Source organism: Sciurus vulgaris, assembly GCF_902686455.1.
Source record: "Sciurus vulgaris genome assembly, chromosome: 9".
Classification (NCBI taxonomy): Eukaryota; Metazoa; Chordata; class Mammalia; order Rodentia; family Sciuridae; genus Sciurus; species Sciurus vulgaris.
In genome coordinates, this window is record NC_136469.1 from 25,345,581 (window position 1) to 25,489,759 (window position 144,179).

A 144,179-nucleotide genomic window follows, 5' to 3' on the forward strand; every position below is an offset into this window, starting at 1 on the left:
TAATTATTTTATATTTTAAAAAGAAATCAGGTTTTAAAATACAATGATTTTTTTTCCCTTCTATTCTTCATTTCAAGAAAAAAGTAATTTTTTTCTTATCACATTCAGCAAATCTCAGATATATGAGGCTGGGGAGGGAGTAATCTTGGACTCCTTTCAACATTTTTCTAGATAATAACATCAAAACATGCCTTGAAAACTCACCCAAACTCAAGCTTTCCCCCTCAAAGACTGTTATAAAACAGATGAAACAAATGTATATAGATGCAATTAAATGCTTTTTGTTAAAAATAATATTCAAAATGTTATTTTTAAAGAGATTATATTTTACAAAGCCCATAGGTAGTATTCTTTAAAAACTATGTGTCTCTCTGCTGCCCATACAAACATGTTTTTGGTTTTAGTATAGGTATGTTTGCTTAGGCCAGTGGAATGAATTTGTGAAACTTTGTGATATATTACATATTAGGTCATCTGTATAAAAGCAGAGAAAGTATTTAGTCTCTTTTTGACCAATTTTTTAATTTGTTCTTTTTAGTTATACATGACAGCAGAATGTATTTTGACATATTATACATACATGGAATATGACTTCCCATTCTTGTGGTTGTACATGATGTGGAGTTTCACTGGTCATGTATTTGTATGTGAACATAGGGAAGTGATATCTGATTCATTCTACTGTCTTTCCCATTCCCATCCCCCTTCTCTTGCCCCCATTCCCTGCTTCCCAATCTGGTGAACCTCCACTCCTCCCTCCCGACACCCACCTTCTCCTATTGTGAGTCAGTATCCACATATCAGAGAGAACATTCACCCTTTGGTTTTGGGGGATTGGCTTGTTTCACTTAGCATGATAGCCTCCAGTTCCATCCTCTTAGCAATAAATGCCATAATTTCATTCTTCTTTATGGCTGAGTAATATTGCATTATGTATGTGTACCACATTTTCTTTATCCACTCATCTATTGAAGGGTATCTAGGTTGGTTCCATAGCTCAGCTATTGTGAATTGAGCTCCTATGAACATGGGTGTGGCTGTGCCACTATAGTATGCTGATTTTAAGTCCTTTTGGTATAAACCAAGGAGTGGGATAACTGGTCAAAGGGTGGTTCCAATTTCAAGTTTTCTGAGGAATCTCCATACTGCTTTCCAGAGTGGATGTACCAATTTGCAGTCCCACCCGCGATGTCAAGTATACCCTTTTCCCCACATCCTCACCAACCTGTATTGTTACTTGTATTCTTGATAATTGCCATTCTGACTGGAGTGAGACAAAATCTCAGTGTAGTTTTAATTTGCATTCCTCTAATTGCTAATGATGTGGAATATTTTTTCATATATTTGTTGATCAATTGTATTTCTTCCGTGAAGTGTCTGTTCAGTTCCTTTGCCCATTTATTGATTGGGTTATTTGGGGGTTTGTTTTTGTTTCTTTTGGTGTTAAGTTTTTTGAGTTCTCTATATATCCTGGAGATCATCTGAGGTGCAGGTGGCAAAGACTTTTCTCCCATTCTGTAGGCTCTCTCTTCATGTTCTTGATTGTTTCCTTTTCTGTGATTGACCCATTTTTAATAGGAACGTCTCCCATCTTATCCTGGTTTCAAGTCCCCTGGCCCACCCACGCACCTGCTGGCACCACCACCATCTCCCAGTCCTCGTCTTCTCACTTAACCTTTGCAGGGGCACCATGTTTGCTCCAGATATAGACGCTCCCTACAACGTCACTTTATTCATCCAGCCCTGGTGCACTAGGCAGGCCCCATACGCCAGGCACTGTTCAGAGCTCCTGCCACTTCTGCGGCATGCCCCACTGCCTTTGGACGCTGCCGCTGAGAACAGAACTAGTTAAGGCACTGGTCCAAGGACCACAACCAAGAATGGGCAGGGGAAGGATTCCAAGCAAGACTGAAACGCTTAGCCAAACAGACCTCTTTTGAGGAATCCTGTTTACAGTAGAGGGTTTGCCTATTCCTTCACTTCTTCATCTGAGAAGTTTTCCAAGGAAAGATAAATAGAAAAATAAAATAGTGGATGTTCTAAATGATAAGACATTCAAACAGAAAGTGGTGTTTTGCTCTCTTCAAATGAAAAAACCTAGCACACACAAGGCCTTGATTCCCAGCATCTAAAAAAAAAAGGGGGGGGGGGAGAAAATTAATAAACACAATAAGCGCAACATAAAATTTGACACACAGTTAACTCTGTGTTTCTGTCTATATGATTTTTCCCACCTTTGCAAATCAACTTCAACCACTGGTCACTACAAAGATCAACAATGTCCTGCCCAGGGAGCGCCATTTTAGGCACATGTGTTCATTTGGCAGGCAACATTTCCTGAGAGCAGACAGCAGGCTTCGTCCACCCTCCCGCCAGTCAGGATTAGGACAATAGGAGAAATAACTGAATCCTCCTCTGGGCAAAGGTTACCATCAACATTCTTTTACTTTCACAACCCACATTAACAATTTAAAAGGTGAAATTTTTTTCTAAAACTGCAGATGCAATAAGACTTTGTGTGCAAAGGACAAATTCAAAACTCTGCCTACATAAAGAGAATTAATGAGAATCAAAATCGGTCCTCCGAAGGACTTATTAGGAAAGCTTGGCAGAAGTGCAAGGCAAACTCCATCCTCTTATTACAATTTTATCGCCATCCTCTCACTTTCTGATAATTTGTGAAGAGACAGTTCCCTCTAACAAGTACACTCTGCTCTCAGAGGGCAACTGGTGTCCTAATGAGGCCATAAATGGGACGGCAAAATCAAGACATTGAGTCCAGGGGACGTTCATATCACAGTACAACACTGCCGGCTTCTCCAGCACAGATCCTCCCCTCTCTCCTCCAGATGTTTGACAGGATCTGGAGCAATCATGGCAGGTGAAGGTCAGCCATCACTGTGCGAATCCCACACCAGCTCTGCACTGCCCTGCAACTCCCCCACGACTCCAAAGTTCACAGCAGTTCAGCTCCACATCTGCACCCCATCCTACCCCCGTCCCCGCCACCCAGCATAGCTTCTGCTCAGGGAGAAGAGAAGTTGCTGAAGTTGGTTTTTGCTGAAGACCACATGGGCCACTGGTCCTTCAAATACCATAGACTTGTAAGTACAGACTCATGCATGCCACCTCCCCACTGAGGGGAGGTCTCCGTTCTTCCATTCTTCCCGAGCCGTCCTAGCCAGAAAACCCTTGACCCTGTTGATTGAACAAGACCTTTTTCTCTTTCTCCCGCCCCTAAGATCACAGCAATAGCCTACATAAAGCAGGAGCTTAAAGAAATTGATGAACACTAACTAAAGAAGAACACAGAGGCATTATCAATTAGAAAATCTCAGAAGCCCTAACACAGCCATAATAGTAATTCCATGCTGTGAGTTCAACTGGCCGATGAAATACATTTGGCTAACTGTCCCTCAAATACCAAAGAAATGCATAGAATTGATTTCTTTTAAACCACCTTCAAACAAACAAAAGTATCCTTTTGATACTTGTCTTAAAACATTAAAAATGCTGCTTAAACAACCTATTCGAAATATTTTATGCTGTGATATAAGGTAGAACCAAAGAGCGAGAACAGAGACCCAGACTCTGGCATCACCTACGAGTATGAAGCTTGCAGGTACCATGTTCTTGAAAAGATATGGGAAGAGTCGGAATGGCTATTACCAAAAAGACCAAGATAAGTGCTGGCAAGGATGTGGAGAAAAGAGAACCTTGGCACACTGTTGGTGGGAATGTCAATTTGTACAGCCAGGATGGAAAACAGTACGGAGGTTCTTCAAAGCACTAAAAATAGAACTATCATTTGATCCAGCAATCCCACTACTAAGTCCATAGCTAAAGGAAGCGAGGTCAACATGTCAAAGAGACATCTGCACTCAGGTGTTCATTGCAGCGTTAGTCACAACAGCAAAGAAATGCAAACAACCTAAGTGTCCATCAATGGGTGAGCGGACAAAGAACATGTGGGACTTTTCTGTCCCATCAGTTGAAATACTGGTCAACCTTCAAAAATTAAGGATATCGTGCTGTTTGCAACAATGTAGATGAACCTTGAAGACATTTTTTTTAAGTGAAATAAGCCAGGCACAGAAAGACAGTTACCACATGTTCTCATATCACATGTGGAATCCAAAACAACTGAACTCATAGAAGTAGAGAACAGAATGGGGGTTAAGAGATGGGGGGATGGGGAGGTGTTGGTCTGAGGGCACAATGTTTCTATTAGACAGCAAGAATAAATGGCACACATTTGGGATGGAAAATTGAAGACAGGAAGGTGTCTCCTCCTTTGTTTGGGTGTTTATTCTCCCCTGCTCCAGTATCCTAAGGTAGGTACCTTTTGTGCCTCACCTGAAGCACAGCCATGAAGGCAAAGAGAGGAGAATGGACAGGGAGGGATAGCATTTCTTTTCCTCAGAGGCAGTTTTCTTTATTCTAGAACAACCAGGAAAGATGCATTATGGTAGAAATTACTAGTAAACAATTCATGTCACCAGAAATCTCCTGCTTTGATGCAGCAAGCCATCCTGTGGGGACCCCTTCCCAACACACACCAAAGGCCTCCTGAAGCCACACGGGTCTCAAGAAAGCAAAGGACTTCGCCTGAGGAAGTCTGACCCCCATGAGAATCCCAGATAAGTTTTTAAGAAACCCTGTTATTAAATGCTAGGAGTAAAGCCAAGCTTAATTACCCTGTGAAAAATGGAGAGCAGACATTCCTTAGATTTAGTTTTCTTTTAAACACTCTCTTGAGCTCAGTTGCAAGGCAAGAACTTTATAATATTATTTGGGTTCAACTAAATTCTGCCAGACTGCTCACCCTACTTAGGATCTATTTGTATAGATGAACAGCAACACTGTCTTCCTATTTAGGAAATCAGAGCTTATTTACAGATTTATATATTTTAGGAACTAAAAATTTTGTAGGTTGAATCCACACCATGATCATTTAAAATGATGTTAAAGTTCAAATTTAGTTATCTGCCCGAGTCATCTAATTGCTGCACTTGGGTTAATATAACCGTGGTATCTGCTCAGCTGCCTAGTCTTGTCCATTGAGATCATGATAACATTCAAGTCAGCGCGTAGTAAGCCTGAAGGAATTCTTATTGCTACGTTCAAGCAATTTATTCTAATCCTTTCATGGGGAAAACGACATGTAAGTAAATGAAATGCCTATGATTGAGGATAATGTAAGAACATCAGAACAAGGAATAGACTATTGATGATAATTATGATGAAAACCAAAGGCTAAATCAGAGAAGAAGAATAGCAAGGTCTGGATGCAAACTTTTTCAATTTGCTTTCCTGGTTAAGTGAAAAAAATGACAATATTTTATGTACACATTCTCCCTTGACAACTAATTTTATGTTTCTCCTTAGAAAAAGATGAATTCTCTTTTTAAAAATGTTCCACAGATACACAGTCAACCCAGAAGAATGTGACAGCATCCCATATTTGACCTGCTTTAGAAATTACTATATCATAAGGAAAGTGACTTAGCCACTAGTGAGATCGATTTCATAAAATGGCCAGCGAAAGTACTGTTGTCCTCATGTATTTGTGTCTTCCTCTATCTCTATTGTGAATTATTTAAAATAGTACACTCCACAGTTTGAATACAATCCACATTTTAAATCAAGTTCACCAAAATGACGTGCTGAGGGTACCAATTTCCATTTAATAAAAATATTTCTATGAGCCCATAACATCACTGACAGGTCATTTGAAGCTCAGCACAAGACTATTTCTAAAATCCCATTTTATCCCTGGAGAAATTAATCTTTGCATGAAAATACCATGCAAATATTTATTTGCAAAGAATTCTAAGCATTTATCTAGAAAACCACATTTATAAACAAACTAGTTGGGCTGCTTCAAAAGGCTCCATCAAATTGGTGGTTCCTTCATGTTGTTTTAATTACTTTTGTAGAAATGCATAGTATGTACAAAGACCTACATGACTTTTGGCTGGATAGGGAAGCTTCATTTTTAAAAACGCAAGATGTGTTACAGTGTTACTACAATTTATTGAGACCAATTTTTCCAAAAGCTAAGCTACCTCCTACAGGGACAATTTTTCTAGCAAAACAAATAGAGAAAATTGGGGAACAAGAAAGTTTAGATGTTAGACTCTGAAACTGAAACGGTCATCTTTGCCCTTTTTGAATTACTGGGAACATTTTCAGGACCAACACTGACTTATGGGCACTCCTAGAGGTCTTTGATTTCATGATACTGATTTGCAGTTCTTTGAATCCAATCTCAGGTTATTTTTAAGAAAAATTTAGAAGAATGTCCCGAGTGTTTGAGACCCCATATGATTCTCACTGACTCCACTGTAATCTCCATTTATTCAATGACCTTGTAAAATTTATAAGAGCTGCCCCTCCAACTAGCATGCATATCCACACCTCATCAATTTATAAATAAATATTCATTTGCACCTTTGTACATCTGATAGATTTACAGATGTTGTGTGTGATAGCATAACAGATTGACTCAACAGAGTGAACCCTTCTGTGATAATGATTTGGGGAAGAGGAAGTCTCTCCAACAGAAGCCTTGACCTTGGAAGACAGACCTGAAATGCATTCATCATTCATTGACTATTTATTGAGTGCTTACTGCATACCTGGAGTGTTCTCTAGCCCCAATCATTACCCCAACTAGAAACCATGTACCCAGCTGCCCAGCTGTGTTTCCACATGGGTATCTGATAGGCGCCTCTGACTCAGTGCATCCACAGCTAGACTCACTTCCCAGCTCCCCACCCTGCTCCACCCACTGCACCCCCATGTCATCTGACAGCAGCTCTGTTTCCAGTTGCTCAACTTGAAAGTCCTGATGGCTCTTTTTTTTTTTTTTACACTCACATTCAATCTATCAGGAAGTCTTCTGGGCTCTACCTCCAAAACCTAGAGTCCAACGTCTTTCCACCATGCCTACTGCTGTCACTCTGATCCCATTCCCCATCATGTCTTAACTGAGCCATTCCAACCTCCTCCACACCAGTACCTTCCACACCAACAGAAAGGGAAAGCTTTCTCCCTACAGCCTGTTATCAGCACAACAGCACAAATGCTTCTGATAATATTTAAGGTCAAACTGTGCCTCTGTTCTGCTCAAAACCCTCCAGTGGCTCTGTATTTCTCTCAAGAAAGCCAAAGTGCTTGCTTTGACCTCCAAGGCTCCTCTCTGATGATGTCCTCTCCATCATCAATGTCCCCAACTCCTCCTAGTGTACTCCATTCCAGCCACTCCAGGCCCCGCTCCCTTCCTCTAATTAGCTGGACATGCTACCAAGTTAAGGTCAAGGTGGTAGCTTTTCCCTCTACCTGAAAAACTTTTTGCATCCATTCAGATGGTTAATTCACATACTTCTTTTGAATCTCAGGTTTCATCTTCTCTATTAGTCCTCCTCTCTTTTAGTCAGCTTTTTCACTGTGACTAAAAGTCCTGACAAGAACAATTTTAGAGGAGGAAAAGTTCATTTGAGGGCTCACAGTTTCAGAGGTCTCAGTCCATAGAAAACTGGCTCCATCCTTGAGGCTGAAGGTGAGGCTAAACGTCATGCATGGTTAAAGAGTGTGGTGGATGGGGCTGGGGATATAGCTCAGTTGGAAGAGTGCCTGCCTCACATGCACATGGCCCTGGGTTCAATCCCCGGCACTGCAAAAAAAAAAAAAAAAAAAAAAAAAAAAAAAAAAGAGTGTGGTGGACGGAAGTGGCTCACATTATGATCAGGAAGCAGAGAGAGACTCCACTTGCCAGGTACAAAATATATACCCCCAAAACATGCCCCCCAATGACCACCTCCTCCAGCCACTCCCTACCTGCCTTCAGTATCCACTCAGTTAAGGCCCAATATCTAAACCATAACATCCCCTTACTATCCTATTTTGCATTACAAAAATATCCTACCCCACCCATTCAGATACACAAATTCCCCATTAACCTGTTCTTTTTGTTTCCCCATGACACCTATTTCAATTCAACCAAACTTATTATGTTTTGCTATTGTCTGGTTTTTGTTTTTTACTCAATGAAAGTGTTCTGTTTTGGTTTTGTCTCTTTGGTTTCCTGATGTATCCCAAACATCTGGCATAGGGTGAATGCTCAGGGAAAAATCATTTAACAAGGAATGCGAGCAAAACAGATGTGATCCTCTGCCTTTAAGAAAGTTACAGTCCATAGCTAACAACCACAGCTTTGAGGCTGGAACCTCTGTGATCAGAGAGGGGCAAGAAGATGCTGGAGGATACCCCCTGGTGGGGGTGGGAGAATGGCCCCTGGCACAAAGCTAGCTTGAGACTGATTTTGGACCACAACTCCAGGAGAAAGGAGGTATTCTTTAAAACACCAATTGCATGTTCTTATTTCTGTTTGCCTTCAGGTATTTGTAACTTGTTAATAGTCCCATTCAAATGTTTCTATTTGGACACTATGCTCTGAGGGTTTATTAGAAGTAAGATTTATACCCAAAGGACTTAAAATCAGTATACTATAGTGACTCAGCCACATCAATGCTTATAGCAACTCAATTCACAATAGCTAAACGATGGAACCAACCTAGGTGCCCTTCAACAGATGAATGGATAAAGAAACTGTGATACACACACACACACACACACACACACAATGGAATATTACTCAGCCTTAAAGAAGAATGAAATTATGACATTTGCCTATAAATGGATGGAGTTAGAGAATATCATGTGAAGCGAAATAAGCCGATCCCAAAGACCCAAAGGCTGTTTTCTCTGATACGTGGAAATTCACAATAAGATATGGGGAGAGGTACTTTGGATTAGACAGAAGGTACTGTAGCAGGTGGCAGGAATGATAGTAGAATGAATCAGACATTATGACCCTATGTGCATATATGATTACATGACCTGTGTAACTCTGCATCATGTACAACCAGAAGAATGAGAAGTCATCCTCCATGTATGTACAATGTGTCAAAATGCCTTCTACTGTCATGTATAACTATTTAGAATAATTTTTTTAAAGTAAGCTATCTTCATTTAGGGTGAAGTCCAATAAGGGGATAGTATTTCCAGGGGTCAGTTTGATTGTGGGCTTCCACTTTCTCAGAGAAGGCAGGCTCAGTGAGTTGTTAGGATATATATCAATGCTTACCAACACAATGAACCTCAGTGATGTGAACCACAGGCAATATTCATACCATATTAAATTTAAAAAAATTATTCATGATCCTTCTTTGTTAAAAACAGTAAGGAGCTTTTGTTTAAGAGTGACTATTGCAATGAAGGTTTTGCAAGGCGGGCAGAAACTCAATCCCAAATACAAAAGAAAAAAAAAAAAAACCTAAGGATTTATTCCCAAGGACCAGGGTAGAGGTTGGTGGATGGAAAAGTGCTAAGAGGAAGCATCAAGATTGGGGGATTCTTGCAGGCTAAAGTCAACAGGAATCTTGCTGAAAGCAGACCAGGATAATGAGATCTTGAGGGTGCAGGAGCTCAGATACCAAGGGTGGGGTCATTCACTAAGCCAGCCTAGCAGCATTCTTGCTCAAACTGGACAAAGTGGGCCAATGATAAAGCTCAATGGTAAGACCAAGATGGAAGGAGGATTCAAAGGAGACTGACTCAAGTTTGGTCAAAAAGAGTCTTCAACTGACTAAATGAATAAACTTAGCCATCACGGTGTTAGCCTGTGCTGGCTGACCAGCCGCTACATATGGAGTCTCCACTGTCAACAGGACTCAGAGTCAAACTTTCCCAAATTCCTCCTGAGGAATTTTAATTCACTGAGAGGGTCTTAAGAAATATAGATCTAATTGTTGGTGGGACTGCAAATTAGTACAACCACTTTGGAAAGCAGTGTGGAGATTCCTCAGCAAACTAGGAATGTGACCCAGCTGTTCCACTCCATGGTATTTGTCCAAAAGAATTAAAATCTGCATACTATAATAACACAACCACTACCATGTTTATAGCAGCACAATTTATAATAATCAAATTGTGGAAGCAACCTAAATGCTTATAAATAAATGAATGGGTCAAAAAAATGTAATATATATATACACAATGGAGTTTTACATTAAAAAAAGAAATAGTGTCATTTGCCAGTGAATGGATGGCAATGGAGACCATCATGCTAAATGAAATATGCCAGACTCCAAAAGTCCTGAGTGATTGTTCTCTCATATGTGGAGCAGAAGTAGGAGAATGAGAGGAAGGAGGGAGGAAGGTAGAAAGAAGGAAAGAAATATGGAATGAATTGAACAGAATCATTGTGTATATACATATATATATGTAATAAAAGGAATCACACTTTTATGTGTAAGTACAAAGTTCCAATAAAAATAACTAGAGGGAAGATCAGTAAAGTAGAGGAGTGAGAAAAGGAGAGAAATGGGGAGGAAAAGGAGTGGGGGAATGGGGGTTGAAATCAAATTCCTTTTTTGTAAAATTTTGTCAGAAGAAACAAATACTATTTAAAATTATAATGCAATCATAATAAAGGAAGTATCTGTGTTTTGTTTTTCTATATACTATTTATATCCCTTCTCTGGTTTTCTACTGGCCATTTCTTTTTGATTTCTAAAAGCTTTTTATATTTTATGGTAATTGGTCTTTGTGACTGAGTTTCAGATCTCTTTCCCAGTTTTCTTTTAACTTTATGATCTTTGCCCTATATATTTTTTAAGTTCACTGAATTTACTGTTTTGTAATCTTCTTGGTTATACCATATTTAAGAAAGCTTTCCCTGTTCCAAGTTTACATATTGAAAACCTCTCGTGGTTTTTAAAATTTAACAACTTTACTTTTGCTTGAACCATTTTAAGTACAATGTTTCTGATAGATCTGAGATACCTTATAATCTAAATTTATAAAATAATAGGCATCTCAAATTTGATATGTCCAAAATGGGACCCTTCTCAGTTCTAATTCTGGTCCTTGCTTCCCCCAATTCTAACAGTTACTCAAAATACAAATTGAAGACTCAAAAAAACAATTATGGGTATGGCTGCAATAGGTTGTTCTTGTTCCTGTATAAAATTTCTTCCATCACCTGAAATTTGATAACATTTGCCCCTTCTGCAAAAATATCTGGAATACATCAACAAATAAAGGAATGTTCTGTCTTCCTGCTACCTTCCTCTTGACCACATGTAACCAGTGCAAAGATTTCCTTTGGTCCTCATCCTCTTGGAGGATGAAGGTGCGGCTCTCATGAGCTGACTTAGTTTGCACCCACGGATTGCCCTAGATGACCTGCCGCCTTCCCATAACAGACTCTCCCTACAGTTCAGCAAGGTCTTGGAGGCCTTCTGTGAGCTGACAATAATGGAGAACTGAAAAGGTGAATGCACTTGAGAGGGTCAAAAATAAAGACGATAGTAATAATGATAAAAGTTTTAATTTACAAGTTGATTAAAATGATCATTATTGAGTTCATCTGCTCAATGATCTCTGATATATTATTTGTAGGACATATCCTAACATTGAATTTTAGAGAGAGTGAGTGTGTATGATTCACATAAAGGCCATGTGAGTATAAAGGCTGTCGCGCTTACTCACAAGTCTCTATGCAGTTGCCTACTGTGTATCAGACAAAATACAAACTACTACGCACCCATTTAGTTTGCTTATTACACTTGGAAGCACCCCAAATTTAAAACATTAAAATTCTGTTCATAGACTCCAACCAAATAAGCTTCTGATACCTTCCAGCTCTGAGTCTACTTGAGTGTTTTTTTCTAGCAGTCCATAGTGACTATTTTAATTTGGCTTTCAAATATGTTACAGTGACACAGAAAACTCTATCACCAAAATCTCACTGGCAGAAAATTGTTAAAAGTATGAATAACACCAAGCCAAAGGCAAAATAATTTAGCAATTTAAAAGTGAAAGCAGAAATTCTCTAGGCAAAGTAATCTTTTACCTTGAGCTCTTGTTTTCCTTTTGATGGAAGCAGTATGTATGGTTTTATGAAAAGCCATTTCCATTTTCTTTTAACAATAAAAAAATGTGCTAATTAAGTCTGGTAGCCAAAGATCTTTATGAAAAGAGATATGATGAGATTGTTCCCATACTAACAAATCATTTAGTGATACCAAATTTTCAATGTGAGAAACAGAAAATAACCAAAGGAATGCAGACCTTCCAAGGTCATGTCACAGTATCTGTGAGCACAGAGCTTACATTAAGCAACCTCTCAAATATATGCATTAAGACAGGGCCTTAGCTAAGTAAAGAAGATTAGTGTCAAGAAACACCAAAGCCAGTATCTCACTTTCTGGAAGACAACTGAGTCAAACAGCTGTTTGTTCGTTGGAATTACTTTAAGTTATTTTCAAAACGTCAAAAAAGAAATCATATCTTCCTACTTGCATGCATTTTTCCAGGTCCCTTTTAAAACAAAATGTTCATTTTGGGTCATGACAGCTAAAATAGAAATGTCATTGGCATAAACTTAGCTTTCTAGCCTTTGGGCAAAATATAAAATTGTTGTTAAATTGGATTGGACCAGAAAATGGATGATAAAACTCGTCCATGAAACTTTTGCTAATAACAAACATCTGTCCCATGACATGTACTGTAAAGTAACAACACATGGCAGGGGACAGATGTGTCACTGTCCTGAACAGCCAGTTTTGGTGCCTAGGAAGCAGTAGGCCAGTGCACCTACCCTATGGTTGCAAATTCCTTTGAAACTGTTGGGATCTCCCTTGAATGTCCTTTCTAAAAGTAGCAGACATCTGGGGACACAATCCTCTTTTGCTCTGGTTTCCACGGGTCTTCCTTTAGTGTTTTAGAGGCAGAATAAGTGGTGTGTTGTTTAATAAGACTGAACACAGGGCTGGAGTTCTATTTCTACTTGGGTTATGTCATTTGTGCATTCCCCCCACCTCCATTTCTCCTTTACTCAGTAGTTAGGAAGAGACAGGGAGCATTTTTGAAGGGCAAACAGATGATATCAGAAGGGACCCTATGGTGCCACCTTTTCTGTCTTTGCTTTATCATATTCTGTTACATCTAAGGCATTATTCAGGGTGAGGTGAACCATTATTTTATGCATGGACAGACGCTCTTCGATCAAACTGCCATTAGCATCCTTTAAGCCCTCTTCCCAAATGGGCCTCAACCTTGCCCCCATCCCTGCCCACCCTACAAAGCTCTGTAGTAGCAAGATTCCTATTACATCAGTTTAGCAAGAAGTCCCCATGCTCGACATGCGAGCAATCCTGACTTATCTTCAGTAAGAATCCTGTTAAGCTCAGGTAGCAAGAATTCTGCTCAGGACTGGGGGTTTAGATCCACTGTAAAGCATAAGCTTGGTATGCATCCTGGGTTCCATCTCCAGTACCAAAAAAATAAAATGAAACTCCCCTGCCCCTGATGTCTCTCTCCTCTTGGCAATTTTCTGCTCATGGTCCCCCACTTCCACGGTGCCCTGTTCCTCAGCTGTGAATTCCTCCTGTGCTGCTTGCTGGGTTCAGAACTGAGTCCACTTCTGTAGTGTCTCTTTCCCTCATTGCAATAGTTCCTGAATAAAATCCGTTTCTGCTGCTTTAACTGCTGTCCAGTTCTGGGTCTCTTCGACAGTACCAACACAAAAAAGAATACACACTGCTGCTCAAGCTAAGATAGAATACCTTACTGAGAGTCCTGCTGGAAGCTTGGGTGGGCAATATAGCCTTCTTTGGCCAGAAATTTCTCTTTATCTATTCCAGGTTATTTGGCATTTGCTCTTGCCTTCCGCTGCACAGCTTGGCCTGTAATAAGAATTCCTTTGTCCTTATCTCAGTTACAAAATGTAACAAAGCCTTGCAGACCTGTAAGAGCTTCCTTATTACTGTTCCCTAAAGCACTTGGTTGCTCTTTCCAAGAAGAGAAGGAATGGCAGCGATCTACCCAACAAGAAATGTTTGCTTCACTGACATCAAATTCACAACCAGCTGCTGTGTGCCCTTGTCCTTCTGTGTATCACTGTCGCTTTTTGTGCCAATGCTGAGTAATGGTGAAACCTTGATGATGAGATTTTAAATGGCGTTTAAACTCTGTGCCCCTTTCCAGGACTGAGCATAAAGACCAGCATAACAACATGCACAAATATGACCAAGTTCACAGTCAGCAACCACTTCATGCCTGCTGTGTGCTGACAATTCTAAGATGCCTCCAAATCTCAGAGATGCTAAAAAACAAAACAAAACAAAAACAAACAACAAAAAAAATGGGGAAGTGCATATTATAGAACTAGGGGAACATAGTGGTATCTGTTCACACATTACACAGGGCAAACCCAAATGCTCACAGGGCCAATTAAATCATGTATGTTGATCCAGCTCTCTGTAAGACACATGTGCCCTCCACGTCAAATGTGTCTTGTCTCACTTCTAATGGAAGTGTGAATACAAAGGAATGTTGAACACCATAAGGAAAGCACCACACTCCTGTGCTGGCTACAGAACAGGAAGCAGTAGCAAGCTAAGGAATGTATATCCTTCTGAAGGAGGCAGACACCACACAGCTCAGGCAAAATGTTTCTTTGCTAGCAGTCCTTTAGACCTCCAAAAAAGTTCTGCCCAGTCGTTGGATTTTTTTTTCCAGAGAAGTTGGAAATCTGAACTTTTATGTGAAATCCTTTAAAAATGTATTCAAAAATTTCAAAAATACCATGCATGCCACACAAAGTAGCTCCATGTATCATATTTGTTTCCTACCTCACTGATTCCAGGTCTATTCATAACACAACTAGCATAGGTGTAGGCTATACTCTCATAAGCATCACCATTTGTTCTGTGAGTCCTTTAATCCAAAAATTATCAGTGTGACTGTAAAGGTGGTCATCTCATGATAACATATTTGCCCATAAAGCAAAAGGGCTCATTAGATACCCTTAGAAGTACTCAACTAGGAAAGGCTTTGCCAGTTCATTGCAGATATTTTTCTTATAAAACCAACTCCCTAGAAGGATTTCAAGTTTGGAGCAGTTATTGGAACGTAAAAAATGTTTATGTTTTGGGCACCAAGTGTTTCTTCAAGAAAGAGGTCTCTGCCTGGGTTCTGGTGTTGCTTGGCGGTCTTAGAAAGTCATGTCTTGCCGGCTCAGTGGATGGACAGACGTGCAGTTGTGAGACTCCCAGCTCTCTGGGGGCTGTGAGAGGGGAAAGCCCAGCCTGGGGCCCAGAGGACCTGGAAGTGGAGGATGTGGCTGACTACTTGGGAATGCCCTTTGCCTTCTCCTCTGTTTCCCAGGCCTGGAAACATAGACATGGGTTTTTGTTGTTGTTTTTCTAGAAGGGAGATGGAGGATGAAGTAAAAGCTATGGTTCTTCCCAGTGCCCTCCTCTCTGGCTTGAAGCCTTGGAGTCAGTCAATACACTGCACCCGGGAAATGCCTGCTTCTCACAGTGGAATTACAGACAAGAGAGTCTCCATGAGTACTCAAATTTCTGGAACTCAGTTTTTCTCATCTGAAAAATGAACGTCTGTGACAATCTGCTTCAGCTTTGACACTTTGTTACTATGAAATTTCTTCAACATCCACATACATTCAATACTGATCTCACAAAGGAAATGCAGAGATATTTCCACATTGAATTACAAGTCCACGCTCTACCCCGAACACAAGACAATGTGAAATTCTGGTCAGGCTGAGTATGTAAAGATGCAAATGGCTTTGATTTTTTTTCTCTTCCAAACGAAGCTTTCATTCTGGGGGTTTTGCCAAGAGATGACAGGCAAAGAGTACGAGTCTGGAAAAAGGAAGACCTTCCGTCTATTTGCTGTCAGACACGTACTCCCTGATTGAGTCTGTACGTACAAGTAGAAAAGAGATCTGGGAAATAAATACTCCACATATAAGGGCTCCAGATTCTTTTCTCCTGGAAATGCAGGAAATTGAGGTTAAAATAAACCCATTATGCAAACCAGGCATAAATTTAGCTACTCCTTGAACATTTCCAATGACGTCACACCCTTTCTGCCTGAGCGGGGAATGCCTTCCAGCCTACCTATCCACGTCTCCATCCATGTCACACGGACCAAAGGAAAGAGCAGTTCCATTTCCATTCTCTTCCTTCCTCAACTCCTCTCTTCTCAACTCTGTACCACCTATTACCTCTTCTTTCTTGGCTTAAGCAATAGAAATTATCTTCCGCTGTTCTGGAGGCTAGAAATCCAAGATGAAGGAGTCAATGTGTGTGGTTTCTCCTAAGGCCTCTTGGCTTGCAAATGACTGCCTCCTTGCCATGTCCCCGAGACCTAGCCTCTCTGTGAGGGGCCCTGGTGTGTCCTATTATCTCTTTTGCCTGTCTTCTACAAATAGCTCGCTTCATCAACTCCATACAGACACACTTATGCATTTTTACCACATCCTCCTGAAATAGGGCCCACTACTGCTAGCTGTATATCCTTCATGGCTTCCTGCACATACATAAGCAGGCAATAAAAGAGCTAAGTTAATTAACTGAATAATTTTGTATCTATGGACAAAAGCACTATGACTATACAAGGAATGATATAGGGATTAAATATGATAGCACTTTGAGAAAAAATGGGAACTAATTGTTCATATAGTAGTAGACTAGGTAACATCACTAAACAATGCTTATATTACAAAAGAGAATGAAACAAATAATGTTGTACGATGCTACAAGTTTACTCATATATTTCAAGAACATTCACATTTAAAAACCTGGAAGATATTTCAAAATAACCGTTAGGATTATTGGATTCAGATTAACATCTCTATTTTTTAAAAAGGTGATGACGAGGCTTATATTATTTTCATAATGGAAAAATATTTTTTAAAAAGAGACATGCTTTGAGTTTCTTTGCAAAAGATAGTGTAATATCAGTGGGAACTCTGTTGTAACATGAAATAGAGGTCCACATAGCTCATTTTTTTGAAGAAATCACTATCACTCTCTAGCAAATGTGCTTTGTTGGCAGTCTGTAGACTAGACGTTGAAAGCCCCCAGTGTGGGATTATCATGGGCCTTGCTCCTAATAAATTCCATTCCAGAGAGAACAGTGTTGTAATGACATGCCTGTGTCCTGCAACCAAGGAAAATTTCATAAGCAAACTCAACCAATTTGTTTCCCAGTGTATGTTTATCCCCATTAAGAAGCCAGGAAAAACCATGATAAAGCATGCAATTACCTTCGAGGTCTCTAACATGCTTTCATGCTATAAACCAGGGGCTGGATTTGGTCCTGAAAGATCCAATCTAGTAAAAGAAACACAGTCTACTAGTAACGCAGGAAAAGTCTCAGGACATTTTGTCCTCTGGCAAGGATGACCTAGATCTGGATGAAAAGCCACTAGCAGTGTTTCTAGGGTGGGGACAAGTCAACTCCCAACCCAACTTTCAAGGTATGTGTACATATACACACTTTTTTTTCTTATTTTATGATTATATACTTTATCCAAGACAGAAAACAAAAAGAGAAAGTAGGATGTTTTTATCACCTTTTTTTTTTTTTTTTTCAGAAGGACCTGGTTACTTCAAATTCTTGCCCAAAGGACTATATCTAAAATAACATACTCCACATATGTTTCTACAGCTCAAAATACACACAACTCCTTTTCTTACCTCAATTCTATTACTACCCCAAGTCACTAAAAGAAAGTACCCAATTGAACAAAATGAAATTCCCATTTAATCTCTTCCTCAGCTCTTCGCTACGGCAAAGTCCCACACAATTAGTTGTACTCTGAAGTTTACTGTTGTGCTGCTGGAAACTTTTATTTTCCTGATTAAAAGAATAGCCTTTCCCAAACCCTTCCCTGTTCTCTTACTTTTTTCCTGCCTTGGATGCACATGTGAGGGTCGGAGTTGTAGTGGTCGTATCATAGTTGTGAAGGGATAGTCAAAGGCAGACATCTTGTATCTAGCATTGTTAAGTTGCTAAAATAAAACCAGAAGCAATCAATCTTCAGACTTCTTGTTGTGTAAGTTAAATTGGTTAAATTTAAAGTGCTTAAATTAAGCTGGTTAAATTTTTCTATAGACAAATGCATTCTATATTCTTTTTTCTAAATTTAGAGACTGGGTCTCACTAAGTTGCTTAAGGTCTTGCTAAATTGCTGAGGCTGGCCTTGAACTTCAATCCTCCTGCCTCAGCCTCTCAAACTGCTGGAAGCATTTTTGATTCTTATAGCCCATGTATTGCTCCCTTATTCAGTTTGTCTGATTCCTTCTTCATTGTTCTGAAACTCATGTTTGTAAATACTCTGTAGATATTGCCTTACACCAGAGGTTACTACCACTGTATGTGCCCTCAGAATATGAGCTACTCCACTAAAATAAGGAGAGTAGAGAGTACAAGAGTAGAGAGTTTTGTGGTTAAATATACTTGGAAAATATCAGATACCTTTTCCAGAACTTCATACTATACATCAAATATTAAAGGCTTTGCAAGGTAGTATGATAGAAAAATACAAGTGACATTTAGAGGCTTCCCAATCTTACAGAGATTGATGATGAACTGGTGTTTGAAGTGATCGCTCTGTCACCTACTGTCCATATCTCAGAAGTAGGGTCTGAGGATCATGTATGGGAAGCACCTTACTACATTCATCCATAATTATTTCTGTAATTATCATCTTACTTTTATTTTTCATAAAAATGACCCACATATCTTGACAAATTTTACAGGAACTCCTAGAAATTCAAACCAACAAATATGTTGATATAGACATACAATGGCAGGTGGTCATGAAATATGATTACTTTCAGCTAGGTACAAATTTCCCATTTTCTCTGACTGGAAGATGTGGTCATTTACTCTGTTAGCAACTCTAGCCTGCATATACCTGAGACAACTCTTCCCAGACTAAATGCCTGAGTCATGTATATCTTCCTTAGTCTTTTCTGCTGTTCTCATTGAGGGCCATCACTAATTCTGTCAAACAAGTGATTCTTCCTAACCGTGACAGATTCCATCTATCACATGCTCTTAAGATGTTTCTTCCCCTCTCGCGTGCTCCTGTTTCCCTTTGAGCACAGTCTGTTCTCTTGTCAGAGGTAGCTGGGGCACCTCTGAAGAGCCAGAGGTTGCAATCACCACCCCTAACATCCTTCTCCAAATTACTTGCTCTGTGCCGTGAGTCCAACTCCAGCTCTCGGGGTGTGGTTGTTTGTTCTTCCCCCTTTGCTCTCTCCATACTGTCTCCACTTTTGAGCCAGAGTAATTTAAGCACCAGGGTCTTGTCGGGTTTTGCAACCATGAACAGACTTGCAAAGTCTAGGCGTTTTGCCAGAAATCTAAACTTTGTTGAACTAAGTTAAAAGGTTAAGCATTTCACACAGTTTAGGTTTCCCCACCCCTACTGCACTCCCAGCCTCTGCCTTGATCTCAAATGTCTTCTTTATCAAGAAATGGAATAACTAATAATGTGCTGGATAGGACATTTTCAACCATTACCCTGTAACCATAGTAGTGCTAAAAACCCCAAACAAATGTTAATCACATTTCCCTTCTTAATCAAAAAGAGCTGAACACATAGACTCAATTTAGTCTGTTTTAAGATGAAATGCTAGATGGCTTTCTATAAAATGTAACTTTAAAAATGAGTCTCTTATTAATTCCTTGTCATCATTTCTATCTTAACAATAACCAAAAAATAAAATATAAAAAAAAAAAAACCCACTTTCCTAAAAATTGAAGGTCAATGAATTAAATAAATCACAATTTCTCTAGTCTGGAGGGAGATATAAAATTCCAACTCCTATGACCTCTGGTTTTGAAAGCTTCCTTGTGCTTATTTCCTGCAACACTGGATGCCTGTTTACTGTTTGAGCAGAATGCTTCCAAGGTTTCCAGTCCCACAGTAAACACATATTAATGGGAAAGGAAGTTAAGAAACCTCGAGACATCATCCTTGATTTACCCTGAGCCCCCCCACCCCATTTGAGAGTAATTGCTATTGACTTCTCTGCTTAAGTGTTTCCCATGTTAGCCTGGGTCCCTCTCCATCCCTCCTGTAGCCATCCTGGTCCTGACGACCACTTTTCTTCCCTGGACTCTACAGTTGTCTCCTAACTGTCCTTCTCTCTTCAATTCTGTCTCTATTCTCCCCAGAGCAGCCAGGCCATTTGGGTTGCCAATGTCTTAGAAAGAAAACACAAGCTTCTCATGGTGCTTATAAGCCCTCATCTTAAAGCATCCCCTCCTTTCCTGCCAGCTTCCTACTACCTGGGGCGTTCTTTCTTTCCCACAATGCATCTAGTTTATGGCTACCTCAGGTCACGTGGAACATGCCCTTCCACCATCTTTGTCTGGCTGGCTCCTCCTTGACTTTATTCTCAGGAGAAGTGTTATCTCCAGAGGAAAGCCTTCCCCAGGCAAAAAAACTAATAAAACCTCCTCTCCTCTCCTACACCTATTCTCTATCCAATACCCCCTTTGAAATACTCTTTTGAAATACTTTCCCATGATATTTCTCTATTGATCAGCTATCTTCTGAGCAAGAATCAGATCTAGCTTTCTAGTGTATCTATAGCTCCCATAATCACATCTAGGTAGAACAAAATATATATGTCCTAAGTGACTATGTGAGTGAGACAAGAACTGAAAATTGAGTGCCTACTTCAGATCCTACAAACCAGCCATTGGAAGATGTGACAAAAAAGAGTTATAAGATCTAGCAGGGGTCAGACCTCCTGGTAGATGTCTCGGGGTGTACCATGAGTCTTTATAAATGGAAGCCAAGGAAACACAGTTACTTAAACAGAGGTCAGTTTGTCTTTTCTTGTGAGAAAATGAACTCTTTCAAATAGCTGTTTGTGTCTTTGTCATATTGGGTATAATTTTTTTCAAGACAATTCTTGAGAAGCAATCTCCCTATGCAGAAAATACATAATTTTTGCTTCATGTATGAAGGTAAATCACTGGGAGATTTCGATTAGATCATCACAACTTTATAAAGAGTTGACAAATACTGTTAAGTAACACATAGTGTCCTCACATCTCAGCAAAACACTGACTACTTAGATGACTCATATACATAGGCTGAAAATTATAGCTGTGATTAATGATCAGAGCCCAAGCTGGTCACTGGAAAAGTGTTTAACCAATTCTTGGCTTTTAAGTTGGGTTTCATCTGGAGCCAGGATTAACAAGGGAAAGCATGACCAGAATGGAATGCGAGGTTGGAGCACTGGGGAGAGGACGTCCCCAGGGCTGTGAACTGCCTTTGGTCAGCAGCCCTGGGAGCAGGCTTGTTTTAGTCTTATGCAATTTTGCTCTCATGACCACTCAATGGGATGGGAAGAAAACTGGAAAAGGAACCTGAGAGCAAACAGATCAAAATGTGTTTTATAGGTTAAGAGTAAAGGGAAAGATCACACAAGAGCAGTACTGAGAGATGGTAGATAACAGCATGCTTATTTTTAAATTTAATTTAATTTTTATTTTTTTATTTGTTCTAAATAGTTATACATGACAGCAGAATGCATTTCAACTCAGATTACACAAATGGAGCACAATTTTTCATTTCTCTGGTTGTACATAATGCAGATTCACAACATTCGTGCAATCATACACATACATTGAACAATAATGTGTGTCTCATTCCATCATCTTTTGACCCCCATAACCCTTCTTCTCCCCTCTGCCCTCCATTATTCCCTTGCCACTCCCCTACCATTATGGATCAGCATCCACTTATCAGAGAAAACATTTGGTCTTTTGTTTTTTGGGTTTGGCTTACTTCGCTTAGCATGATATTCTCCAACTCCATTTATCAGTAAATGCCATAATTTTATTCTTCTTTAAGACTGAGTAATATTTCATTGTGTATATGTACCAGTTTCTTTATCCATTCATCTACTGAAGGGCATCTAGGTTGGTTCCATAGTTTAGATATTGTGAATTGAGCTGCTATGAACACTGATGTGGCTATATCACTGTAGTATACTGATTTTAAGTTCTTTGGGCATAGACCAAGGAGTGGGATAGTTGTGTCAATGGTGGTTCCATTCAAGTTTATTAAGGAATCTCCATACTAACAGCATGCTTACTGATAAGAGGAAAAGCTAAGAAATCAACTGGCCCCGATTTTTCATAAGTTACAGAATTCACAGAAGTACTGCTTTTCTGAGATTCATGCTTCTTCAAAGGTAGCTGAAGTAGAACTTGAATCTGATAATATTAGTACTCATCAGAGAACGTCTCATAAAAATGCCATCCTTACAACTGACCGCACAATATAGATGTGTAAAAATACAAGGCCATAATAGTGATAAGCAACTAGTTATTCCCAAAAACTCACAAGAGAAAACATGTGATAAGTTAAAAGGATTGCAATTTCCCTTGAAGACTAACATGAAAAAAATTATAGTCCTGAATCAAAGAGGCCATTTCTGCCTTCATTTATTCATTTAATAAGTATCACTGGACAATTATTTTGTGCCAGGCACTGTATCTGACACTGTGGGTATAAAGATTAATAAGTGACATATCTTGAAAACAGATATCAGGAAAATATGGACTACAGCAACCCATGCACAAGTTGAAGGCGGATGGAGAGTAGGGAGAGGTCAAGGAAGGGTCTGTTGGTAAGAAGAAAATATGAGCATGTGAAAGACTTCTCAGTTTTGAATGCACCTCTTCCAAGTCCAGGTGTCAGAAACCTAACCAATGCAGCAGGGTTGAGAAGTGGGACTTGTAAGCCATGATTAGGCCGTGAGGATTCTGTCCTCCTGAATGGAGTAATGCTGTCATCACAGAGGTGGATTTGTTATCTCAGAGTCAGCTCCTGATAAGAGGGTGAGTTCAGTCCCCATTCTCTCATGTGCTCGCTTGTCCAGGACACCACTAACAGGGACACCCCACCTCCCTGCTGGAGCTCTGACACACCACTCTGGGCCACCCTCCTTGGTCCCCAACTCCCCATACCAGGCCAGTCCTGCATGTGACTCACTCCTCACCCTGCTCTGTTCTGACCTGATGCCCACTCTCCCACCTCTCTGCATGGACATCCTTCTTTGATGAAACTCTGCCTTCTCACCTAGGCCACCCCTTCCCTTTGCAGGGACACCTTTCTCAGTAGACTAGGACTCTGGCAACTGACACCTGATGTGGACCATCTTCACCCCATTGGGCTCTAGGTCACTGCAGACCCCCCCCTCCCAACACACATAACTGCATGCCTGCCTTGCTCTGTCCCTACTAATGGATTTAGAACTGATTTTTTCAGGAAGGAGGGAAGGGCTCTGAAATGCTTTTAACATAGCAAAGGGTTTCAAGGATGTCTACAGAGTTGTGATTTGGTATCTAAGTTTTGTTATGAATTACTAATTTATCTGAATCAAACATAATTCAGTGAGTTCATGGATCTCTCTTTTTTTTTTTTTAATCTAGTCTTTCCAGCATTCTAGGGAAACATTTTCTTTTTTTCTGATAGCTATCTCCAAGGAATAGATGGAATTAGTCACCCATACTGTCCTCTTCCATTTTGAAGAAGACTATGGTCTGGAAAAGTTTTGGAAATTGCAAATCTGTAGAAATCAATTCATAATTAATAGTAGACCATGAAAAACTCCAGCTTCTCATTTGATAATCACCATGATTTCAGGAAACTATCTGGCCTTGATCATGATAGAATTAGCTCTTTGGACTACAGATAAGACCTAGAAATGCCTTTTTTTTTCATTTCTCTTAATTTTTTAATGCACATTATTGGGTATTAGTGGTAGGCTAAGATATCTTGACATTTTATCAATTTTTACAAGATTAGAAAATTAATTTATAAAAGCTTAATTTCAAATAAGAAGTTATTCTTTTTATTCTGTTCACTATGGCAGGTTTATTTAGAATGTGATGTGTATATTTATGTGTCTATGATCATTTTACATGCACATTTTCTCCATATAGTTTTATGTTAGTATATATTATGTTAAACCTTTTGTTAATGTTTCCACACATGTGGGGGTGTATTTAATCTGATCATCTGAAAATATTCAAAAACTTTAAAAATTTTTAAATATTCAATTTAATCTATATAAGTCTTTTTCTTTTCTTTACCGTATCATGCATGTGTTTAAACAGTATTGAAAAGCAGAACTGATTTGATTGTTTACTTCATGTAGATCATAAAAGAGATTGGGCATTAGTGGGTTTAATTTTTTCCATTGAAGATTCTTTTTGGAAAGTCTTTAATCATTTCTTAAAATTAACATATCTCTAGTTTAGATTTACATGAAATGCCATTTAAAATAAGCTATCCAGCAAGCAGGCCAAGCTGGACTGTCATTTTTCTCTGGCAGTAGAGACCAAGTAATTCCTCTTCCCAAATATGAATGGAAAAAAATTCATTATTTTTCACAGATATTAACTTGTATACACTTAATAGGATCTTCTTTTTACCAAGAATGTTGAAACCACAGTAATTTTAGGATCATATTTTCCTTGCATTTATTTTTCAAGTCTGCTATTTTAAAAAATATATAAGGGTACACCAAACACAAAGATGTTTCCATATGATTGACCATACAGATTTTTTAAAAGGCTACAACACCTTAAATGTTTTATAATTTATAAAAATAATAATATAATTTTATAATTTATCAAACATTATGTAAAACATTATATTTATAAAACATATGTTATGTCACTCATTAGTTTTGCTAATGAGTTCACTTTATACCAATCTAATTGATGACACTAACACATCCGTCAGTTTTTAGTCTCAGAAATCCTTTTGATCTATTTTCCTATCCTACCTTATTTTCCCTCCTTATTTTGAAACAACACATTTTTTCCTATTAATAGATATATGGATTTGGGATGAATATTATCTTTTCTGCTTGCATTACAAAATGAAGAGGGATGTGCCCTCTTCCCTGAGCGTGCTTTATGATTTAATAATACCACAGTCCCTGGTCTTGTCAGTATTCTTACCTCTGCAAGCATATTTTGCGGTCACCAGTCTAATGCACACCTCATATTGCAGGTTTCAGGAATACATGGCAAGTCTCCTAAGCAGTGTGTCTCTAAAAACAATAGCAGGCACAAGGAGTTATGCTAAATACACACTGTTTTCACTGTGCTTCCTTTTTATTATTATTCCATGAAGCTAACTCAGGAAAAAAAAAATGATATTTTCATACTTCAACACCATTATTAAACCAATCAATGAAAAAATATATAGTTTAATGAATTGCCCAGAAATCCTGCCTTGCATTTGCAATGCAAAATTTATAAACATTTTACACCTAAAATAGAATGCAATTTAATTATTTGTACAGATTTTGTAATAAATGAGTATGTTGTTTCTGATAGTCTATGAAAAAGAATAATTTGAACAAAAATTATCCTATTTTTAAATCTAGTAAATGTTTCACAATTTTTGGTATAAAGCAGAGAAAATACAGTATTGTTAACAAAAATCATATCCATTATATATGCTCCTGCTTCTGCTGAAACTTTATTCCTAAAACTCAAATGAATAAATTTCCCAGAGGGGGAAAATGTCTCTTATCTACAACTAAATTCTTGATTAGATCTGCACTTGCAGTTTGGTATGATGGATTAGACATTTTCCCCTCAGTGTTACTATAAGTTGCTGAAGGTTTTCAGAGAAGTGTGCATTTCAGGAGATGGAAGTGATTTTTAAAATTTGCATAATGCACGTGTCCAGTTGGTTGAACTGCTGACTTAAATCCATCTTTTAAAGATAGAGTGAGGATCTGCACAAATGCAGAAAGGTCGAGTTATGCTAATGAGAGCCATTTAGTCAGCTGCTTGACACTTATTGGACATGATAATCAAATTGCAGGATAGGCAGTAAACTCCTATGCATGGTATGGCTTTTAAATCCGTAAGGTATGCAAGAAATTTTCCCAAACCACTGTACCTCTGGGCTGCATTCAGCTCAGAGATAATGCTAAACCAAAGATGTGTAACTCTGAGGTAACCAGAAGAAAAGGGAAAGGAATGGTTTGTGCTGCTCAGTAGTGACCCTGCTTATGAATTAGGAGCTGGGACAAAGAAATAGTCCATGTAAGAAAGTAGCCAACCCATGAAGATTTTGTCATAGGGTTGAGATGAAAGGGGGAAAAAGAGGAGGAAAGAATTCGAAAAAGAACAAGAAGGTGTAAAATTTCAACAGTGAACCCAGATGATGTATGAGAGGAGAAAGTTATTTCCAAGTTGTCAAAAAGTGACATATCTGGAAATAAGGGGTAGGGGAGATGGGACCAAGGAGGAACTTATAAGAACCACCCAGTATTGCTGACTAAACTAGAAAATTGATACCACTGGTCTTTTGTATTATTTTATAACCTAAAACTGAATTTGCAAAACAATGGCAAATAGGTAAACTAAATTCTGGCCAACCCCTCAAATTAATTTTATAATCTTCTGGAGTCCTATAGACATGGACCCATAGCCAGGGGATCCCCACACTCAAAACCTTCTAGTATTTTCCTGGGATCCTCCTACTAAACCATATCTATTAAGGATGAATGAACCTTTTCCTAAGGCCCTGCTTTTGAACTTCACCAATATAAATATGTAAGTTAAGAATATCTCTTAGCTGTTATGTACCAGTGTTGTTGACATATTTTATATGCCTAAAGCTAGAAAGCAAAAACAGTTCTTAGCATCTAAGCATCTAAATAGTAAATGTACAGGTCTCCCTGTATGACCAGACAGTGGCACAAAGGGGAAGGTGGCCTTCTGATATGGTGGAACTGTGAGATTTAGAGAAGGATGCTATTTTAGACGAAGAGAAACATTTAGAAGTTAGCAAAGAGTACTCAGTGAAGATATAAACTTTTAGATTGTGCCATGAGGTCAGAAGATTTTCTTATTTATCAGACATTTTTCTCGTTCTAGGTTGGTTTTTGCCAGCTGTTTGTATTGGGTGTTTCCAGAAATAATGGTTCCAACAGTGCTCTGGGTAAAAAGAAGAAGAATCATATTTAAATGATTGTGAGAATAGAACATATCAAATCAAATCCTCCTCTTGAAGATTCCTAAGATATGTAACCAAAAAAAAAAAAAAAAAAAGATTTTGTATGTAATGTTTAGTTTACACAGTTTTTGAAACCCATTTGGAATAGTTTCATTTATTTGACCTTGAAGACTTCCTGTATTTAACCTTAGTAATTTCCTGTGACATTACTGTTTTGCAATACACGATCTTTAAAAAAACGGATGTGCTTTTCTATTAAACTACTTATCCATTATTTTCTGAGACCATATTATTTTAAATATGAGGTTCAAGTTAAGCTTTAATATTTCAGAAAGTCCTTTTTGCCATTATTTCTCAAAATCCATCAGCTGTTCCTCACATATTCATTTTTCTAAATTAATGTTAATTTTTTCCAAATTATAAAAAAAATTTTTAGATTTAAATAAGAACTCACTAATAAACAGGAAAGAACTGACATATTTATTTGAATAAATCTACTTTTTTTTAACAACAGATTACATCTTTTGTTCTAGTCCTCATTTATAGAAGGGAAAATCACTCAGTAAATACTTAGTTTTCTTCACCTAGGATTCTTATTTTGTAGTTGATGTTGGTAAAGTAATAGTGAGATCTTTAGCCTTAGTTAATGAAATATTTAGGTACTTAGAGAAAAAATCTGTCAATTTTTTCCACATTTATTCTATACAATTATCTGAACTATTTAAAAAAAGGAGGGATGATTTCCTTTGGTTTTAAAACTAATTAGCTTACTTATCAGAAAATAGTGGTAATTCTGTGTATCATATTGTATTTTACTTTTGGAGGTCTCTGTGCCATTGTACTTTCATGTATTAATTTGGAATGTAAATATCAGCAGTAATAACAAACATTCTTATCCCACTTTTTATGTTAAAGGGAATGAGTTTTTCAACACTGAATACAAAGCTGGTAATTGATTTGAGTAGGCACTGATTATCTTATTAAAAAAATTATTCTTCAAGTCCTAGCTCTCACAGATAGTATTATACAGAAACAAAGGCTTAATTTTATCACAAACTTTCAAAGTCTTTCTCAGGGATCATATAGTTTATCATTATTAACCTTCTGAAATAATTATCTTAACTGATATCTTAATTAATAAATCACCCTTACATTGTTGGCTAATCCTAGTTAATTATTGTGAATTGCTACTAAATATACAAAAAAATAAGGTTTACCATTATTGAGTTTAAGAATTTATTTTAATATATTCCTCATAATAATTGCACTGAGATTTTCTTAGGCTGGAGAGGGTAGGGGACAGAGATAATGCCCAACAATTTATACATTCTAAAATGATTTATCATTTTTAATGTATAATACAAAAAGTATGAGCTCCTTAAAGATTCCTCCAAATCAACCAGAAATATATGAAATCTAGAAAGTTCTATAAGTTGAAAATTTTATTACATGGCTATTAATCTGTTAAGGTTTCTTTTAACTATTTTCACAACTTATTTTGTGTATCAATTTTGGCAAAATTGAAGTCCTCTTTAAAAGATATTTATGTATTTTCTCGCTTTTGTGAAGAAACTGCAAAACAGGTATTAATGTAAAAGAGAGTCAAGTGAATTTGACTAACACTAGACTGAATAAAGTTGAGTAGGTTTGTCTAATGCAGGACTCCTCTGGACTGGAGAGCAGAGAGTCCCTCAAAATTTTTAGAGAGGGAAACATACCTAACAGTCATGATTCCTAAACTATTTATCCCTGAGCATCTTGTAGATGGAATATGCTCCAAGGAATGCCAATTTATATCATACCCATCACAGAGAAACAAATAGGTAGGTGGATGCAGATATAGAGGCAATTAGGGAAACAATTTTTTTAAAATATTGTTGCAATTTGTCTATGGCTTTTATCTGTATTTTAAAATTAATCACAATTTGTTGGATTTAAACCTTTCTTCAATAAGTTTCCTGACTGACTTTTCTTGTTCTCTATTGTTATTAACAGATCTGGAAAGTTCAACATGAGCAGAGTATTTCCCCTTGATCTTTGCCCTAATCAATATTTTTTTCTTAGGCATTACTTGAATACTTTCTTTTCAGAAAGACTTAGAAATGTTGTTGAGTGCCATTTAGGAAAGAAATTCTGAATGAAGTGAAAACAAACCATACCATATCAGAGTTGAGGCAATGTCCTATGACTTCTTCCTATCAGGAAATCCATGATGGATTATCTAAGTGATTCTAACTCACAGCAATACACTGGCAGGGGTGCCAGTGTGGGAAGCAGTTTCCAAACCTTCATATTGGAGAAAGGGTCCAGAGTTGCAGGCAGCCAGGTGCATCCTAAACACTGCTATAACTGCTCACCTTTGAGATAGGCTCTGCAGCAGGATGTGTGATATGTCTTTAGGAACTGAGCAGTTTACAGTTCAATAAGCAGAGAACAAAATGGCGCAGTGTGTGGAGAAATTGGACTTAACCAACCCAAATCAGATCTTCACAGACAGATCCAGAAATTCTGTTGCTGACCCCACACCTGAGAGTGGAAGATGGCATAGCCATGTGACTTTGGGGCAGTTTCCCAGCAGTCTGTGTCTCCTGCCCTTCCTGCAGTTCCTGCCCTCCCATCTATTACTTCATGTTCTGCTCTCTGCTTTTGTATGAATGTCTTTTCCACTTCACTCTGAGCCCTTTCTGACTTTACAGGGCAGACTACCAGCAGCTGTAGCTCCCATCAGGTTCTGAGGAGCGGCTGAAAGGATTTGCTCACCCAACACCCCTACATGAGAAGAAATCCTGAAGGTTGTAGGAGCAGCTATGTGAGAGGAAAGCTCATTTCTGCACTACTGGTAAACCACATCATGCACCAGGTTCATCATCCCTTGGTCCTTTGTGACTGCTCTCTGCCCTGAACTTTCCACTGCTTTGGTTTATTCTGTGAGCATGGCCAAGAGCATATTACATGTATCAGCCCCCATGCTAATTTGTTGGGGAAGCTGGTGCAAAAGATCTAGTCCTGTAAACTGTCAGCTCTGTGAGAGCTTTATATTCTGGTATCTGAACACTATATGGTACACCTTACATATCAAATAAATATTTGCCGCATCAATTAGATAATCATAAGTGTCACCTAACTGCTGCTCATGGTGGAGTGGAGCGGAGCTTGAGACCAGAAGGTGCAGATTTTAGTTAGTAAGCAGAAAAAGAGCTCTTCCTCCTAGTGCCATATTGCCCATCAGGAAAGAGATCTGCGTCCTCAGAGGGGAGTAGCTGCATTCCTAGCATCATCTTTGCTTTCTCCATCACCCTGGAACTGCACACTCTGAGCCCCCTGAACAGCATCCCCTCCCTCCTGTCCTCCCAGGGGCCCCTTGAGCGCACTACTCCGCCCAGGGCTGTGCGCAGGCGGCTGGCTGGCGGGAGGCACCGCGGCTCCCTCCCAGCAGCTCCGGGCTGGTCCTGAGGCTGGCGCCAAGCCTGGTCAGCCCGGAGACAGGGCTCCCTGGACCTGTCACTCAGAAAGACTGATCCGGGGCTCCCTGTCAACCCTCCTGACCCTACGGGATAAACGTGTCCCGGGGCTGCCGTATAGCATATCAGAGGAGCAGCCGCTCCCGGTGCCTTCTCCCGTCCTCAATTCCCTGTTTCCTGGGAATCAATGTCCAACTGTTCCTATTGTTTCCCCTGCTTGTTCACTCACAATTCTTTTTGATAAACTCTGACTGTTTTTGTTGTTGTTGTTGTTGTTGTTTTGTTTTGTTTTGTTTTTAAAGTTAACGCTTTGTTGTAGGATGGGGATAGGAGTTTGGGTGTGGATCCAACTGGGTAAGGAACAGCGGGCAGGAGTAGAAGAAAATTGAAAAGACCTTTCTAGAAGTGCGATTCATTTCTAGTGAGAAAAAATACGGATGGCAATGTTTTACAGCTCTACGAAATGAAAAAAAAAAAAATGGAACCAGGATAAGATTAAATAAAGAAAAAAGAATCTTCCCTAAATCAAGTTCCCTAGCTGCTCAAAATTCCCAGGGCACATCACAGTACGAACGAAACCATGTTGTTAACATGGTACCAAAACATACATTTCTTTCTGGTTTGTTTTAATTAAATTTCATCCTGGAAAAATTCATTAATGGTTTAGAATGTCTTTCAATGATCTCAACTGATTTTAATGAAGCTGTTCTTTACACCTCTAGGTTGTTTGAAGTCATGGCTTGTGGGCAAATTATCAGTTCATATGCAAGTCCAAGTCTTTTAACTTAAAATTTGCATTATGCAGAACAGACAGAATTTGTAGTCAGGTGACCTGGCTTTGAGGTCTCCTGCAGCCACTTACGTGTCATGCTGGCCAACCTTCTTGTGGATTTTTTCGCATGTAAAATTGGGGTAATAATAATGCCACTTCATGGGATCATTGCTAGCACTGCACTTCATAACACATGTAAGGACGTCAACTGTGCCTAGCACAGAGTTATCACAAAGTAGATATTAGCTCTTTATGTTTACTAATTAATTTTGCTCAAATATTAAGAAAGCCACGGTCACTTATAATTAACTATAATGTCAAGTTATTTTTAAATTGGAATGTTATCGTCCTCAATATATTTTGGTATTTCTGAACTTTTTTTTTTTTTTTGCAACAAATATACAATTTCCAAAGCAATCTATAACTACAACAGGTAATTAGAGTTAACACATTCAAATAGCAGAGTTCATTAGTAAGCTTTTAAAAAATTAATCAGGCTTTAAAATTTTGATTTTGGAAAGATAGAGAGACACACTAAAATCTAGAGCTAATCTGACCAGAAATCGTTAATCCTGTTTCTTTGAAATCAAGGTCAATGGTACAAATGTTGTGGAGGGTTGATGAACAAATTTGCAGAGGATGTGTCAACAATGGTCCCTTCCCTACTGAAGACAAGAACATAGACACGACACCTACCTAGGGTGGACCAAAGGAGAATGTGTCACCCACCTGGAAATAATAGAAGCTCTCATTTTCAATATCAACTGCATCGTATTCTATATTTTTATATGAACCAGACACACAACTAGGATACACTAAATTCTTCCACTTTTCCAATAGCTTTTGTGCACAGATACATGTAAACACACTACCAAATTAATAGTTTTCAGTTATGCCCTGTCAATTCATTCAGTTGCCTTAAAAATGAGATTTTTATAGAAGGAAGATAATTAAAATTTAATATGAACAATTATTGTCAAGCATGAAGACAGGAGCATCAATCTCACACCATTTTAAACAACCATTAGAAACAAAATATTTCATGTTTGTTTTCCTGAATTCTTCATGACCTCTTAGACCCAATTTTATTTCCTTAACTCATATTCTTCTCTTTTAATTATATGATAGACAGTGATACCTGAACTTCATTTTTGAGATTTTCAGTTACCTTAAAAAAAAAAAAAACTAAATCCTAGCTGCAAAATTTTTAAGTTATTAAAATATGTGATTAGGAGATAAGGTAGATCTCCACTTAAAGATGTTGTGAAGACAAAAAAGAAATTGAATTTTATTCTTTCTGATGTTCCTTTTTGCTAAGACTTAGCAATCCATTTTTCCCCTCTGGTATTTCTAGATACGTACATCATTGTCAGGTGATCTGGTTGTTTAGGAAAAATATTTTTTGAACACTACATTTTTTGGAACACTAACTTAAACCCTTTATTCTGAGAAACTGAGTTATGAAATAATGCCTTCTTTTGGAAGGAAGAAAGCAATGGTGTCTTAATTGACTTAAAGAACAATCATCACAATGAACTTGAAAAAGCTTTACAAACTAAAACCCTACATCGGTTCAGCTACATTGGCAGGGTGCTTTTTCCTATGCTTCCCATTTGGCTTGGGGTATCTGACCTGCAGCTACAGCTCACAACCACCAGAGGTCAGATTTTTACATCATCCCGAATGAGTTAACTAAATTCGAGTCTGAAGACAATGGTGTTTCTTTTCCCAGCATTTCTTTTGCTTCTTCTGTGTAGCTTTATCATCACCAAATGGAACACAAATATAAGGAACACTTTCCCAAGTTGAAGTAGTTTCCTCAGAGAAAGAAAAGGAAAAAGAGAAAACTAAGAAGATCATTCTTGCAGGAGAGCTGTGGTACTACGGAGGAAATGCAAAAAATCAAACAGCCTATGAATCATTTTGAAAAGACAAGAAAAATTTTAAAATTATATATATGTATAATGTACATATATTTATGTATAAGCATTCTGATGATCAATATCATATTAACATATTTGCATTCCAGAAAGTAAAACTGACTTTCATCAAAATGACACAAATAATAATAGTATTAATAGTGATGGCAACAGCAATGAGAGGCAACGTGTATTGAATGTGCTTTACATACTATTAAAATCTCATTTTAGGGATGAAGAAACCAAGCACAGAGGATTTTCTAATAGCTATCAGGAGCCTGAAAAATGTTCCCATTTTTTGCAACTATAATCTCACATTTGAATGTTTGGCCAAACAAAGAATTCAAGTTGGGGACAGGGGAGGGACAACTGTTTACATGAGGATATTATATTAATCTCAGGGTTATTCATAACAGCAGAATTTGGAAGCAATTTAACTATTAATAGAATTACTGAACAAAATAGTAAATAATATATAGACATTGCCATTGGAATTATGAGGACTAGGAACAATGAGAAAAATGTTTAGTGAAAAGAAAAAAGCAATTGAAGAAATTTCATTTGTATCATAAATAAAAATATGTAAAATGTGTACCTATATGGAAAAGGATAAAGAAATAAATCCACTAGAGAAACAATGTATCTGTTAGGGTGTACAACTGTAGGGATTATGTAGAAAAATGTAAAAGTAATAATCCCCAATGATATTTTTAAAACACTGCCAAATCACACAATGTGAAAAATGTATCCTCTTGGGGTTTTAGATCATAAGCCAACTCAATTTATTTCACATAGCATTCACCAGAGGTTAGTCCACCAGGCACACCCAGCTCCTTACTACTAACCATGTCTATGTTGACCAGATGAATTCCTCAAAGCACCCACAGATGCAAGCAATAAGCATTTTTTTCTTAGTAATAATAACAACACCCCAAATGTATAAAGGGCTTTACAGTTTTTTTTTTTCAAAAAAATGTTGTTGCTTAGCTTATGTCAAGTCTAATTTCTATGAATAAACTTTCCCAGTTAGAATCTCACGGTGCTACCAACAGAGTGATATCACAGAAGACAGCAGAGTGAAAAATTAATTCATATAAAGCTGGACTCTGGATAACAGAGAGGCTAGCCTGTAACATCAACAAGTCATAGCCCTCACCTGGCCTTAGGTCAAACCCTCAACTGTACCCCTAAGTACAGGAAGATGGCATGTAGGAAATAGGAAACCTCTCATAGCAACAATCTTACAAAAGACAGCAGGTTTCCATACACTGTAGTAGGTATCTTCTTCCTCCCTGATTCTTTTCTCTACCCAAATTGGTGTCCATAAAAACAGCTCTGGGTTGTTTCTAAGTCTGTCATGATGATCACTTGGGGATAAGTATCCAGATTCCTGGACTATGCCCCAGAACAAATAAACAGGTATAGAACCTGAAAAACTGTATTTTCTAAAACTCTTCCTGGTTTTGAAGTCAAAGCAGTTATCTTTTTTTAGAGAGAATAGCCAACGGGATAGAAAACTATCCAATCTTTAAAATTCTACCCTGCAGTCCCTGCCTAGATACGTTCTTCCCTAGCCATGAGTGTTCCTTTTAAGGAAGCACCTGCCACTAGGAAATAAGAAGCCTGTTTAATCCTCACAACTTCCAGCTGTTGATGAAAACCCACAGCTGCTCTTCTTTATATCTCCCCACACACTGTCCACTTTGAAAACATGCATATTAAGTAGAGGTCTAAGTGTCTCTTTCTTTACCGCATTAAGGCAGAGAATAAACACCAAAATACAGTCCCAGCCCTGTAATCAGAGAGGAAGCCAAACTATGCAATATCAGGCAGTCTCATGTAAAGCAGGCAGATGGTTTTGGTTCAGAGCAGCGTTAGGGGACCAGACAACCCTGGCAAAACAGCAGTAAAGACTCTACACTTAGAAAGATATAATGTCACCTACCTACCTGAAAAGACTCGACACTCCATACTCCAGGGCAGATGGTGCAGAGCACCAGCAGCCTGACACAGAAAGGAGGATAAGCATTCATTTACTCAAAGGATATTAATTGATCATCTGCTATGTGCCATGCACCTTCCTAGATACACGGGAGACATCAGTGAGCAAAACAGACTCCGTGCCTGTCCTTTCAGAGCTTACCTTTCAGAGCTTATTGATAATTGGCTAATTATCAATAATTCATTTACTTTTCTATTTCAAAAAGTAGGTATGACGCACCTACTATTTTTCTAGCACCCATCAGAACCCTGGTCTTTGCAAGCTTTATAAAGTGTTCAAAGCTCTCTTTCAAGAATTGCAGCATACAGATTCTTCAAAGGGTAGAAAATTCCTATTTATCAAGATTCTGGTCCTCAGAAAGAACACACTTGGAAAGGATGCTCCTAAAGACTATTTCTTTGTGCAAGTTTCTTTTTTTTTTTTTAATCAAATTTCATATTTTTAATGGACATTCCTTTCCTTCCCAGGGGATGTCACAAGGCACTTTTCCTGAATAAGGAGACGATGCTCCCTGATTCCCAGGTGAAAGGACTCATCCAAAATGAGCATGCTACTGCCACATCAAGTCCCCTTATCTGTCAAACACACTGCACTCCAGTTTACAGAGTCATTGAACCAAGAAGATGACAGTGTCATACCAAAGTAATGTGACAGATATTGGCCCTTGGGGTCAAGAACCTTTGATTACCAGATTATCAGTACTAATAGGAAAAAGCTCTTCCTTCATATGGAATTTATTGGAGGATACGGTGAAAAGGACAGCCCCATCATACAGAGAAAGGAAACAAGAAATGTTGAAAACCAGGGCTGGTTTCCAGACAAGTCAAATGATGATTAGTGTCCTCTCTGTTATTTCTAGTGATTCTACAGTAGATGGGTCTGTTTCTTTGTGGTATTTAGGTTCTATAAAGTCACCACAATCACTGAATTGTACAGGCTGAACCATGGACCCGGGGGTGGGGGGGTGCTACAAGGACAGGTTCCTGTGAGCCTCTGATCACAGCAGTACCCTCACCCAAAACACCACGTGCCACTTGCCCACTTGCAGTATATAAGTTTATTAATCCAGCCAGTGGCATCCGTAGTGAAAATCAGCTCTTCCATTATCACATTTTTCCTGGACAACATTTAGCAGGTATTTTAAAAATTGCTCAGCCACCTCCAGATTTGCAGAACCTGCCTTGCTGGCAAGCCTAACGTTTTTCATATTGTATCACCTTCAGAAACATGTAAGCCAGCCCTGGAAGAAAAGAAGGCTTTAACATTTTCCTTACTCTGGGTGATGTGACTTTAAATTTCTTTGGCTTTCAGCCTCCTAGCAATGCTGTTCACTATGCTTTTTAAAGTCAGTTGTCATCTCATGAATCCATAAATTTAGCCACTTTTCCATCTTCTCCATAGTTTCATCTCACACTGTAGATGTTACCTTATTGGTGAATTTCCTCTTCCTTTTTCGAGATGTTCAGCATTGTTGCTTCATTAGCATCTATCTCACTGCCACAGAGCTAGAACGATGAAACTTATTTAATAAATATATTTTCTCTAAGCCATGGCAGTTTTCTTCTGCTAAGGACCACCAGACAGCCCGTTAGCACTGTGAATGGAACTGTTGTAAACAGCAAAATCACCAAGAAGAAATGCAAGGATGCCCCCCCCCCAAAAAAAAAATTACAACACTAAGTACGTGGGTTAAGGACACTCATTTACCATACAAGAACTGAAATGGGAAGGCAAGGTGTCCTCTTGTTTGACCTCAACTGGAGAGCAAGAGTCTGGTGACAGAATTCTTGCCACTGCACATACCTGTAAATTACTGTAAAAGCACCATGGAGTATTGACTTAGGGTTGACAAGTCAATCTTACTGAGTAAGCTAATTCTTAAATACAGAAGTTGGGAATGATGAGGATTGACTATACTTTGGGGTACAGATATTTCTTCTTATTTCCAAAGGAAGGGTTCTATGAAAACATAATATTGAGTATACCATTAGATGTTTGGTGCAATGAGATATTCCTATGATACATGAACAAAGGGATCAAACCAGCACTTGTTAGTGATATGCCCTAGTGTCCTTGATGTTAAATGTTAAGAAAAACAACACAATTAACCCAAATCCTAACTCCAAAGCACACCCTCTGCCTTCCAGAACTATCAGTCTGCCTGCTACTCACATCTTTCAGCCAACCATTTGGGCATTTCTCCCTGAAGACATGGGAAAAGTTTCTAATCATCTACCTAGAACCTTCTCTGTGTAAATTGTTAATTTTAGGTCCTAATGCTTTTATCTCCTTTGCTGGAGATATGAGAACTTCATCCAAGAAGCAGCAGAGAGTAGGGGCTAAGAGACTGAGCTTTGTTGTACCATGCCTGTGTACCCTTGGACAATCGCTCAATCTACTTCAAGTCACCTCACTTAAATTAAATTGTGGCACTAAATACACTGCACTTCTCACAGAGTTGGTGAGAAGACCAAAGGGGATACTCAAAATGTAATGGAAAAATATTGTCATTGTGTTAAAAGTCTGGGTGAAGTGTCTTTAAGAGGTGTCTTCCAAATTTAAATCTTTCTCCAAAACACCAGGGAAATGTCCATGAAAATATCCAGAGAATACATATCTCTAGAAAGAGAATAAACTTTAAAGTCTCAGTTCCACACACACTTTTTTTAAGAAAAGAAGCATGTGTGAGATGCTAGTGTGATTCTTCCACCAACGCTATTACTTCCCAATATTGTAAGAAGAAATTTTGAAATGATTTCCATTTCACCCCTTCTGAAATCCTTCAGGTTAAAGATGGCAACTGCCTTTTCCTTATTCTAAATAAATGAATTCTGCTGCTTCTAGATAAAAAAGAAAGATTGAGTAAAAAGCATGGATATGACTATAAATCCCTGGCAGCTCAGCTTCCCTCTCCCGTGGCTTAACTCTCCTTATCTGTGTTTCTTCCCACATGTTCCCAATTGCCATGGTTAGCCAAATGGCCTCATAAACCTCTTCCAGCCCAGTGTGAAAACTTGATAAATTAGGATTTTAGTAGACAGTTTATTGGAATCCCTCTGCCATGCGGGTAGTTAAAAGTGAAAAATCTTCAGTCTTGGCCATCTTGGGTCTCCATAACGATTTCCTTCTTCCTTCTCTGTCTCTTGCTTTCTATAAATATAAAGTGTCCCTTCTATACACACCACATGAGCCAATGAAACAAACAAAAAAAAATTAAATTGCTAGTCAGTGTTTATGAGACTTTATTTGAAAAAATGTTTTATTCCTTTCTCACTTTTTATGAACATTCCTTATTTATTCCCGCATTATATGTTTCTTTAAATACTTAAAACAAAAAACTAAGTGCCATCCCTCCCTCAGAACTGCACTCAGAAGGTCAACCACATTCCCTGTGAAAAACATTCAGGAAGACTGAGAGGATGCGTGTGCTTATTCAATAGGATGCTGCTATGATTTTTGTGCTTAAAATATTTAAAGTTTTGAAAACAATGCTTTCTCTCTTTTTAGCTCTTCTTAATGCTTTAAGAAATACAGAGGTTTCCAAGAGAAAGGTCTCCTAAAACCAAAGATCTGGGGCTCAGTCTCACAGGCTTAGAGAACAGAGAAGGATGATTGATCTTCCTGGTTATAGACTCACCTCAGCTAAGTGCATAGACTTATGATTAAGAATGTCAATTTATTCGCTTAGAGTACACAAAACACCCATCATTGGCCCAGAAGAAAATGCTCAAGTCACCCTTTCATACTTTGTCTCTCTCCTTAGAAATGACAGCTGAGATATTAGCTTATAACCAGGAAGTTGCTCAGTAGGTTATAAACCTAATGGACTGAACTAGAGGTGAGTTAACAGTAGGTGCATAGCAAACACAGAGGCCAGAACACCCATGTTCCAAAGTCAGGAAAGCTTCCCTGGACCACTGCATACTACTAGCCAGACTGACTCTAGGTTAACCTAAGAGTTAAGCTAGTATGTTCTAAGCTGACATCTCCCTTCTGGTCATCCAGTCTATCTCAAAGATGAGATTTCTTCCTAAAAAATTATACTTGTGTCCTTATCAAAACTAAGATGATTACTTCTAGAACTCTGAATTAGATTTCAAAAACTAGTGCTACAACCAATAAAAACAATATTGTACTAGTTGAGGACCTATTCATTCATTCATTCTAGAAATACTTATCAACATGTATTTTATGAGCTTAAAATATTAAGTGCACTCGTTACGTGGTACCAGCACTGGGTTCATTGTTGTGGGAGTTACCAAAGAAACAAGATAAAATGACTACCCAAACATAAAGATAAGGAGAAATTCTTAACCGTATACCAATAGAGTTCATAGAAGGGAGAGAACGCTGTGAGCCACTCATAACTGGAAAGTTTTCCTGCAAGGGGAAGGATCTGAGCAGGACCTGGAACGAGGCACAGGATTTCAAAAGAAAAAGAAAAAAGCAGTACAGCGAAATCTCCATATAAGAAAATGAACACACAGTGAAGAGACGATCTGATCCCATTTGGACGTGGAAAATTCTACTCTCACAGCAAAAGATATAACCAATCTAAGATTTAACCAAATAAGGTTTTGTCTGTATGTGGTCCTTCATTTATATTATGTAAATACATTGACATATGATTTCTGAGCTAATATATAGCTTAAGAAAAATATAGTCTCTTAACTTCCACACGACTAATGAAATGGAATTAATACTCCCAAATACCGAACGGCATTCAGCACATAACACTGGAGGATATCACAGAGGAACTCTGGTGTGGCATTAATTTTCACGGTATGGGAATCAGTTACAGTGATTCCAGATCTAGTTGGCTTCTGTAAAAATGTAAGTAGTTTACACTTTACATCATACTAACAAGGAAGCCGTGGTAATTTGATGAAATCAGCTCCATCCTTGTGCACTGCAAATTTACTTCTTCATTAAAAAGCTGTTAAGTCTTTGTAAAATATTGATCTTATATTTTATAAAAGTTGGAATCCCCTGAAATCAAAGAGAGCACAAACATTCCAGCAGGGAAAAGGTGCTAATTATTGTGGTTGCCGGAAGCCTCAGGTGACCCATGAGGCTGAGGACTCCTGAGTGCAAGGTCAATAAGTCTCACAGTGGTGGATAGAGGTCCCCACAGGCCTTTGGGATCACAAGACAACTAATCACCTCAGGCTAAAACAAAACATCATGCTTTGTTTTATCTCAAACACTCAGAGCCTTTTATGTAAAAGTTCCTCTCTCTCCTTAGTTTCTCCCTCACTCGAGCTGGAAAAGAAATGATCCTTTGGGAAACATTAACAGCTATTAGTGGTTCAGTTATGAGTAGGGAAAAGAAAGCCTAAAATTATCTGGGTTCACTGACTAAAATGCCAAGTGAAATTGTTCCCCATGATGGCCTTCACAGTCCTTTAAGTACAGAACAGCTATGTTGCTTCAGAGAGCATCTAAGAAGCATTTGTAGTTGACTCCCACAATAATCCCAGTGGAATCTGAAGGTGGACACTGGTCAGCTTCCTTTTGCTGATAGGGAAAGCAAAATGTCTTCTGACCTTGCTAGTGGGTATTCCGCAGAATGAAGGCTTTTCTGGTTTCCCATGGGGACTCTTTTTCAGCCATCAGATCTGGTCCTTTTGCAGATTCTTCCATTCTGAGCTTGTGGCTTCTGATTTCTTCCCAGCACAGAGGTAACCACAGAACGTAATGACATGTCCATCCACACCTCCAGAACAAAGCATCTTGAAAAGGGGAACTGCAATCCTGCAGAGCAAGCAAGCCTTTGAAGGTCATTCCCAAACATCATTTTATAAATATTAAAATCAAGTTTGGAGGAGATCCACCTGTCTGAACAAGTGGTTCCATGACCTTCCCACCTCAACCATTCTGGATGGTGGTGAATGTGTTGTTCATTTTGTTTTGGAAGGAAGGAAGGAAGGAAGGAAGGAAGGAAGGAAGGAAGGAAGGAAGGAAGGAAGGAAGGGAGGGAGGGAGGGAGGGAGGGAGGGAGGAAGGGAGGGAGAAAGAAGAAAAGAAGAAAGAAAGGAAGAAAGAAAGAAAGAGAGAAAGAAAGAAAGAAAGAGAGAGAGAGAGAGAAAGAGAGAGAAAGAAAGAAAGAAAGAAAGAAAGAAAGAAAGAAAGAAAGAAAGAAAGAAAGAAAGAAAGAAAGAGAAAGAAAGAAGGGAGGGAGGGAGGGAGGGAGGGAGGAAGGAAGGAAGGACCATTTTGCAAAACAAACAAGGTGCCAATCTGATCAGAAAAATGAAGATTGGTTCCCCCACTTCTTCTCTTTTCACTTCCATCACCATTGGCAGATTCTGTAGCTCTACTGGGCCTCTGCAATTTGACATCTAATTTTGAAGCAGTCCTTTGGGCTGCCACATGAAAAAGCTGAGGTCCACAGAGTGGACACAAATTAATCACAAAGCAGAGGGAGACCCCTCCAAATTTCATTCCTAATCCATTGTTTCACAATTCCATTTTGCCTTCACTGGGTTAAGAAATTATTGATATGTGACTATGGTATATCATCCTCCAATTTCCCCCTCCCCCTTCCCTGTGCCTTAAAGAAAATGAGAGCTTAATTTCAAAAAGCTTACCTCTTGAATTTTTGTGTGTTGTAGAAAAAAGTACTAAAAGATATTTTCATGGCTATGGTAGAGCCCGGAGTAACTGCATAGCATGCTCCCAGCTCAAGATGCACATGGGTGTTTAGCTCTTTGTGCAATTGTTAGTTTTAGACAAAGGCAAACCATGACATTAGTCACTGTCAGTATTACTTCTGCAGTAAATTGAAAACAGACCTTCATTCATTCATCAAGGAAAAAAAGTACCTATCGAGTACTTAACAGAAGATCTTTATGTAATATAATCAAATTTCCATAAGCTCTTATTTCAAAAAATATTTAACAGTAATTCAAATAACATCTAGAAAAGAATTATCTGGGTGAACACACACAACTTAGATTTGACTCTCTGCACAAATAAACATTGATTACTCTGTACTATTGTACTAGTAATTTTATTTTTCATTTTTCCACTAAGAAAATACAAAAATTTAAATCTAATGTATTTTTAACTGATACATAAAAATTGTATGCACTTGTGGGGTATCTGTGTTATTTCCAATATATACAATTTAAAGCTTTTTTATTATTTCACATGTTGGAAATGAGTACACTTATTCTTATATTCATGTCTAATGGCCCTTTGAAATTATAAAATGAGAACTAATTCCCACTTAAGAATCATTTTCAACCAACTTTGTACCTACCTGTTCAATATAGTCTAAATCTCTGGATTAAATATTTCCTATGAAACTCTAAATCTCATTCAATAGAGTTTACAACAGGATAATCCAGACTTGGAATAACTGCTCTAAGCATTTCTTTTCTTTCTTTGTTAGAAATAACTTTTCCCTGTTATAATAAGAATATATGATCCCTGCAGAATATCCAGAAATAGGAGGACAGCATTTTAAAAATGAAAATTTAAACTTATTTTAGTGCTAACATCCAGGGGTATGTTTCAGTATTTACTGAAAACATTTGGATGCATTTTAATAATTTTAGTTGATTCCTAGTATAACCTCAGGATATCCTGGTTCCCAGGGTACTTTCTGTACCCTGTTGCCTCTTGCCCTTTGGTGATAATGAATATTTTACCTTCTTGTTCACTATTCTTAAATAATGTGATTTTTAATGACCACCTCATAACCTAATTATGAACCATGTTTTATTTAATGGATCGCTGATGTTGGATATTTAGGAGACTGTCTCCCATGAGAGCCACAACAACCACTAAGAGGAATTAGTTCATTGCCACGTGTGAGCGCGCCAACTCATCCTGTGCCAACCAAAGACAGATGCACCCCCACCCCACAGGTTGAAGACTACAACGAGGTTGAATCACAGCAAGTCAGATTCTGACAGAGGTAGTAGCCCCAATGTGGAGGTCTGAATGTCAAAGTTTACTTGTTTATTTGGAATATTAAATATATTTAAATGCTTATGAAGCCTGTTTTCAAATTCTTGACTGCGGGGCTGCCATTCTAACAATTGATTCCCATACGTCCTTTCCTGACTGTTATTTGTTCCTAATTTTTCTTTAGCAATACCTTCTGTGAAAGCAATTAGTACAGCCCATTCAACAGCCACTGGGGACATTTCAGGATTGCAGGCAGTTTTTGGTGGTGGTGGTTGTTCCTAAGACCATAAATGTACTGAATAGAAGCAGGAATGCCTGTCGGGGTCCAGAAAGGGAGGTGTTGAATGGTATGTCTGAACAGTTTGGTCCCTGGCTTGGTGTCACTGAAATGCCACACTCCTCACTCAAGTCTGTAGATAAGACGGACAGTGCTCAGCAACTCCTCCCAGCAAACTTTTATATCAGGGGACCCAAGCTGAGAGTTAGCACATGGGGTGTTCTGTCAGCACAGAAAGCTTACACCACTAGTAGATGTGAAGAGTGTTTAGGTCACAGAGCCAAACAAAAATCCAAGTCACTAAGTGCATAAAAGAAAAAGCTAAAACTTCTAACCAAATAAAATGCTCTTTTGAGGGAACCAAAGAAATGAATCTTGCAGTCTCTTGGTAATACAGAAACATTTTACATTTTAAAACTGTGGTTCCATTTGGGACAGTTTATTCTTTGGGATGTTAGTTAGCTGATACAGGATGGAGTCTGGGACATTGCCATTAGCCAACAAGGGTTTTTTTAAAATATAAAACCAAAACAGAAACTCTCCCATTTCTTAAGAAAGCTCATCTCTAACAAGTAAATAAATCTTACAATGCCATATAATCTTGAAAATGAAAAAATGTGAAGGAAATAGAAGTCCCATGGGAATCATAATGCATGAGACAAAATCCCAAAAGGTTTTTCACAGAAATTGAAACCCCTGATATTTTGAAAGCACAACGTAAAGTAGGATAAAACATAGTTTTCACGTCATAAAAATGGATGCAAAATGGACTGGAAAAAATTTAGTAGTTTCCTTTGGGGGACCATCAGAAACCATGATATCTTCCAAATATTCACTGCAGTTCAATGCTAATGGAAAACATGTGTGAAAAGTTTTTGATAGATTTTAGTGCTTGATAAAGGAGAAACAAAACAGAGTTGCCTTGAGTACACTTGATTATGGGAAGAAAAGCCTTTGACCTCTTCCTTAGTGTATTTCTTTATGTGAAAATCAAAACTGGCAATGCAGTTTTATGCTAACTCTCATTCATCTAGGGCTGGAATGAGCAACCAGAACAGGAGTTTCCCTGATAATGAAACTTCAAGAGAAATTCCTGAAAGAACAAGAGAAAGACCGAAAGCCAGGGAAACAGAGACTGAAGAATGTAACTACTGTTTTAATACTCAATATGTAAACATACTCCTGGGACAATCTTCCTAACAAAGTTACATGATTCCTTCAATAATAAATTCTCTCTGCACTTCCAGAAAAACTGGTGACCTGAAAATACCCATTAATCTCTCACAGAATGTAAAACAGAGAAAAAGTGTCATCAGTGACTTGTAGTAGGGAGGAGTATTTTTTGCCAGAAATAAATGCAAAAGAAGTGGCACTAGATATCCTGTAGTTAGAACACAGTTGAAGAAGATACTAAGAGTTAGGGAGACAGAAGAATGGTCCCTCTGATATGTGCGTGTCCTGAGACCTAGACCCATGAATATGTTACATTAGCTAGCAAAGGGGAGCTATGTTTGCAGGCAGAATTGAGGTTGCCAATCATTTTACGTTAAAATAGGAATGTTATCCTAGATTACCCAGGGGGGTTCGGTGTAATTGTAAATGTCCTTAGAAATGGGAAGGGAGGTCTGTCTCTCACCCTGCACAAAACTCAACTCAAAATGGATCAAGGACCGAGGAATTGGACCAGAGACCCTACACCAAATAGAAGAAAAAGTAGGCCCAAAACTTCATTATGTCAGCTTAGGACCAGACTTCCTTAACGAGAGAGTCCTAAAGCATGAAAAATAAAAGCAAGAATCGATAAATGGGATGCATTCAAGCTAAAAAACTTTTTCTCAGCAAAGGAAACAATCAATAATGTGAAGAGAGAGCCTACAGAGTGAAAGAAAATCTTTACCACACACACTTTACACCAAAAATACAAATAACCCAATCAATAAATGGGCTAAGGACCTGAGCAGACACTACACAGAAGAAGATATACAAGCAATCAACAGATATATGAAAAAATGTTCAACATCTCTAATAATTACAGAAATGCAAATCAAAACTACCCTAAGATTTCATCTCACTCCAATTAGAATAGCTATTGTTGGGAATACAAGCAACAGTAGGTGTTGGCGAGATGTGGGGGAAAAAAGTACACCCATACATTGCTGGTGGGGTTGCAAATTGGTGCCACCACTCTAGAAAGCAGTATGGAGATTCCTCAAAAAACTTGGAATGGACCCACCATTTGACCCAGCTATCCCACTCATTGGTTTATACCCAAGGGACTTAAAATCAGCATACTACAGAGATGCAGCCACATCAATGTTCATAGCTGCTCAATTCACAGTAGCTAGATTGTGGAAGCAACCTAGATGCCCTTCAGTTGATGAATGGATAAAGAAACTATGGTATCTATACACAATGGAATACTACTCAGTCAAAGAAAAATAAAATTATGGCATTTGCTGGTAAATGGTTGGAGATGGAGAATTTCATGCTAAGTGAAATAAGCCAATCCCCAAAAATCAAAGACCAAATGTTTTTTCTGATAAGTGGATGCTAATACATAAGGGGGGCCGTTAAGGGAAGAATGGAGGAACTTTGGATTGTGTAAAGGGAAATGAGGGGAGGGGAGGAGCCAAGGGAAGGAAAGAAGGTGGAACGAGACAAGCATCACTACCCTATGTACATGTATGATTACATGAATGGTGTGAATCTACACCAGGTACAAGAGAAATGAAAAGTTGTATCCCATTTGTGTACAATGAATCAAACAAAAAGTGGGAGGTAGGAGAATAGAAGTCAGAGATGTGACAGAAGAAGCACTACACTTGGCTTTGCTGGCTCTAAAAAGGGTAGAAGAATCACAAACCAAGGAATTCAGGCCTGCAGAAATTGGAAAAGACATATCCACTCTATTCAGAGTCCACAGAGAGGAACGCAACCCTGCCGAGGCCTAGGAGCAACAGAAGAGATTCTTTTAGAAGCCTCTGACTTAGAAGGTCAGGGTAGGGTAACAGAAAAGTGTCTGAAGAAATAAGGATCACAATCCTCAGAAATCCCCCTTTATGCCTCTAATCCCAGTGGCTCGTGAGGCTGAGGCAGGAGGATCACAAGTTCAAAGCAAAAGTAAGGTGCTAAGAAACTCAATGAGACCGTATCTAAATAAAATATACAATAAGACTAGGGATGTGGCTTAGTGGTCAAGTGCCCCAGTACCAAAAAAAAAAAAAAAATTCTTCAGAGAGACAGAGCTGAGGAAAGGAGAGAATTTACTAAGATTTGAGAAAAGGCATTTATAGGTAATTGTGGAGACATCATAAGGGACCAGGCATAGTGATGTGCAAAGATCCAACAGAAAGATGAACACAGGAATCTGCTCCTCCAAAGCCAGAAAGAGAAAGTTCCCCACCTTGCCCTGCCCATGGACTTTGGCTCTCTTCCCAAACCCCTCTGTGTATCCCAACTGCAGAGCAAATCATATAAATTTGTGTCACCAGAGAAGGACTGTGTAGAAGATAGCCAGAGATCACAAGGTGCAGCTTCCCACGTGGCTGATGGGCCTCATTCAGGGATAAAGAGAGGGAAACAGATTCTCCTGAATGAAAGCAGGAGATCATATCATGCAAAATACAAAAGAGGAGAATAACATGGAAGCACACATTAAGGGAAAAAAGAAACATTGGTAAGAAAGATATGCTAGGTTTTCAGAAAACAAAACATTAATAACATACATGATGAAGAAAAAACATAGTGAAATGAAATATAAGGTATTGAAAAGCAACTTCTTATTTGTTTCCACTAAGGAAACAAAATTTGTTAGAGATACTTAAAATCTTTAACAGAAGAGATAAAATTTTAAAGAAACCAGATTAATGAACTAGAGGACAGAAAACAGATCCAACACAAGAAATATATATACATATATATGTATATATAATTTATATTATATTAAAATATATATTATATTATATAAAACATATATATATGTATTTTTTTTGTGGCATTGGGGATTGAATCCAAGGCCTCATGCATACTAGGCAAGTGCTCTGCCACTGAGCCACATCCCGAATCCTTTATTATTATTACTATTATTTTAAATTTTGAGACAGGGTCTCACAAAGTTGCCCAGGCTGTTCTCAAATTTGCAATCCTCCTACCTCAGCCTCCTGAGTAACTGGGATTACAGGCATGTACCACCATACCTGATTCCATGATAATTAATTTTAAAAGTCTAGAGCAGACAGAAAAAAATAATAATAAAGATGTAATCATCAGATATATTCCTGAACTGAAAAAGCTATAAATGTGAAGAATAAATAGATATACCATGTATGAGGTGATGTTCTTGAGAAAAGAATTGTCTGTAGATAGAGACCAGAGAAACATTCCAAAAATCCAAAAATAAAGAGCAAACACAAAATCCAGGCAGAGAAGAAAAAAGTAATGTCAGATTCTTTTCCCTAAACCTGAAGAACCAAATGACAATGGACCAATGTACTGTACAGAGTTTTAGTAAAAAGTTTGGGTCTCGTGATCTTACAATGAGTCAGTGTGTGACATCAGTTACTCACACAGGAAGGCATTGAAAAATCTGTAGAGCTGGATTAGTCTCCCACATAGAGGGGTTCTGACCACGTGCACCTCCGTGAGCCTGCTTCAGGCGTCCTGTTTCCTTAAGGTTCCGCAGAAAAGCGAGATCACTCCCCCTTCTTTTATCTAGCAGATATAGTTTTAACTGGTGCAAAGGAACAAACACTAATATTAATACGTAATATAAACACTGGAAAGAGGATACCAAGTTGGTGAGATTTCTCAGGTTAGTAATTTCTGTGAAAACCCAAGAGAATCAATGAAATGTGAAAACTAACAAGAGTTCAGTCAAACAGCCAATTACTGAAGAGAAACTCAGGATCAATTGCTTTTCTTCTGTTCTAAGAGGTATTATCGATTCATACTTTGGAAGCTTCTCAGTTCTAAACAGCACTAGTAAATTATGACAGGATGATGCAATCTAGTCATTTTTAGAAAAAGGTAAATATCACAAAGGAGGTATGAAAAAAGTAAGTGGAGTCAAAGCTGTGATTCTCCAGGGGTTCCTGTTGGGGAGGCAGACAGAGGATGCTGGGAATGCACCCCCACTGAAAAAGTGATTGGCAGGAGGGCAGCTATGGAGCCTGACTTACTATATGGAACCTGGGGCTACCATTCGGATGTCTCTGCACTGTGATAGGAAGTGAAACTTTGGTGCTGGCTAATTATTTAATGCAATTACAAGCATAAGTCCCAATAGGACTGGGGTGGGAGCACCTGAAAAGGCAAAGATGTTTTTTGAAACGACTATAAAATTTACTGGAACGAAAGACAGTGAGAAAAAACAGAAGAGGAAAGCTTTTCAAAAAAGACACAGGTTTGTCCTGCCATTGTCCTAAAATATATTGTAAAATTATGTTAGTAAATAACATCAAGATCCCCAAATATAAAAATAAATCCATCTATTCACATGTATACAATCATTTAATATACAGAAGGTAGCCCTTAGAGCTAACACAAGGTATTTTTCAAGAATCACTTAGGAAGAATGGTTAACATTCTAGAAAAGGAAAGTGTTGGCAGATTTTTAATTACTTAAAAATGTTAAGTATTTGTAAATCGAAATGATGAACATTATTAAAAGTCAATGGGCACAAAAGAAAAATATTTTCAATGTATTTGAACAGGTGATCAAAATTTATAATATATAAAAAAGCTCTTAACTCAATGATATGTATATATGAATGTATGGATATCTTATTGAATATATACATATATATCTTTCATAAGAAAATAAAGAGAATAATAAGATTAAAAGCAATATACAAAATTAGATAATGAATATGAACAATAAAAGAAATCATTTATAAAAGAAATATAAATGATCAGAAAATATATAAAAATGTTCAACCTCACTAATAAGAGAAATACAAATTTAAATAACAACTAGATAGTATTAGTTGCATCCCCTCTACCAAAGAGGTTAAGTAAGGGCTGAGCTGTGTAGGTTTCATGAAGTTAACTCTAAACTATTCACAAAAGTGAAAAAATTAAAGTATGTGACAATTAACCTCAAGTCTTCTGAATTATTCCTGGGTCAGGAAGGAAATCAAAACTTCAGTTACTACTACTTGGCTAATAATTGAAATGAGATGTGGTCCAAGATATATTCAGAGGAAAAATCATATTTCTAAAAACTTTTATTACTAAATAAGAAAAAGTGGAAACAAGGGAAATAAATATTTATAGAAACTAGGGGAATGTGGACAATAAAAATGTTACTGTAAAAGAGGAAAGAAGGTAAGGACCTAAGTTAGTAAGGAAAATAGTGAAAATAGCATAATTGGTAAATAAGGCAAAGTAAGTTAATTTCATGTACATCTAAAGTTTTAGAAAAGCTAAGTGAAAGTACCAGTATAAAATCATAAAAGTACATATATTTACACAATGTTTGCAATATAAACAGAGTATTATATACAATTTTATGGTAAAAAATAAAGAAATTTATATTAAATTGATTAATTTCTAGGAAAACACAAATAAAATCACATTGAGAAGGAGCCAAATAAACTTAATGGGAATATGTGACTATCAATGTAATACTTATAGAAATCGAGATTAGCATTTAGAACATTTTCAGAGTACTTTTAAAGTCCTCTTTCTTGCCAATTTTTCATTTCCAGCCAGTCTTCAAATTGGGCTGGTTCTACTTTCTAAATCCCTGTCATCCCTGTCTCGGCCACTGCCCTCCACCAGGCTGTCAACACCACTGCTTCAATTCATGGTCCCATTTCCTGTTCCACTTGGGGAGTTCAGACCCCATTTCTTCAAACCCAGCACCCAGCAAAGGGCCTGGAATTACGGAGGGAGTTGGAAAGTGTTTGTCAAAAGACTGAAATACCATGATGCATGTGTCATGAGTCAACCATAAAATACACATGAATCATGGTAGCCTTCTGGTCTGGTGAGTTTAGTTTACAAATGCATATCGTTTGTGGACTTCTCTGCCTAGCAGAGATGATGAAGGAAATCAGTAGTGTGTCCATCTCATTATGGGTCAAAGAATTTTTAAGTTTTTGCTTTATAACTCTGTGAGTCATGTCTACCTCTTGTTTCCAATTCCTCTCCTTCCAAGAATCTTTACAAGGCATGAAAGAAAGAGGATGGGGTGGGGCGTGCTCTAACCGACCATCAGGGGACAAAATGTCCTTATTCCCCTAACTCAACTACATATATTTTGAGGTTACAGAATTTGCACTTTGTTTCTTCCATGTCTTCCAGAGTGACCTAACTGTGAATAATGTATGTACAGAATTCTGTGCTCCTCTAAATGTGGTTTAGATTTTATCCCCTCTATCCTAATTAAAGTGGCTCCTCTTGCAATTTGTCTTCTCTCCATCATCAAGAAATTTGTGCATGCCCTTTGGTTTATTCCCATCAACATACTATCATATTATTAGTCTACTCTTTAAACACTCGCAGGCAACTTTCTCTTGCTCCCAGGAGCTACTACCTTAAGTCTCCTTTAACATTTTTTTTTTTTTTTTTTTTTGCGGTACTGGGGATCAAACTCAGGGCCTGGTGTTTGCGAGGCAAGCACTCTACCAGCTGAGCTATCTCCCCAGCCCTTGCTTTAACATTTTGAATCATATTTACCTATTTCCAATTCCTCCCCTCCCATCCCTGCAAGTCATATCCATCAGGCACCATCTTCTCCCCCAACAAGATCTGAGAGGGTACCTAAGTCTTCCATGATGGCGGAGGTCTTCGTGAAGACCTCATTTGACTGAGTGACTGATTAGCAGCTGTGGAACAGTAGATCCTTCCCTCCTCTTGGTTTCCAGAACAACACACTCTTGCTTTTCTTCCTGCCTTACTGGATCTTCTTTCTCAGCCTCCTTTCAACTTCCGTCTCTTCTCCTTGCTTTCATAATAGTGGATTGATCCAAGGTACAGACATCTCTCCTTTATTTACACTTAGTCTGGGGATCTTGTCCAATGAAACCCTTTTAGACATATTGGAATCTCCAAATTTGTATTTGACCACAGATTTCTCTCTTCCTCACCAGATTCATATGTATACTGCCTACTTCACAGTCCCCCTTCGATTTCTAAAATCTCATCAAATTTAACATACACAGAACTGAACTCCTGACCTTTCTTCCTCTAACACACCTCATCTGTGGCCTTCCTGAAGTTGGTTGAGGGCAATCTCATCCTTACAGCTACTTGGGGTGGGGGATACTTGGATTTTTTCTTAGTTATCTTAATCACCCAACCCACATCTATTCTACCTTCAGATCCTGTTGGCTTTCCTTTCAGCATAGATCCAGAAACTGACGACTGGTGTCATCTCCATAGATGACCATCCTGGGTCTAGGCCACCATCATCTTTCACTGAGATCACTGCACAATCCTACTGCATCTCCCACTTTCTGCTCTCACCCTTCTATGTTCTACTCTCAAGTGGGCTAATTGCCACCCCGATGAAATGGGGAGAATATAAACAGCAGCATCATACACTCACAATTGTCTTATTTTGCAAAGAGGGCAGCAAAGACTTAGTTCTGCAGCTTTCCCAGAAAGTTGCATAAAAAATAGTGAACTGGAATCTAAATTCAGATCCATCTAACCCACATCCCCTCATAGTGCACCATAGTTTCATAGAAAGTTACCAGCTTTGACTGATTTGGAGGAGCAAATTTGTTCCTTCAAACCAAAAGGCCCCCAAAAGTCATCTCATAAATGTTCTTGATGATGATTAAAATTATATTTCCAGATGATGTTAACTATTGATCTTGCTGCAAGAAAGTGTTTTTTTTTTTTAAACTTATTTTAAGTATTTATATGTTTCTTCTCTCAGTAGCCACTGGAGTACAGTCTATCCAACATCTGTTTGCATTTTTACAATAACTAGTTCAGTTGTTCTTGATACAGACTATGCTCTCTGTTCATCTATGGAGCTTCAGGAATTACAGAAATCTGAACTTTTGCAGATTCTGATTTAAGTGTATTAAAACGTCTAAGAAAAGGCATTAAGAAAGGTTTTCCTTATTATTCTAAGGTGAAGCCAGAGTTTAAAACCACCTATCTAGTTCACTAATGTCTTCATAGCCCCCACGCTCCCACCCAGATAGCAAGGTCTCATGAGATGGTGACCACAAACCTCCAACTTTATCTCCCATGGCTCCTATCTTAGCTCCTTATGCCCCAATTGGAACCAAGTCAAATGCTTCCTTGGTGCAGTGGTTCATAATTCCATCCCTGTTGGCACCCCAAGCTTTGACTACTTCCCTCTCTTTGTCACTCCATCTGATAGCTGCTTTCTTCCTCCACCAGGACTCACCATGCATATCACTGTCCCTGCAGTGTCTTGTTCCTTTTGGCCCCTAATGTTCTGTTGCAAAGATTGCTAGAGGCTACCAGAGATTGCTGCTCCACTTCCTGCTCACAGAATGACATTTATTTATTTACATGTTTGTCTCCCTAACTTATTTTCCTGGTCCAGAGTCCAACAAATACAAGGCACATAATTGAAATTTGTTCAGTTGAATTCAATAAAGAACACTAAACTACAAATACAAACCTTATAAACCGAGGGATATTGTGTCATTCGCCAATGGAAAAGCATTGTTTTAACGTCCTCAATAATTCTGAACAGAGAAATGTGTCATCAAGAAAATAAATAATCCATCAGGTTTGAAATATTTATTGAAAACTTATTTTATCTACTAATTTGATAATAACCAATTGATGTAATTAGCCTCATCTTCCCCATATCACCTCTCCACCTCGTACTTACAGATACACGTGCTCCCACACACACATGTGCACACAAACATACATACACACTCAGACACATGTTTTCATCAAGTTGTAAGCTGGCCATTTATGGAGTCTGACTTTTTTTCCTCTTGATATGAGACTTGTTTTTCTTCTTGTCTGAGCTTAAATTCTCCTTTCTGGGTATGACAATGGCTTCACACTTGTTCTGCTTAACTAATTGTTTTGCTCTCAAGTGTCTGTGGTTCCGGAGGTGGATCTAATGGCAAGTTTTTGGATGAAGGGGGTCTCTTTTGCTGCCAAGCTTTAGAGGGCTACTTCTGCTGTTCTTAAGGCCAGACAGGCAGAGTGCTGCTCACAAGGGAAGCTAAACCACATAGACTGTATTCTTGATAAAGATTATTTTTGGATCAATTAGAAGCCTTTGGTTTCTAATTAGTTAAACTTATTTATCACGAAAAAGAAAAGACACTTAGTGTAAGTGGGTTGCACAAAAGAAAGAAAACAATAAATGGAACTTGACCAAGACCTTTCGATTTCCAGTCATGAAACCTCATAGGCCATCCTCAAGACAAGGCTGGTGACTGACCTCAACAAAGCAACTTCCAGCCATGAAGTTTCCCTTTTTTTTATTCTTGCCTTAAACTCAGAGAAGGATGCTGGTAGATCCTGAGCTACGTACAGTTCTATCTCACGAGGCTTCATTGGCCACCCCTCCAAACATGGTGTCCAGGACCTCACTGTAGTTGATAAAGTCCTAACTCCATGTTCAGGATAGCCTCATCTCCAAATCCTCTCCTACCAAAGAACCAAGTTGATGTTTTCCCACCTTTACATTCCATGGCATACTGCTCAATTCATAAATTTTCCTGGACACCAGGCTCTTAACTCCTGGATGGATAAATCTAACAAGTGAAATCTGACTCATCCTTAAGTGAACTCTCAGCAATGGAAGTACATAGTACCTCTGAACCACCACAGCATTTTATAAATATCGCCAGCAGAGAACTTATTTTTAGCTTACACGTGTCTATTTTCCCTGCTAGACAGTATCTATTAAGGGCAAGACCCTCTTATGTCTTGGTGTGTTTAGCACCAGCTCCATACTTTGCCCAGGACAAGTTCAATAAATGTATTTTTTAGGTGAACAGCACAGAAAAAGTTACGGGACTAGAATTTAAATATAAGATTTTACTACCATTCTCTGATAAAGAAGTGGATCTATAGGAAAGAGTTATATCCTCCCTCTAATCAGTTTGAATATCATTGAAAGCATAATTACTTATTAACTTACATGGACAATTGTATTCTTCCAGAAAATTGCTAAGGATCACTTTTGAACTGTAAGAGGCCTCAGATTTCCTAGGCTACCTATATTGCATGTGCACCTATGCATGTGTGTTTCTGTGTATTTAAGGGCTGGTGCTGTTTGCAGCTTGCCTTATCATTTAAGGAAGCTACTTTTCCCAAAGCATCAGCCTCCATGGACTGAGCTGCCTATTCCAAAAGCAATGCTCGTCTTCTCTGAAAATTACCTGCTGAATGGGAAAGAGACTAACAGGAGAGTGGGGGAAATGTCCTTAATATATTAAAGGATTGAGATACTTATTTTTATTACTTGCTTGGCAAATTTGTAGATTTGTAGATGTTATTAATGAAAGAGTAGATTTAAATAGAATTAGATATCATTCACTTATACAGAAACCATATAACAATTCTAGAATCTGCAGATCACTTACAAAGCTGCACACTTTGAATGATATTTATTCTTACTGGAAATACTTAGCTTAGGAATCTGCACTGTATTGCTCCAAAATTCCTTGCATTCTAGAAAGGCTGGGAGGTCTCAGGAACTACATTTTCTTCTGTTTCTATCACAAGGTACACACTAATTGCCCAATCTAAGCATTTTCCTTTTCATTATTAAAGATTAAATTATGAAAGATGACAATCCGACATCTTCATCTACATCACTGCAGTCCTGCATGCCTTTCAAACCTCAGCGTTATCACCAATTTCTATAACCGTGTGTCTGAAGTAACTATCAGAAACTGGAATTGTTCTTAACTCAAATCTTGACAACATCCCGGTTTTCTTAATGCTGTTCATTAAAACTACATTTGGCCTCTTTATTCCTTAATCTCTAGTTACAAACAGACGTCTTGTAAACTCCAGAACCATACTTAGGGTAATGCAAGGAAAATATGAGTACTATATGCATTTGGCAGGCTGTCTTGACTTTGGTTCAGCTGGACCTGTAACCCTACATCAACAAACCAAGCTTGTGAAGAGCGGGGCAGGATCTGGCTTGAGTTTAAGCTGTCAGACAGACAGAGAAACTTCCAGCTGGTTGTAAAGAACAATTTATTGAACAATAGTGTTCATGTCATTTATACTACCCCAGAGTTACAAGAAAAACTTCCTTATTAGGAACAAATCAAAATCCCCAGATTCACAGAGATGGAGACAACATCCTCCAAAGAGATACATTGCTTCAGCAGATATTTAAGACAAACATAAGAAACAAAAGATGTTGATTTAATGCGGTTTGTACTATGGTTTTAATACGGTTTTCCCCTAAACTCATGTAGATACTTAATCCCCAAAGTCTTCTGTTAATGGTATTAAGAGGTGTTCATTTTTAATCCTACTATGCTGTTTAGAGATGGGACCTTTGAAAAGTAAGTAAATTAGATTAGGGCATTAGGGTAGAATTCCCATGATTGAATCCTGTTAGTTTTCATAAGGGGAAGGAGAGAAACTACATAGACAGAGATTCACAGTCTCCCACCAGGATGTGATATAGTGGGGCATGGAAGAAAGGTGGTCACTGGAGCCTATGCCGTGCTGTTTGGACCTTGAACCTCAGGACGTGAAATAAAACAAACCTTAATTTTATAAAGTAGTCTGCCTCAGTTATTTTGTTCTAGCAACAAAAAGCTAACTAATACAGCATGGAATGCTTGCACAATCAAAAGGACAGCTCAATCAAAACCAGTAGTTTGGAATCTGGACCTGATTCTGGGTCTTAGATTCTGTCGGGCAAATGTGAATGCAAGGGACTGCCAGGCCCTGCCACAGTCCTCTTCTGTTGGCACCCCTAGATCCTCTAGTGCATTGGCTCTCAGAATGCTGTAAATCGGCCATCCCTAGCAGAAATTTGGTGGAGGAGGGGCACATTAATGTATATTCCTGGAACCAATGAAAAATCTACTGAATGAGAATGTTTAGGAATGAAGCCTCAGAATCTCCATTTTTATAAATACTCCAAGTAACCCCTATTCATAGTAAAGACCAAAAACCACTGTGCTAGTGCCAAAAGTGATGTTAGCCAGGAATTCAGATTTAGAAGACAAGGCCCAGGCTTCTGAGACTGAGCAGTAAGTCATTATTCTTGACATTCTGATCCTGGCTTAGGGGCCAGCATCTACAAGTGGGTTTCTGCCTTCTTTTTATTAGATATGGTTTCCATCCTGTGTCCCAGGTTAAATAATTGGAATTTCATTTTGTCTCTCCAGGATTCCCTTGCCTACAGCCTGCCTGAAAGCCTGGTCCTCCTTAAAAGGTCAGTTCTGCAGCCCCCTACCTGGGAGTCTGTGTCTGCACCATTCTGTAGCTGGGGTCTGGCCACCTGATGCTTCTTGCCCTGTCTGATACTGAGAATCTGCCTCTTGGTTTCCCTTTCACCTATGGGACTCATCTATGATTTGTATTTCTGTTACTTTTCCAAAATCCAGACCACTGCCTGTTGCCTGCCCCTAGAGGCTTCAGTTGGAAGAACTTTACTTTTCACCTGGCTTCCTGCCCCTGGAACCTCCATGCAGTAAAAGCTGAATTGATTATTTTCTGGCTCCTCAACCTATTTCAGTATCTGGACCACTTCTAATCATGTCTCAAAATATGGTAGGACTCAGTCTAAGTAGCTTGTAGCTACGAGTCATCTGTTATATAATACTCTGACTTCAGGTCATCAAACATGCATAAAAGTTGTGTGTTTAAGTGAGATTTTTGCTGCTGTGACCAAAAGACCCGAAAAGAACAATTTTAGAGGAGGAAAAGTTTCTTTGGGGGCTCATGGTTTCAGAGGTCTCAGTTCATAGATAGCCAACTCCATTCTTCAAAGCTCAAAGTGAGGTAGAACATCAGAATGGAAGCAGCTCAAGACATCATACTAGGAAGCAGAGTGACTCCACTCACCAGATACAAAATGCAAACCCCAAAGGCATGCCCCCAGTGACCCGCCTCCTCCAGTCACCCCCCATCTGCCTTCAGTTACCACTCAGTTCATCCCTCATTAATTCGCTGACTGGGTTAAGGCTCTCATAACTCAATAATTTCAACTCTAAACCTTGCATTTTCTCACACACGAGCTTTTGGGGGACACCTCACATCCAAATCCTAACAGTGTGTGTCAGCAAAGAAATGTATTAATGAGGGAGATTTCCAAGTTTTCCCACATTCCTTCAGGAAGGGAAAGACAGGCCACTGAAAATGTAAAGATGAACAAAGAGACAAGTCATATACACTAGGGCCTCAGGGAGAGGGCAGTGTTCAAAGTGTGCTGACTGACTATCCCACTTTGTATAGGACTGAGAAGGCTCTTGGGATGAGGGACTTTCTGCACTCAAACTGGAAAAGAATGGTGATCCAGGAAATGGAAACTGTTTGGACTTTCATTGAATCAATGATTCAGGACGTTAAAAAGAGTGGTACAGAAAAGGAAAGGAAATCAGATTTTATGAAAATATGTAAATAGAATTCCTTTTAATTATTCTCAGTTGCTGGGCTGTATTTCCTTGAAGACAACTTTGTTCAGAGACTGGTTCACAGCTTTTGTGCAAGTCACATATTTATTAGTGAAAAAAGATGGTTTCTTACTACCCTTAATATTTCCAAACACTTACTGAGACCTTAATATGTCAGCCAAAATTTGAAGTGCTTAACACTGATGATCCCAGTTACCCTCAGATAAGAAAACAAAGTCAAAAGTTCTAACCAATGTGTTCCAAAAGAAATCCCATCACTGTCTTGATAAGTGATAAAAGATTAAATAACCCTCAACTCTATTCCAATAATGTAGAACTAGTCAGGATACAGGGGTTCGCCTGATCATATAGTCCTTCTGGAAACTGCATAATCTACATCCTGTGGTGTGAAGATTTGGATAAAATGTGGGTTCAAAGTCATCATGGCCTCTGCAGAAGAAATTCTTATTGAAAAGATAAGGTATTAAAATTATTTATTTTCCTCCAGCTAAAATTCTAGCTCACTGGAATATTTTAGGCATTTTAGGTGGAAGGAAAACACCTGAGATATTTAAGGAACGCATGTGTAGGTTAATCCTTCCTTAACATTAAAACTTCAACCTCAGAAAGTATTTAACAAAGACTCTTGACATCTAGAAGGTTGTTTGTAATGTGGCCACAAAATTGCTGATAAGAGTGTACAAAAATTTAAATGGCATAGACCACAAAGAAGCAAATTCAATGCCATAAAATCTTGGGCACTTAGTGATGTTTTTTTTAGAATGTTTTCCAAGCAAAATATAGAACTAGTACATATATTGGGTTTTGGCTTGATTCTTTATTTCTATTGGCTTCTGTATGCCCCTCAAACACATGGAAGATGGCCAATCATACTGCCATTTTTGTAGCATGGATTCAAGAATACAAGAATAGAGGGTTTACAAACTGATCCAACCCAAGTGTAACTCTATGGAACTGTATTTCTGAAAGTCACAGATCAATAGAGAATTTCAGCTCCTGAGGACTGAGGTAGCATTGCAAGAAGCCCTCTCACCTCTCTCTTATCCCTCATTTAACATAATAAAATGTTATTAACATGCTCTTGTGTATAAACTTTCCTATTATAGATACAAGAAGAGTTTGCAACACACTATTTGTCATACACAAACCACTCCGAATCATCATTTTTATTATATTGGTAACATATACTATTAGTGAGGAAAAATTAGAAAAACAAATAAGCTGAAATAAGAATATTAAAACCATCCATAATACCATAATATGTAATAGTGTTAATATTTTGTTGTTTATATTTTCTCACTTTTCCCAAGCATATAAAAACTCATACTTAGGGATATATGCCTGATTTTAAATGTATTATACTATAATCCGTTTCTCAAAGCAAAAATGTAATAAATATTTTCATACATTTATATGATAATTATATTCTATATCATGGTTTTGAACACAGATGATCCCAGACTCGCAGGGTTCAACTTAACAATGGCAGAAAAGCAAAAGGCATTCAGTATAAATTATGCTTCCTTGAATTTTGATCCTTCCCAGACTTGTGATATGTAGCCTGATGTTCTCTGACTGAGCCACTTGCTCCCAGTCAGCTATGTTGATCATGAGAGGAAGCAACCGATACCCTATAGTTAGTTCACTGTGTTGCTGAGCTAGATGTTCAGCAGGCCAGGTACTCTAAGTACATTTTTTGCTTATAATATGTTCTTTTTACCCTGGGTTTAAAGAGACAAGAACCTATCATAAGATGCAGAGCATCTGTAGTAACCAAACATTCCATTACATAAGTGCACCCAAAGTTCTTAGTCAATCTTCTATTTATGGGCTTACTTCCAGTTTTCTTCCTGTTACAAACAACTCAGTTTTATAAACATCCTTGTTTATACACCTTGATATACTTCTTTAAATATTTCCTTAGACATAAAGGATTCCTAGAAATGGAATTACCAAAACAGAAGCTGCATGTTTTTAAGATTTAATAATACTTCATAGTAAGTAACATGTATGTATTTGTAATATGTATACATACATATTGCCAGATGCATACATAAAGTTAGTATATTGCTTGCAGTCCCAGCAGAGGGTATAAATCAGCCCACACTGCTGTCCTGTGCAGTTCAGTGAGCCATAGCTGGCCTGGGTAAACGTGGCTTCCAATAGCAAAAGACAGAGATCCCCTCACCAATGCCACCTTTGTCACACAAGGGAAAGAACAAGAGACAACACCCAGCTGTCCCATGAGTTAGCTAATAGTTGCTGACAATGCTCATGTGTATTGTGATGTCATAGCCTAGCAAAGGACAACATCACCCAAAACTAACAAAGCAACTGGGAATTGCCAGATGCTATCAAAGAGAAAAGTTCTGATTTTTAAATCAGTGTCTGTTTTGCCTTAGAAAATGGGACAGAAAAAAGGACACACATATATACCAACCCCCACCCTCTCTCAATACAGGAGAAGAAAGTGAGCCATTAGAGATTTGCATCATAGCTGCTACAAATTTCCTGGCAAATTAGAGTAGAATATTAGGATGCCCGAAAGGTAAAACAAAATAAAACAGAAAAGTCCACTTTCTCCTGTACCTGGGTAGTACTTTAGATCACTTTCTATCAGAAGATTTAAAACCTAAATGTCTCGGTGGATGCAAAGCAGCAGAGTGAACCAGAACACTTTCCTCAGTAGTGCTGACAGCAATGGAGACAGTTACCATCTGCAACCAACTGGACCACTTCCCCTCTCCTGGAGCCCAGAAGGCTAGAGAAGACACGGTCAGAGGTGGGGCAACACCAGATAAGTGATTACCATGGGTGAGGATATAGATGGAGAGGAGGCCATGAAGGACAAAACACACTTAGGGGAAGTTAGTAAGGATATAAAGCACTGTTGTCTACACTGTGCACCATGAAAGAAAAAGATCTTAATTACTTTACAAATTGTTGTTTTCCCAGTATAAATTATGCAATCCCATGATAAATTACCCTGTTTTAGGAAATCAGAGGCATGTCAAGATTAAATGCTTTGCCCAAGATAATACAGCTAAAAAGTGGACAGCTGATATTCAAACCAAGGGAACCAGGTTCCAAAGATTCATACTCTAAGCTCCTTCAGTATGTTGTCTTTTGGAGCATTGTCACTGAGTGTAGGACTAAAGGTTTGGAGGTTAAGTGCTGAAGGTAGGTCCTAATAGCAGTTTTGTACGACCCAGGCAAGTAGTTTAATTTCTGATTCTTCCTTGTTGAAATAAGCAAAATCCAGGAACTATGATTTAATGTGTGCCCAAAATGTCATGTGGTGGAAACTTAATCCTTAAATCACACATTAATGGTATCAGGAGGTGGGACCTTTGGGAAGTGATTGGTTCATTAAGGTCTGTGTCCTCAGGAATGGATTAATCCAGTACTTGAATTCATGGGTTGTAGCAATTATGGATTTGTTATAGAGCAAGTTCTTTCTAGCAGGCTTGCTTGGCCTCACCATGTGACACCTTCCACCATGTTACAATGCAACAAGAAGACACCACCACACTCCTGCACTTTCCGACCTGATATCAGCTCTGTCCATACACTTGCCCTCCAACCTGTGACCCACACTCACCAACATGTGGAACTGAGCACAACCCTGACTCCCATTCTACCACATTTCTACTGAATTCCAATCTGCATTCTTACCCATTACCCAAGTGTTTCTTCTTTACCCTAAAAGCATGATAATTATTCCCCTAGAGAATCCTTGGTTATAAAAACACTGAACCAAAGAATCTTGCTTTCCTACATTTTGTGGGTGACAGAGGAGGGCAGAGAAACACATTGCACATTGCAGAGAAAACCACTTTAAACTGCCCCATAAGTATCCCCATTGGTCCTTAGCTCCATACTGCCAAGTGGGGGAAGTCACTTTCAATGTCATTTTCTTCCTTTCAGTGTTGGTTACCAAATTGATAATTGTCTCCTCTTGCATATATTCCACTGGGCATCTAAAAGTCTTACCTTTTCTTTATAAATGGTAAATCATTTGTTTATTTATTTATAAATAACATTATCATATTCAGTGAGATGACTGATGTGAAAGTACTTCAGAAGTCATCATTAATATTCCCCTGAAAGATGGTACAAGCATTGACTTAACTTATAATTGACAGATGCCTGATGAGTTCCTAGAGCGGGTATTTCTGTGCACCTGTGATTAATGCTGGATTAATGTGCCCCAAAACCATGTCTTCTGGGAAGTTTCATTAGAGACAATGTGGAGTTGGCTAGACCAACTTCTGGATATGCTTTCAAGTTCCTCCCTCCTAAACATAAAGACAGCATCTCTCACAACATTTTATTCAATCACACTGTTTTTTTTCTTACCCTCCTACTTTACAAAAGTTTCAAATGTACACTCTATACCTACTGTCTCCATTTATTTCCCCTCAACACCTGGTTCCTCCTCACCTAGAGATTTGGACTCTCCTATGCTATAACATTATGTTGTGAAGAACAGTGTCTTTTAAATCCACAAAGAGTTATTCTCTGTTGAGAAATGCAAAGGTCACATCACCTTCCTCACTCTGTGGCCCTACTGACTGAATGTGACATTTCAAAGAATCCCACTAAGGAGTTTCAAGTAGGAGGAGTCCTACCTAAAGGAAGATATTAGGGTATGAGAGGTGTTTCCCAAAAGCTCAGGTGTGAGACAATGCAAGAAGGTTTAGAGGATAAATGATTGGGTTATAAGGACCTTCACCCAATCAGAGATGGGATTAATTGAGAGGTAACTGAAGGCAGGTAGGAGGAGGTGGGGCATTGGGAGTGTGGCTTTGGGGTATATATTTGTATTTGGCAAGTGGAGATATCTCTCTCTGCTTCTCAATCATCATGTGAGCAGCTTCCTTCTGCCACACTCTTCTACCATGTTCTGCCTCACTTCAAGCCCAAGGAATGAACCCAGTTGTCTATGAACTGAGAGCCCCCCAAATAAACTTTTCCTCCTCTACGATTGTTCTGGTCAGATCTTTTAGTCACAGCACTGAAAAGCTGAATAAAACAGAAGATAATATCAATAAATTTGTTCAACACGTTTTTTTTTAGTTAAGACACTGGAGGTGTGGTTCAGTGCTAGATCACATGACTAGTGTGCATGTAACTGGACTGATCCCCAGGTATTAAAACAACAACAACAACAACAAAAAATAGTAGTTATAAAAGAAATATTTTTCAAACATCTTTCTTGCTAACCTATGCAGAATCATGACCAGAAGGTGAAGCTAGTCTGTGGAAAATTCTTCCTACCTGTGCAACTCATGAAAGAAACTTGAAAGAAGCTTTTCAAATTTGACAGCAACCTTAAAACTTTACATGGTAGAAACAGTAACAGGCTATAAGACTGAAACACGTTTTTCTATATGATTAATAAAAAATTTTAATCAACCATGTTAGAGAAAAGACTGAATTGTCTGTGCATTCTCTCTATGGAAAATGTTACAAAATGATCATCTTACGTAGAGGTGACAAAAGGAATGGACCTCCACAAAGGTGGGGGGATAAGATAAACCACAATTGTGCGAGGTAGTATACTAGTAGAAACATTGTTAATTTTATGGATTTTAAGTTTTCTTAGATTTTATTAACTTGTAGCTTCTGAAAATTTCTAGTTTGTAATAAATATTTAGCTTTTATATAACTTCATGTTTTAAATTTTGTATTATTTTTAAGAAGAGTACCCCCAAATTGTATAAGCTTCAGGTCCTCCCAAACCTGCATTCTATTAATTTTACATTAGTCCCTTTATGATGGAAATACAGACTATTAAATCAAGTGCCTTTCTGGATACTAGAAATGAGGTATCATTATTACTATTGTGTGATATGACAGGATCCCTCTCTTGTTTCTCCCCTCTTCCCGGATCTCTACCATTTCTCTACCAATGAGTACACTCACCAGTGTGTGACATGCCATGTGTGACATGCAAAAATACATAGCTAATACTCAAGTAGAGGAGTTCAAGAGTGGAAAAGACGTGTAAGCTGGTAATTACATATGACTCGATAACGGCTCTAAATGAGACAAAAGCAAAGGATCAGAGTGCAAGATGGGGTGGAGAGATTCAACCTTGGGAATTCAAGAACCAGGTAGTTCATCATCCCCTGATGAGGGATGAATGGCCCAGATCTAGCTCAGCATGTTTATTATATAGGTTTCATCAGCATATATATTATATAGGTTTCATCAAAAGGTTATTTATGAGAAAGTTTTAGTAATGTAGGTAGTCTGAAGGATGCAGGACTGGTGAGACGTTAGGGTCATCTTGTTTTGCTCAGAATCTCTGTCTCTGGGAGTTGATGTCTGAACTCAAGGCCTCGACTGATAATTGCTGTATGCCTTTGCACACAGCCTCCCTGGACCAGCATCACCATAGCAACTGGACCATCTTGACCTGCACCTTTGCATAGGCAGTTCCCAGTGCAATGCAGCCATGAGTGAGCCAGACCATGATTCAAATCACCACTCTCCACAAACACCTGTCAGTCAAAAAATAAGCACAGAGCTAGAAACTTTTTTTTTTTTTGTACTGGGGATTGAACCCAGAAATGCTTAAACACTGAGCCACATCCCCAGTCCTTTTTTATATTTTATTTAAAGACAGAGTCTTGCTGAGTTGCTTAGGACCTCACTAAGTTGCTAAGGCTGACTGCAAACTCACAATCGTCCTGCCTCAGCCTCTAGAGTTGCTGGGATTATAGGCATGCACCATCTTGCCTGGTTGGAACCTTCTTGCAAAAAGTCAAAGCATTGCGAAGAAGTCCAGAAATGCTCTCACATTCTCTATCACATTCTTTTAAACACAGGCTCATTTAAATAAACTGCCCAAGTGCTCCATATCAGAAATGTATACACAGGAGACAAAGGCCGAAATCCAATTCCCAGTGAAAAATCACCCTCTTGTGAGGAAATAAGCACTAATCCTGTATGATAGAAGACATAGCTCCAGATATTCCTGCAGAAGCCCAAATCTGATCATGTTCAGGCTTGGAAGGAGCATGTCCAGGCTGGGTTGGCTCACAGTTCTTGGAGAGAGCCCTGTCTTATACAACTGTACCTGAAACAGTGGCTTGATCCTTTCAGCCTTATAGAGTTCTCTTTTAGTGAATGTGCATTCTTAGGAAGGATCATCAACCTCCTCGATTATATAGAAATAATTATAAAAGGGTGAATTGGGTTATATTTTAGCCCTGTAGTCCATTAAGCCTGTTACTATAGAATTAATAGGTAGATATTCAGTCCCCAAGACACTGGGTGCAGGCAGAGATGATCCATCTATATCCTCTCTCAGTAAGTCAACCTCTTGGATTTTGTGACTAGGGATGTGATACTGTTAATATTTGCAAGCTGATCCTCCTAAAACATGTAGTTATAATAGCAACAGACTGGGTAGTTTTGTCTTGCCTGCATTAGAATAGTACTAGAGTTGGTTCATGACCTAGAACCTGAAATACAATAATTTCTTGGTTATGTAAAAATTTCTTCTGAGAAAAACAAGAGATTTTATGCTACCAAAAGTGTTAGGGATCAGACTTCTCAGTGCTAGCCATCATCATTGAGAATGTTTAAATATGGTGTATCTCTGAACTCACTGATGGGTTAAAAGGTCATAACATCCATGACCAATAATATCTTATAAGACAAACAATGGGCCATAAAAGGAAAAGGGATAAATCGCTGCTTGAAAGATGATTTACATGAAACAAGGGTTGAACGGTTCACCTAGAGGGAGGCACCATGCAGACCTCAATACGTAAGACAACAACAAAAACCAATAGGCATGAGATGCCAGGGTACAGTATTGAGAAGCTCTTTAGCTATGTTTACATATTTAGTTACAACTTCTCAGAACTATAAGCACTGATGGACTTAACATCTTCTTCTTACCAAACTGAACAATGGAAACTGGTTACCTGTGAGCAAGGGATCTCAGGACATGTTTAGGCAAAAGTCAACACAAGTGGTCATTCTGTGACCCATCAGAGGATCACTGTATGCTGGCATTGGGTTAAACCTCTATTTAAGATAGCACTTAAGAGTATTGCCTTTTAGAAGGGACTTAGAGAAAATGTGGTATATAATAGCTGTCATTAGCCTTCATCCAGCCAGAGTTCCCTCTTCTTTTCAAAACTAACAAAGAAGTCCCCCTAAAACATTTTATTGAGGAGCTATGAAGGGTTTCTTTTTTTTTCTTTTTCTTTTTTTTTTTTTTTTATTTAGTTGTCAATGGACCTTTATTTTTTATTTATTTGTATGTGGTGCTGAGGATCAAACCCAGTGACTCACACATGCCAGGCAAGCGCTCTACCACTGAGCCACAACTCCAGTTCCTGTGGAGGGTTTCTATTGTTTCCATAGCCCCCTTGCTCAGGGCTTCATCTCACCAGTCATGCTTGAATGAATACAATATCTGCATTAATTTGCACCTACCACTGCCCTGGTCCTCTTAGCTGGTGCTGGTGTCTCTGTCCATTTTGGGATGCAATTTGTGAAATTTCATACTTATCTTCTTAGAGAAAATTAGGTCTGATGATATTAATACATATGAGTGTTGCCCACGTCATGGCGCTTACAGAAAAGGGTAGTATTTACGCACTGTGTTTCCAGAAGTAATTGACTAAGGCAGAATAGGAAAGCAAGGCTGGGAAGTCTAGGCACCTGAGGTCATGGACTGTCAGGATGACTTTGTACATCAGTGTCTGCAAACACCAAGGACCCACCATACACACTGCCAGGGAAATACTCCCTTAAAGAATGTGGGTGTTTCAAGCATTTTCTTGGGAATGTATGTAAGATTCGAAGGTCTTTGTGGTATTATTAGTCTTTATGTGATGTAACTGGGGACTATGAGTCAATATTGAATTTTCTGAAGAGAAAGAGGCCACCGGGTAGGTACCAAGTAAGATTTGCTATAGTGTTAATGTTTTAAATACTAACCGATACAAGAACCCAAGAAAGCAAAACTGAGCCATGTTATAGATTCACAAATTAGACACAAACTCATTTGCCCCAGACCCAAAAGAAATCAGAGTGAAACTAAACTTTAAAGAAACTTAATAGATTCTTAAAACTCTTTTTTTATTTCATTATCATTAGTATTTTCCTGTTTCATTATCCTCTGTAATATAGGGAAAATACAAAATGTATTTAAAGTGGGCAAATGTTCTGTGAGTTTTCTTAGCCTAATCATTTTAAAAAAGTGATAAAAAAAAGTTTCACTGCTGTCAGTGTGGTGGAGCCGGCAAGTACTAACTCAAGACTAGAATTCTACAAAGAATTTGCAGGCTGGGATATGTCTATAATCACATTCTGAAATGCTTACTCTAGTAGTTCAGATCCTCTGACCTCAGTTAGAAAGAGCGGGCCACATACTATCTTAGCAAAGTTTGTAAACAAAAATATCTGAACGGTTTGGAAAGGAAATAATACTAATCATCTGACACTGCCACTGATATGAAGCAAGTGGAGGAGAAGGTGAAGATCACGTAAGTCATTCAAATCATTTCTCAATAATGACTTTGTCCAAAGGCACTCCTTGAGCAAACTAAATAATCACTGTTATTCTCTGTAATGCAAATACCCAAAGGATTATAGATATGATGAGCCATATGGGGAAAAGTGTTTTTAAATGATGTCCCCAATCACATTGATGAATTTGCAATAAATTTGCCTATAATATGGAAGATGCTCACCAGTGTGAACAAAACCAAGTCAGGAAGGATAACACTATCATGGACTCCACTTCTATTTCTTTCCTGAGAAAAAAGGGATTCAGTGAATTTTAAAAGCAAAAGCAACCATATGTATGCACTTCACAAAATTATATCCATACCTCTATGCTAATAACTCATTGTTAATCTCTTCGATATTTCCATACTAGGATTTTCTGATTCATTAACATTGTTCTCACATAGTAATAAGATTTCACATAATTCCGCAGGATATAGAAGTACAAGGTTGGGCAGAATGACTTAATTGGACAACTACAGGGGATACACTCACATAGAATTCAACATGAATTTTGACACCCTAGGGTTGAGCAGCAAGGTGGTCCTGGGTGAGAAGAAAAGATGTAGAGAGAAAAGATAAAAAATACAATAGGAATTGTTAAAGAAATATCCTAAGCAAAGTTTTATTTATAAAATGTTTGAGCATGGGGTGGTGTTAGGAAACAAAGAAAATATGTTCTTTTCTAAATATATTTAAAATGGAAATGGTGGTGCTGTCAATCTGAAAAACTAAAGTTCAGAGAGAGAGGAGTAAAATAGGAGTTGGAGATGTAGGTCAGGTATTAGAGACACCTAGTTGTCATCTGGTTCCTTAGTCAGAATCACAAAGCTCCTACCAAATGCTTTCTACCAGAGAGGAGGGAACAAGGCCACAGGGTTATCACGACGATGAGCAAGTCAGGGAGAAAAGCCAGGAGAGGAGCATCAGTTAGAGAAACAGGGTGTTTTAGTCAGCTTTTGCATCCCCGTGACCAAAAGACATGACAAGAACAATTAGAGGAGGAAAAGTTCTTTTGGCTCATGGTTTTCAAGGTTCAGTCTATGGTCAGCAAACTCCACAGCTCTGGGCTAGATGTGAAGCAGAACATCAAGGCGGAAGGGCAGGGCAGAGGAAAGCCACTCAGGACATGGCACCAAGGAGGCAAGAGAGAGCTCTGCTCACCAGGAACAAAATATGAACCCCAAAGCCTTGCCCCCAGTGACATATCTTCTCCAGCACATCCTACTTGCCTGAAGTTACCACTCAGTTAATCCACATCAGAGGGTTAATCCACTGATTAGGTCCCAACTTTCATTATCTAATCATTTCACCACTGAGCATTCTTGCATTGTCTCACACATGAGTTTTTGGGGGACACCACAAACCACAACGAAGGGGTCTAAACAGAACATGTTGACGAGCGTTATGTGCTAAAAAGTAGAAACAGTTAAGAGTCTTGGAAGAATGACGGGTGAAGACAAAATGGAAAAGTTATCTGAGGGAAGCTGGGGGAGTCCATCCTACACAGGACACAGTCTGTCCTGCCTAACTTGCTACTCAACAACAATGCTACCATCAACAGCGCCATCACTGTCAGCAGTATGTGATACCTACTGTGTGTGACTGCACAGTACTGAACATTGCCTTCTTTGTCCTCCAAGCATCTTACGAAGAACATTCTATTATGGTCTCTATTTTTACAGATGCAGAAACCATGTCTTAGAAAATTGGAGTAATGTTTACAGTTTTTTGTTGTCCTTTGGAGTTGGTAATATTCTGCACCTAAACACTCCAACTTTCATGGATTAAAATTAACCCCCATTCTGCCTCATGTATGTTAATGGCATTTTTAACTCTTCTACCTGTATAGTAAGAGTAGCAAATAAGCTTTTACAAGTTTTTTCTTACCTGTTCCATTGACCATAACTCTACAATTATTGTATTATAGCCATTCCCAACATCAATGATCCAGATAATTGCAGTACCAACCATCAATTTTTATTCTTAATAAAGCTTCTCTAGTATTCCCAATGACAATAAAATTGTAAGTTAATAATCAGACAATATTACCTTCGATTTCAGTAGACCATCATGTGAACACATGTATCTTATTATGTTGTCAAATTGTTTGCTCTTGAGTGACTCAAAGAAATTCTTCATTTAGTATAGAACATTCACAATCTAGGGATTGTTGTTGTGGATTATAGCTCCTATTTCGTGGCATAATTCAACTACTGGATAGTAAAAAATGAGATTCTCCAACCATATTACAGTTGAGGCATACACATGTCAACTCATGAAGTGTTGTTTTGCTTAAAAACAAAAAAGGCTATGAACATCATTTGTTAGAATTTTAAGAGTAGACTAAGTTCTTAGAAAGTTGATCTTGCTGGATTTGTCAAGAATTTACAGTGTCAGAGAAATCAGATACATTAAAATTTTAAATACTTTTTGAAATGGTTAATGAATTTAATTTATAAATGAGCTTATTTGGAAACATTGAATGAATCATTCTTAAAAACAGCATATGACAGACATCATTGCCAATGGGCAAGACAGTTCATGAAGCTCTTGTATAGGACTTCAGTGGTCCTTTGGTTAACTTTCAACCAACTCATTAGATTAATAGATTTATTTCTCCTATTTTCCAAGGTAATATACCGACTTCTTCATCCCAAGGTTATGAGCTAGTCACTTAAACAAGAAGAAATAGAATGACCAGATCAGTCCACAGCCACCACTGCTAAAAATTCAGGGTATGAAGAGAGATTTTGCACTGTGTTTCTAAGGATGATTCTTCTGAGACTACAGTTACTTGAGCTAAGCCTACTTTTATGGTAATGGGATTGTGAGAATTCAACCTCTTTCCCTGTTTTTAATATATATTTGAATCATATGTGAGTCTGGTGATGGACCAAATTGTGCACATGGGTTCTTAGAACATTGAGTTCTGGGTGTATACAATTCAAATCTAACTTCTTTTCATCTTATTTTGTCTTAACATAAATTTATTTCAATTTAATTTTTCTTTTTTCCTGAGTTATGGTTCTCTTCTCTGTCAGGTATATTTTCTTATTAACCTTAATACGTTATTCTACATATTGTCATAACAAATTATTTATTTAAAAATTTTAAAACAAATTTAAATTTTATTCAAGCATATTATAAAACAATACCTATGGGAAATTTTTACTAGAATCATTATTTTTTAATTCAGAAAATTTAGTGTTAGAGCCCAACTTTTAAAGGTTTCTTGATAAATATAATCACTTCTATCAAAGTAAAAGTATAAAATAATGCAACCTAATTAACATTAACTTAAATGTTAATTAATTTACTATGTAAAGCTAAAATTATAAATTTTTCAACTATAATAATTTTAAAACTCTATTAAAACCTCAAGTAATATTTTCATAGACTTATTTCAGTAGGATTCCAAAACAGCTAATCCAGAAAAGCAATAACACATTTGTATTAAAAGAGAATCATTCAAGTATAATTAAGAACACACATTCTAAGTGCAAATTCTCCATTGTCTGTCTAGATAATGCAAAAAGATTTTAAAAATAAAAGTAAGGATAGAAAAATCCAAAACTTACAACCATGGAACATTTTAGTTTTTCTTACTCTAGTGGAAAATTCAGAATATTTTCCTGGATTAAAATGTTATATTCTTTATCCTTATTTGTATATTTATGGAAAATATTTAACCATCATTTAGCAAATACATTATTTTTTAAAAATTTACTATGTACATGCACATATATAGTGAATTATCAATAGATATTTTCTTCAATGCATCTGGTAAGGAAATCTTTAAAATAAAATTTCTGGACATGCTATGTTTATAAAACACCATTTTTTAATTTTAATTTTGAACTAATATATTTAATATATGAACCAAAATTTGAGATTGTGAATTCCAGCGTGAAAAAGAGTCATCAACCTTTTCCTCTTTGCTCAGAAACTGGGACCCCAGACAGTCAAAATTGACTTTTTTCTAATTGATATTTTAACAATGGGACAATTAAACATGCTATTCACTTCCTAATGAACAGGTTAGAATTATTTTGTAATATAAAATGTCAGTAATTAAAAAAAAACCAAACTCTTGATTTTGAAGTTGAATTTACTGGTCGCACTCAGTAGTGAGATAAAGATGATCAGTAGTTAGTCATCTCATTGACCCACTCAGACACATTCGCAGAAGTGGATTCTTCTTGGGTAACAAACCCTCAGATTTTCTAACATATTCACACACACATTTAAATACTTTCATCTTCCTGTTTAGAAGGTACCCACCCTAAAGGTATTTGAGATTCTGATCTCCTTGAACATAAGTTCTTCTCTCAGTGATCTTCCCATGTGCTTGGTCAATCAGAGTTGAATTATAGAGCTCCAAACCTCTTGTGTCAGTAGGCACTTGTTTAGAAAAATAAAAGAGCCATTCACAATTTAAAGTGATGATTCAGATCCAAATTAGGGCAATACTGGAAGATATTTATCAGTCCTATTTTCTTTTTCTTACAAAAGGAAAGAATAAAACAGTGAGTGTTCCCTTCCTCTGTGTCAAGTACAAGTGACAGGGTTTGGGCCAAGGACACATAGAGGGATGCTTTCATGTGTATATCATAAAATCTGTAATTGTCCATGAGGATAACTATGCAGACCACATAACAAAGATGGCAGCAACACAAGGTGAAGGTCAGCAACTCCAACCACATGGCCCGGGGATTTGAGAAGGAAACTTTAATTTACTTAGCCACTGGATTCTGAAGCTAGTTGGTTTCTTCTGCAAAACTTAGCCCAACTTCACGGAGGAAGTTACTGGCAGTGGGAACTGCTATCATAAAACTTGTGAAGACACTGCAGGGTGTCTGGCTGTGGAAAGCTGGTATCACAGGCCAGAATTATAGTGGTACAAGCTGTGCCAGGAGAAAACAGGTTGTAAAAGTGTTTTCGATTATAGTTTGATAGACTGACCACAGCCTATGAAGTCAGAACCTCTAGAAGAAGAAGGTGCGGGGAAATTATGCCATTAGTGTATACTGGCTAACATGGCTGCATTTGGCCAGGCAAGATAGCTCAGGAAGGATTTGGCTAGTTTGGAACACTTAAAATAAAATCTATCTAGGAGTCAGGTTTTACTGAAAGAGCAGTATTTTCAAATTCCCACAGGGTGACTATATCTTTACCATTAAGCTGAATGATACCATCTCCTTAGAATCCAGTACTCACACACCATCAGCTCTTCTGTTTTTAAGACAAGGCAGTTCATATTGGGTGGTGGTTGGGCAAAGGCTGAGGCTGGGTTGACAGAGAGGAATAAACACGGTCATTACCCCCCGGCTTTCCAAAAATCCTTTCCAAGTAAGTCGGTTATAGACTATTTACTCTCCAGCTAACAACACAGTATGATGAGTGTGTGTGTGTGTGTGTGTGTGTGTGTGTAACATGATGACCTCTCCTAAGTTTCAAAGGAATATTTTTGAAAGGTCAGTATGTTTTATACCAAAAGAAACATAAGACCATTATCTTACAACTTTCTTCTTAATAATATGTAAATTCAAACACAACAAATTCAAATTCCCTTGATAGACCAACTATGGATCTTGGATGGAGGGACTTGGAGAGTGTGATCTGGTATTAATTTCAGTGAGCTGAACTTAATTTTCTACTTAGGGAGGCAACGCATGATAGTCATTGTTTAACATCATTCCACTTCGGCCTCAAAAATCTCCATAAAAGAAACCTTATGGGGAATTCATGTGCCTCACATTATGCCAAAGTTTAAAAAAAAAAAAAAAAAGTGAGCTTGGACTTGATCGGTGGTGGGTTTCCTTCTTGTGGTAGGCACCATCTGGACCACGTGAAAAACACTGAGAACCTGGTCAGAAACAGAGGCAAACACATCATATAGGTGCCATCTGGCAATACTAGAATCTAAAAGAAGATGGCAGTTGCCATGGATCAGTACTTAAGAGACCACCACACCATAAAAAAGTGTAAGGAGTTAATAGCATTCGAGGCCTCTGGAAATAACAATCAGGAGATAGGGGTTCTGAAACGGATTCTCCCACTGACCAGGTATGTGACTTTTGGGTCACTTAAATCACTCTTTCATTTTGGATGTCATTCTTCTCTCCTGTGAAATGAGGGAGTTGGGCTTAATTATGGAACAATCATTCAAATGCCTACAAGTATCCTGCAAGTAGTTTCATGGAGAGACCCAGGCAGAATGGGGACCAGGGCTAAGTGAAAAATCCATGCCCTTCCAAAAAGGCAGGCACTACATAACTGCAGATAATTAATGGTCTCTAGTAATACACACTAGGAGTTGGCAAATTTCCAATTTTTTTAAAAGCTTAAAATTTTATGTAAAATCCTTTCGTTTCTAAATGCTCAATTCTAATTCAGTTTTCTAAGCAATCTATTGCCCAAACAAAAAATATCTGTTGGTATAACATAGCCTAGGGAATCACACCCCCCAACCAGTCAGAGAACTATCTCTAAACTAAATCATTTCTAAGGCTCCTTCCATCTTTGAAGGTACATTTAAATTAATTGCCTGATAAATGGTATTTTGTTTCGTCTCTTCCTAATTCATTTCTTTCTTTTCTCTCATGTTTGAAATATTCGGGAATGAACTCCTGTCCATTCTCCTTCTGCCCTGAAGACTTGGTTTCTTCCTTTGCGCTCTGCCGAAACTGTGTTCCTGATGTTATCCATCTCCAGACCACGAACTCAAAAGGCAATTGCCTCGCCTTCATTCTTTACCAATTGGTAGCATCCCCAACTGTTAACAGCACCACTTCTTGTAAGCCATTCTCTTCTGGCTTTTCACGTGTTTCCAATCCCCTTGTCCCAGATTCTTGGGCTGCCTCTATTTTCCTTCCACTTCCTAAATGTGGGTGTTTCCCAAGGCTCTGTTCCCAGTCCTCTCTTAATCTCTTTAAGGTCTTATCCTCAGACCTCGTTTATAACATCAGCTTCAAACATTGGTTTCTACACACAAATAAACATCTCCTGTGCTCCGACTCTCCATTTCCAATGGCCATCTGAACAATACGACTTAAACTATCTCACCCTTTCCATAAATTTGATATGGTTCAACTTTTTCTATTATTTTCCCCAAAACTTGTCTCGTATGTTTCTCTTCTTACAGATCTCCCACCAATCTTGCACTTAAGCAAATTTAAAATATTTTAGTTATCTTGGACTCACCCCACTCACCTCCTACTCATAATGTTGGGAACATTCATTTCTTCTCTCCTAAAGAGAGAAGGACTAGATACACCTATTGGATATATCCTGGCTCCAATCCATGGTATCACTGCCACTGTGCTATTGCTGGTATCACAGAATATCCTCATGGTCATTGGTCCACGGGATAAACACCAACATCCATCATCTGGCTTTCAAAGTCCACTAGTCCTGGTCCCCACCCTCATTCTCTCAATACCGAAATAATCTTCCCTAGCCAAACCAACGTAATTGTTGTTCCTAAAAGTCTATATTTTATTTGTACTTATAATATTCTCCCCTATAATTTCTACCTTTTTAATCCTACCCATCATTCAAAGTTCAAATGATCCCTTCCTTATCAGAGCTCAAGAAAATATTTTCATTATTGTTTCCTTACCTAGCGGTCATAAAAAAATCTCAGATGTTACCTTCTTAAAGCCTTATTGTTTTGCCATTAACATGTAGGACTAAAATCAGCACTGTACCTCGTATGAAATAAGGGACCAGTTTAATCTTCGAGGGATGGATATGTCTTTTTTAGAAAACTGGTAGAAGCAGTTTTGATATCTGTCCCTTGCCCATTCTTGTACAGTACCAGTTTTGCTGTAAATCAAGGATTCATTATATAAGAGGTGGATTTTAGGACCAGAAATCTATTTCATTAGCCCATTTGACAATTCTTAACACCAATTCGATACCAGTTCAATTAATATGATATCTTCATATCCAACAGAGATTGTCTTCTTGTGTTGTCTTTCTGTTTAAGAATGTCTTGCCTATTCTAAGATCTTTACATTCTATATAAATTTCAATGTCAATTTGACAAGTATCCATCACCCGCGCAAAAATTCATCTGGGGATTGATATTGAATCTTTGAATTGTAGATTAATTTGTCTCTTACTTTTCTGTGGTTTTCTTTCTCTTCTTTGTCTCTCTTTGGTCTGACTTGGCTTTGTTGTATAATCTTTGGACTTAAATTGTTTTTAACTTAGTGTATTCTGTTCTGAATTAATTATTGTTACTTCACATGCAAAAATAAATAATAGTATATTTCCAGTTCCTCTCTTCTACAACTTATACTTCATTGTCTTACATTTAATTTCTATATATATTGTAAACTCTACCGTACATGTTTACTATTTTTACTTTACAACTGTCAATTGTCTTTTAGAGTGATTAAAATAAGTAAATATAATTCTATATTTACCTTCATTTTAACATTATTGGCACTCTTTTTTAAAAATCTAAATGTCTACCTGGTATCAAACTCCTGCATGAAGAGACTTCCATTAAGATTTTTTTATAAGTCATTTCTTATAAGCTCAATGGCAACAAATTATTTCATTTTTTGTTTGAAATCTGTATGACACTTTTGTATGACGAAATCTTTATCTAATCTGCATTTTTTGAAAAATATTTTTATTGCAGCAAATTCTGGATCATTAAAGATGTCATTTCATTATCTTTTGGCTGACAGTTTTCTATAATGTTCTCGTCTGTTTGAAGTTGTAAAATGTCTTTTTTCCCCCTCTGGCTATATTCATGGTAATTTTTTATCTTTGATTAGTACAATACTTTATCTGTTTGGAGTATTTATCCTGATTATAATTTTCTGTTTGCAATTTTCTTGGATTTGTGGTTTGACATCTTTCATTATTTTTGTAGAGTGTTTATCTCTTCAAATATTTCTTTTGCTTCATTCTTATTCTCTTCTGAGACCCTCACTATCCATATATTAAATCATTTGCTGTTGCCTGGCAACTCTTGGATCCTATTTTCTCGTTGTTGTTATTTTTAACGTTCTTTTTTTTCCCCCTTTGGATTTAAGTTTGAATCATTTCTGGTAACTTTTCTTCAAGTTTGCTCACTCTTAACTCAGTGGAATCAAGTCAACTGATGAATCTCTCAACAGAATTTTTCATCTGTAATATCCATTTCTATAATTTCAATTCATACTTGACCTTTTCTCAGAGTATCCTCTATACTCTTGGGTTTTCCAGATGTAAATGCATAATAGTCCACTTTCCACTAGATCCTTTTAACAAAATTTTTATAATTTTTAAAGTTCTGATCTTATTATTCTAACACCTTGGTCATCTGTGCATCTAGATTTCTTGATTCTCTGTCTCTTGACAATGGGTTACATTTCTTGCTTTTTTGTTGTTCTGTAATTTTTAAAGAACATCAATCATTACATGTAGGACAGTGGAGACTGAGGTAATCAGTATTTATGCCCATCTTCTGTTAAGCTATTTGAGTGAGAGACTGAGTTCGTTTAGACAAATAATAAGCTATGTCATAATAAGCTATGATAACTTCAGAGTATCAAAGGCTTCAAATTCCTCTAGGGATGGACTGCTCTTGCGTTATGCTTAGTGTGGGAGTTGGAGTGCCAGGTGACTTTTCTGTGTTCATGCTTCATCCTCAACTTTCTGTCATTGCTACCTACCTAGACCACAGAGGTGGTCTCCCTGCACACTCTTGCTGACTCCCACATTGCTTAACCTTCAATGGTAGACTTGGTGAGGATGGGCTCCTCCTTCTCCTGGCTCAGCCTTAGTCTTAGGCCTGCCTTTGTGTTCCTGGAATTCAAGGAGGGATTTTTTCAACATTTCTACCCTCCTGTGATAACCAAATGCATGATGGATGCATTCATTTGTGGTTTGTCTCAGGCAGGTGTGTCCTGCCCTCCCCGGGTGGTGTTATCACTATGTGATATCCTAGGTGACTGGTGCTGGGTATAATTATGGGATTCAGAGCCCAGGCTGCTTGCTTTGCTATTCTCCCACAGACATAGAAGGTTTGGTCTTCTACTCTTTTCATAGCCACAGTGGTTCTTTGTGCCTGTGACTGGCAGGGTTTGCTCCCCCTTCTTAAAGACTTTAAGATTTTTATTTGCAGGAGAGAAGAGACCAGGAAAGGAGTGGAACAGACTTTGAGATTTTCCCCAGTGGCCACAGATCACCTCTTTCATGCTTGTGCCACAGGAGAGGGGCTCCCTTAGGTCTTCCGCCCTGCCCTCACAAGCACGCATTGAAGGTTAATGGTCAACCTCTTGGTAGTGAGTTTGTTGTAGTCTGAGTGCTTGTGCTCACCTCCCAAATTCAGATGTTAAAATCCCAACAGGTAAGGCGATGGTTTGGGGAGGTGGGACATTTGGAAGATGGGGATATGGGGACCAAGCCCTAAAGAACAGGATTAGGACCCTTATAAAAGAGGCCTAACATCAAATTAAAAAGCTTCTTCTCAGCAAAGGAAACAACCAAGAGCATGAAGAGAAAGCCGACAGAATGGGAGAAAAATCATTTCCACCTGGCTCTTCAGATAGAGCATCAATATCCAGAATATAAAAAAACTCAAAAAATCAGTAAGTGGGCAAAGGAACTAAGCAGATAATTCTCAAAGAAGAAATATGACAGTCAACCAAGGTATGAAAAATGTTCAACATCTCTAACAACTATAGAAATGCAAATTAAAATCACATTGAAATTTCATTTCACTCCTTCAGAATGGCAATTATCAAGAATAAAAGTAACAATAAAGGTCAGCAAGGATGTGGGGAAAAGGGTACACTCATACATTGCTGATGGGACTACAAATCCGTGCAACCACTCTGGAAAGCAATGTGAAGATTCCTCAAAAAGAAAACTAATGGAACCACCATTTGACCCAGTTATCCCATTCTTTAGTATATGTCCAAAGGATTTCAAAACAGCATACTACAGTAACTCAGCCACATCAGTGTTTATAGCAGCTCAATTCACAATTACCAAGTTATGGCACCAATCTAAGAGCCCTTCAACTGAAGAATGGATAAAGAAAATGTGGTACATTTGCACAATGGAGTATTACTCAGCCATTAAGAAGAATGACTTTATGACATTTGCTGGTAAATGGACAGAACTGGAGACTATCATGCTAAATGAAATAAGCCAGTTCCCAAAAGCCAAAAGTTGAGGGGCTGGGGTTGTGGCTCTGTGGTAGAGCACTTGCCTAGCGTGTATGAGACACTCAGTTCGGATAAAATAAAGGTCTATCAACATTTAAAAAATACTTTAAAAAAAAACAGAAGGTTTTATCTGATATGTAGAAGCTAATCCAAAATAAGGGAGGGGATTTAAAAAATAATAGAAGAAAGATCAGTGGAATAGACAAAAAGAGAATGAAGGGAAGGGAGAGGGGAGATAGGGAAAGACAAAGGAATGAATCTGACATAACATTCCTGTATACCTATATGAATATACTACAGTGAATCTCACCATCATATACATCCACAAGACACTAATTTTAAAAATAATAACCATAAGAAAATAGCAAAAGATTAGTAGAGTAGAGGGAAGGGAACAGAGGGAAGGAGCAGGAGAGGGGAAGAGGATGCATTGGGGACTGAATTAGAATAAATGGTATTTCATGCTTTTATAATTATGTCAAAATAAATTCCACTGTCAATGTATAACAAAAATAAAATAGAATAAAAGAAAAGGCCTGAGAGAGCTCATTCTCCCCTTCACCAAGTAAGGCTGCAGCAAGATGTACCCTGTATGAAGAACAGAGACTTCACTAGACATTAAATCTGCTGGTGTGTGACCTTGGATTCCAGACTCCAGAACTGTGAGCAACAAATTTCTGTTGTTCATAAGCCATCCAGTTTGTGGTATCTGTTGTAGCAGCACGAACAGACTAAGACAGAGCAAGAACCCATTTATTTCAGACCAGCATGCTAGCCCACCTTGGCCTTGGACAATTGGTTAAAATTTTTGCTGATTTCCTCTTACTTGTGTAGGGTACTTGTTCTTTCCCCACTAGTTGAGACAGTTCATGTGCAATGGACTTGTCACTTGGAAATGTATTTTTCCTTGTGACTTCAACTTGCTGATGAGCTCAAAAGAGTTAAGACTATGGAGCTTATCTGACTTTCTCCTGTTAGGGTGATTGGGAGTGGTACGTTTTCTGGTGAAAGTGGATGCTGAAAACTTACTTTTGTTTTGAATAAACACATGTTACTTGTTTAGTTTCTCAGGCTCTGAAGACCCACAAGTGACTTTAGAACTGCATTCAAGAAGTCATGTCCTGAATCATTACCCAAGAAAGCTATTCTTGTCACAGTGTTCAATACAGATCCTCTTAATTCAGGACCTCACTTTCCCAGTGAAAATTATTAAAAAATAGATCTCTTAACCATCAAAACAGTTATTGAAGAAGAATAAAAATCATAAATGCTTCTCAACTTTGATGGGATTACGTCCTTATCAATCCACAATAAGTTGAAAGTACCTTCAGAGGGAAATGCATTAGTGCACCTAACCTATCAAACATCCCAGCTTAGCCTTTAAACATGCTCAGAACACTTATTTAGTCACTAGTTGGGTAAAACCATCTAACACAAGGCCTGTTTCATAACAAACTGTTGAATAGCTCATGTAATGTATCCAATACCTGTATTCAGAAGTGCTGGCGGCACAGTTCACTGTAGAGGATTTAGTACTCAGCTTACGTGGCAGACTGGAGCTGCCGCTGACGCCTACGATCAGCACCACAGGACAGGGTCATGTCATGTATCACTAGCCTCAGGAAAGATCAAAAGTCAAAAGTCAAGGTTCTATTTCTATTGAATGCATATTGCTTTTACACAATCATAAAGTAAAAAAAAAAAATTAACAGTTCAAGACCATCCATATATTTCCACTGTGGTCTTTAAAAGTAATCTTCATATTGGCCAAATTATATTGTTACCTTGTGTTCATGTACAAATATGCAACCACAAATCCCAACATTATGCAGAATTATAGTAGGAATAAAAATATGAAAATAAATAAAATTAATCTACAACTCTACAAGGATCTTATAATCCTAGTTAATATTCAAGAGATACAACACAACATTCAGTAAAATATGAATTTAGCCAGGAATCTAAAAAGAGATCAGATTCTTAACATATTTCTGTAAGAATTCCCATTTAAGTTAGTCTCATAATATGGGACCTGAGGGTTCACAGTAGCATGACTTCAAACTAGATTTGTTGTTAGTTCTCCTTGAGAGAATAGCTTGTTTTACAATGATCCCGCAGAGTTCTGAGTTTTATACTTCTGACATTTAAAACTGTACTAATATTCATTATTACTACATATTTGTGATAGATATGTTTTCTATACTTTTCTGTAGAGTCTTAAGTAACAAACACTACCTTGTCACATTATAATTTTATTTATTTATTCAACCAAAAATACAACTGAGTACCTACTCTAACTCATAAAAATACTAAGTAAGAAGACAGCCCATATCCCCAAGGAATTGGCAATCTCTGTGAGACATAGATCAAGGTAGTAAATACTCAGTAGTTCTAATACTCAGTAGTAACAATGGACCAATAGAAAATTGGATTAATATGAGATGGGAATGTTAGAATGACCAAAACATAAAAAAAATACTTAACTCTAGGCAACCTTAATGTTTTGGTCAGATTTTTCATCACCGTGACTAAAAGACCTGACAAGGATAATATAGAGGTAGAAAAGTTTATTTTGGCTCATGGTTTCAGGGGTTCAGTCCATAGATGGCCAACTCCATTGCTCTGGGCCAGGTCAGGCAGAACATCATGGCAGAGGGTGTGGCAGAGGAAAGCAGCTCAGGACATTGCAATCAGAAAGCAGAGAGAGAACTCAGCTCACCAAGAATAAAATATTAAACCCAAAGGCACAGCCCACTGACCTACTTCCTCCAGCCACACCCTAGCTGCTTACAGTGACCACCCAGTAAATCCCAATGAGTGGATTAATGCACTGATTAGGTTTAGGATCTCATAGACCAATCATTTCACCTCTGGAAATTCTTGCATTATCTCACACATGAGCTTTCCAGGACACCTCAGATCTAAACCATAACACTTAGCAAGGCAAACACATTATATGTTGCAATGTACATTTTATAGGAGAACTTTCTGTTGTAGCTCAAAAAATGAGACGTTTCACTTCATTATTATAGAAGCACATAAAGATTTACATGCTAAGAATAAGGATTAAAATGCATATGTAGCAATCCAAATGACTGTAGTCAAAGAACATTAAATTTAGGAATTATCATGAATAAATGAATAATAGTTAAGGAGCAGGGAAGAGCAGTCAAGGTGCTAAACACAATATAAATGTATTAAACTAAAAATGTTACTTCGTTGAGCCACAAATGCAAATTTCACAAACAATGACAGTAATTGGCAAATGTGCAGCAACAGAAATAATCATAAGGGATTATAGGATGTCATGAAATAAGTTCAGGATTTATTTAGGACACTAAATAAATAAATCCAAAAGTCCTTTGATTTGAAAGGCAGCATAAATCTCAAGAGTGACTAGAATTTCAAAACCTTTAAGAAAACTAGAATTAAAAAATCATCTAACTGAGGCATATTCTGCTGAGAAGCACCACAAAGAAAATAGGAGCTTTGTGTTTGCATGAGACAAGCCAAATTAGCTCTGCTAGCCTTCCAATATTCACCAAGTTAATTCCTGAGGGGCTACAAGAAAGCATACACTATAGGAACTAGAAAACATAAAATATAAAATTGCAAAATAAAACTGTCCTGAAATGACTTTTAATTTGTCTTTGTTTGCCCTAATTAGAGAAATAAAAACTTCCAGCTCTGCTTTGGCATAGACTCCAGATATATCAAATCCTGTGATATTCAGTCATTATCTCTAATTTAGAAACACCTAGTGTTAAAATTGTACATTTAAAAAAACGAACTTAAATATATGGACCGATTGTTTGTAATTTCCCCTCCGAGACAGTATCTGTAGAGTTCCCAGAAGCAAAAGACGTCCATAAAATGTAGCCAATAGAAACCAAATGATGTCTGCACTGAAATTCCCATGAGGGTCAGAGGTCTCAAGTTCTCTCTGCATAAAATATATGAGTCCAGGCATTCTCCTGATCACAACTTTCAGACAGAATAGTGCTTTCTTTCCATCACCTTAAGGTGGATTTTAAGAACTCAGAAGAAGTCAGCAGCATTGGTCAGGAGTGCGTCGGATCATACTGTCCTATCTGCAAACCTAGTGGAGTCAAGTTGAAGTGAGAGGCCGGGATGGAAGGTTGGCAGCCTGACAGAGAACAATCTAACACTCATTCCCCAGCACTTACTGGACACCTCCACCAGGCATTCTTCTAGGTGTTTGTAACATATCAACGAACAAAACCGAGATGCCTGCTTTTGATTATGCCTGCATTCTATAAGAAACATGCCCATATGTTCCAAACACTAAGTGAAAAGGGTTCGGCTGTGACAATAAGTAACATGTCACTTTTATTATGCACTCTACGTTCTTCCTCTTAAAGCCCTGTAGGTATCAGGACAATGCACATTGTAGAATGTTTAAACACAGAACTTAGCCTTATAGCAACATCAGGTTGGACATAAAGTTAGTTACTGAAGTCAGCAAACAAGTGACAAAAAACTACAAAGAGAATCTTCAGTTTTTAAAAATAAAATACCCCTGTTTCCTTTGGCTTGCCAAGTATGTGAATTTCTCTCTGATTCCATTGTAATGATGAAAAATAATCATATATGGCAACGAGAAATGCAAATCAAGACATTCTTAGGACATTGGAAACATCTTGCACCATTAAGGAAGAAGAACATGGTGTGTGCAAAAGAAATCTCCAACTCATGACTGAAGGCAGTTGGTTCTGCAATAACAAGATGGTATTATAACTATGAAGGTAACCTCATAGCAACCTCATAGTTGAGAGGGTAACCTCCTGAATAGATTGATCATGTCTGTCAAAATTCAGCAAAGAAAAATGGCAATTCAATTCAGAAGGTTGTTATGGGCCCTTGAGTCTTTACCAAGCGTTCCTGCCTATGGTTTTGCAAACGACCAGGCGTTCTCAGCAGAAAACCTGGTGCACACAGCACCAGAGAGCAGGCTCTTGATCAATTTGTTGAACTGATCTGAACCTTCTGATTAAGATTAACATTGTGGATTGAAAAAGTCCAGAGAGAGCAATAGAATGAAAATACAAACAGAAACTTTTAACTCATCTCTGATTCTGGGAAAATAAGTTTAGATCACTCAAGTTCATATTTTTATGATTGTCATAATTTGTGCACAATGAGGGGAAAATTATACCCTGTGTAGAGTCTACTTTAAGCCAGAGACCCTAGAGAATTGAATTGCTCTCAAATAATTTTTTACACACTCTAAATATAATAAATTATTTTCAGTTATTGAGTTCCACCTAAAACTCAAAATATACTCAAGATTTCCTTTCCCTGAAATAGGGATGACATAAAAGAAAGTTTTAAATGCAAAGGAGTTTGGAAAGAGCACTCTGATCTCTTTCATCAAATTGAATAGGTACCCCAAAATTTATGACTACATGGTCTGTATTTAGGGTGATAGTCCACAGAAAGACTGCTCTCAATAGCAGCCATTATCTCCTCTACCTTACTTAGGTTTCAGTTCAAGGTCAGGTAAATTTTTCCCTCTTTTGTCCAAAGGTCACATGCTTTGATGAGAGTTCAAGGAATAGTCCAAGGATGGATATAATTCAGTAGTTTGTTTCCACTGAAATAAAATCTATCCATTCTTTCATATTAGTTTAGTTTGAAAATAGTTTTTAAAAATTATTAAATATGAATAAATTTAATTAATCTAATTGATCCATCCACTAACACTAACTCAGCCCATGCTAGCTCCACCACTGTTTCTCCATATAGAAGCATATACACAGAGAATGCAAGTGTTAGCTAGCATTAAAGTTAATCCAAACACCCCTGAAACACAGACTCCGAAAAAGAAAATAAATATTGATTCTCAAATGTGGAAAAGGTTGGATTTCATTTTTCCATAAGACTGTATGATTTGGTTTTGGATACTGTTGAAGCTAGCACTGGAAGCCACCAACATATTTTCCATTATAAAATAAGAAATTTTGACCTGAGTTTTGTTAGATGGCTGCCTTGAAGAAGCTGAATTATTGAAAATAGTCTTAACATAGTCTTCCATGAAGTATGCATGTTTTTATAAGTTTGCATACATTTATTTATAAGTTAACATTTTAAAAGTTTGTGTGAATGTAGTGCATCTATCTAAATATTTATGAGTGTACTTCACCAGTAAGTCGGGAGATAGTCAGGAATGAAAAGCTGTAAGAAACACTCTAAATCCAGTGAATAGATTCAAATGTCGAATTTAAAAAAGAAGGCACGAACTCGATATCCTAATTCTTGACTGCATGTCAACCATCTTTTGGTTCAGGTCACCATTTACAATTAAAGAGAACATTCAACATTAATAACCTTATGAATCATACCAAAGGTTACAGCCTATTAGGAAATAGGCCAATATACAGAAAGAAGTGGATCTACAAGGAATGGGAGAGCCTTTAAATTCTTGGCAAGGCTTAATGTGGGCTAATTCTTAGTTCTGGTACCTAATTATTTAGGCTTCTTGTGCCATCAGCTGGATTAGAGAGGAAACTCCCTGGGCTTTTCTTTACTAAAAGATCAACTAGTCTCATAGTTACCTGATTGGAAGGACGTCAGGGAAGGACAAACAGAAGGAAGGCTTTTTATGCCTTTGTATTCTAAATGAAAAGCGAGGACCACAAATCTGTCTGCATGATTACATGCTCCCTTCCGTGTCTGTGATGATGGCTTGGAGGCAAGAGGTCTCAGCCCCTAGATTTTCTCTCTGTTTGATTATTTGTGACATTTTGACTAAAGAATATGCTTCCCTAACAGTGGATGGATATTCCTTAAGAAACATGATCTCTTGACTTTTTTCTGTCATTTTTCTGTTTCAATAAATGAGGGGCAAAGACGAACACAGTGAAAACAATACCAAAGTTATATTCTTGGGAGCATAGAAGAAGGCACAGATGAACAATTTCCAGGGAAGCATTTAGATGAGGCTTAATGTGCATTTCCAGTGTCTCTGATTCTTGCTTATACTTTGAAATACATAAATATATCTGGCTGGTGAGGTCAGTAATTTCCACATATCTTGAAGTCTACTATTTTTTTTTCTGTCCTCTTAATCTTTTATTTTTTAATTTTTAAGTTGTATATTGACACAATAGCTTTATTTTATTTATTTATTTTCTTGTGGTGCTGAGGATCAAATCCAGGGCCTCACGCAAGCTAGGCAAGTGCTCTACCATTGAGCCACAACCCCAGCCTCTCCTCTTAATCTTGAAGTCATGGAAATGTAGCTGGTTTCTTATTTAATTACAATTCCCTTTCAAGTAAATCCTGTCCTTAGAAACTTGAACTAAGGAGTTTATCACAGTAAAATATTGAATTTTTCTTTTCCTTTTTCAATTCTGAAAAAATGCAATCATATTAAACAGTTTCTTTTTTAATTTAAATTACATTTACTTTTAACTAATTAGTGAAAATATAAAATTGTACATATTAATGGAGTAATATAGGATATTTTGATTCACATAAATGTTGTATAATGTCTAAATCAAGTAAATATATCTATCTCCTCTAAATACCACTTGTTTATGATGAAAACTTTCAAAATCCTTCTTTTTGAAATGTACATTATTATAATCTCTAAGGAGTTTATCTTTTTAAAAAATCCATAAATTATAGTTTTACTTTAATATCAAAATAATATTCTATAAGCATAGCATCTAATATAGTTATTACCACTGTATATTCTCTTTTTTGTTTTATAAATTCATGTTTTCATAGTGTAATTATATGCATAAAATATTGTACCACTTTCTTCTCATAGGAGATTATGGGCTATTGCTACTTCTCACATTTATAATTTTTACTAGAAGAATATTATTTTTCTAATTTACGTAAGTATTTTTTCACTTTGGACATGTATGTTACCATAAAATGTTTAATTTATTTATTTTTTTTTTTTTTTTTTTGTGCATTTTCTCGATACTTTCCAGATCTAGCAAGGAAGATGGCAGCAAAAAGAAGTCAACATCTTCTGGATATATCACTCTAGCACCTCAAACTACAAATGTTTTTCTATATTCTCTAGGCGATTCATTTCAGTGTGGTTGGTGGAGCCACCTTGCCCTGGCTCTTTTCAATATTCTGGGAATGATCACCAAAATCACTGCCATACCAAAGAGTGATAAGAAGTGTAAAGAACAGGAAAAGCTGAACGGTGCACGTCCCATAAAGAATGTAGAGCGTGTAGATTGTGCTCACGCCTAAAAAAGTCCGGATGGCCCAACCAGGAAGACCCAGTCGCATGCCCTCATGTGACTCCTTGAGGCTGCAGCTGTTCACTGGTCCTGGCCTCAGAGTGAAAATCCTTGAATGTGCTGACTCAAGCCGGGTTTTCATCAGGGTGTGTTTTCACTCCTTCCTTTGGCCCGGCAAATCCCAGAGCTGGATTGAAAAGCCTTCACCACAGAATTAGCCTCTCCCAGTTTCCACCTGCCTGAACCACCATCTGCCGTGATCGCTCCCTTCTGCAAATAGTTAAGTCACGCTGTCAACACAGACCAAGACTGGAAGGAAATGTTTCAAATCAGTGGAAGTTGGAATTCTTCCCCTTTCTCTTTTCTCTAGCTTTTTCCCAGTATTTACCAGAAAAACATTTCTTCATTCCTTTGGGTACCCTACTCCCACCCAACTGTCAGAAGTCTTTTCTGTCCACTCAGTTCTCTCAACACATACTTTGTAAATTGTGCATTCTTGCATCATACTCATGTACAATAGATAACCAAAGTGCTATATAATTCTCCAAAAGAGAAATACTGATTTGCACAGCTATCAGAAATGAGTTAAGATTTTGTTTCACCAGATTCTTGGTAGCAGTGACTTTACTGAATTTTTCTTTATTTTAGTTTAGCACCAGCAAATAATCTAAGGATGCAAGATAGCCTCAAAATTCCTTCTGAAAATAATAGCAGCAATAATAAAACCCATACATCACAGAATGTTAGTTATATCCCTGGCATTTCATATGCATTATTTCATTTATCCTTAAACAACCCCAAACAATAGGTTATTGTTCTCTTCATTGAACACGAAAGGAGAGGGAGAATCCAAAAGCATAACTTGTCCATATCTGTAGCCTCAGTGAGAACAGTGGGTATGACTCCAACCTATCTTTCTGAACTTAGCTACCTCAGAGCGATCTATGCAAAGGAACTCAAAGTTCTACGGCTGTAAATGAGCACACTTCTCACTCATCACTTCTCCTCAGAGTTACCTGCTCATCCTCACGTTGTTCAGATGAAATTCCAATGGCCTAAATAATGAGTTAAACTCCAGTTAATTAAACTTAACTACGCCATTTTTCCACAAACGACAAATTCAAATGCCACTTACTTCTTTCAAAAGCAGCCAGCAAATTAGTTACTTTTGATACTCTTCCAAGAATATGATGTATTCCTTTATTTATTGCCCCAATTAAGAAATGATTAATCCATTTGTTTAGTTCCTTTGGCATTTTTGTAAAACCCATAACATGCAAGTTTTAAGCCAAATTGCAAACTCTTTATGGCTCACAAAATTTTATTTGGGCAAAATGTAATTTCCTGGGGACCAAAATGAAGAAAGAACTGTGTGCTGTTTGAAGTCTTTCTGATACAGGATCTCAAATCATTTACAAAATAGCATTTTACCATTATCAGCTTCAATCAATCAGTTGCTCATTTTCCATGTGGAAAGATATCTCCATGTGGACACCTTCCTAGGCACACATCATTTTCTAACGCTGACCTGCTTAAACTGGAAGAATAGGAGACTGTAGGGGTTGTAGTGTTAATTAGCAAAGGGTTGGAACAGATAGAGCTTAAAATTCCTCACAAAGATACAAACTGAAATAGACTCTTGCTAACAATCAGACCCATATTCAGGCTTCTAGAACCCAGCTCCACCCACACAAATACACACATAGAAAGTTTTAGCTTTACTCAATAAAAACAAATATAGCCTCCATGAAAATGTTTTGACATAATTTTAATTACTTTAACGACATTCATAATAATAGTTAAATTACACAGGATGATATTTCCTTACATCCTAATATCTCTGCAATATTACACTGTTTTGGAAATCTGACTGTATTCACTACATCCTTGTTAACCTGCAAGGTTTTATTCGAAGGTCATCAGGTTTTGAACATCTTTGTTTTTGCATTTCTAAGCCTTTGCTGTTCCACATTCCAACAGAAATAATCTCTCCACTCTCTGAATCCACAAAGCATGCCAACATAACACTTTTTATAATGATGTATCACACTCTTCCTAATGTTACAGTTATTTATGTTCTCATCTCACCTCCTGTGCCAGGATGCACATGTCTTGGGGCTCATTTCTATACCCACTGGGAGTCTACATAATTCAAATAACATGGTAACAATAATGTCAACTACTAACTGGAAAATCCAAGGTTTTTTCAAAATCATAGCTTTTACTCAATATTTCCTTGTGCTCTTCAGACTTCCGATTCCACTTGAACTTTTCCTCCCTATGAACTTAAAACTGTTATGATTTAATTAACTCTTATTTTCTTGCAGGTTAAAAACTTGGCACTGAAAACAATAATAAGAAGCAGACAAATGAACCCCAATTCTGTTTCTTTTTGACATCTGATTTGCTGTATTTACACTAAAATTAGATTTTATGGAAGAGAGATTGAGAGAGAAAGAGAAAGTGCAGTGAGAGAGAAAGAGAGAGAGAGATTGATTCACACTGTCCAGAGTTATTTCCCTGAAGAGCACTGGCTTCTTTCCACTGCATGAGTAAATGCAAGGGCAAGGGGAAAAGGGATTCTTTACATCAGAGATTTAATTAAAATAGCAAGGCACAACCTGGAGCAAAATGGCAATTAAAACCCCAAGGTGCAGTCCCTACCTATTGCCCACAGCACATAATTGCTGGGTTTCAAAAGCCTCCATGGAGGCCAAACTTTTGATGTCATGCCTAGAAAACTATTGTTAGTGTTCCACAGAGACATTTCCCTTGAATTTTCTTTGTTCTGTATAATCGATTAAGATCCTATAAAGAAGAATGCAATTATGGCATTTGCTAGTAAATGGATGGAGTTGGAGAATATCATGCTAAGCAAAATAAGCCAAACCCCCCAAAAAACAAAGGAGGAATGTTTTCTCTGATATGCGGGTGCTAATTAATCATAAGGGTGGGGCCTAGGGAAGAATAGAGTTACTTTTATTAGGTAGAGGGGAGTGAAGGGAAGGGAAGGGGTATGTGGGTAGGAAGGATAGTAGAGTGAAACAGACATTTTACCTCATGTACATACATGACTGCATGACTGATATGATCCTGCAATATATACAATCAGAAAAATGAGAAATTATACTCCATTTATGTATGATTTATCAAAATGTATAAATGCATTCTACTGTCATATGCAACTAATTATAACAAATTTAAAAAATTAATAAAAAATCCTATGACCTTTTATAATCTAAAAAAAGTACAGTAACATCATCTGATATTCCATTATTCAAAATGTCTTTCAGGGAAAAAAAAAACCCTGTTGCTTTCATTTTTTTTAATATTAAAAAAAAGTTCAGGACCATTGTTACCTTCTTTAATGATAATTTTAAAAGTATCGACAGAGATGATTTTTTAAAAAAAACTCAAAACTAGCATGGACTCGATGAACTCTTGATGTTCACTGTACACCAGAATTCATTTCGTTAGAGCACTCACTACATAAGGATTATTTCCATAGCTAACTCATTCCACTCTCATTCCTCATAGTTTTTCCAAGAGTCAAACAGAAAAGAGAATTAAAAGAAAACTAAGGTACATAAAACACGTTTTTTTCAAGACTTCCAACATTTTACTGGATTCTTTTCTATTCCTTCAAGCTAGGCTAGAATATGAGCATGTAAATAGTTAATTATTAGTTTATAAACAGTTTTATTTGACTACTTTCTTTTCCAGGGGAAAATAGGCAGATGTCACTTAAGAATTGCATGTTTAAACCAAATCATTCACAGCAACTTCTACAATGGAGCAGAAAAGTTAAGAGACCTTTTTGAAACCAGGAAAAACAAGGGGCTCCTCTTGAGAATGCTGGGACTTCATCACTGTAATTATTAAAAGAATGAAAAAATGCATGAATAAAGCAAAGTTTCCAAACCCTTGGGCAGATCAACTTTAAATTAGTTCAAGAAAGATCTTGACATCTGCCTGATTGAATGATTTAAAGAAAAGTTAAATCTTTCAACTTCAAGTGGTGGCTCCCCACCTCTCCTGCCCCTTGAGATATCTTCTATTAAAAGAATCCTCTTGTCCTCTGGAGAGCTTGTGAGTTAGTGGAGTGAACCTGCCTGGGGCTCATGGTGGTATGTGATCCCCTTGTGACCAATCAGAATACTTTATCCCTGTCTTAACCACAATGTTTTTCTTTTTCTTTCTTTCTTTCTTTCTTTCTTTCTTTCTTTCTTTCTTTCTTTCTTTCTTTCTTTCTTTCTTTCTTTCTTTCTTTTCTTTCTTTCTTTCTTTCTTTCTTTCTTATCAAAATGTATACATTTTCTTTCTTATTTACTTATTTATTTATTTTGGTAGTAGTGCTGGGGATAGAACCTAGGACCTTTCACATCTATCAACCACAACAATTGAATGAATACATTTCTTCCAAAATGTCAAAGGATTTGATCAGATTTGATATACACTTGCTGTGAGAGAAAGACTCTCCATTTTGATCCAAATTCTAAAGGCTGTACTACTAGGACTTCCTTTCCAACTGAGAAGCTGCCTCCCTGAAAATTAAACCAAGAGGAAAATGGGGTGATGGAGAGAAAAACAAAGCCCCGTGACCATCCTTTGAAAACCTGAATGTACCTCTACCTGAAAGTAGCTCCATCCCCGGATGGATGACTATATAAGTCAAAAAATTCTCCATATTTTACTCACAGTAATTTGAACTCGAGTTACCACCAATAGATTCCTAACTGATAAAACTGTGGTGTTATTTTCTAAGTTCATGCCAGCTGCTTCTGACTTTGAGGAAACTATTAAGTAATGAAGCAAGACTAAATGAATGGTCAGAATCACCGAGGCTGTCTCAGCTTTCTTCTCAACAATACTCAAAGACTAGGAGAAAAATCAATACTTAATTACACTGTCAAAGTAACTATGGTTTTCTATACATAGACATTTAGTTAAGTTCATGCAAATTCTTTCCATATCATGAAATGTTAGAATTTAAAAAGGACCTTGGGGGTGCCTTTTCTTCTATCCTCATTTTGGAAATAAGGAATCTGAAGTCGTCTGACCATAATAAGTGAATGGTCCAAAATTCATATAGTTAGTTATTGACAATATTCAAATGAAACCAAAGTCTGCATCTAAAATTTACCAGAAATTATAAAATCGTTCTTATTACAGTATTCACATGATAGAAAGATGAAGGGACTCAAGACTTTACTAAGTATGACATTATCATTTAAAAACTAGGAAATTAGCTTTGTAAGGCACACAGGAGACTGTTTATCCACTGAAGTGTCCATCATTCTTCTTAAATAAGAATTAGCCCAAATATCTTTAAATATGCATAATAAAATGATAAATTACCTGAAATGATCTCTCTGTAATGCTTTTCTTTATAAACAACTATCAGATAGAAAGGGTAAAAATCATTACATCTTAATGGGAATTAGTAAATTCTATTAAATATAAAGAGCAAACTATAATCTGAGTAAAACAATGCTTACTGAAAAGATTTTTTTCATTAAAATAAGGATGGCTCATGGTTCTCCCGCTGAGCTGATAGGCTAGACCTAACAACAGCTCAAGTCCAAGGGCTTGGAGAAGTCTAACATTCAAACAACCTTTCTGACCAAGTTATTAGATGCACACTTGTTGGATCAGCAGATTTTTTTTTTAAATCCCTATCCTTATTCCAAGTTTTTATAAAGTAGAGGACTCCCTTTACTGCTTCAATAGGCACAATTACTAGAAAATGTATACGAGGTATTTGTGGAGTTTTAAACAAACTAACTTTCAGCCAAGAAATCCAGCTAAACCAAACAAGAATCAAATATTTTCCTTTAGAATTATTGCCTAATGACATAAAGTAAACTTGTAGCCCTAGAAAGTAAATCAACAAAGAAATTAGTTATACCCAACCTGGACCCTAGCAGATGAAGGGTCAATGAAATAAGCAGAATTTAAATAGCAAATTGAATATTAATTTAAAAGCATCTCTCTTCAGCAGTTTTATTTTTAAATATTATTTTAAACTATTAAAAATTAGTTAATATTGATTAATACTTTGTTACAATATATTTCTAGTGAGATCAAATAAGCTACTCTTTTTGTTTCACATTTGCAAAAAGTGAATACAATTTCAATATGAAAGGTCATAGTAAATTCTTAACACATTTCTAGCGGACAGTCATTGAAGAATGAGTAAAATAGTGGACATATTGCTGATAGAATTATGATTTTTTTCCAAAGCAATCAGACCATTTTTTTTTTAATCAGTGAACTGTTCGTTTATAGCTTATAATGGTTAATCAGCATTGTTAAATGGGACAGATTAAGCTCCTTCCAATGGTATCTTTTTCTTAAGTTCTGGCAAGTACACTCCTTAACAGACAGACAGACACCAACTCTGTTCCCAGAAATCTGCCTGTTCTCCACCCCTGCTCAGCTTCCTCTGTCATAATAATGAATCATCTTGTTGCCCTAGTTCTTATCTGGCCTTCTTTGCCTGGAACTCCCAGGAAGTTTACAAATACTCTTCATACCTTCAAAATACAGAGATTTTCCATACACTGAAACCACTAACTGTCTCCTTAGAGAATGATAAAATCATTTCATCTAGTGACTGCTCTACTCACCAGGCTGCTGGGGAAAAGTTGGCAAGTGGCTATTTGACTGTACCCATGAAGATTCTTCTCGCTGGTTTTGACCTTTCATCTTCCTATACGGAGCTACATGCAGCATATAATCTAACTGCTTTTTACATGCTGCCTCTAGGTCCCTGCTTCTAGGAAAATTATCTGGCTCATTCTGCTCTGAAGGATTTTGCTGTAGCCCATGAAGTCCTGAAGACCTTGGGGGATTTAGGGTCAGATAGACTGGGAGAAGTTCTTACACTGCACTGCATGAAACTAGGATATTCCAAAGGGGGGAGATTTTCAATAAAAGTTTTTAAAGAGACCACACACTTTTCCCTCATTGGCAAATGCCACTCTAAATCAGAGAACTAAAAAATTAAGGCTCACGGGGTCCCAAGGACTCCTCTTCAGCGTCAACATACCCATGGTATTGTTTTGCTGCTGTCCCTCTCTCTTTTATTTTTTTAAGAGTAAGTTTGCCTACACAATGTAGTTTTAAAGTGCAAATAAATACAAGATCTAGTCACTGTTTGGATTCGGTGTTTTCACTTGGATCCAGTGCCTTACAGATTATGACATGCAGCACACAGAAAATGGGATTAGAAAAGGTGTTGTGGCCATAGGGTTGTCCTCGGGCTGTAGAAGGCAGGGAAAACCCTTCATTATTCTTCCCCTCAGACTGAGGAAGCTCATGATAGCTATGTGTCACCTCTAATGTCATCGTCTCCCTCTCAGGCTTTGTCTCCCTGTCTCCCTCTTCGCTTCACTGTCTCCCCCGCCCCCCACCCCTCCTCCTCCCTCTCCATGGCTCCCAGGACCAAAGAAAGTCAGAAGAGCCTAAGACTGGATCCACCATTCCCTAATGAATTAATAACGGTGCCCAGCCCAACACAAGTCAGAAAGGACCTTTCAATTCCAAATAGAGTGTTAGGAATCGTTAATAAGATGTACATTAAATGTTAAAGAATAGGGTTTTATTGTTGTCATTCTTATGAAGACTGTAAACATATTTAATTTTTAAGGATGGTTTAATAATTTTACATAAATCAATGCTAATGTTAGCTCATTTTCAAAAATATAGTTAGAAAGTTACAATGGTAATAGAAAAAGAAACCACTGTTTCTATCCAAACAAATTTAGGGCAGAAGACTATCAATACAGCTATGGTATAGCAGAATTCCTGAGAGTTCATTTTTTTTCTATTACATAGACTTAAAAAAAAAATAAATGTTATTGTTTGAAATCATAATCAAATCTCCTAAAGTAAGAAGTGGTCATTTAGCTTTTATCTAAAAATCCAGATAACAGCTCTCTTTTGATTAAGTTAAATAACATTATCTTCTTTTATAATCATTTTTTATTGCAGTTCTTCTAGATATTCAAACTGTAGGTTACTGGGAAAGACAGAGAATAAGTGCAAAAGCACTAAGAATAATTTTATAAATGTATCTGATTCCCCATCAGAGACTGATAAGAGACTCTCGGTTCAACTATGTGGTGAGACTTCCTGTCCTGCCTTGACAGACCCCCCACCTGAATGTACAAGGTCCCTATTTCCAGTAAACAAAAGATGCCATACCACATAGACTGGGACTCACCAAAAAGAAGACTCTTGAGGCAATGGGACTTGACAAAAGTATTCGGCAAGTGATCATATTCATCAAACATCATTTTAACTTCTTTTTTGAAGCTCTAGTCTTAGATGATTGGATTTGGAAGACAAGAGTATGTGTGAAGCAATTCCGAGAAGGGCAAGCTAAGAAGAAAACAAAGAGCTCAGGCAGTTCTCAAACACACACACAAAGCACAACAGTTCATTCTGGACATTCTTTTGCCCGTTTACTATGTCAATGGGAAAAAATAGTAAAGAAGTATATCGAGGCTGGGAGATAGCTCAGCTGGTAGAGTGCTTGCCTTGCAAGCACAAGGCCCTGAGTTCGATCCCCGGTACTGCAATAAAAAAAAAGAAGTATATTCAAGTGGTCAATCATATCTTTGAAATGATTTTATTAATCATCTAAGAAATGTAGAAACATTAAATATTAAACACTCTACTTGTCAAAATAAACATTGCTTTATAATGCTGTGATAAACATTTTACACAATTGAATTAATATAAGTCTTCTCAATTTTATTCCTTAAGTTTTTTTCTTTGGCAATGTGGGGAATTGGAACCAGGAGCCTCGTGCATGCTAGCAAGTGCTACACCCCCTGTGCCCATTTCTAAGGTTCAAAAAAGTGAAATGTATTGAAGTCTATTAATACCACCATTTAATTAGATTATGTAAAAAGAGAAAACAGGTCCACATTTCGTTTCCAAGGTATCTGTTAATTGATTTTGAACTCGAAGTTGGGGGGAAGATTCTAGGTAATTCTGAAATATAAAGCAGCATGCATTCATTCATTAGTTATAATTTTGAGAGAAAAGGTATTATTTAAATGAAATGTGCACACACCCCCAAACTCAGCAATCTGTCTGAATATGTGTGCTCACAGATCCATAAAGGAATATGTACAGGGATGTTCATGAAACATTGCCCGTGGTCCCAAGTAGAAGAGGAAACCCAGTTTCCATCTCTAGGAAGTGGTGAAAAATCATATGAACACACAATAAAGCAAAAAGTTGGCTCAGAGCTCCAATCAGATTTATATTCACTGAGCAATCAAGAAAGTGCCCAACCCCGATGCTTCATTTTTTAAAAGTAAGAATCTAAGCGATATATATATATGTAGATATATATATATGTAGATATATAGATAGATAGATATGTCACAAGATCACTTATTTACATTTTAAATTTTATTTATATTTTTTAAAGACTAGGATCAGTAGGAGACTATTTCATAAGTGTTTCCCTCCCACAGAAAATTTAAACAGAAAAGACAAAATGGCATTAATAAGCTTTCATGTACTTATTACCATTAACATTTATTTGAAAGTCAAATAATACTACATATTTTTCAAGAGTGTGTGTCTACACAGAAAGCACTTTTTGTATAGACATAAGTTTAAGTCCATATGCGTATTACATGTACGTGCGATTTTATAAATAGATCATGAGAGTTCAGAGCAAGGCCAAAGGCTGTAGTTCAATGGTAGAGCATGTGCTTAGCCTGGGCAAGGTCCTGAGTTCCATCCCCAGCACCTGAAAACTAGAAAAATGTCTATAGGGCAAGAGAATGAGAGTGGAACTTAGGAATCAAGTGGGGAAATAAGATAAACAAAGAGGAGTTTGCAAGAGCCAATCTAAGACATAGTGGACTATGAATGAGGGACATGACTGATTCAATTCTGTGTGTTTGACCAAAAAAAGAAGGAATGAGAACTTTGAAGCCATAGTTATTGATGTTTGAGAAAACATTCATGGACATTTCCAGCCAAATCTAAAGGTAAGAGTCATGGGAAGAAAATCACATTAAGAAGACATAGCAAGAAATCCTAGATTGGTGGTATCCTTGAACTTTAATATTTAGTACAGTTAGTAAAATTTAAGAATCTATATAGAAAGTTTGCATTTCAAAAATTGATTTATGGGTCTCATGACATTTAAACACAGGGGACAAAAAGTAAGTTGCAATGAGAAAAAGCCATCTGAACAGTTCACTGTGGAACAGTGCTGACATGGCACATTATCACACAACCAGGATTCTCACCAAGGCAGTTAGATCAGGCAACCATTTCATTAGTTTGCTCCATGTGTACAGTGACTGAGAGGCTGAAACACACACACACACACACACACACACACACACACACACACACACACACACACACACACTTTCCTCTTGTTTCCTTTGAATAAATTCTATCTCAATGACCTAGTGTTTCATATAAAAATTAACAGGGTATGATCTAAATGAAGATCATGTCATATCCCCAGTTCATTGTCTATGGACCGTAGTTGAATTGTACATTATCTAATAACAGTTTGCAGGATCCTGTAAAAGGTGAACTATTTTGTTAAAGACAGAGAATCAAAGCCATACTAAATGATCCATATAGTTACTTAACCAAATGCTAAAAGTAAACAAGAGAATCTCTATTGACTTTTATCATTATAGTACCTCTGAACATAATTTATTGTTATTTCAGCTTCCATTGAAAATAGTTGTGCATTGATTATATAATTATAGTTATAGAGCTCATACACTACATTATGTAGATAACAGAAGAAGAATTTTAAAATGGATTGACCTGAGTCTTCATTGTTAAGGAAGTTGGATTAAATAATAAATAGTATGGAATGTACTAATTTGTTTTTTCAGCAAATATGTTAACATTGTCCCCTTTTAAATTCATTATTTCTACCCATCTAACCATTATTTTTAACACTGACTTCACGAAATCGTGTTGGAAATGTATCAAAACCATGCAGAAGTCATTAATTAGAAATAAAGCTAATTCTCATAACATAAAACAACAACTCATTTGAGGGATAATCCAAGTCCATCAACCATGTGATCACTTCAACATCATTAAGAAATGACTGAACTGAGAATTATACCCTAATTTATACATAAGAAGTTACAGAAATCAACCAATGTGAAATAGAATTAACCAACAAATCAATATCCCCCAAACCCTCACTCTAAGCTAGTTATGGAGGCTAAGAAACATTACACAACAAAACACGCTGACTAAAAATTCTTCAAGAGACATAAACTGCAAAATGTATATTTTTAGGAAATGAAGGCAAAATTTAGGTACCCATTCATTGACCCTGCACACATACACACAAAAAAATAGTAAGTAACAGTAGTTCATCTCATCATCTCAGTTTGTTAGGCTAGAATTATAAATCAAATTATCATATTCATGAGTGGTTCTAAAGACATATTTTATAGCTTTGCACTTATGCAGATGAAACCAGACTTAGGCGAATTAAGAAATTTTCTTCCTACTGTCTAACATACATTCCCTGTTTGGACACTGTCTACAAATGTCAAGGAAGAAAAATCTAAAGATATATTACATGTTACCTATTTTTTAAGATTATAAAAATTATGCACAGACCAACCACATCCCCAGATAGTTAAATGGTCACACCAGAGAGCTTATCTGAAATTTCTACAACAAATGGCCACCTTAAAAGTTTCAGAAAATACTGAGAAGTATTGAAAAATTTTGTTGGGTTTTTTCCCCCCTCTTCCTTTTGCAACAGAATGAGGGAATGAAGCATTTTTCTTGGACACTGAGTATAATTATAACTAATCATCTTCTTCTCCTTGGAGCAACATTCGTTGACGTTCCTTCATTTTAGGGTGGCTGGCTGACACAATTCAAATATAATTACTCTTCTTGCATGATAAACTCCAGCACCGTGAGCAAATACAGTATGTCTCATTGTCAAGTATGGCTAGACAGCAGCAGTGTAATATAGACCTTTCAAGCCCTGGTGTAGCCCCCTGCCTTTGAAATCTGTGCGAGATGACAAAACTGACTTTCATTTCCCTTGGACTTTCTCAAGGTATCCTTATTAAGAAAAAAAAAAAAGCCTAAAACCCATAAATTTAATCTACTGCCTGCCAATCACAATGGTTTCTGCTGTCAGACACTCATGATACATAACCACAAAATTTAAATGTTATTGTTTCATACAAGAAGAAAATGTTGCTCATGACTACCCCAAACAGTCATGTGACAATTCACCGCAGTTTCTTTGTTTGCTTCCTCCATCACTGAATAATAGCAAGTGCTGGAAACATGTAACCCATGGTCCAAATGCGGAAGAAGCCACACAATAATAATCTCTACAGTAGAGCATTTTTTCCTAGCTATCTTGCAAGAGACAATTTCACCTTGAGTGAAAGTTTGTCTCCTGCCATGTAGTTCATTTTTTACTAATTGTGAGACTTAATTCATTCTCAAATGACTTCTAATTTAAAGAAAATAAACTTATAATTAAATAAACTTATAACTGGAACACAATTATAACCACCTTTGGAGAAAGAAATAGTGAAATAATTATAATAACATTACATAATTGTGAGTGTTGAGTTTGGGGAAGAAACAAAGGCTTTAAACTTAAATTGAAAATATTCATCATGGCCTACCAGCCCTCAGCCCCCAAAAGCAATATTTTCATTAACATGGTAAACTCCATAGCTTTACTACCCACGTTCTGATTGGTGGCTTTAAAAAAAAAAAAAAAAACATATTCCTATCAATGGCCACAAACATAAAATGATGCCACTTTTTGCCTCATTAAATTGTAATGAATTTTTTTTAAATGTGACTTTTGCCTGTTATTTTCTGGGACAGTGTTTTTACACTGGGTCTTCCAATCTAGATGTTTCTGTTCTCACTTCTGTTTTATGTTCATTAGCGGTGAATGGACTTAGCAGATAAAGAATCTGAAGCTGGCAATGGGAATGTACAGTTGCTTAGTGGGGAAGCACACTGGCTCAGTCCATCAGCCAGACTCAGTTCTTCATGAGAGGAAACAACTGAAATCGAGATAAAGTGATACCAAATTGGAAACAAAACCCCAATTTGATCTACAGAAACCAGCAAACCCTCAACAATTTTGCTTCCAAGATAGGCAGAAGTTTACTACACACTTCAGCTGGGGAAAGGAGTGCCCTTAGTTACTCAGAAGTGACAAAATATCTGCAGTTAGCAGTACTGGAAGGAAACAGTTATATAAAATAAAATGCAATCTTTGACCACTTTTGTTTGCAAACCCTAACTGACTTGTGGTCAGAGAATTATCTGCTGCAATAGATGTGTAGAGTCAAAACAAAGAAACAACAAAGCCCACAAGAGGAAGTGATAACTTAGAAAACTCAAATTAAACCCTGCTGCAGATAGGGTCCTCCGTGGTGTACAGAGAGAACACTCATCTCCGCATATAACAAGCATCTTCTATTAGGTGAAATCTGAGCAAAGCATTCTTTTGTTTTCCATGGGACACTAACCATGCTAGCAAATGGTTCTGCAGTCACACCAAAACACCTCAGTGGCTTCCTTTTGTTGCACGGAGTCTCGCACCAGAGCCTTTTAAATGACAGGCCTATTTCAACTTACCTTCTCCTTGCCCTAGAAAACAGAAGTCCACCACTCTGAAAATCATGCTCACCACTGTCCTGATTTAGGACATTCACCTGAACCATAATATTTATCTCTTGGATACAAATACAGTTGTTCAGAAATCAAAACCAAATAAATATACCAACCCAACATCGAATTACAAGACACACTTGCTTTAACATTCTCCTTCAGAGGTTAGCCAAAGGAATAAGAAAGAGACTTTCTGTGAAGCTGTGATCAAACCCCTTTACGGGTTCCTCATTATCACAGCGCACTCAATCATCTCTCTGCTGCCCACGTAGCTTAGTCCTAAACCGTAATAAGCCCTGGCTTCACTCCACTGACCTACTATCATAAAAACTCTTAAATTCAGCAGTTTGAACTAAAGTGAACCAGTTATATAAATGCAGTCCAAGTCCAAAAATAAAATAAAAACAAACAAAACAAGGACAGGTGGCTGAGAGATTTGCATTTGGCTTGCCATCTTGCTTCTACTCAAAGACTGAGAATTCTTCGCCTTGAGTATTTAAATATGCATCAGCTCAGAAGAAGTTACACAATGTTTCCATCAGCAGAAGATGTGGCACTTAGAGAAAGCATCAGGAAAATAAAAACTACAGACAAAATAGGGTGTATTTGCATATTTCACTTGAAATTAGGCTATGTTGCAGCATATTGGAAACTCATATGCATTGGATGTCAGCTGAGTTACTTTTCTTTCCCCCCAAGGTGACATTGGTGCTTGTCTTACCAAATATGATGCAACTGACAAGTGTTTTCATGTAAGGAAGATATATGCCTCCCATCACCTTGTCAAGCTGAGTGAAGGCAAACTCCAGCACATCCTTTCACAAGTGATTAGGTGGTCGGAGTCATTAAAAGTCATAAAGTTAGACTGCAGCAGTGTGCTGTGCATACATATGAACTCATCCGAAGCTGTCCCCCTTGAAGCAGGTGATAGCTCTCAACTTTGCCTCTGACCGAGTCATAAATTCCTGGCTGAGCTTCCTTTCTCTTAGCATACCTTTGAAATGATACTGAACCGTAAATGCTGCTTTGGCCAGTCTCATTGTCTCCTGTTTCCCCAGCCAAACCTCCAACCACTGGAGGTTCGAACATCTGATTTGGGTTCAGTAATACAAAGTAAACAACCAGATTGGCATGGCTTTCTCTTCCACAGCACTTTTTCAAATTAATTTCAAAGTACTTTAAAAACTCTTGTCAATCAGCCTACTTCAAATTTTCCTTAAAAGGTAACAAGAGAGGGAGTGGTGTTATTTATTCCACAAAATGAGAAAATCGAAGCGACTGCCAGGAGTCTGAACCACCATGGCTAATCAGGAGATCAGAACAAAGGTTCATTCCTTGTGTGATAGGGCCCTGCAATCTTGCCACTTTCGGCACATCGTTTCCCAGAGAATAAATCCCATTTCTAGAAATAATATGATTTTTATTATATGAGGCAGTACGAACTTGAAACCTTTAAAACATATCATTTGACCCAGAAATTGTGCTTCTAAAAATCTATCCTAAAGAGTAGAGTACATGTAAAAAAAAAAAAAAAAAAAAAAAAAATGTATGCACAAGATGTTCAATGTATCATTATTTATAATAATTAACAACTTCAAATAACCCAGATGTCCAAACAAGGGAGATTCTTAAAATTCTTTGACTAAATATTGTCAAGTCCAAAATATGTTTCAGAGGAATTTTTTAATGCTAAAGGAAATAATCATGATAAGATGTCTGTGAAAAAAAGGAAACTTAAGGATCTCAACTAAGCTAAATATGTAAATATAGAAGGAAAAAGGACTAGGAAAAAAATACAATAGAATACTAACAGTATTTACCTTTAAGTGTGGGGATTGTAGGTATTCTAATGTCCTTTCTGTTTTTATGTGTATGTATTTTTTGTATTTTCTGTATTACGTATCATTTAGTTTTATAATAAAAAGAAAAGAAAGCATTGAAGTTCCTCAGTGGATATAAAAGAAAGTATCTGCATTCCCTAAGTCTCTTGTAAATCATCTCAATGTAGACTACCGAATATTAAGTTATCTAAATGCTTTCTAAAGTGAGTCACAGCAACGTAGTAGCCATCTGTGCCTCTGAGTGTGGAAGCTGTCTCACTATGGATCTGGTGTATGGCAGATGGAATTTTGAGACACTGTACCCGAATGGATCTGGATGGACCAGAATGCCTTTCCTGCTGTCATTTCATTTCCCTAAGAAGGACCGAGAAGTTGATATAGCCAGCATGAAGAAGATGGAGTCACAGCTGGACAGAATAGCAAGCAAGGAGATAGCAGCTGCAAGACTTGAGATTCAAACTCACCAACTTAATATTGGACATCGAGCACTACAGTAAGTGAGAATGCCATCTTCCAGGCTAACCAAGCAGTTACAGATCAACTCATCTCAGCTGTCACAAAGTCCTTCAAAAGAAAAAAAAAAAAAAAAATTAACCCTCAGACAAAGATAAAAAACCAAGACTGAGATGGATGTGCCCCTGTGTTATCCCTCATATCACATCTCATATTGTTCTGAGTCCAAACCAAAACACTTACCAGGCCTATACTATTATGCTAATATGGAGAAAACAGAATGTCTAAGTACCTACCAAGTAGAACGTCATGTATAAGGGGCATGATTCTTCTCACTAAACACACAGATCTAAATTTCCCACCACCCACCATCATCATCATGTGGACTAAGTCATTTCTTGCTCGGTGCTCTGTAATTGAAATGTGTTAAACACTCAAGATTATCAAGTATATGAGTGAGAAACTTTTAGAAGAGATTAAGATAGAAGAAAAGGAAGCCAGGGATGGGGAGTGGCAGGAATCCTGAGTACTTTTGTGTTAAGCAACAACTTCACCCCAGCGTTCTTTTGGGGAGGAAGTCCTCCGGAGGCCACACCTACCCAAGGAAGCGAGGCTGATTTTCTTATACAGAATCTGCGCCTGAATGCTCTCCTACAGGAGACAGAATCAGAAGTTATTCTAAAGACTTGCTGCTCATTCTTATGTAATCTCAGAACTTGAACAAATTCTGTGAAAACAGATCATTTTAAATTTTTTTCCATTAAATAAAAGACGGTCCCTCACCACTTATTAATAAAAGTGATATGCAAATCCAGCCTATAAGAAGGTTCTTTGGGTCTGGGTCTGCTTTCTCTTCTGTTTATTCATTTTAAGTCAGAGGAATAATAAATAGTAAAATTAATAGAAGCTGGGCTTCAGGAAGAAAAAAGTAAAAACTAAAAATCTTAGATAATAAAAAAAATGAATTATCTCCCCCAAATTCAAGTGAATAATATAATTGATCATTCTGCTTAAGAATAATCAAAGCAAATACTTCATATTTTAATCTTCACACTATGTTTTTTATTTAAAAATCAACAAATATTCAAAGCACAAAAGGTGTAAAACAAAGAAAAAACATAATGAAAGAAATACATTTTTCCACACACTTCCAAGAAATAACTATTACTAGGAGTCGATTATTCCTCTTGGCTTCTTACACAACAAAATAACTTTAATGACATATATGTATTTCTCATAATTTATTTAATCATTCTCAATTGTTGGGCACAGAGGGATCTCTTTTTTTCACTATTAACTCTGCAATAAAAAACACCCTGGAATATAAATTTTCTACATATTTGTGATTTTTTTACTCTTTAGAATAAATTTGAATCCCTGAAATTATTGTGTTCAAAGAGTTTGAGCCTTTTAAGTCCTTTAAAATATATTCTGAATTGCCCTCCATAAATTTACACTCCCAAGAGCAATGTTTGTGAGAATGTCTTTAAAAATAATCCTGCTAATCTTCTCTTTGTTTTAAAATAATAGGTTAGCTATGGGAAAAGATGTAATAAAAGCTGAAATAGCATCCTATCTGTCTAGAAATTATTTATGTCTTCTCATACACTCAAAGGGAGTGAATACATTTATAGTGAGAACAATATTCACCTCAAATGACTGCATCATATCAGGCAGAAAAACATCATCGGCCACACACATCCATATTATTTTTAACCAAATAAAGCATGAGGATAGGCATGCACTTTGGAGTTTTTGCATCAGTGGCCTTCTGAGTTATTATTTGCTCTTTTCTGAATGTCTGGAAAGATCTAAGAAGGCAGAGGTATTAACAATTTTTGTGTTTATTGCATCACATACACAGAATGTATCAACCAACCTAGAGAAGACAAGATCTCAAAGGTTGAAGACGGGTCACCAGTCAGGGTGAGAGCAGACACTAATGCCCCTCAGAGCAAGACTTCTGAATGTCAAAAGGCATCAGAGTGGGGTGCCCAGATGGTAAGGATTTTATTTCACAGGAGAGGGAACTTGGAGAGAATAACAGAGGAGAAAGGAAGGGCATATCAAGACCACTTCCCAACTTCGCCCAGTCAGGAAACAAAGGCGAACTTTCCATTTTTTAGTTTCCCGATCTAAAATATCCCCCAAGTTCTGTTCTTGTTCTGGTGCCCCTCACAAAGGTGTCCAATGGAGTCGAGCTGCAGTTACTGAGAGAGAGCAATGACTGCCCTGGTGTTCCCTACTCAGTCGCCTCAGGGTTAAGCACTAACCTAGAGATCCACAGTGTTGACATTATTTCTCCCACCATCTAGAGGTCAGTGCTGCCCCTAGGTGACTGACATTTGAGTCATTCCCTAAGTCATAAAGTGAAATGGAGAGATCACAGATGCAATGAACAGGACTCTTCAGAACCTCTGAAGATCAAATACATTTTGTTAGATGGTGGTTAGTAATGAGCAGTGTAACATTCTTGACCAACCTATAAAGATCAAGATAAAACCAGGAGTTATGGCCTCAAGTGTCTCTGTGTATCTCAGAAAGGGGATTCTTTAGGGGTGCAGCCGCTGAACCCAGTACTCACATGAACATTGGGTTGACTTACAGATGAAGACCCTCTGAGGAGGAAGGCCACCATGACTAGGGTCAAAAACTCCACCACCCAACATAAAGGAGGATTTGAAGGTCTGATTGGCAAACACTGCAGCAGATGGAGCCCAGTTCTCAAGACAAACAGCAAACAGCAATGACTTTGGAGACACCACTGTTTCCTTCCACGTTCTCTGCTTGGAGAGGACACACTCTGTCCCCTAAGAGTGTCCTTTGCTTCAGCCTTACTTTACCTTCACTTACAATAAAGTTCTCTTGCATGGTTTTTGGTGTCTGGCTTTAAATTTTCTTTGGTTGGAACCAAGGTTTGGAGCCTCAGCTCCCCACACTTCTGTGACAATTTTGAGGGGATGTATAGACATGGTTTTCTTCTCCAAAGCAAAGATATGTATTGTCCTTGCTGAATCAAAGGCATTCAAATGCTAAACAAGACATTTGGATTGGTTTGGGGGCCCCTCACCATCAACAAAAGTGTTTCAAAAGAAGATACCCTGTTTACTGACTTAGGTATTATTTTCTAGAACTTCTGGGGGATGATTAAAATCTTTTAGTTGGACATTTCTACAAAGAACTACTACATATGTATTCAATTTATAATTTATTTATTGCAGTCTAAATCAGAAAACAATAGAATAGCCTAATCCTAGGACTCGAGGGATGAATAAAGAGAAGCAAGAGGACCTTTTCACCAGCGACTGTCTGAATCTCTTTTTTTCCTCCCTCTTAGTCTGCCTGATCTTGTAACTCAAGGCTAATATTCTCTTTCCAGATGGAAAACCATTCATGTTCTGTAGACAAAAAACCACCAGAAAAATCATGTGTGAGGAACCCAATCCCCAAATCCAAATCTTACAAAAGACTCAAACGGAGCTTAAAATTAAGTAAAATTGAAGCAGTCTGTAGATGGAAGATTAGCTCTTAATTGCAGTCTTTCCAAAAAGGGACATTTTCTAACACAGGTTTCCCAGCAAGACAGGTCAGTTACATTCTACCTATGTTTTATAGAAGACAATCAATTTAAATGTATTATAAAATAGAGAAAAGTAACATTTTGTCTTAGACTAACCATGATGTATTTTATTGTTACAAATGCAATCCATCCACAGAATGAGCTGTGTATAGAGACAGATGCTCTGAGTCAATCTGAAAGTTAACATTGTATCAGAAGATTTCACAAAAGCAAGTTTCCTCCCAACCCTTCTTCAATTAAATGATAGTTAGGTTCTCCTCATTGTGACCAAAATACCTGACCAGAACAACTCAGAGGAGGAAAAGTTTATTTTAGACTCATGGTCTCAGAGGTCTCAGTCATGGTCAACCGACTCCATTGCTGTGGACCCAAATTAAGGCAGAATATCATGGTAGAAGGACTCTGCAGAGGAAAGATGATCAGTTCAAGTGGTGGGGAAGACAGAGAGAAAGAGAGAGAGAGAGAGAGAGAGAAAGAGAGAGAGAGAGAGAGACAGACAGACAGAGAGAGAGAGAGAGAGAGAGAGAGAGAGAGAGAACGAACTAGGGAGGGAGGAGGAGCCAGGGGGACAAGACATAATCCCAAGAGCACATACCCCCCACCTACTTCCTCTAGTTGTGCCCCACCTGCCTATAGTTACCGCCCAGTACTCTAGTCCTTTTAAACTATTAATTCACCAAATGGATAAATCCTCTGATTGGGTTAAAGCTCTCATAATCAAATCATTTCACACCTGAACATTCCTGTTTTAAACATGGGAGCTTTTTTCAGGGTGGGCACACCTCACGTCCAAACCATAACAAATGGTGAGAGAGTGATGGTAGCAAATGGAGTCTGTTTTAAACAACAGTGACTCTAGCTCTATACCAAATAGTTAAACAATAACTCACACCACAATGTTGTCACTCCATGACTTCAATCAATTTTTTCTCCTACCCTGAGAGCTTCATTCCATTTTAACAGTATATTATAACCGACTCCAATATTTGTACTTAATCACTGTCATTTTGGAAGATTTTCTACATTTTTGGGGCAGGACCCATTTAGAAGGACCCTGAGAAGTCCATTCTCAGAGCAATCTTTTGCTATATTAAGGTCAAAGACACGCATTTCCCTGCAGTCTTCATTCTAAGGATTGCAAACTTTCTAGTTAAAGATGTTCCTTAAGAAAACAAACTATTTTTTTCTATTTTAAAAAGTGACTCGCACTCGTTTTCACACTCATAAAAAATGGTATACATTTACTATTCCAAGAAATACAGTTAATTTCATCAATAAAATCCTCTTTAAAAGTGTATGTAAGCTATCGTCACATATAGCAAGTCACTGAGTTGTCACAAATAAATAAAACGGAATTTGTTCTCCTAAGCAAAGTCAATTTTAACTGACTTCTTCAACTCTGCCTGAAAATAAAGTGTGCTATTTAAAGAGAGGTTGTGAAATTTCAGGAATGTCATACGTTGGTAAACAATTCAGAGTTACATGTGTAAAGAGGCAATTACTATTTGACTAAATGGAAAACAGGTTCTCCTACAATTATTCTTCTCTACCAAACAACTCACGGTTGAGCTTTCCTGAACTGAGGAATGCATTAGCAGGGTACTGTTCTGAATGGGGTCCCACCCCCTAATCCCTGGTTCCTGCTTACTTTTCCACATCTGGCCCACGGGTAGATACTCTGGCAACGAAATGACTGTGCATCCGCTGTGCCAAAGAAAGGGTGTGAGCTTGAAGTAGAAGCTTGGCGCTGTTGCAGAACACTATCAAAATGGCGCCCCTGATCTTCCTCCCTTGCTCCTCTTTCCCTTCCAAACTGCATTGATTCACCCTCGGCCTGAGGTCACCTCGGAGAAACAATTAGGGCAAGAAGCTTCATTTCAAGGATATTTGATAAAAAGGTCTAAAGCAACCCTTAAGTCCTAAGCCTTTACTGAGCTGCTGATTCTGGAAGTTTCTTCTGAGACAAAAGGAGGCATTGTTTACACAAAGTCCAGCCACAAACAGCACCGGCCATCTTTCTTTTGTGATTCTCTGCTCTCTTCTCTGTTGGTCTCACTGCAGCATTTCATGTGTCTTGTGGGTTTATTAGGCGAACTAAGGACATCAGCCTATTAAAGGCTTGGCATGCAAAGACGCACTCAGAGGCAGAGACTTTTTGTCATTCAGTTAAGTAGCTCAACAAGTTCTAATAAACGAATTGGCTACCGTTTGCAGGTCCTCTGGTTGTCCCCTCAGATCCCCTTGTCTAGGCCCCTGCATTTGTCCTACCCAGAATGTTAAGGACTCGGGTTCGAGTCAAGAAACCATATCCAATCCCAGCTTCGTGGCTTACCTAAAAGCTGTTATATTAAACCTGTCTTTTATTTGCTGCATTTGATGCTTTAAAATCTGGGACCTTGTTGACCCTAGAGCGACTGCCCCTCCCAGAGTTCGCCTTTCACAGACTGGTGTAGAAGCTTGAGGGTGCTTTTCAAATGCAAGTCAATCAATCCAGAGCCTATACTCCCAGCTACCACTTCTCCTGAGTTCTCACACTACTGCCACTGCTAATCACCCCACCCCACAACTAGGGAGCGTCACTGTGCCCCAGAGGTAACCAAAATCATTCCAACTTCCCAATCCTCAGTCTGTTAACCCCACCTCACCCATTTCTTCCTGCAGAAACCACAACGAAGGCCTTTGTCCACTTTTGCCCCTCCCCCCTCCCTCCTGACTGATCCCAAATGTGGCCCCCCAGGTTAGCCTCCTCTTGAGATCTGTGAGTATAACTATCTTTCCAACGTCAGTCAACTCCCAATCCGTTGGTTTACCACACCTAAATAATTTAATAATAATAATAATAATAATAATAATAATCCATACAAATACAGCTCTGTGGCCAAGAAAAAGTGGAAGAAACTCTCCTTCATTTCTTCATCAATACAAAGAAAATGACAATAATTCCTATCTCACAGAGGAGCTCTTGTGAGGATCCACTAAAAAAAATGTAGGTGATGGACTTGTAGCAAGTACTCAATAAATACTGTGCCTCCAACCTAACAGAAAAGGAAAGTAGGATTTAGAGATGGCTTGTTCAGAGCAGCATAGCTAGGAAGTGGCAGAATCTCCTTGGACCAGCTCTCATCCGACTGCAAAGCCCTTGATTTATTTATGTCCCTCCACCTCTCCCCAGTGGAACCCAGGACCACTCCTGTTGTCCTTTCAACTCCTTTCAGAGCGTTCCATATTCTAGGCTTCTTGGTTATGTGCGAATGCACCATTAGGACAGCTTTACTTAATAAATTGTTTGAAAGAGACAGAGTTTTGAGACTGGAGGAAAAAGAGAGAAGAAGGGAGAAAAAGGAAAGAAAGGAGGGAAGGAAGCTTTTCTTTCTCAGAAAAATAGACTATTTCTCTCTTTTGTTTCCTTCTACAGACCAAGTCTCTGCTCAGGTAAAGGCAGAATTGCCTTATCCCTCATTATTAAAACCCCTAACAAGCAACACCCACCCCATGACAGAAATTTTTGTCTATTAGTCTCTCTTTATTGTGGACCCAAAACTACTCACCGACAACATCCTGCCAAATGTCCTCCTCTTCTAAACTTTAACCTGTGAATATGTTTTAAGGTTACTCTGTGCAGCTATCAGGCTGGTTCTGAATCTCCTCTGCCTCCCAGGGCATATATATATTCTTTGATTGCCATTTCTCTTCCAACTTCCCTCTGCCTCCCTTTCTCCCTAGTTGGATACCTGGGCCTCCCATCTTCAAGTGGCCCAGAGAAGTTGAGTTAATATTTTATAGCTTCCCATCTTCATAGAACAAACATCAGAGACATAAAGTTCTTTTTGATCACTCATGACCTAACCTGGAAAGCAGCATTCTCAAAACCACCTGTAACTTATAAAGGGGATTTTTTGAAAAAAACAAAACAAACAAAAAAAAAACAACAACAACGCTGGGCAGAAGTTGCAAACTTACATACCTCTGGGAAGCAGGAAGGTCCTGGAAATGAGTGGGGATGGTAGAATCTGGAGAGCATATCGTTCATTTTCAAGGAAAGCTTTTAAGATCTGCATTTTTCACATGGAGAAATTTCCTACATTTAAAGGCTGCAAATTAATGCAATTGAAAACAACTGAAAATGATTTTGTTAGTTTTTGTAAGAAAGTCTCCATGTGAAGACACTTTGTTTGACCTGAGATATTTTAGAATTATTTTTCAAATATATAGAAAAAGAGCGCAACATCTCTCCTGAGGAAGACCAACTGAAAGAAAGTTCATTCTATTGGAAGGTAAGGGGACGTCTAAAGACAGCGTTTTGTAACCTGTGTGCAGTGGATTGCATCAAGTAGGGAGTTGCACAGCTTGCTGTTGCACCATCTGAAACGGCTTTCACACCTTCTCTTTGTAAGAAAACCCATGAAAACCATGCTGGACAGGGGAAATCACATAAGGGAATTTATTAAGCAAATAGAGTGTCTCCCTGCGGTGTAAGAAAGAAAATGAGAGGAAAAGAGAAAGGGTGCATGCTAGAGTGAGTGTGAAAAGCAAGGAGAGAGAAGGAAAGTGAGTAGGAGAGAGAAAGCATGAGAAAAGATGGCAGGGTAGCTACCTTGAAGCAGTTGAATTCCGCCAGGCTAACAGGGGACCAATAACGGAGAAGGATACTTGCAAGCTGACTGATGAACCAATAGCTAGCTAGGATGTTCACAGACTGACAGTAGTTGGGAGGTGGGGAAAATGGCTGCACCAGAAAGGGCGGGGCAAGCAGCTTTCAGACTGACAAGCTAGGTTGTGATGCAACGGAAAGGGTGGGGAGCAGCTTTATATTACACTCTTCCCATTGTCCTCATTGTCACCAACCTCATCCCAATAGGCCGGTGGCTGGTGGGGGGTGGGGAGGCTCCTGAGCATGGTGTAGTGTGTTTTTTTGTTTTACCTTTTTTTTTAGTACATGGTTAGTGTTTTTCTTTCTTTCTTTTTTTTTTCTTGTTTTTTTTTTCTTTTGATTCATTGTATAGAGGAAAATGTTGGGTGGGCAGGGGACAGAGGGGTAGAAGGAAAGATAACATAATGAGACAAACATCACTACCCTATGTACATGTATGATTACACAAATAGTGTGACTATTTCGTGTACAACCAGAGAACCAAAAGTTGTACCCCATTTGTGTTTTGCTTTTTAATAACTAATTTCAACAGTTTACGTTCTGATCCTAATACACTTTAGCTGAGTGTAGGTACTTCACCCTTTATGCTGACATCATTTTTTTTTTTTTTTTTTTTTTTGGAACTGTAAATTGAAAGTTTTGATGTTTGGATTAAAATTTTTTAAAAAACACATGCATACCTTAGTAGGAGAAGACATGAAGTCAATTGGCTGAAATTAAATAAAAAGGACAAAATTCATTTCCAACCCCCAAAATCAACTTGGATCTTTCAGAAGCAGGTTTGACACCTCATATTTCCCATGACTCATGGTGGAAACCAAATATTGTCACTGGCTGTAGGATTGCTGCTGAAGTATCAGGTCTAGGAGTTTGATATATCATTTCAATTAGCAAAAGAGAACTTTCTAGATTTTTATTCCACTTATAGACCATAAAATCCTAGTCTGCTAATGGAAAAGGATGTTTTAAGAGAGATATTGAGATATTTGGTCATACTCTTAGTCATATCATGATTTCTCTGAATGGAATAATATACTCAAGCATACTCTCTAAATCTATTACAAGATTAGAAATAAGAATTTTAACTGAGTTGACTCCTACTCAACCTAAAATTCGCCTTATTTTACATTCAATTAAGAAGTTTCCTCTAAATTTTAATTCCATTTTATTGCTCAGCTTTCTTGAAAGAAAGAGAGTAAAAGACATTTAATTTTAACATTATAATTTTATACACCTGTTCATGTTTTCATCATCTATTTGCCCTTGAGGAAATAACTCTCATAAGTTCATTAATGGCATATTAAGTTTCTTTTCTGTAGTCTTATGTCTTAAAACTAAAAACCTCTACTTTGATGTATATGTACATTCTCTACAGTTATTATGGTTTCTTAACATATGGAGGCAGAATTGCATTAAATAGTACAAATGTTATTTCACTTTACTTTTGAAAATCATATAGAAATTTTTATTTGTTTTTAGTAGTCTTCTCCCTCTTAGGGTCATTATGGACATAGCATCTACTTCCAAGAACTGAATTTTTATCTTAAGAAGTGTGTGAAGAAGGTGAATTTAACCTTGGGGACTGAAACATAGGACTATGTGCTCAATGAGTACCTATTGCAGCATATTATATGATCAACATAAGATTTTTGGAGAGGTGAGGTCAGTAAATATAGCAGAGTTAGGATCTCACAATATTCTCTTCCATAAAAGCAATGAGAAAAATTGGCAAAAATTTTCAGTGCAAACTTTCAAGATTCTGTCAACTAGCCAAGAGTTTGCATCAATTCAGGTAATATTTACTTAAGAAAAAAGCCTTCCTCTAGCATATCCTCCCATCATGATAAGAAAATCAAGTTTTCTGGCATTTACACTTGTCCTATTCTTATCCTCTCTGTAGTAGCCTGGAAAACCAACAACTTCCCAGCAACTGGAGGGAGAAAAATGGTGTTGGATGTCCTTCAAAGACTCACAAGGCATTGCATCATTTGGCCTGCCACATGACGCCTGAAGGACCCCACATTCAGGACTGCCTGCTTTTCACTTGTTTCAGAATTATCTGCCAAAAATAATTAGAGGCGACTGAACTTCATAGCTATGTGAGGCAGTCAGTAATGACTGGGGCAAACAATAGCTTTTAGAAATTGAGCAAAAGGGAAGACTGGGGAATTAGACATCCCAGGGGCACTGAAAAGCTCCAACGTGCTTCTGGGACTCTAGATGGTCACATAATGCATAGGGTGTGCATAGGTTCCAGTCTGGGGATATGCTCAGGATAGAGCTGAACAATGACTGAGAAGGCCCATTCCTGTTTTTAACATGTACTCTTATACCAACATGCTCCTAGAAGGTGAGGAGAGAGAGAAAGTGCAAAAAGATTACTTAGTAGCCAAAAACGTCTGAAATTGGATGAAATAAACTAATCTACACATCCAAGAAACTCAGTGACACATAAGTATGATAAACTCAGAGACCTACACAAAGACATAACATGGTCACACTGTTCAAAGACAAAGAACTAATCTTGAAAATATCAAGAGCATAGTGATTCATCAGGTACAAGAGATCCTCAATAAGATTCACAGTCAATTTCACATCAGAAACCATGGATATTAGAAGCACAGTATAATATGAAAGTGCCAAACATGAATTCTAAATCCACTGAAACTATCCTTCAAAACTGAAATAGAAATTAATATAGTACCAGATTAAAAACTAAGAGAATTCATCACTAGCTTACCTGTTCTATGAGAAACATTAAAGAGAATCATTCAGCTGAGATGAAGACCACCAGAGAGTAGTTTCAATCTACATGAAGAAAGAAACAGCAATGGCAAAGATAATTTTATACATATTATTACATACAAAATAGATATAATTATATTATTATTGCATACTATAATGTAGTATAAGTGTATACTTTGTTTGCATGAAGGTTTGGATCTCGAGTGTCCCCAGAAAGGTCAATATGCTGAAAGGTTGGCCAACAGCTTATGTGCTATTGGAAGGTAGTGGAATCTTTGGAAGTGAGACCATGTTGAAGGAAGTTATATTATTGGGGATGTGCCCTTGAAGAGGATATTGGGAATCCCAGCCCTTTCTCTCTTACTCTGATTCCTAGCTACCATAACATGAACAGCCTTTCTCTATCATATCTTCCCACCATGATGTACTGTGCCATCACAGGCCCAAAGCAATAGGGCCAAGAAACCATGGACTAAACCTCCAAAATTGTGAATCACATTAAACTTTTCCTCATTATAAGTTGTTTACCTCAGGTATTTTGTCACAGCAATAGAAAGCTAACTAACACAGTCTCACTGTTTTTTTCTACTCTGATTTAAAAGAAAATTATATGAAGAAGTAATTATAAGTATATGTTCTTTAAACACAATATATAAAGATACAAGTTGTATAATAAGAACAACACAAGGAAGGAGGAGAGATCAGATCTATATAGGATAAAAGTTATTATATACTTAATCCAAACTAAATTGTTTTAAGTTAAGATGTTAATTACAACTCCAGGGTAATGGTTAAGGAACTAATCAAAAAACAGTAAAATAAATAACATGGGAATTAATATATCAATTATATAATGTTTATTTAACCCAAAGTTAGCAATGGAGGAATAGAAGTACAAGAAGATATGTGACACACAGAAAACAAGTTGCAAAATAGGGGATACAAATCTTACTTTATCAGCCCATGCAATGGAATATTATTTATCCATTAAAAAGGAAAGAAGTACTGATTTAGGCTCAAACGAGAATAAATCTTGCAAACATTTTCGTTAAGTGAAAAAGGCCAGGCTCAAGGGATTTTGTTTATATGCAATATCAATAGAAGCAGAAAGAAGTGGGAAGTGACTGATAAAAGCTACAGAGTTTCTTTGGGGGTAATTAAATGTTCTTATTTTGGAAAGGTTGCAATCATTTTAATAACATCTCTCAATTCTATAGACAGAAAAGTCACTTGAGTAGAAATATTAACTATGAATTTTATTTTGCTGAGTACCTATCGTTTTCTGGTTCCTGATTTTAGAAGGAAAGCATTCAGTCTTTTACCATGACATAAAATGTCAGCAATAGATGTTTTGTAGCTTTTCTTATCAAGTAGAGAAAGTTCCCCACAAATTCTAATTTTTCTGATAGTTTTTACAATAAATGTATGTTGAATTTTGTCAAATGCTTTTCTGCATTCATTTATATCAAATGATTTTTCTTGTGTAGTCCATTAATATAGAGAATGTTCTGTCAACTTTGTGTTGATATGACAAAAATACCTGAGCAGAGCAACTTGGTGGTGGGAAAGTTTATTATGGGTCCACGGTCCCAGAGGCTCCATTGCTCTGGGTTCAAGGGGAGGCAGTATCTCAGGGTGGAAGGGGAAGGCAGAGGAAAACTGCTGCACTGGTGACTGGCAATGGAGCAGAGAAAAGGCAAAAGGGCCACAAGGAATAACAGTCCTTCCAGGGCTTGCCCCTAATGACCCGCCTCCTCCACTCCTACCCCACCTACCTATCGTTACCAACCTTTCCATTCAAACTAGGATGGACTGATTAGGTTATAACTCTCCTAATCTAACCATTTTCCCCGTAAATATTTGTGCATTAGCTGTAGCTTTGCAGGAGACACCTCATAATGTCCAGACCATAGTAGTGGATTATATGGATTATTTTTCTAACACTGAAACAGCCTTGCCAACTGTAATAAACCTCACTTGGTAATGGTGTGTAATTATTTCCACATCAGAGGTCATGTATATAACAATGACCCTTTCTCCTGTAAATGCTACCAAGTTTTTCCAATCAGTGATATCTTGCAATGAGGAAAATGTGGGAAAACAAGCACCCTCATACCTAACGGAAAAACCATCCCACAATGCAAGTTTTTTATAGTTTTTGCAAGTGTCATCATGAAAAATCTACAAAAATAATTTTAGTGTATATGTTGAACCAGTAACTTCACTTAAATGTATGAAGATTTTTACATGTTTATTAATTTTTTTCCCGCAGATACAGATATTAAGACTGAAAACAGCAAAACATTAACCGTGATTGGACTGGAGTTAAGGGGATCTTTAAAAATTTGAACAACTCAGGTGTTCTGAGTTTCCTATAATAAACATTCATAGAATTTATAATTAGAAAAAAAAAATATGAGAACCACATACTCAACTTTTTTTCTTGGAATTACATGAGTACAATGGCAGATTAGGAGGTCCCAAAGCTTGCTCCCTTCACAAAATAACAGTGAATAGACAACTATGTGCTGACAAAAATTAGCTCTCGAAGAGCTCCAGAGTATGGTCAGAAACCTCTGCAACACAGAGACAGAGGGTGACTGTACAGAAAGGCACAATAAATCCTTCAGTCAAGCATAATATGGCATTGAAAGGGCTTCCCTTGGCATGAACTTCCCCTGAAGGTGAGAGGAGAATAGAGACTATAGTATCCCTCATCACTGTCATGCACCCTGCTGCTTTCACCAGTGGTGTCCCCAATGTGGTCACCAATACATAATTTGATTGACAGCGTCCACTTTGCTGCACTCCCTTCACCGAGCAGTAGTTATAGTATCTTCCACCAAAAGAATCACTGAAGCACCCAATCACTCCCCAAAGAAACCACCACTGCATCCTCACCAGGAAAGTAGTTGCAGCTGCACCTCTACCAGAGGGGGCATTGCTGTCCTCCCTGCCCTGCCAAAGCTGCTATCGTTGCCTCTCACTCCACCTGGAGCCAGAATTCACTTCTGTGCTCTGTCCCAACTCAACCCCCAAAACTAACACTTCCATCCCCCAAATGTGCACACACCACGGACCTTGGATGCAGGACTGCTCAGAGAGCACATGCACCTTGCACCCCAATGCCAGCACTCCAGTGATTACACTGCACTCACATCCTGTATCTCTAAGCTCAAGACACACCTGCTGTGCTGCAATGTTCACTTGGAAAGCCCCGCCTCTCGGGCACTGGCTCTACCACCAGAATAAATGTTCTGTGCTCTGGACTCAACCTGTGCACTGCCACCACAGTACGTGCTCCCATGTGCTGGGCTGAGGGACAAGAGGAATCCCCTCAGCCTCGAGCAACTTTCCTATACACGAGCAACCTTCATCTCCAGCCCACTGTTACCTCTGAAGCCTTGGTTCCCTTAACTGATGACTTCCCCTGATGAAGTTCCATATAGACTTCACTACTTAAAATTCTACAAAGAACTTCCATTGCACTACCCTTTTAGAGGCAGAATCATTCCACCGCACCTAGCTGGTGCCTTCATACTCATCTGTAGGTAAAGCTATGTCACCACTGAAGCCAACCTGTAAATCTGAGAGGTGACTACTCCCTCAAATGTGTAGACATCACTGGAACTGTATGAGAAACAAGGAAACATGATACAACCGAAAGGAATGCAATAATTTTCCAGTAACTGATTCCAACAAAATTAAGATCTATGAATAACCTGACAAAGAATTTAAAATGAGTATAAGAAAATTCAGCAAATCAGGGCTGGGGATATAACTCAGTTGGTAGAGTGCTTACCTAGCAAGCACAAGGCCCTGGGTTCAATCCCCAGCACTGCAAAAAAAAAGAAAGAAAGAAAGAAAGAAAGAAAGAAAAGAAGAAAAGAAAATTCAGCAAATCAACAGAAAACACAGGTAGACAATACATGAAATTCAGAAAAAAAGAGCAATATATGAACACAAGAAGTTCAATAAAGGAATTGAAATCATAAAAAAGAGACAAGCTGATGTTCTGGAGCTGAAGAATACAATGAATGACATGAAACATGCTATAGAAAGTTTTAAAAACAGAGTCAAACTGGCAAAATAAAGAATTTGAGTACTCAGAGACAGGCCATTTGAAATTATCTGCTTATAGAGGGAGAAAAAATGAAAGAGAGAGAAAACCTATAGGATTTATCAAAACACCACAAAAAGAACCAATGTATGCATTCAGGGATTGCAAGAACAAAGAGTGGGACATAGAGTCAAAAATTTTATCTAAAGAAATAATGACTATAACTTTCTTAAATCTTAGGAGAGAAATACAAATCCAGATCCATGAAACTCAAATGATCCTCAAAGATGTTCGCACAAAGAGGTCTGTATCAAGATATATTATAATAAAAGTATCAAAAGTCAAAAGCAAAGACAAGCCAGGAGAGAATGAGATAATATGTTCAAAGTACTGAATGGGAAAAAACTGCCAATCAAGAATATTTTCTTTTTCATAATTATGCCATAGGCATTATGGAGAGATAACTTTCCTCAAAACAAAAGCTACAACAAAAAAACTGAAGGAGTTTGTCAATACAAGGCAAGAAATGTTGAAGGAATTTCTTCAAACTGAGTGAAAAGATGTTAAACAGAAATGTGAAAGCATAATCAAACAAGCAAAGGTAAATACATAGATATATGCAGATTAATGTTACACTGTAAAGGTGGTACATCTATTGCTTTTAACCCGAATATAAAGTTAATAAATAAAATTTCATTAATGGATACAGAACAGAAAAAGGAATAAAATCTGACTAAAAGAACACAAAATGGGAGGAAGGAATATTAAAGGTGTAGTGTTTAGAGAGGCAATTGAAGTTAAGTTGTCATCAACTTACAAGGTATTTCACACTTGAGCTGACTACAAATAAAAATACTTATAAAAGAAACCCAAAATATAAAGAGACTTACAAAACCAATCCGCTGGAAAAAAAGTCATTGAGTAACAAAAGAAGACAAGAAAAGTGGGAAGGAGGGATAAAACAACTGCAAGGCCAACAGGAAACTACTAAATGGCAATATTAACTCCTCAGTTTTCAGTCATTTCTTAAAATATAAATGATTAATCTCAGCAAAGAAGAGTCGTAAAAAGCTGTAACAGTTTAAAACAGAGACAAAACCCATGAATATGCTATTTACAAGACACTCATCTTAGAATTAAAGACACATGTATGTTAAAGGAAAAGGGAAAGAAAATAAATGTTTTATGCAAATGGTAGTAAATAGAAACAAGAGTGGCTAAATTCATACCAGACAAAAGTGATATTAGGTCTAACGCTGTCTCTAGAGACAAAGGTGGCCATTATATAATGATAAAATCCAACAGGAAGCTACAACAAATATAAATATATACACATCCAACACTACACTCATATCGATAGATCCAAAGGCAGAAATTGACTGTAATATGAAAATAGTAGGAGATTTCAATATCCAAATTATAATAATGTATGGAACATATACAGAGAAGATCAATAAAGAAATAGACTAATTTGAACACTGTAAACCAAATAAACCTGACTGACAGGTAGAGATCTCTCCAACCAAGAGCTGAAGAATATACATTCTTAAACTCACTGGGACATTTTCTAGCATTGACTACATGTTAAGTGACAAAACAAGTCATTACAATGTTATGAAAATCCAGGTTCTTCCAGTTGTCTTTTCTAGCCACAAGGGAATAAAAATAAAAATTAATAATAGTAAGAAAGTGGGAAAATTCAGACATGTAGAAACTAAACATATTTGTAAACAGCCATTGTGCCAAAAAGGAAATAAAAAATTTAAAAGGTATCTTAAGACCAAACAAGATATAAAAGTACAACATACCAAATACTATGCAATGTAGCAAAAGCCAGTAATAATAGAAAAGTTCATAGCATAAAATGCCTACATTAAAAAAGAAGATTCCAAATAACCTAATTTTATATATCAAAGAACTAGAAAAAGAAGAAAGTCAAACCTAGGTTGTTAGAAGGGAAGAAATAATAAAGATTAGAGAAGAAATAAATCAAATGAAGAGCAAAAAGAATCAACAAAAGTATAAGATGCTTTTTAAAAATATAAACTAAATCATACAAGTCCTTAGCTAGAATTACTAAGAAAAGGCAAACAAAGGCTTAAATAAATAAACAGAAGTGAGAGAGAAGACATTACAATGGATGTCTCAGAAATAAAGAGGATAATATAGGGGCATTACAAACAATACCATGCCAACCAGTCAAATAACTCGCAAGAGTGGATAAATTTCTAGAAACATACACTATAAAAACAATTAGAAATAAATAGGGAGATAGAATGAATAATCAAAAACCTAATAAGGAGAAGTCCAAGACTTGAGGGTTTCACAGATTAATTCTATCAAGCATTCACAGAAGACTTAATTCCAATTCTTCTCAAACTCTTCCTAACTTATAAGAAAAGGGAACATTTTCAAATTTATTTTATAAGGTCAACATTACCTCAATACCCAAAACCAGGCAAAGACACTACAAGAAAACTACAAGCCAGTTTCCCTAATCAACAGTGATGGAAAAATCCCTAATAAGATACTAACAAACCAAATTCAACAACACATTGAAAGGATCCTACACCATGAGGAATGAGATTTATCACAGAGATACAATAATGACTCCTCATCCAGAAATCAATCAAAAGAACACAACATGTTGACAATATGAAAAAGTTTTAAAAAATCACCTCATTAGACATAAACAAAACAAACCCCAGAAAACATCTGATAAAGTTCAATATCCATTCATGATTAGGACTTTCAACAGAATAGGTACTGAAGCAACAACTGTGGTATTGCATGCCTGTAGTCCCAGCTACTCAGAAAGTTGAGGCAGGCTTGAATCCGTGAGTTGGAAAGCAGCCTGAGCAACAAAGCAAGACCCTGCAACAAAAACTAAAAGAACCATAGAAGGATCTCACCTCAAGAAAAACAATAAAAATACACGAAAAATACAAAGAACCCAATCAATAAATGGGCCAAGGAACTGGACCGACACTTTACAGAAGAAGACATGCAGGTGATCAATAAATATATGAAAATGTGTTCAACATCTCTAGTAATTAGAGAAATGCAAATTAAAACAACTCTAAGATTTCATCTTACTCCAATTAGAATGGCTATTATCAAGAAAACAAGCAATAATAGATGTTGGTATGGATGTGAGGAAAAAGGCACAGTTTTACATTGCAGGTGGAGTTGCAAATTGTTGCAGCCACTCTGGAAAGCAGTGTGGAGAATCCTCAGAAAACATGGAATGGACCCACCTTTTGACCCAGTTATCCCACTCCTCGGTTTATACCCAAAGGAATTAAAATCAGCATACTACAGTAACACAGCCACATCAATGTTTATAGCAGCTCAATTCACAATAGCTAGATTGTGGAACCAACCTAGATGCCCTTCAACAGATGAATGGATAAAGAAACTCTGGTATATATACACAATGGAATACTATTCAGCCATAATGAAGAATAATATTATGGAATTTGCAGATAAATGGATGGAATTGGAGAATATCATGCTAAGTGAAATAAGCCAATCCCAAAAAAAACCAAAGGCTGAATGTTTTCCCTGATAAGTGGAAAATGATCTATAATGGGGGTGGGGGGAGTGAGAGAAGAATGGAGGAACTTTGGATTATGTAGAAGGAAATGAGGGGGGAGTATGAAAAATGGTGGAATGAGACAGACATCATTATCCTATGTTCATGTATGATTAACATTATTGGTATGTATCTACATTGTGTACAACCATAGAAATGAAATGATGTACCCCATTTGTGTACAATGAATCAAAATGCAGCCTGTAAAAAATTAAAAAATAAATTTAAAAAAATCAATAAAATCCAGATATAAAATCTCAAAAGATTAAACAAATAAATAAGGAAAGTAGACTACAGCTGGATATTTGCTCTTTAGGCCTTGGAGGTGGGGTGGGGAGGTTGTACTTTGTATTTTTTAGTGTTGTTTCTCTTCTTAAAATAAGATATTAAGTATTTAAAAAAAAAAAAAAGAAAGAAAGAAAAGAAAGGCCATGTATGAAAAGTCAGCAGCTAGCCTTATAATCAATAAGGAAAACTGAGATCTGCCAGAAGAGAAGGATGTTTACTGTCATCACTTCCTTATAGTAGGAGAAGTCCTATCTAGAACAATGAGGTGAAAAAAAAAAAAAGTCATCCAAACCAGAAAAGGAGTAAAATTGACCTTGTTTATATACAACATGATCATATAATTAGAAAATCTTAAAGAGTAAACAAGAAGAAAAACACTATTTGAAAAAAAAAACTATTAGAAATAATGAACAAATTTAGTAAAGTTGCAGAATACAAAATCAACATACAAACATTAATTGCATTTCTACTCACAAATGATGAGCTATTGGAAAAGGAAATTAAGAAAATGATTCCAGTCACAATAGTAGCAAGAAGAAAAAATTGAGTATAAATTTAACCAAAGAGTTGAATGACTTATATGCTGAAAAAGTATAAAACATTGATGAAGGAAATTAACATTTGTGAAGGAAAACAGTTAAATGAATAAGCATCCTATGGTCATGGATTAGAGTAATCATTTAGAATATCATTTAAGAGTCTGAACAATCTAAAGTGGTCTATAGATCCAGCACAATCTCTATCCAAATCTAAATGACATTATTTATAGAAACAAAAAAAAATCCTAAAGTTCAGGTAGAACCCCAAAAGAATCCAAATTGTCCAAAAAAAAAAAAAAAAAAAATCTTGAGCAAGAAGAACAAAATTGGAGGGATCACATCTCCTGATTTCAAATTGCATAACAAAGGTACAATATAGTTCTGTCATACAAACAGACATATTGACCGGTGGAACACAGCGATAGCCCAGAAGTAAATCCACAGGCGTAGGGCCAACAGATCTCCAACAAAGTGCTTTCAATACCAAATTGAGAAAGGATAGTCTCTTCAATAAATGGGAAAACTGGATATCCTTATGTAGAAGACTAAAATTGGACCATCATTTCACACTACATACAACTTAAAATGGATTAAAGATTTCATTATAAGACCTGAAACTGTAAAGTCACTAGAAGAAAACACAGGGAAGTGGAGAGAAATGAGATCATATCACACTGAAAAGTTCATGCACAACAAAGGAAACAACCAGCAGAATGAAAAGGTAACCCATGGAATATATTTGCAAACCACACCCCTTACAGAGAGTCATACCCATAATACTTAAGGAACTCACACAACTCAATAACAAAAATAAATAGCCCATTTTCAAAATGGGCAAAAGCCCAAATAGATATATCTTAAATGAAAACATACGGTCAACAGATATATGAAAATGTGCTCAACATACTCATCATCAGAGAAACACAAATAAAACCACAAGGAACAATCACTCAGATCTGCTAGAAAGGCCATTATTAGAAAGACCAAAAATAACAAATGTTGGTAAGAAGGTGGAGAAATGGGGACTCTTTGCACACCGTTGAGGGGAATGTAAATCAATACGACCATTATAGAAAACAGAATGGTGGGGCCTCAAAAGTTAAAATAAAACTACTATATGATCCAGCAACCCCTCTTATGGGCACATATCCAAAGGAAAGAAAATCAGGATCTCAAAGAGATAACTGCTGTCCCATGTTTATTTCAGCATTATTCCTAATAGTCCAAACATGGAAACAACCTAAATGTCTATTGGTGGATGAATGAATTTTTTAAAAATGTGTGTTATTTACACACACACACACACACACACACACACACACACACACACACATTCACACAATGGACTATTATTCAGCCTTAAAAAAGAGAGAAAGGAAATCCTATCACTCGTGATAGAATCTGGAGGGCATTATCTAAGTAAAATAAGTCAGCTGTAGAAAGACAAATCCTGCATGACATTACTGACACATGGAATCTAAAATAGAGAGTAAACCAGTGGTTACCATCTAGTGATGTTGCTCAGGGGGACAAAGTTCAGTTATGTAAGATGACTATGTTCTAGAGAACTAATGTGCAATAATGTGAATATAAGCAACCATAGTTTATTGTGCACTTGAGATTTGCTAAGAGGAGAGATCTTAAGTGTTCTTACCACAAACACACACACACACACACACACACAATTTTTAAAGTTGTAGCTATCCAAAACAATGGATATGTTAATTAGCTTGTGGCAATTACCTATATCATTAAATTGTATACCTTAAATTTAAATTATCTTCAAGTATCAAATATGCCTCAATGAAAAGTTTCAAAGAAACACACTCTCTTATCTTTAATCAGTCTGTTCTAAGACAGGAAAGTGTCTCACAAAAAAGGTAACCAGTTGGGCATGGTGGTGCATACTGGTAATCCCAGGGGCTTGGGAGGCTGAGGCAGGAAGATCATGAGTTCAAGGCCAGCTTCAGCAAAAGTGAGGCGCTAAGCAACTCAGTGAGATGCTATCTCTAAAATAAAATACAAAATAGGGCTGGGGATGTGGCTCAGCGCATGAGTGCCCCTGAGTTCAATCCCTAGTACCCGCCCCCCAAAAAAAACAAAGAAAGAAAAGGTAACCAAGTTTCCATACCTGCAAATTGAGAAATAAGACACTGAAATTCGAAACTTAACCCACTGTGAATACATCTTAGGTGCATATTTGAAATAGTCATTATCTTCCCTTGTGTTATAATCCTATTCGTCATTACCTTAACTGTATATTGTGTATATTAGATAATTTTATCATTTATAAAAATGTCAATACTAGACATGTATTATAAATATTTTCTTAGACATCACACTCTCCATATTTTTCTTCAGAAAAAATGCCTATCTCTATTCTTACTTCTTGACACTAGACAAGGATTCTATGGGAAGGGGGAACCACTTTATTACCAATTATTTGATTTGTCTTCTTACTGAAGCTTATGAATATTTTTAAAAGGGTAAGTAAATTATGTTTCCAGGCTTATTTTTATTCCCATGCTTATTTGGCCTATTCAAAGAATACAATAGAGATTATTCTGAAGATAACTTTTAGGTTTTCTTTTAATTTTAGTTGTAATGAGAGTTTTTTCATATACATTTATGCTGAGCCAACCTCTTGGGAGATTTTGATGTGGGAAGATCCTCTTAAATGTTTTTGTTTTGTTTTTGTTTGTTTTTTGGTATTTTTGGGGGGTGGGGTGGGGATGGTGCTAGGGATTGAATCCATGATCTTGTGCATGCTAGGCAAGCACTCTACTAACTGAGCTATATCCCCAAACCCTCTTAAATGTTTTTTTTAATTCAGCAGGTGAAATGAAAACAAAATCTTTTAAAACATATCTTTGAAATAAAAATCTTTGCAAGCAAATACTCAAAGAAACACACCCATTTGTTAATGTAAGCAGTACAACAGACATGAAAATAATGGTAAACATAGCCTAAGAAAACTCTAACCAAGAAGTTCATAAATTCAGGTCAGCAGGTTCTCCCCACTCTTATTAAGTCATTGTCAACCAAATGCCATCAAATTCAAGTGTCACTAATAGTCATCTGATAGAAAGTGGACCAGAATCTCAAAAGATTTCATGGTAATTCACCAAAAATACAGACATTTATAAGATGTGATCAATCTGAGCCAAGAAACAAAGACTCAACAGATTATAATCAACATTTTGAGCCACCTGGCCAGACTCTTCCCCTCTTTTAGGTCACAGCTTAACAATTTTGTTAGCATCAAGTTTATGAGTTACAATTTCAAATGATGGGAGCATAGTGTTCCTGTCATGCACCAGACAAAGAATAGTTGGAGACAGAGTCCACTCTTGTTCCTGCTTTTACACGCTGAGGTTTAGACACCTTGGGGTCCACTTGCTCTACTTTAAGGTGATGCTCTGTAACTTTAAAACCAGTCCTAAGATTAGGTAAGAGCTCCCCTCCCCCACAGACATACAACCTGCTGAAGATGTGTGGGAGCTTACATCCTCCAACAGCCATGATCATCACAACATTTGTACGGGGCCTTCTGGTTTTCATTGTACTTTGTCTATAACTTTGCAGCAGTTTGAAGCAGTGATGTAAGTTCTCTCCTTCAATATCTCTAGAGGTTTCTACTCAAAGATTTTTGCTGCACCAGCAGCAATACAGTCTCTGGGGATTTTATTAGAGATGCAGAATCTGAGGTTTACTTAGCATTTTAATAAAATCCCAGAGTGATTTGAATGCACATAAAATGTTGGCATGCATCAGTCATCTCGATTATTTGTTGGAACATGATTCCAGGTCTCACCCTGAATTTTGATTCACTAGATCTAGAGTAGGACAAATAAAAAGCATTTCTAACAAGTTCTCATTAATGTCCATGATGATGTTCTAGAGTCCCCCATTTGGGAACCATTGCTCTCAATTTCATGATGATCTGTGTGCCCTCTAGCATGGTAACCGATTATTCATACTTCAAGCAAAATGATAGGTGGCAAAAGTCTAAGTTTAGGTTCATCACAGTGATTATCCACTAACTTGAGTGACTGTCTGCTGTCCTTCATCCCTGTTGAGGGGAGGATGCCCGTCTCACCAGGATTCCCCAATCCAGCAGCTGTGCTTCCTGTCCCGTGGCCTGCACTTCACACCGCCCCTCGCTGGTATCAGCGGTGACCTTAGAAATGGCATTGGGCTGGCACAGCACATGGAAAAGGAGGCTGCGGTCAATCAGATCTGGTTCTCAGGGGCCAGAGAGCTCAGCTAACTACCAGGTTACTTTTCCTTATGGTTCTCACGTGCTTGTGTTTATTCTTAAATCTTTACCTCTGGTAAGCAAAGTGTAATACTCTTCTCCAAAAAACTCAGAAGGCTCCTGTCTGTCTCCTGAATTCACTGGTTGTCACTATAATTTGTAACTTGGATGTCCCCAACAGCCTGCATGTTAAAAGCTGGCATCAGTAGCCTGTGGTGCTACTGGCAGAGAGTGGAACTTTTGGAAGGTGGAGCCTCGTAGAAGGAAGTTAGGTCATGGCGGGTGTGTTCTTGAAGTGGACATTGGAACACTGAACTCCTCCTCTCTTTCACTTCCTGGCTGCCCTGAGGTGAACAGGCCTCCTCAGTCACATGCTTCCTACCTTGACTTAGTGTGCTACAACGGATAAAAAGCAACAGGGTCAAGTTGAACTCCTAAAACCATGAACCAAAATAGTGGACTGGAACTCCTAAAACCATGAACCAAAATAAACCTTTTTCTTTATTAAGTTATTTTCTCAGATATTTTGTCACAGGAACAGAAAGAGGACTCACACGCTCAGAAAAAAATTGTTAGAGATAGATGCAATCTAAGAATAGGAGAGTTGAGCACAGAATCTGTAGGAACCAAATAGTATAGTGATCAAAAAGTGATTGTTTGCTTTGTTTTATCTTATAATTCAGAATCTTTTTGCTCTTTCCTTTGTATAACTGAATGGGAACACCAAGGAAATAATAAATATATTCAGAAGACATGCCAGATGGCTTCAGATTTTAGCAATAAATCATTACAGATGCTGACCATTGGCTAATTATTTTGCAACCTGTCATGGCACATACTTTTTGGGCATGCTTTCATGTGTGATAAAGGTCAGTTATTGGAAATAAGCATCACAAGAGGTAGCATACAGCCAACAGCCTCCGGGAAATGTGGGTGGAGAGGCAGAGGAGTGTGTATGCCTGGAAGATGAAGGTTCCAGACCCTAGATTCTCCTTTACTCCAATTACAAAATACAAGAACAAACATCGGTCACGGTTTAGGCAATTCAGTGATCTCTGTCTGTCTTCATCTTCATTGTTTCATGTTCAGACCTCTGTTTAATAATAAAAGCAAAGGTAATCTGTAGAATTTTTTCAGTGAGGTTAAAAATATTCTCCAAGTTTTCTAGAGAATACATGGTTGATATTGGAATTAATTGTGTAGTGTTCCTTAACACATCATTTGCAGAATTTAATAACGTCAGACAACATTTATTATTGATATGACTTCTGGGGTCAGGAATTGAGGAGTAGCTTGCCTGGGTATCTGTGGCTCAGGTTTTCTCAGGATACAGTCAAGATGTCAGTGAAAGCTGGATCAAAGGACCAGCTTTGGTAGTGCACACTTACAGTCTCTGCTACGTGGGAGCTTGAGGAGGGGCAAGCACTAGAGCCCAGAAGTTCAAGACAACCTGAGAAACATAGCAAAGCCCAAATCAGAAGAATAATGAAAAAGAAAAGCTGAATCAAATGTTTGAGGCCAGAGGATCCACTTCCTGGATGGCTCGCCCGCATGTCTGTTTACAGAAAGCCCCAGTCCTTACCAGGTAGTCATTGTCACTTTGTGAGCAGCCAACTTCCACCAGAGTGAGCATTCTGAGAGAGGGAGAGGGAGAGGGAGAGGGAGAGGGAGAGGGAGAGGGAGAGGGAGAGGGAGAGGGAGAGAGAGAGAGAGAGAGAGAAAGGGCCTTTAGTCTTTACAACCTGGTCTCTGTAGTTATATACTATCATTCTTGTGTTATTCTGTCACTATGTACAGCTGATACTCAATAGGCAAGAATTAGGCTCCACACAATACCTTGGATAAATCTCAAGGGAATGCTAAATCAAAAATAAAACAAACCAGCTGAGGTTGTGGCTCAGTGGTAGAGCACTTGCCTAGCATGTGTGAATGTGGGGTTCAACCCTCAGCACCACATAAAAATAAATAAATCTAATAAAGGTATGGTGTCCATCTACAACTAAAAAAAAAAAAAATTTAAAAACAATCCCATTGTGTACAACCAGAGAAATGATAGTTGTACTCCATTTGTGTACAATGAATCAAAAAAAAACAATCCCAAAAGTTTACTGAATGATCAAATTTATACAATATTCTTGAAATATCAAATTTTTAGGAAGAAAGAACAGATTAATGGTTGCCAGGCGTCAGGGATGGAAGTGGGGTAACAGGGAGGTGAATATAGTTGGAAAAAGCCCCAGGCAACCTGAAGAAGCCTTAAAATGGGTCTAATTTTTCTGCATCTTGACTGTTGTGGTGGAAGTAGTGACTACACAAACCTGCACGTGCTAAATTTGCATGGAGAGAAACACACACACACACACACACACACACACACACACACACACACACACAAATGAGAAGCGTAAACCCGAAGACATCTGAATGAAATCGCATTTTATCAGCACCACTGTCAGTGTTTGATCCCACGAGTGATGCCCGGCTGTAAGATGCTAACACTGGGGCCACGAGTCGGGTTCCATCACTGTGACAAACAGCCGAGATGCTCTGAAGAGGAAAGGCTGGTCTTGGCTCCCAGTTTCAGAGGCTCCAGTTCATGGTCTGTGGACCCCGTGGCCTTGGTGAGGCAGAACATCATGGCAGGAGAACGTGGCAGGGCAAAACTGCACACCTCATGGCCAAGAAGTGAAGGAGAGTGAGAAGGCCACAAAGGGGACCCAAATCCCCTTCAAGGGCAGCCACGCCCTCGGCGACCTAGATGCCCCATGAGGCCCTGCCTCTTGAAGGTTCTTCCACTTCCCAAAAAAGCCAAGTTGTGGACCATGCCCTTAACACACCGGCCCTTGGGGGACAGTCGACACCGAAGCTATCACAGGGAGAAACCAGTAAAGAGTATTAGGTAAAGGAATGTTTGAGTAGTGTTTCCATAACTCCATGTGTATGTATAATGGTCTCAACCCATAAAATTTAATTAGACATTATGTCTTCATACATTTTCTAATCAAATGTAAAATCTGCACAGAAACTCATACTGAACACTTAACTCATACTACCACCCTACAGCATGGTTCACTCACACAGTCACATTAGCTAGGAGGTTTTTAAAAAAGAGGCAACGTTGGTGTATTTGACTCCCAGGGGAAAGTGTCATCACACATGCCCAGAGGAACCATGTGATCGCTGAAGATTTAGAACCTCCCAGTTAATAAAAAGTATTGCTTTAAGCCAGGCAAGGTGGTATACGCCTACAATCCCAGCACTCAGGAGGCTGAGGCAGGAAGATCACAAGTTCAAGGCCAGCCTCAGCAACTTAGAGAGACCCTGTCTCAAAATCAAAAATAAAAAAGGACTGGGGGTGAGGCTCAGTGGTAAAGTGCCTCTCAGTTCAATCTCTAGTAAGAAAAGAGAAAGAGAGAGAGAGAGAGAGAGAGAGCACCTATAACCTTGCTACAACATGTAATATAAGCAAAAGACTGCAGACTAGCAGAAAGTCAAGCATTACCTTTGAAGGAACTAAGCCACAATAAATCAAGAACAGCATGCTTAAAACCAGCTTATGCATCCAAGTGTGCCTAAGAACCAGCAGCTTAACACATTTTTCAGGCAGTTACTTTAGGCTGGTTTTGTCTTCAGTCTGTACATGATTGTTTACTTGCATGTCAGTATGTCTGTCTATGGGTCAGTTCCTTGGTGCAGTTGTGTTCCTATCTGATTCTTTCATATCAGCCAGCTTGACTACATTAGTATTAATTCAACTTTTTATTCATCTGGTGTCCAACATTACCTTGGGAACTTAAATGTATTTTATTTCTGGTAAAGTCAGGTGTTATTATCTCTTATGTTATGTTGTCAATATTCAGAAGTTCTCAGATGTACATATTTTCCCCAAATAGATGCTTGATTTTAATCTGTTCTCACAATCTCATATTTAAATAAAAATAAATTAGGTTCACATTTTTTAATGTCTAAACAATGCAGATTTAATGAAAGCTATATTATAAACTTAATATTTCTTATCTAGAGGATTACTTGCATATCTAAGAAATGTTTATTTTGGAGTGATAATTGTGTAAAAAATATTAAGGAAATAAATGTTAAGCATATTGTTTCAGGTGATAGGATTCATAATAACTTTTTCTTTTTTTGATGCCTTATTTTCCTTGTTAGCTGTGCATATGTGCAATTTTTTAAGTTTTCTTTTCAAATCAGAAAATATATTCTTGAAAATATTGATATATTTAGTTTCATGTAACAATTTTCATGGAAAAATAAAACGCTCAGCAAAAGGTTTCAAATGAAATACACCTTCTTGTCAAGAGTGATTGTTTTATAGATGACAGAGCTATTGTCCAAATTTTTTTCCATTTGTCCAAATTTTTGCATAATAAGCATTTATTAATTTTGTAATGAAGAGGTAATATAAAGCATACTCTTAGCATCTCCTAGTGCCTGATTCTTCTCAAATGCTTGAACAGCAATTGTTGCACCTTGTGAAATCTCAGCTCCAACAATCACCAGAAGAGTTTGCCAGCAGACAGATATTTACCCCAACATTCATCCATGAGCAAAGAGAAACAAATAACTAAACCCATAAAGAATTTTAGCAACCACAAAAGAAACCAGGTCAAGCATACACTAGTCTCTAGGTGATAATATATGATTTTCACAGAGGTTCCCTCTTACCTTTACCCATTATTAATATAAGATGCTGAGAGCAAAGAGAAGAGAGCCGGTATGGAAGCATTAAAGATAAGCACTTTGGCTTTCCAAAAATCAGGGGTGACTATAGATGCAGCACAGTGAGGATTCGGTCTAGTGAGCATGCCCCTGTCAGATGGTGCAATGCCCGAGGAAAATCACACAGGCTCTACTAAGTTTTGAAAGCCTGAACACCTGCCACACTCTCAAATGCAAAATGTAAAGTGCACTGTATTAGTGAAGAAGGTAATATAACCACCAGAGAAAAACAACTGGACCAAAACTGAGATGAGAAAAAATAAACTTATAACAACAATTTACTTTTACAAGAATGATACCTTTTATATTAAAGCTTTCATAACTTCGTATATCCTTATTTAATTTTCTTAATCATGGTAGAACTTGTTAAATATAAAATAAATAAAATGAATTGAAAATAATCATCTCTGATTTATCATTTATTGAATGCTTTGTCTGCCTTGGTCTGAGTTTCCAGAAAGCAGAATCTAAGGCAAAAGCTTTGTGCATTACTATAGAAAGATGGAGAGCAAATGCAAGGAGTTTACAGCCTCTTGGATTGTTCTGTCTTCACGACCATCTTCCCAGAGGTTGGATGTGCTACTATCTCAGAATAATCCATCCAAGAGGAGAAAGGGAGGGAAAAATTGTCCACTGGCTTACATGCTCACTGGGCAAAGATTTTCCCCCTGACATTGATCTCCTTGGATTCCTAGGTTGCATATGACTGGGAACCAGGGGGATCCTATGTGTCACACCTGTCAACAAATGGACAGGGTAAGAGGTGAAAGGCATATAACACAGAAATAATGCAAAGCACTGTCGTACTTCTCCCTTGTGAAGTCAGTGGCTGCAGTAGCTCTGTTCAAGTGCCCAAAGACTCAAGAAACAGGGGAAGCCAGCGAGATCTGAGTTGTCACATGAGGTGTCTGATGCAGTCCACCCTTTATATCCCTCATTCAAAAATTAAGCCTCCAGCAGCTCAGGAGGCTGAGGCAGGAGAATCCCAAGTTCAAAGGCAGCCTCAGCAAAAGCAAGGTGCTAAACAACTCAGTGAGACCCTGTCTCTAAACAAAACACAAAATAGGGCACTGGATGTGGCTCAGTGGTGAAGTGCCCCTGAATTCAATCCCTGGTACTCACTCCCACAAAAATTAAGCCTCCACTGTTGTTAAACAGATGCCCTCCTGTGACTGAATGGAAGGCAGGAGTCCAGTTACTTATGGAAAGTTCTTTTCAAAATGGTAACACTTTGGAACTGAATTCAAATGGAAACACAACAAATCAAAAGGTGTGGGATCCAGCTAAGGCACAGTGCCGGGAAATTTATAGCTCATGTTGAAAGAGAAGAAGGGTCTCAAGTCAATAAACTCAGTTCCACTCTAAGAAGCTATGGGGGGAAGCAAGTTATATCTGAAATAAATATTAAAAAATGAATAATATGAAGCGGAGTAGAACCAATAATATGGAGTAGAGTAGAATAATACAGAGGGGAGCAGACGACAGAAACACAAGAGAAAAAAGTAAGCAAATAAAAAGCTGGCTCTATGTGAAGGTCAATAAAGTTGATCAACTACTGAAATACTGATTAGGAAATAAATGAGAGAAGATACCAAGTGTTAGTTTCTAACCTCAAGTTAGAAACGAGAGGAGTGATGTAACTACAAAAGCCAAAGATATTTAAATGATAAAAGAGAATATTTTAAGCAATATTTTGCCATTAAGGTAAAAATTTACAGACAACTTCCTTGAAAGACAAACTACAAAAACCCCTTTAGGCAGTAATAAATGAACTGAGCACCTATTAAATGTATAGTTACAAATATTCCTGCAATGAAAACTTGTGGCCCAAATGGACTCATTGGTAAATTCTCCAACTATTTAAGGGAGAAAAAAGAACACTAATCCTACATGAACTCTTCCACAAAGCTAATGGAGAAGGAAGATATCCAGCTCAGTCTATGAACTCAGCCCTACGAGGACATCAAAATTAGATAAAGACAATAAATAAAAAGAAACTACAAACCAACATTCTTTATAGGACATGAATATAAAAATTCTTTAAAATTGCTTTCCAATCAACTCCAAGGATTTGTAAAAAGAATAACACATTATGAGTAAGTGGGCTTTACTATCAGAAATGCAAAGTTGATTTAACAGTTGAAAGCCAGTCAATGTATTTCGCCATATTAGTAGATGAAAAAGAAAGAGCCATATGGCCACTTTCATATATACAAAAAAAAAAAAAAAAAAAAAAAAAAAGCGTTTGATGAAATCTAACCTCCATGTCCTGATTTTAAAAAAAAAAAAATTTCCCCAGGAAACAACATACATAAATACCTCAAGCTACTAAAGAATATCTTAAAAAATCCTGTAACTAATATGATACTGTTTCAAGGTAGGTAACACCAAAAGGACATCTGCTCTCATTACTTCTACTTAGCATATTGTAGGTAAGTTCTAGACAATGCAATAAGGCAAGAAAAAGAAACAAAATTGTTATGCAGTCTGAGAGGAAAAAGTGAGACTTTATTCACAAACATAATAATCATTTATGTAGAAAAGAAACTACAAAAAAGCTATTAAAATTAGTAAGTGAGTGTAGTAGGGTTGCCATGAGGTCATTATACAAAAATAAATAAATCATATTTCTAAATAACAAGTGGTCATAGCTAATAATAAGATATATATTATAATAATATCAAATTATGATATATGTAAGAGCAAATATGAAAAGAAGTGTGTAAGGCATATATTGAAAAATACAATAAATTACTGAAAGAAACTGAATAGCACTTAAGTAAAAGGAAAAATATATCTATGGATTGGAAGACTCAATATTGTATGACGTCTGTCAATTCCATTGAATTGATTCATAGCCTCAGTGTGATTCCAATCTTAATCCAAGCAGACTTTTCTATAGAAATTGACAAGTTTATTCTTATAAGTACATGGAAAATCAAAGTACCTCAAATATCCAAGACAACTTTGAAAAGAATACACATTTGGAAAATACGCACAATACTACTTTATTTCAATACTACTTTACTTTGCTTCAGTAATTAAGATAGCGTAGTATTATAAAGACAAATCGAGGAACAGAATAAGATTTGAAAAAATACCCACGTAGATGTGTCCGATTCAGTTTCAATAAAGATACCAAGACAATTTAATGAGAAAAAAATCATTTTAAAAATGAGAGAGTTAAAAATAACTAACCTTGACTCTCACTTCACACTATTTATGAAAATTAACTTAAAGATTAAATGGAAGAGCTAAAACTACAGAATTTCTAGAACATAACATAGAAAAAAGATCTCAACCTTGAGTTTAGTGACAATTTCTTAAGTATTATGCAAAATACACAAAAAGTAAATTGGACTTCATCAAAATTATTTTATATCTGATCAATAGATAACACTAGGCAGTTTTCTCAATTATAGTTTCCTCGGGATGTTGCATCACTCTTTGCTTAATCTTAATCTAATAGTGGGGGTTAGTGTGGATGAACAGCACACAGGTAGATTTACAGATTTCTCAGGAATATGGGAATCACAGGCCTGGAAATGTATACAGAACTTCTGAATTAAAATCCTATTTTTCTTGTCCTTTCTGTCTGCCTATTTCTTATTTCTTCTATCCTACCTTGGAAGTACATGTAAATAATGTTGTTGCTCCCAAAGGAAAAGAAAACAGTGTCACGTTGACTTAGTGCAATCCAGGTTTACAAGAAACATCAGAATTTGAAGCTGGCAGGAAATTCACTGCTGATTTCAGGCAACAGGTTAAGCTGAACTTCAAAATCATCTCACCCAGACCCCTCCACTCTCGCCCCCCTCCCGTACCCCACGGAAACTCAGGCTGTGTGCTGGGATTTGAGACACAGGCATTGCCAAGGACTGACGTGCTGACTGCAGTACTCTTCAAATACACCTCCCTGCAGAGGCAGGGAGCTCAGGTTTCCTTCTTGTTCTTCCACCTGGTCTTCCCAGTGTATACCAGGCTATAACCAAATAAAATGACTTAAGTTTCTTCTGAGCGGGGTTCAAATCACACATAAATTAGGTTTTCCTACTGTCAACATCACATTCTTTTTCTTGTGCCAGGGTTTATTTTGATATTCCCAAAGTTCTCAATTCTGCATGTTTTCCAACTTTGCTTGCCTTCCTGAAATAGTGTTAATTTGACCCAGGGGTCTGTTCCTGTCAGCATCAGCTGAGAAGATTTTTATGATGCATTTGCACGACTGTCATGCTTTGGCCCAGAAAGAGTGTAACATATGTTCCAGGTGAGCACCGCCCTCCCACTCCTAGACCACTCCAAATGGCATTGCCCTTGCCTCAGTTTTGATTGCCCTCGCTGAGTAAAGACAAGAGTACAAGCCCACATGCATTTGTTTTCTATTTTCCAAGCATTATTTTTATTTATAACCAAGGAGTGTATACATTAAAAAAAAAAATCCAATTGAATCAAAAAATGTTTACAATTAAGGTGACCACTGATTTGTTATCCAAAATGGGACTTCTCTGTTTGGCACAAATATTAAACCAAATGGAATATGAGACATGAGGCATAGACTAGAACAGTCATGGGTAAACCAATTATCCAGTGGCTCTTCTAGTGAAAAAGATGTTCCTCACTTACCCTAATATCCAACTTGACTCCCCACCGCCAATCACTCCTACCTCTTCTAATATTTATCCTGGAAGTTATCCTCATTTTTCTGTATAATATCATTATATGACTAGTTCTTGATTCATTGATTTTAGACATTCACCAGAGACTTTCTATTGTGCTAGAATAGGGTCACCTGCTATTATACCACTGACCTCTCCCACTCTTTTCTTCCAAAATCATTATATCACTATTTTAATTAAATTAATCATTGTTGGCAATATTGTGTGAATAGTATTCACTGCAGACCAAGTAATAACAAACGATCGGGCAAAATGACTACATTTTCTTTTTTACACTCTATTCCACTTTTCCTAAATTTTATAGTTGCTGTAGTTCTTGGTTAGCATAATTTCAATGCTCATCTTTACTTTTTCCCCATGCTCCATCAGATGGCCCTCTGTGTGTTCTCCCTGCCTGTTATGTCATATGTTCAGTTAAGTTCCTTTCTTCCTCAGGCCACCTCTTTCCTGGAGACCCCTTCCTTCTGCTCCAATCTGAATTAATGGGCAGCTCAGGTGTCACACTGAATATTCTTCTACTGTTCTTCTGACTTGGAGTCACTGTTTCTTAGAGTCTATGTTTCCACTTTTCGATTTTTTTCATATTGCATTGAAGCATCTCCTCTGGAAGCTTCCAAAGGAAGCATGAATGCACATCTCCTCATGTGTGAAACTAACTTCACTTTAACCAAAGTTCTAGTGATACAATGGCTGGATATGGAATTGTATGTAGGGAAGCTCTTTCATCTCAAACTTAGGAAGTACTTTGTTGTATTCTGGTACCTGGTGCTACATCAGTCAGATGCTATTCTGTGGCTTAGACCTTTATCTGTGATTTGTTTTATCTTTCCTCTAGAAAAATTTAGAGACTGGCAACATTGAGGCTCTTCCCCTGTATCTCTGGTCTTTATTATAAATATTAACTCATGCTAATTTTACAAATGGATTCCATGGTGACATTTCCATCTGTGCAGATGTGGTGTTTTAACCACATTCCGCCCTCCCTAATGCCCTCTCCAGTTCCCCTCTCTCCTCCCTGCCCCCAGTCTCCTTCCCCTCTCTTAATAGGGATTTTTCAATCACACTACTGGTCACTCATTAGTCCTATAGGAAATGTTAGTTAGTTAAATATTATTCTATTTTATGTTTAGGAAAGGTTTTTCTATTATTTTGTGATGATTTTTCTCCTTTTGCTTTATCTGGACTTTATTTCTGAAACTCCTTTTGTTCAAATTTTACATGTTCTCAATAAACTCTGTCTTTCATTATTTCTCTAAGATAACCAATATCTTTTTCTCTTTGTTTCACTCTTAGGGGATTTTTTTCAACCACCTTATCACCATTTTACTCAAATCTTTATGTGGCAATCACAGATCAAACTCACAAGATTTCGCTTTTACTGATTTCTCCTTTATACATTATTTTTTTAATCAGTGAGTTAGTCCTTATCTATCTCATAACGAGTGAAGTGGAATATTCTTTCTTTTTCCCAAATTTGTCTGTATTTCTTCTGTGTGAGTTCCATCTGTTTTCTCTTTTCTCTCTCCTTCTGGGTGTGTGGGAGATTCCTTCAAGTGACCAGTGGCCCATAACTATACATTTACGTTTAGCAAGAAAACACTAAGAGAGGATTGAAATAAGGATCATTGATCAGTCTCCACTTTAGGGCCTCTAGTGCAGGACTTCTCTTCTAGGAGCCCAAGGGTCAGTATGTGGGCATTCTGATTATAAAATTGCTATGGTTTAGATATAAGGTGTCTCCCCAAAGCTCATGTAAGAAACAATGCAAGAAAGTTCAGAGATGAAATGATTGTGTTATGACGGCCTTAACCTAATCAATGCATTAATCAGCTGATACAGACTACCTGGGCAGTAACTATAGGCAGGTAGGTTGTGGCTGGAGGAGATGGGCCTTTGGGGTTATAGCTTGTTTCGGGTGAGCAGAGCTCTCTCTGCTTCCTGTCTGAGATGTCTTGAACTGCTTTTCTTCTCCATACCCATCCATTTTGATATTTTGGCTCACCTTGAGTCCAAAGCCACAGAGTTGGCCATCTGAAACTGTGCGCACAAAACAAACTTTCCTCTTCTAAAATTGTTGTCAGGTCTTTTGGTCACAGTAGCAAAAAGTTAACTAAAATGCTAATACTGCAAAGCTAGACACTATCAGGTGTAAATTAATGTATATATCAAAAATATTTATCTAGTGATTGTTGCTTGGTTTTAGCTTGCTTCCATTCTTCGCGTACCTATGGATATTTATAAAAACATTCTTAAATTGCTCTCTCCATGCATGTCAAACATTAACACAGAACAATGTCTTAACTGGTTAATATTTGCTATATATTACATGGAAAACTGTTGGGAATATCTGTACAAATCAATTGAGAAACTTAGATCTCTGAAGACTACAAAAATCATAAAGGAAGATGCAGAAAAACCTGCCACAAGATCTCTTTACTAGTAAAAGGATTTTCAGATGCAGAAAATTCTATTTATATCATTCAGATATTTGCAACTTGACCCTGATCCATCCATTGATTCATCAGTCTGATTTTTTATGTTGGTTCATACTGGACATTTTTTTTTGGTATGTAATCTGCTAACTGGATTTTTTTTTTTTTTTTTTGTCCACACAAGAGAGGTGAGAACCAGTTTCTGCTATAAATATTTCTGATCTTCAAAATAAATCACATTAAGTGTGCATTAAAGTTTGAGTATATGCATTTAATGTACCGTTTAGTAGGACAATGAATTTACCGCTTAATTTACTATACATACTCAGGGGCTTTATTGTCGTGATTATACTTTGATAGGATAGATAAGACACACAAAAAGAAGAAAAAAAAATATTCTTCCAGCACATAAAACAGTTTTCCATCATGTTTGCTATTCCATCCAGAATGTTTATAGAATATTAGACTTAATCATTAAAAACAAAACATTTTAGATTACATATACATGGTAATAACATCCCAAACATCAGGCAGTCTCACACAGCTAAAATAGAAATACATGAAGTACAAATGCTTCACAATTCTCTCTTTGTCTTTCAAAGTCATTTGTAATTGCTGGTGATTGTTCTTCAGGTGATTCATAAACATGGATTGCCAATAGACCAAAAGCACATGCAAAACTTCCAAAGTAATTGAACCCATGGCGAAGATTGAAATAAAGTTTCTCCATCTTTCATTTCTTCCAGAAGGAAAAGTCAAAGGTTCATGTTCTCTCAAAAGAAAATACATACTTTCAAGTCTTTTCAAGCTGTAGATTTTAAGTTGTCATAAATAATTCTGGAATGAAAGGGAATGTGCTCTCCTCAGTGTGTCTCTCCATTGCCTGCATGATCTGTGACATCAGAGGAATTCACCATGAATTCCAGGTCTTAGAGATGTGCAAACTTGTCCTCCAACCGTCCACAAATGAGAATCAATCAGGCAGCTAAAGTGACTTCTCTGTTAATCATCATCTTTCAAAACAATGATGGGACTGTTCGTTGCATTGTCTCCACTAAACATAGGAGGAAGAAGCTGCTATTAATTGCCCTCTTTTCTTGGAGCCTTAAACAGTGATGGGCAAGATGATTTGCAGAGAGCAGCTTTCCATGACTATTAAGCTACAAAAACATTCCCAAAGATATTCACTCTTGGCTAGGAAATAGATTGTTACCATTGATGTGAAGATTCATCATTGCACGTTGGTAAATCTCTATGCACATATTCACTATGATGAGGTACTCAGAAAGGAGTTCTAAATCCAGATGAGCATCTGCAGGGCTTTGAGAGACTCTTGCATGAAAAACATGTGTCTCCTTCAGTAAGCCAACTTCTGCAAAACATCAAAATAGATCGAATTCATGAATATGAGATAGAGATGTTTAGGAGAGTACATTTTAAAAGGCTAAGACCCAGATGCAGTTCCTTCAAAGTTCTGATTTTCATTTTATACGATCCCCTCAGTGTTTCCCATAAAACTGAAATACTTAGTCATTAGTATTTGTAACCAAGTTTTATTGTCAAGGTTAGTTGCTAAATTTCAAAGACTATCGAACTAGTTCCCAGATGTTATCCACACCACACTCTGTATTCCCTAGAAGAGATTCCTGCATAATAGTGTCTTTTGTCAACAATTGCCCTGACCCACGGACATCTTTATAAAAAAGATAGTGGGGCAGTAGATGGCAGATGTAGGCTACAGTGGCATAGAAATCATATGCCATATGATTTACAGTGCCATAGAAATCAAAGAGCCATATGCAAGGGAAGGAGGAGATGGTGGGTAGAATCCAAGTAGGAAGGGAAGAAGAAACATTCCAACAAAATGGCAGAGTGGAAAGAACACCTAAGTCTAGTCACACTGACGGGGGTTCAAATCCCATCTCCGGCGCGAAGCATGGTGTGATCCGGTGCAAGATGTGTAAATATTCTAATATCTTTTCTCATCTGCAGATGGAGATAAGATGCTTTTCTCATGGGATTGCTGTATGAGTTCAATATGGGAAATATACCGAAATATCTAACGGCACATTGTAAGAAGCAAAGAAATAATGCAACAGTTTTTGGCATACAGGCACAGGAATTTTAGAGTACAGCAGGAAAGCCTCGGATCATTTTCCCAAGCTGTTTTTATTTGTTTATTTTTTCCTGTAAATTGCATAATCTTCTCAACCAAGGAGAGGGAACCCAGTGTGTTCTCACTTTCCATAACACACGTCTCTCAAGTACAGTGAGTCGTACTTCTTTTTCTGGATTTCATTTCCATTCTCACATGAACATGATTATAGAATCATTTCATCTGTTATAAAAGGCAGCAGATTTTCATTGCACATGGTTGATGATGAATTGTAGTTTAAAACGGTCTAGATGTTTTTGGAGAGGAAAAACACACCAGAGGATAAGCTAAATCTTTACCTTTTATTTTTAGAGTAGAATCGAAGGAAGTCTCAAGCTGCTTCTGGTGCTCGTTTTGTTCTTTCCTCTAGGTAACACTTTGTCAGTGTGTTTGGGTTTTGTACATGTTTTTCTCTCCTATAAACAATTGAGATGATTAATTATTTTCTGCTTTGTTGATATCAGATATAATTTTACCCACATGCGATATTACCTGATTATTAAAAAGAAATTTATTCTACCAGATTTAGAACAAAAAATCAATAATACTTTTTATTTGTTCTTTTTAGTTACACGTGACAGTAGAATGTATTTTGGCAGATTATATGTACATAGAGTATAAGTCATTTTATTTAGGATTCCACTCCTATAGTTGTACATGATGTGGAGTTACCCTAGTCATGTACACAAATACAAGACAAGGAAAGTTATGACTGATTAATTCTACTGTCTTTCCTATTCCCCTTCCCCTGCTTTCCCTTCGTTCCCCTTTGTCTAATTCAGTGGATTTCTATTACTCCCCTCCCAACATCCCTCGTTTGGAGTTAGCATCCACAAATCAGAGAGCACATTCAGCCTGTGGTTTTTGGGGGATTGACTTATTTCACTTAGTATGATAGTCTCCAGTTCCATCCATTTACCAGCAAATGCCATAATTTCATTCTTCTTCATGGCTGGGTAATATTCCATGGTGTATATATACCATATTTTCTTCATTCATCCGTTGAAGTACACCCAGTTTATTTCCATAGCTTGGCTATTATGAGTTGAGTTGTTAAAACATGGATGTCGCTGTGCCACTGTAGTATGCTGTTTTTAAGTCCTTTGGACAAATAGCAAGGAGTGGGATAACTGGGTCAAATGGTGGTTCCATTCCAAGTTTTTAAAGGAATCTCCATAATACTTTCCATAGTAGTTGTATCAATTTGCAGTCCAACCAACAATGTATGATAGTACCTTTATCCCCACATCCTGGCCAGCATGTATTGTTACCTGTATCCTTTATAATTGCCATTTTGACTAGAGTGAGAGGGAATCTCAGTGTAGTTTTAATTTACATTTCTCTAATTGCTAGTGACTTTGAACATTTTTCATATATTTTTGTCCATTCATATTTCTTCTTCTGTGAAATGTTTGTTCAGTTCCTTTGCACATTTATTGATTGTGTTATTTATTTTTCTGATGTTACATTTTTTTTTTTTTTGAGTTCTTTGTATATCCTGGAAATTAATGCCTTATCTGAAGTACTAGTGGTGAAGATTTTCTCTCATTCTGTAGGATCTCTGTACACGTTCTGGATTGTTTCCTTTGTTGTGAAGAAGCTTTTCAGTTTGATACCATTCCATTTATTGATTCTCAATTTTACTTTTTGCACTTTAGGAGTCTTGTTGAGGAATTCAGTTCCCAAACTGACATGTTGGAGAGTTGGGCTTACTTTTTCTTCTAGTAAGTACAGGATCTCTGGGCTAATGCTTAGATCCTTGATCCACTTATTGAGTTGAGTTTTGTGCAGGGTGAGATAGAGGAGTTCAATTTCATTTCATTACATATGGATTTCTAGTTTTCTTAGCACCATTTAAGAGGATATCTTTTTTCCAATGTACATTTATGGCACCTTTGTCTAGGATGAGCTAACTGTATTTATGTGGATTCATCTCTGTGTCTTCTGTTCTGTTACACTGGTCTTCCTGTCTGTTTTGGTGCCAATACCATTTGGTGCCGTTTTTGTTACTATAGCTCTGTAGTATAACTTAAGGTCTGGTATTGTGATACCTCCTGAATCACTTTTCTTACTAAGGATTGCTTTGACTCTTCTGGGCCTCTTATCTTTCCAAATGAATTTCATGATTCCATTTTCTATTTCTGTGAAGAACATCACTGGAATCTTTATAGGAATTGCATTAAATCTGTAGAGCACTTTTGGACATTTTGATAACATTAATTCTGCCTATCCAGTAGCTTTCCATTTTCTGGGGTCTTCCTCAATTCCTTTCTTTAGTGTTCTGTAGTTTTTAAAAATCAATAATACATTAATAATAGTTAAACAATATGTTATTGAGATTATCTGAATAGCCAACAGCCACTGGTTGAACATCTCCTATGTGCCAGACTTTATATGTGTGCTTTTTATTCATTCTTTTGTTTCCTTCTAAGAGATTTAGAGACATCTTTCCACACTCATCAAGGTTTGAAGCAACCAAACTAAAATCCTCTCTTCACCAAAGTTGACTTGGACTAACTCTTTCTCATGACAGATCACGTTCACATCATAAACCACAATAGCTAAACCTACAGTTATCAGCAACTGAGTCCACACCCAGAAGGTAATTGTTGGTAAACGTGGGCCACCAGGATCCCAGTGGCCCCTGTCAGTCCGCCCTAAGTCAATTCATGACCCTCTCGCCAGTCTTGAGGCAGAGAGGCAGCTTTATAAGAAAGTGATGGCCAGGGTGTCCTATTTACAGCCTTCCCTACAGGAATGTGGGGAAGTGAAAGGGCGTGGCCTTTACCTTGGAAATCTCTGCCATCTTCTGGCCTCCATCCTACAGATGGCTCTTCTCTGCTCCCCAGAAAGGAATCTCTTTGCTTTCATTTCCTTCTCTCTCCCTGCTTTCCCTGTATTCCTTTCACTATTCATGCCTAAACATTTACAATTTCTTGACCAACCAATTATGTATGAGGTGCATGACATAGATTTACCCTTCATAGAAATCTGCAACGATGAAAACCCTGTTCAGAAAATGTCATCATAGAGTTCAAACTCAGGTTTGTTGGAGACCAAGCCCTGTCTATGTCTTGCTTCCCACAATTCCAAAACACCTCCCAGAGATGTCCACACCAGCTTAATCCCTTATAGCGTCAGGCCAGAACATAGGCCAGTTTTCTACAGCAAATAAGCATTTGTACTTTTCACCATGGAGTCGGGTTATCTGCTGTAGCTACCTCGCCCAGGCATTTCTCCCGTGGCTGGAAGTGTCTTCATATTTAGTTACATGGTGTCAAAGTCAGCGTTTGGAATGTTCCTATGGGGAACAAGGTCATGGCCATATGTTTCAGAAGGTTTAGAGCCTCCTTGTCAGAAGGAAGGAGAAGTCTTTGTGAGGTCGGCACCAGGAATAAGTCTTGGACAGAGGGAGAAAGAGGAGGGAAGAGGAGAAGAGGTGACGGGGAGAGGTGGAAGGCTAGGAGGACCTTCTACCTTCAAATCTAATGAATAAGCAATTTTAAGCCTTAGTGGCTAACCAAGTCCCCTTGGTTTACTCCAACCAGGGTAAATTCCACCTGACCCTAAAGATCCAGGTCCCTTTACTTCTGGATGGCTGGACCCTCTCCTGCCTCAGGACATTTTCTCTCTGTAAGGACAGCTCTTTCCAAATACCCATATAACTCTCCTGTCTCAGGTCCTTCCTCACATGTCATTTCTTCAA

At 37.5% G+C, this 144,179-nt stretch overlaps 1 long non-coding RNA gene across 2 annotated transcripts; it reads right to left on the reverse strand.

Annotated features, from left to right (window-relative positions):
• Positions 1-40,630: 40,630 nt before the first annotated feature.
• On the reverse strand, positions 40,631-113,798 carry LOC306669992. 2 transcript variants are annotated; one of them, XR_013766280.1, is made up of 4 exons: positions 113,729-113,798; positions 102,769-102,868; positions 95,002-95,159; positions 40,631-40,819 (listed from the first exon to the last, which is right to left on the reverse strand). It is a non-coding gene; the product is annotated as an uncharacterized lncRNA (long non-coding RNA). The 2 variants fall into 2 exon arrangements; XR_013766281.1 differs by lacking the exon at positions 40,631-40,819 and adding an exon at positions 92,311-92,648.
• Between the last annotated feature and the right edge of the window lie 30,381 nt (positions 113,799-144,179).